Genomic DNA, 144,179 nt, shown 5'->3' on the forward strand with positions numbered 1-144,179 from the left:
GTGTATGAAGCATAAACTTTGGAGCCAATATGTTGTATATTTATTGATTAATAAGTAGTCAACATAGTTGGATGGAAATTAAAAAATATTTCAGTTTAGTACGTTGTAATAAATAATAATAATAATAATTTAATTTAATTTGCATATCAGATATGATTTGCAAAATATTATAAAATGAAAGTGTGTAATCGAATAAAAAATTGTTGTTCTCATTTCAATGATTTAAAGGTAATTTTTTATTTGTTATTTCTTTATATTAATTTACATGAATTTAATTTCTTATATAGTATTGTTTCTACACTTTTTTATTGTTTTATTATATTCTAATTATGACTATTACAATATCAATATCTTAGGATAATTGCTAAGAAGAAATGGAAGATATAAAAAGTGTAGTGGAGGAAAAGGAACCTAAGGCTGAAATGATTTTTGATTTGTTTGATAATTTAGTCCAAAACTATAAAACCTATGAAAATAAAATGGGTTTTGAAACTATGATATGAACTTCAAAGAAAGGAAATGATGGAGAGATGAGATATGTGACTTTGGCTTGTTCTTGTAATGGGAAGTTGAAAAGTAACTCTAGAAATGTTGTTAAATTAGATCCTATGACAAAAACTGATTGTAAGGCTCAGGTTGATGCATGCATATGTTCTAATGGAAAATGGCTAATATGTTCAATTTTCTTGGATCATAACCATGAACTTAGTAGTTCATTCAAAACTCGATATTTCAAGAGAAATATAATAATGTTACCATTCATAAAAAGAAAGCTTAAAGTGAATGATATGACTAGCATTAAACTAAACAAAAATTTTAATCCCTTTTTAGTTGAAGCAGAGGGTATTAAGAATTTGTCTTTTTTAGAGAAAGATTGTGGGAATCACATTGAAAAGGTCAGGAATCTAAGACTTGGTGTTGGTGATGCTTTTGCAATCCAAAAATATTTTTTGAAGATGCAAAATGAGAATTCAAATTTCTTATACATAATAGATTTATATAAAAAAGGTTGATTAAAGAATGTTTTATGGGTGGATGCAAGAAGTATGACTACCTTTAAAGAATTCAACGACGTTGAGACATTTGACACAATATATTTAACTAACAAGTATAATATTCCATTTGGTGCTTTTGTTGGTTTGATCATCATGGTCAGTCCACACTATGAGATTATAGATTAATGTCTTATGAGGATACATAAACATTTGTAGGACTTTTTCATTCTTGACTTACATGTATGTTGAATTGTGCTCCTAAGACAATAACTACTAATCAAGATAAGTCAATGCAAAATGCAATTGAAATTGTATTCCCTAGTACATGACATAGATGGTGTTAATGGTATATAATGAAGAAATTGCCTAAAAGATTAGAGGTTATAGGGAATATGAAAGTATCAAATTGTCTTTCCAAAATGTTGTGTGTGATTCGTTGACAAGCAAGGACTTTGAATAACGATGGAATAGGTTCATTGCTAAACATAACCTTCATGACAATGTTTGGCTACTTGGATTGTATAGTGAAAGACAACATTGGGTGTCTGCTTTTGTAAAGGATACTTTTTGGGCAGATATGTCTACTACACAACGCAACGAAAGTATGCATGCATTCTTTGATGGATATGTCAACTCAAAAACCATTTTAAAACAGATTGTAGAATAATATCACAATGCATTGTGAGATAAAGTGGAAAAAGAAAGAGAAGTTGATTTTAAATCTTTCAAATCGTGGTTCTTATGCATAAGCAAATAATTTCAAGATATGGATACCATTACTAAATTTAAAGAGTTTTAACAAAAGCTTGTTGCTAAACTTTATTGTTAATTTTCTTCTGCAGAAAAAGTTGATTCTTATATAGAGTTTCTAATAGAAAAAGATGTTATGATTGAAAAGACTGTCGTTATGTTCCTTTTGTGGTTTGCTTTGATAAAGCACCTAGTGATGTTACTTACAATTATTAAATATTTGAGTTTCGAGGAATTTTATGTTAGCATGTAATAATGGTGTTGATTCGTCAAAAAATTTCTCATGTACCAGAAAAGTATATTTTAAAGTGTTAGAGAAAAAATATAAACATATATCATACCAAAGTTAAAATAAGTTATAAGAGTTGGAGCACCAATCTTGAAGGACAAAGATTTGATCATTTGTCTAATTTATTTGGCATTGTAGTAGATTTGACATCAAACAATGAGAATGATTATAATATGGTGATAGAAATTATCAATGACATGAAGAAAAAATTAATGTTGAATGAAAGGGGTGGCAACATTTGTAAAAGTTTAAACAGTTTAAGTAATAATAGAATGCATTGTGAAGATGTTGATGGTACTTCACAAGAGGGGAGCAATAAAATTCTTACTCCACGAACAGTTTGTAACAAAGGTTGTCCTTCATTCAAAAGAAAGCTATCAAAGATTGATCAAATTGTTCATAAAGCAAAAGATAAGAAATCATGAATGCCAAAAAAATGATACACAAGGTTGAAGGTAAAAAATTATTAATAATAAATTTTGTTATTCCAAATAATTATGAAAGAATTTTGTTTAGTGATAGATATTTTGTTAGTGTTTGTGAATATGTAAATGTCTAAATATTGGATTATAATATCATTGTGGATATTAGCAAAATGATTTTTAGAATAAGAAATTGATGAACATATTTTATGTATTTCTTTTTTCTCAAGGTGTTATATGAAATTGATGTTTTTATATCTAAATTATTTTTATTTGGTGCACTTTGATTGCATGTAAGGGTATAACATCTATGTCGAGTCTCGTTTGTTAGCTTTATTAACATTACAAATTTGATTAGGCCAAACGTTTATTTCCTACCCAAGGTATGCTGCAATCTCAAGTTTCCACCCTTTAATTTTGATAATACTAAACACCCACCCATGGCCGGTTAAATGTAACGGAACCCTAACCCCTGAAAATTTAATCTCATTTCCCCCCTTAAAAGTTTAAAAACTAACATTTTTTCCCTAAACTAAGTTTGAAAAGATCGCATTTCCCCCCATAGGGTTTAGTTTCCAAACCCCTTCACTTTCTTCGGTGCCATCGCCGACCGTCTCTCCCTCCCGATGGTTTCTCTTCCACCGACGACCCCCTTCAACTCCACCCCAACCCATCCGACGCTGAGAGACGTCGTCTGGGAAGAGAAATCGTCTTCTTAGACGACGAAGATGAGATCGATCGATCTCGTCTTCGTCGTCTGGGAAGACGATCGTCTTCCCAGATGAAGACGACTCGTCTTCCGAAAGGATGACAAGTCGTCTAGACGACTAGGAAGACGAAGAACTTCATCTTCCCCGACGAAGTTCTTCGTCTTCTATGGCTTCTCTGATACCGATCGAAAGTTCAAATAGGAGGAAAGAGATTGTCGGAAGGAGAGGATGCTTTGGGAGGGAGAGGTCATTGACAATGGAGCCGGAGATGTCGTCGGAGATTTCAAAAGGAAACCCTAGGGTGAAACTGCCATTTTTTAAAACTTAGGCTAGGGGAAAAATTTAGTTTTTAAAGTTTAAGGGGGCAAAAACGGATTCTATTTTAGTTTATTTTTAATATTATAGAGGAAAATGACGATTTTACCATTACCACCGTTAATTTTAACTGCTCATGGGTGGGTGTTTGGTATTATCAAAGTTAAAGGGTGGAAACTTGAGATTACAACATACCTTGGGTGGGAAATAGTCGTTTGGCCATTTGATTATCATTAATTTTTTATATTTTTGTATATGGCAATGATTTTCCTCCAAAGATTAGTTATGTCAAGAAAGGAATAAATGAAATATTGGTACAAATTTTGTTCTTATTTTCTTTCTTTTTATTCCCTTTGTGGTTATTATGATGATAAAGTTGTGAAAGAAATTATGCAAATGTTGGTGGTAACATTGTATTGCATATATTGCAAGGTAAAGCTAGTGAATTCGGGTGATGAAAAAGTTGTCTATGCCAAATGTTTTAATGATAGAAGACACTTTTTTTTTCTGTAATTTTTTGTGAAAAATATTTATATCAAATATCTTTTGTTGTTGTGGTTGTAAATAGTGTGTCCATTTTATGCTTATTCGCATCCTTTTATATATAGATTCTTATTTATAGCAAATATTTTATTGTAATAGGAAATTTTTATAAAAAATATATAGCATCAAATATCTTCTACTGATGTGATTGAAAATAGTGTGTTTATTTTATGTTGATTCAAATCCTTTAATATATTGATTCTTATCTATATAACCTGGTGTTAACTACTCATGCATTTTGTCTACAGTTTGTTCAATCCACCACCAACTTTTCCAAATTAGTTTGCTTCTTCCCCTTATCAAGCACAAATAATAAAAGTTTGTGTTTCAATTGACACCCCTAGCAAAACTCATTCGACTAGTAAAAGAAGCCAAATATTCTTTCATTTGAGCCTTCAACAAAACTCATTCGGCTAGTAGATGAAGTCAAAATCTCTCAACACATGTTTTGATATAATTTTTTTTAGTAATTTTCATTTTGTTAATTCCCTATTATCATCATTCCGAATATACAGTTTCAAGTTTTTGAATTATATTTGGCTTATTTAAATGCTTTTGTATTTGTTTCAAATTATCATTCATCACATGTTTGTAGTTAATAGTCAAAACTTGAAAAGATTAGGTGAGAAGGATATCATATCAATTATATATGTACATATATATAAATGTGCACTTTTATCATACATGGTCGTATAACACTTCAAAACATATAATATATTATTCTTAGTATATAAAATAACTAAAATTTGTTAAAGCTAATAGTTTTTACTATAATAATATGCCACAAAATATTACAAATTTTGGCAACTAATGTCACATTTTCTCATATAAATATTCTACAAATGGTTTATCCTTTATCGTTTCCTAGTTTCAAAACTAAATAAGAAGAAGAAGTAAAATATAATAGTAAGACTAACTGAATTGTTCCATTGAATCTCAAGCTGCTTTGGATGTTCTAGCAACATGCGGCAAGAGGTTGACCTCATTGAACTAAAAGCAGCTAAATAAGTTACTCATTATTATGCATTCTCGTATAAATGTGTTCCCTTGGTCATATCTACATTATGTAAAATTGTGTCAATAACATAATTGAATGGAACTACATGTATCAAAAGGTCTGAAAGAAACACCCAAGAGATCTTTCAAAGGTTTATGGTTCCTATGAGAGATCCTGAGGGTCTATCTTAAGCTTGACTCATGTGTTTCTTTAGTAAGATATTATATAATTAAAAAAAAAAAAGAGAAAACATATGCAACTGAGCCAAAAGTCTAAGAATCTTCTTACCACTAACTATACTTGCATTTATACTCCAAGGCTCCATTCCTTCATAGTGGTAAATTTTCATGTGAAGATTGATAAAAGGTCAAGCATATCGCTTCCTTCATTTGTTTGTATCAACCTTTTCATATATACTATCATGATGTTTGTGTTGAGCAATAGCAAATGTTTTCTTATTATATCATAAGTATTTATAGATTAGAACCAACTTATAAGAGTCAAGATACTTCTACACTGAAATCATGAACAAACTTGCAAAACTTTAAAGCAAGAACAAAGCTGGTGGGTGAAAGCATATTGGTTCTTGTAAAAATATTAGCTTGAACAAGTTATCACAAGAATAAACATTATGCATCTCTAAGCTATGAGACATTAATAGTTTTAAAGGAAATGCAACCTTGCGAATTGAGAAAGTGGAACCTTCATCTCATCAAAGTTCTCAACCATAATACCATAATAGCAAAGCAACAATAATGCAAAACATTACCGTTGATGACATGGTAGGGTTGCCACATGACAAATGAAATGACCATTGCCACATCAGCCTGTGTGAAGTCTCTATGCCTAGGATTTGTGGACATAACATTATTCAATATTTAATTGGCCAAAAGATTTATTCTCATCCAAGGTTTAGTCTGTTGTCAAACTTTTACCCACTAAGTTTCAAAAATTTAAATATTTACCTGTCAGTATTTAAAGTTAGCAAAATCTATTAGTATTAAAGTAATAATTGTCATTTAACCAATAAAATTTAAAAAAAATAGAATTTTGTCTTACTTTCCCACCTTAGTTTTAAAAACTAACAATTTTCCTCCAATCTAAATTTTGAAAACTTATCTTTCCTCCCAATGGTTTCTTTATTTTTCCTTCCTTTTTTGGTGATTGGACTTGTAATACCTTCGAGTATGTCCAAAGTTAATTTGGTCTTTTTGCCACTTGATTATGCTTACTTAATTGTGTTTAAATGTTTTTTGGGGTTACACGGCTGTGTGAGAAGACCACATACCCACATGTTTGTTGGCAAGGGCCAACTAGTCTTTTTCCGTGTGATATGAGAAATTGGTTAAGTGTGGGAAACATACATGTCATGTATCTTGGAGCACACACCCGTGTGTAGTCATCACATTTGAATTTTAAATAAAGATCAGTTTTACGATGATTTTGGAAATTGTCATTAATAGGTAATGGTATACATGCTTGTATATATGGTTGACACAATCGTGTATTGCAATTTATAGTGAAAATAAAAGGGCTCAAATGTATTTGGTTGACACTTTACATCATATTTTCTAGCAAAGTGAAAAGAGAATTGACAGCCTTGGGGGAGACTTTGAAGCCTTGGACTCAAGGGAATCGTTAAGGATTAATTCTAGCCACGTGAAGACTAACTTATCGTCAAAGGAAAGGTAAGTATGGTGACTTCCCCTAAATTTTTTATTGTGTCATCTAATAGTATTTGGGTTGATTTATGATGAACTTTTAATCTCATGATATGTTACAAGCGATTGTTGAATTGCATTGTGTTGGCGAAATTTGATATAAGGAAATTATGTAGTTTTGATTAGTTGTGGTTTGATAATGATGTGAGTTTATGTATTATTTGATGTTGATGTGTAAACTTGGTTGAAACTAAGTTTATAAATTTGTAATTTTCATTTGAAAGTGGTGATGTAAGTGTATGTTACTTTTAGGCATTTGAGAGATAAATGTATGAGGATCTACATTTTTGTTCAAGCTTCTATGGTCAAATATGATGATACTTTTTATTTTATTATATGTAGGGTTTGAAATGAGTAGGGTTTGGCTCATTTTGAGGTGTCCAAGGCTCATGCTTGAGTTCAGACTCATTGAGCTCACTTAACCATGTGTTTGCATTTAGCTCACTTGATAATTTTACTATTCAGGATTGGCTCACATTAGCTCAAATTCATGTGCACTCGCTAGGGTTCACTTAAGATAGCTTAACTCAGTTAACAGGCTTACCTTAAGTCTCATATCAAACCAATTGAACAACAACTTTGAAAATTAGCAATCACAACCCTAAAATCCATTGTTCCAACGTATCTTGGGTCATAGAACTAAAATTCTTCTAAATTCTTTCCAGTTTACACTTTTCTATCGTTGCTTATATGCTTAGACTCTTAGAGAATTTTAAGAAAGCTTATGAGCATACTAAATTCTTTCAACCTGGCTTCATTAATGACAGATAAAATTAATAACTCGAACATTCAAATGAAAAGAGAAGAGGAAATGATGGATATGCTCAAAATATAGATTGTTAGTGGGAGTGACAAGACAAGATCAGATTCTGAATAGTAACTGCAAGCAAGAAAATACAATCTAACAATATGGTTCGAAAACATGAAAGGCATACAAGTTTATAGTTTTTCTGACAATTGGGAACAATCATCCAAAAAATACAATTTAACAACAAAGACTAAATGTGCCCAAAACAAACATAACATACTTTGTTAACGTCATCGAATACTAAACAGAAAAATAACAGATAGTGTTGCAGTCACGACAGTTGAATGAAAGTAATGTCAACAATCATTTGGAAGGATTGTGTATTGATAAGGTTATGTGTGCTCTCAGTGAATGAACGCACTCTCAATCTTTTCTCTTTGGGTTTTTTGTTTTTTCAATTTTTTCTCAGTTGGTAAAGCTTAGATTTAAGTTTCAAGCCTTTGAATCTTTGTATTTAAGTGGAATGGAAGAAAAGTTAAACGCATAAGCAGCAGAGGTAGTCCATAAACAATGTCATTTCTTCCAACTTAAAGAAAATTTTGCATTTAAGCGAGCTTGTGTTCGGGCTCATAAGTCGAGCTTGGCTCTTTTAGCCTATGTTTGGTTTCAGGTTTGGGATAATTTTTCGCTAGAAATCTAAGCTTAGACTCATGTTTAGGTTCGTTTAAGGTCGACTCAAGTTTAGGCTCATTCAAGCAAAACCTATTTCAAGCTTGAACAAGCTCACTTTGAATCCAATGTGTAAGCATAGTTGGAAAGTAAAAGGTAATTATTGGACATGAATTAGATTGCCTGGGATTTTGTTTTAGTGGTTGGAAAATGTAGATTCAAATGTAGACAAATTTATAAAAAAATCGCACTATACGCCCGTGTATAGAGGTATAACAACCATGTACTTTTGGTCACAATAGTTCTTGTGTTAGGAAATTCACGAGTGTGTTAATTTAGAAATTGATACATGCTAGTGTGGTATAAGACACACGACTGTGTATGCAACCTTGAATTATATGTCAGTGTTAGTTCAATGCATAGTCGTGTATGTGAATAAGTACACCTTCGTGCATGTAGGGTATACCTCCATGTACATTTAGAGAAATTTGGAAGTATAGGTGTATGAAATCAGTAATGCTAGATCGAAGTTTCTATACTCATAGACAACTATAAAATAACTATTTTACCCTTATGTGGGATGATTATGAGAAAATAAATTTTAATGCCTAATGAAAGCAACATGAGATGATACTTTCATAAACATGTCCAATTATGTGTTTGATAGCATGAAGGCATTTTGGGGGTGTTTGACTGTGTGTATGATGACATGAATCTCGATCAAAGTGATTTCGAGTAAAAAAATTTAGAATGACGTATTATGTTATTCTGTGAAAGCACTTAGGGCTAGTCTATGTGATCTTGATACCCATTTGATGACTACGTATCGACGTTCATGTGATATTGCAAAAGGCCTGAGGTCCTCCTCGCCTTGGCACAAGTTTGAGTTTACATTTTGACACAAGACTTGAATCGAGTTTAGTCTCCGAAAGCTTAGTCCCTTCAATAGATTGGCTTATATTAATTGAATAGTATTATGTATACAAATAATATGCATAACTTCACATATAAATAATGACGTGTCACTATATGATTAGATAATTTTAAATTAAAATAAAATAATATTTAATCACATGATAACATGTCATTATTTATATATAAAGTTATATATATATATATATATATATATATATATATATATATATATATATATATATATATATATTATTTGTATATATAGTTTTATTAATAATAATTTTATAAATATTTAAATACAAACAACTTTTTTAAAAACATAAATTTGAAAGAGATTAATAAAAATGATAATATTTAATTTGTAACAACTTTAGTTATTGTATCATTTAATTTGAAATTTACAATTTTCAGCCAAATCAATAATAGTAATACTATATTTATTACTTTAAATTAATTTTAAAATTTAAGGCATAATTATTGTTGACAATTAATTTTAAAGTTTAAAGTATTATTTATACTTTTGAAGTTAAAATTTTATATTGAAGTATTTAGAGGCAGACTGGCTCTGCGGGCCGGGCCAGGTTCGGTCCGGGGCCCATTTGCCCAGCTACAAAACAGTCTCTAAGGAAGAAATTGGAATCTCAGATAAACCCTGATTCTCCAAACTTTTCAGTGGTTTCTAACTTGAAAGGTATGCGATCTAGAAATCTCTGCTCTTCGCCATAGTGAAAGTTTATAAATCTATGGCTTTTTCTTAGCATCCAAACAAGCACGTTTGAAATGGATTTCTTTTTCATGGAAACCAGGTAATTTTAAAGGGAGAGCGAGTGCTTAGACATGTATAATTGAAGATGCTCTTTCGTAACCCAGGTAAATTTGAATGGTGTAAGGCCTCTTCTTTTTTTTTTGTTTGTTTACACATAACTTTGCATGGCTTGAAATCATGATTTGTAGCTGCTGTTTGTTGTGCTTGCAGTAGTAGTAGTTCGTTTTAATTCGAACCGCTATCGAATTTTCAGTATTTATAAAAAGTTATCATCCTTAGCGGATGGATCTTCATTGGATGGTACCCAAGAAGCCCCAAGAACGAATGAATATGCAAGAAAAATTGTTGATGATGTGTACAATATTTTGCAGAGTGGTCCTTGGGGACCTTCTATTGAGAATGCTTTGTCTTTTTTTGATGCGAATAATGGAATACCTCAGCCAGAATTAGTTATCGGAGTTCTGAGGAGGATGAAGGATATTGACGTGGCGATAAATTATTTCAGGTGGGCTGAGAGGAAGTTTGACCAAGCAAACTGTCCAGAAGCCTACAATTCACTTCTTATGGTGATGGCTAGAGGTAAAAGATTTGATTGTCTAGAAGAGATTTTGGGAGAGATGTGTCTTGCAGGATTTGGCCCAACTAATGAAACATGTCTTGAGTTAGTTTTAAGCTGTGTTAAGTCAAAGAAGCTGAAAGAAGCATTTTGTATTATTCAGACCATGAGGAAGTTCAAATTTAGGCCTGCTTTTTCAGCTTACACAACTTTGATCGGTGCTCTTTCTGCGGTTAATGAATCTGATCAAATGCATGCTCTTTTTCGTCAAATGCAGGAGATAGGTTATGAGGTTAATGTTCATCTGTTTACAACTCTTATCCGTGTTTTTGCCAAGAAGGGTTGCGTTGATGATGCCCTTTCTCTGTTGAATGAGATGAAGAACAATTCATTTCACGGTGACATTGTTCTTTATAATGTATGTATAGATTGTTTTGGTAAGGTAGGAAAGGTGGATATTGCCTGGAAATTCTTTCATGAGATGAAAGCAAATGGGCTGGCACCTGATGATGTAACTTATACTAGTATGATAGGGGTTCTCTGCAAAGCTAACAGAATAGAGGAGGCTGTGGAAATATTTGAGCAAATGCACCACAACAGGGAGGTTCCGTGTGTATATGCTTATAACACCATGGTCATGGGTTATGGCTCAGCTGGGATGTTTAATGAAGCATACAGCTTACTTGAGAGGCTAAAAGCAAAGGGGTGCATACCAAGTGTCATTGCATATAATTGCATTCTTACTTGCTTGGGGAAGAACAAGAGGGTGACTGAAGCTTTAAGGATATTTGAGGAGATGAAGAAAGATGCAATGCCCAACATTACAACCTATAACATTCTTATTGACATGCTTTGCAAGGCTGGAAATCTGGAGGATGCTTTGAAGGTTAGGGATGCCATGCAAGAAGCTGGCTTGTTTCCTAATGTGATGACTGTAAACATAATGGTTGATAGACTCTGTAAAGCTCAAAGACTTGAGGAAGCCTGCTCTATTTTTGAAGGACTGGATCATAAAATCTGCCACCCAGATGCAGTAACTTTTTGTTCACTTATAGATGGCTTGGGCAAGCATGGTAGAGTGGATGATGCATACCAGCTTTATGAAAAGATGTTGGATTCTGATCAGGTTCCAAATGCTATTGTATACACATCTTTGATTAGGAATTTCTTCAAGTGTGGCAGGACAGAGGATGGTCACAAAATATACAAGGAAATGGTGCAAAGTGGCTGTTCGCCTGATTTAATGCTCCTTAATACCTACATGGATTGTGTTTTCAAAGCCAGGGAAACTGAGAAAGGCAGGGCTTTGTTTGAGGAAATAAAGGCTCGGGGCTTGATTCCTGGTGTACAGAGCTATTCCATCCTGATTCATGGCCTTGTGAAAGCAGGTTTTGCCAATGAAACCTATCAGTGGTTCTATGCAATGAAGGAGCAAGGTTGTGTTTTGGACACCCGTGCTTACAATACTGTTATTGATGGATTCTGCAAGTCAGGTAAGGTGAACAAAGCTTACCAGCTGCTGGAGGAAATGAAGACAAAAGGTCACCACCCTACTGTTGTTACCTATGGTTCTGTCATTGACGGGCTTGCTAAAATTGACAGACTTGATGAAGCTTACATGCTTTTTGAAGAAGCGAAAGCAAAAGGCATAGAATTAAATGTAGTTATATATAGTAGTCTCATTGATGGTTTTGGGAAAGTTGGTAGAATTGATGAAGCTTATCTAATCATGGAAGAGTTGATGCAGAAAGGTTTGACACCGAATGCATACACATGGAATTGCTTGCTTGATGCCCTGGTAAAAGCAGAGGAAATCAATGAAGCCCTTGTCTGCTTTCAGTCCATGAAAGACTTGAAGTGCACACCCAACCGTGTAACTTATAGTATTGTCATAAATGGTCTTTGTAAGATTAGGAAATTCAACAAGGCCTTTGTGTTTTGGCAAGAGATGCAAAAGCAAGGTTTAAAACCTAATACCATCACCTACACTACCATGATCTCAGGACTTGCAAAGGCTGGGAATATTGAAGAGGCTAATGGGCTGTTTGATAGGTTCAAGGCCAATGGGGGTATACCTGATTCTGCTTGTTATAATGCTATCATGGAAGGTTTGAGCTATGCAAATAGAGCATTGGATGCATATGCAGTTTTTGAGGAAACCAGACGCAAAGGTTTCAATATTCATACCAAAACTTGTGTTGTTCTTTTAGATGCACTTCATAAAGCTGAATGTCTCGAGCAGGCAGCTATTGTAGGGGCTGTCCTGAGGGAAACTGCTAAGTCTCAACATGCTGCAAGATCTTGGTAACATCATGTTTGTTCTAATTGATTGTTAAAGAATCAGTTGATCATGTGTACAGGGTGAATTTCTGGGTCATAAGGGGGTGCCTCTTTTCCCTGCTGATGCACAATTTGTTGGGATGGCAGATTGATAACAAGTCTTCATCTCATCCCTTTCTTACTGGTGTTAAGTTGCTCCCAGCGGAGGTATTCTCTTTTCTATTACTGATGTATTTATCAGTCTTATAGAATGATGAACTGAATTTTGTTGTAAACATTCCAATGCCATTACTAGAATTGAATTGTTCTCGCTAATTGACAGTTCTTTGGGTAGCTTAATATTATAATTTGGCTAATCTATGTGGCATTAATGTATTTTGATTAATCCAAGGAAAGGTCTGTAGCAGGTGTTGGATAACACCAAAACTAGTTGAAAAATCAATCTATTGCTGTGTTATGCTACATTCTTTTGATTTCTCTGAACGTAATAGAAATTTGTCTATGTTATTTGTTAAAAGATTTATGGTGGGGAAAAAGCTGTTATTTGTTAGTCTTATTTATGCTCTCTGTAACTTTCTGGGTAATTGTCTTGACCTCATGCTATGGATGCAGGCACCAGACATCAGACATGCAATTCAAACATTGGTGATAAGGCCTACTAATACATTTGCACTGCTCCAACATATACGCTAAATCTGCATCAAGAATTTGTTCCATGAAGTGATGGCGCTGCATTTCGGTTCTGTAGATGTGGTAACTTCTGCTCCGAACACATTGTTAATTCATGGATTGCATATGTGGTAACATGTCTAAGAGTCTTCTCCGTAGGTACAATTTTAGCTTCTTTCAGTGGATGCTTTTAATGTGCTATAATCAAATTCTTTTTTATCCTCTTAACCATTTGAGATAATTTGCTGTTGAAAGACTTCGTAGGATAAGTATAATTATTGTTCAGCTCGGTCATCTTGCTCTGTATCATCAATTTTTCATTTATTGTCAGACCAGGGAAATGTAATAAAGATAGGAAGAGATTATTGGTTACATTATACATGCAGAAAGGTGATATAATTAATCATTTATGGGGAGTCCCCATCTAGTTTATGCTCTATTTCATTTTATCCATACAAACTGCAACTCTTTATATGATTCAAAAGATGGAACTTTGGTTGCCGCCACGTATCCCTAAAGTCAAAGAAGACTAGGAAACAAGAACCGCCATTGATCCTGTTTTAGCCTGTCATTTTTATGGGAAGTGTGAGAATATCACCATCCCTAAACTGCCTGCTATATGAATAGCTTACTTAAACACATCCAGTTGTTGCTACTGAACCTTAAAAGAGTGATTTACATTTTCCCACCCTATAAAACACTTTTCCACCTGAATGTGTAAATTATATTTTCATCTAAAACCTAACTAGTGGATTTTGAGACTTATAATTATTGTATTACCCTTATTGTTTGATTTTTGTTAGACATACAAAATGACTAAAAAACTTTAATTAATTAGTGTATTTTTCGATTTTACCCCTGAAGTTAATATGCAAGTTAATATGCAATTTAGACAAGTAGAATGACTAACATGCTTAGATTAGTTTGTGTAAAATTTTGATTTTGACCCTAAATAATTTGAGGACAAAGAATGGAGATGAAGATGAAGTTAAAAATAAGGAAGACATGGTTTGAAATGGAGAAGCAGAAACAGAGAAGATTATGATTGTTGTAGCCAAGATCCAAATGGCACGCTGATTCGTTAGCAGTTGCAAAACCAGAAGTCAAGATAACATCTTAGTTGATGCGATTATGATAGTTGATTTAAGGACAACGATGTCATGACTAAGGATAAAGTTGTAATTGTCAATTAGAGGCTATAGGTCTTTTTTTGCATTGTCATGAGACTTCATACCTTTTAAATCAGGCCTTCACCACCCTTTCTCAACTCATGAGTCAACTTAGTCATCGATGAACTGCACTCGGGGCTCATTTTGTTGTTTTCTCTTGACCCCTAATGCTTTCCACCATTCTCTCTCATCACTCTTCCATGCACTCTCCTCTTGCCCTCTCCTCAAACCTTCAATTTCTTCTTCCTCTCCATCATTGCAACAACCATCTTCATTTCTAGCTCTCTCACAATCTTTAGTGGCAACCTTAAGACCTAAAGAAATGCCATCATTGATGTTGCGTGGATCAGTTGAACAAGGGTCAGTTGGTTTTCAAAGTAATAGGGTTGGGGTTTCATTTTTGAAAGGACAAAATAGTTATTACATTGGTTTATCAAAATTTTGATGACCTTTTACAATTATTTTTTCGTTAATGAAGATAGATTTTACTTAAAAGGATATAATTTATGCATTAAGGATGAAATCATTTTCTTTATCAACAAGGTATTGCTCGGTGTCGGTGACATTCTCCAATTTGATTTACCATATGAAGGCATAATTTACATCAATGTGAAATCTCAAATTGCATATAAAAAAAAATTATGCAAAAATTTGAAAAAAAAAAAAACATGACCGTTTGTATTTCTCTTCTTTCATTTCAGATACAGCTTTAGTCGATAAAACTTCCACATGAAATGATTTCAGAAATGGTTGGTTAGGCCAGAAATTCTGCCTAAAGCTCAAACTTATTGAATAAACCCTGTTTGAACGGACCAAATAAAGCAAATGGAACTGCCGAAAACCCGAGCCCATAAAAGTTTCGGATATGGGCTTGAGCAACGGGGCCCTAATGACCGGCCTAGTCAAACCATGTATAGTAAGAGGAGCATATGAGTGCATTTACTGCTGATCAATATTTACAGCTTAGATTCCTTCCAGACTTCATTGATATGACCGTTGCTATAAAGATCTAACGGCTATTTGTAACTTACTTTCAAATTTTGAATTTCAGAAAGCTCGGCAAATAGGATTATGGCAACCTTTCTTTACCTTCTATAATTGCATAAAGTAATCTTAAATAACTCTCATCAAATTTTGGAACTTTACAATCTTCTTCCTCCTTCGCAAGAAATGCCGTTGAGACCCATCGATAATGCGCTTCCAACAACTTCGCCGGCGAGACCCAAAAAGCAGGTGAAAATCTCAGTTCCAATCGAAAAACAGCCTGATTTTGGAGCAAACGGTGAAAACAAGGCTCCATTGCCATTACCTTCAGATGCGGCTATTGATTACATCTCTTCTGAGAATCTCCAAGCCATATCTGATCCAGAGTCCAAGATACAAGTAAGCCTCTCTCATTATAAAATCGCTTTTTTCTTCAGTTTATTCTTCTTCTACAGATTTTAGCGCAGACTCGGTTCCTTTTTCTGATTTTCGTTTGTTTGAATATGAAATTTCAGAGCTTAATTGAAGGACTAGAATCAAAGGATTGGACAAAGGTCTGCGAGTCTCTTAATAATGCAAGGCGGTTTGCTTTGTATCACTCATCTCTCTTGGTCCCTATCTTGTAAGGAACTTTTTTGTTTTGGAAGAACTTTGTGTTCTTGTTTCAGTTTCGATGGGGAAGGCAGTTGGCTTATATATGCATTTGATGCTGACTTTTACAGGGAGAAAGTGATGGAGGTAGTGGAAAAAGCTATGAAGAACCCAAGAAGTGCTTTGTGCAAGACTTCTATCATGGCAGCTTCTGACATTTTCAAAGCCTTCGGGGACAAATTACTCGACTCAACCAATTCTGCTGCGTTTGATAACATGGTAAATTTTCCCTTTTAATTTTTTCAGTTTAGATTGTGTAGTCATGTTTTATAAGATCAGGTTCTCATAAATGATTTAGTTTTTGTGGTGGGTTTACAGCTACTTCAGCTACTGCTTAAAGCTTCACAAGACAAGAAGTTTGTTTGTGAAGAAGCAGACAAGACGCTGAAGGCAATGGTGGGTTTCATTACTTCACTGCCTCTCCTTCATAAGCTCAAGGCATATGTCAGCCACAACAACCTTAGAGTCAGAGCAAAAGCTGCTATGTCCATTTCTATTTGTGTCTCCAAGATGGTAACACTAGTAAATCTCTCATGTATTTTTACTGATTTATTTTGAAGTCTCTAATAATGGAGCGAATTGAACAATTCTAGGGACTAGAAGAAATGCAAGAATTTGGGTTGGTTTCATTGGCTCAAATATCGGCCGAATTGTTGAAGGACAGACTGCCCGAGGCGAGAGAAGCTGCCAGAAGTACTGTAATTTCCATGTACAATGCATTTACAGAAAATGAAGAGCAAAAGCAGGAAGCATGGCAAAGCTTTTGTCAATCTAGTTTGCCACCCATTGATGCTCAGTCCATGCTCAAAATTACAACTTCACAATAGAGTTTAAGGTTGGTTAATATTCTACTTCTCTTGATACTCTTCGAGAAAATGGTAAAAAATGCTCAAATAAATTATTAGATTTTTTTTATGACAATTTTTGTAAGTTGCTTCAATAATATCGATTAGTGGGAGCCGCTAGACTGCTTTACATCCTGGAGTTCTTACATGCAAAACCATTCTAAGAAGAGCTATAATTCAGTTTGTTTTGAGCAAGCAACATCAATTCATAAAGATTTCAGCAACACCAACAAAAGAATTGTAATTGTCCAAGACTCAAGAGTTTAGGCTATCTCTCCCAAATAAAGCCTAGAGGAAATCAGCCGTAGAAATCAATACTAAATGTTCTATTGCGTACATAGCAAAAGCCATAGAAGAAAGCAAATGGTCGTGCTACTTTGTTGAATCAGTGAGAACAAAGCCTTCGCGACATCAGCTAATGGCTTGTACGGCATAAAGCTTAAGCTGTCTCTTCTTCACAACAACAGCATTCTTCATATCTGATTTAACTTCATCATGAAGTTCCTGCAAAAGTTGAAGTTCTCATGTAGTGAATTTGATCCTAACAGTTTTCATGCAACAAAAAGGTCTGAAGTTTAATTGAAATTAAGTTAAGAATGCTTACTTTCACAAATAGAGGAACAGTATCGTCAAAAAATGACTAGAGTAGACAACAAACCGTATCTGGAATCTCACTCTGATGTTGCACCTGACAAGCGTGTATTAATGTAAAAAGCCCACACCATTCATGGTCCAAACCTCTATGCATAAGAATAGCCTGCAATTCAATAAATAACAGCAATATGCTCAGAGAAACTGAAAGAGACTTCTCCCGAACACAGACTAAACATTACAAAGTACACACAAAGCAGCATCAGCAAACATATACGGTTAGTATGTAAATCTACATTAACATCTACTGGTAACTAGCAAATCAATGGTTGGAGAATATGCCAAGATCTAGAGTCGGAAATATGAAACATTGCTTTTCATTACACTTTATAGTTAACCAAATCGAGATGGAACATACGAAATGCAAAATTTGTGAATCTAGAAAGGAAAGTGAGGACATAGTCATATTGAATGGCCAAAAGATACCTCAAATATACACGTAAATGCCGTCTTGTAGCAATCATCCAAGGGATTATACTTGAGAAGATTATTAACATAACACATTACAAAATACCAGGGTTTGATTGCACAGGCATGAAGTTCAAACCCTAGATGAAAACCAAGAAGTCATGTATAATTGAGAAAGAATGGCTTATGCAGCAGACAAAAAAATACCGTACCAAGGTTCATCTTAGTAAAAGATACAATGCCACAAGGGAAGAGTTTACAAGTATTAACAATGTACCAGCGCATATGGAAGCTTCAGTCACCACAAATCAGAGTTGACATCTGATTGATCAACCCTGACTATGTTTGCTGATGAACCCTTTCCACCCAACCGAGAATCTTTGTCAAAAATCATGGTAGTTTCCTGCATTCCTTTTGCAAGGTTCTGCAACTCTAGCACCCCTATATTTTTTGTTTCTCTAGACTCCATAAATTCAAACAAAGACCCTCTTTAACTCTTCCCAACACCAGCACCTAAAAGATTAAAAAAAAAAAACTCAGTTTATATTTATAAACAAATATAATCTCAAAATCAATTGATGAAATTATTAATACATTACAGTATACCTTAGCAGTTCCCAAATTATTATACTTCCCATATTTTCACTTTTTTTCCATCATTCCTACCATAATATAGCTAACCAAATTCTCTTTATTGGTCAAAATTCACAATGACTTGATTAAAACAAAAACCTAGATAATTCAGGTATCAAATTTTTAGAGTTCACAAACATAAAGAAAACAAAACAGAATGTATGCAAAGTAGACTCTTAGGAATATTACCAAACCTCTTGTCAGCGTTCCTGGCTCCCATTTCCTTTTGCCCATTTTCCAGGTTTTTTGCCTTCTTTTGCAAGCCTTGTGAGCCTCTACCAGATACTTCACTTCCATTCTTCTCCTTTTCCACTGTTCCCAAAATGCTTCTCCTTGAACCATGATTTGCACTAGCTATACCACTTATTTTCTTATTCTTTGAACTATGTTCCAAACCTGAAAAAACCCATTTGCATCACTTCTCAAAATCATAGAAATCCTAACTTAGTTTTTTCCTTAGAAATTAAAGTCTCATAATCTCTTTTGCATCATCAACATTCTTAAACTCGTTCAAAATGTTCATTTATGATAGTTGACTTCCTTTTTCTAGAATTCAACTTCTTCTCCAACTTAGACACTCTTGTACCAATCTCATTTTCAGTGTCGGTTCTACTCTTGGAATTCACAATTCATCAACAATGCCACCTCTTCTGTTATTTTTTCCTTTGCATTGTCTTCAATCTTTAGTACTTCTCTGGCCATTACTCTAATTTCATTAATTTTATATTCTAACTCAACCTCATCCAAATAAACCAGGTTTTCATCCACCAAAAAGTTTCCTTTTTTCATTCTATTAATACCGCATCTAAGGCATTCAAAATTATTGTTTTCCTCTTTGGAATCTAAATTTCGCAGGAAAAAATGGTAAACACTGATATGAATTCACACAAGAACAACAAGAACCAAGGAAATTTTAGAGAAAGAAAGTAGAGATTACAAAAAACCAATAAGGAAGACAATGAACAATATTTTTATTTTTTCTCCGTCACCAAATGGTTACATGCACTTTTAAAGGGATTCTTCTACAAAACTAATTAACAGCTCATAACAACTCATAGCTGGATATAGCCACATCAACTGCCTTTCTATTCTGCAGCAATAATTTATTTAAAACCAAATTAAAGCTAATTCAAATAAAATCCAAAACACAATGCAAATGACAATATAATATTTATAGCTGTAGAACGACACTGTTTGGTTTACTAAGCTATGCATTTTGATCAACCTCTTGACCGTTAACATGCGACGTTATGTTTGTTCCTCCTGGTTGATTCAAATTCATATCAACATTCCCCCTTTTGATTGCCTTGACCTCAAGGGAGAAATGAGGAAAGTGGCACCTCATTTCTTCTGCAAATTCCCAAGTTGTGGCAACCTGCAAAAATCCTTCCTATTTTACTAGCACCTGAGTAGTTGCAATGTTGTGATGCTTCACTATTCGTCAGTCCAGAATAGCCTCAAGGGTACGATCACGAAGGGGAATCATATGTGGTAGAGTCGACGAAGCTTGTATCTGAGCGTACATAGGTTTGAGCTGAGATACATGAAAGACATTGTGGATGTCAGCATCCGACGGTAGTTGAAGACGATATGCTACGGTGCCTACTCTGTCCTGTATCTGGAAAGGGCCATAGTATTTAGCTTGAAACTTCGGATGGCCTTGGTGCATGGTCTGTTGACGGTATGGATGTAGTTTTAGATAGACCCAATCCCCAACTGAAAATTGCCTCTCTGTTCTTTTCTCATCTACTGTCAATTTCATACGTTGTTAGGCATGTCCTAGGTGCCCTTTTAGGAGCTGAATGGTGTCTTCCCTTGATCTAAGGAATGCATCTACAACCTCAACTCTTGAATCATTTGGAAAGTAGGGAACATGGATAGAAGGTGGATAACCGTAAAAGGGCCTCAAATGGTGACATATTAATGCTAGTATGGTAAGATGTATTATACCAAAATTCAACTAGAGATAACCACCGAAACCATGTATGAGGTGAGTCCCCAGCCATGCATCTTAGGTAGCATTCCAAGCCCCTATTTACAACCTTCGTCTGACCGTTTATTTGTGGATGGTAAACGGTTGATAATTGTATACCAACCCCCTGGAGTCTGAATAGCTCCTGCCAAAACCTACTAATAAACACAAAGCCTCTGTCACTAGTGATTGTGTTTGGCAGCCCATGTAATTTGTAAACATTGTCTAAGAAGACTTAAGCTATGATGACCGCTGAATATGGATGTTGTAATTTGATAAAATGACTATACTTTGTGAGCCGATCAACTACCACTAAAATGATAGACTTACCTTACGATTTAGGAAGGCCCTCTACAAAATCCATTGTTATATCTGTAAAAACCCTAGTAGGAATAGGTAAAGGTTGTAAGAGACCTAGGGATGTTATATTTTTAGGTTTAAATCGTTGACATATAGAACACCCCCTGATGAAGTTTCTGGCATCTTTCCATAGACCTTTCCAATAAACAATTGAGCTTAATTTTCTTGTTATGACATTGATTCTAGAATGGCCACCCATGGCATAATTGTGAAACAATGCAATGAGATCATTTCATAAAATAGCATTTTGTCTTATCACATATTTTCCTCTTCGTCGTAGCTTGTTGTGGTTCCAAGAATAATTTTCATAACTATTGGGATTTTGTTGTTTTGCCTTGATAATGGACTGGAGAAACTCATCTTTAGTCCATGTTTCTTCCACCCTACGTAAAATTTCAGAAGGTGGCAAACTAGAGATTAAGCAGTTGATTTCCACTCTACATAATCGCAATAAGGCATCAACAACTAGATTCTCCTTACCCTTCTTATAGATGTATTGTAATCAAATTGCATGAGTTTTATAATCAAGGCTTGTTGAGTTAGTGTGGTAACCCTCTGCTCCAGAAGGTGTTTCAAACTCTCATGATCTGTTTTTATGGTGAAATGATGATTAACTTGATAGGATTCCCATTTTTTTGTCAGAAAAGAGGTTAGCGAGCATTTCTTTTCCATATATTGAAAGTAGTTATTGGTTCTTGGGAGATAAAGCTTTGCTAATATATGCGATTGGATGTCCCTCTTGCATTAATACAACCCCAATTCCATCTCCACATGCATCAGTCTCTATCAAAAATTCTTTTGAGAAATCCAAGAGGGCCAAAACTGAAGTGGTAATCATGGCCGCCTTAAGCCTTTCAAATGCCTCTTGAGCAGTGTTGCTCTAGTAGTGGCTGGGCTAGATAACCATACCCCCGTACAAACTCTTGGTAGTATCCCGTCAAGCCAAGAAATCCTCATAGTTGTTTCACTATTTGTGGCACAGGCCAATTTGCTACAGCTCTGATTTTTTCAAGGTCTGTTCTTACTCCCTCAACTGAAATTATATGGCTCAAATAAGTAATTTCCACACATCCAAATGAACATTTACTCCTATCAACCAACTGATTTTTTCTTAATAGCTCTAACACCTTCCTTAAGTGTTTAAGATGCTCTTCTTTGTTTTTAGGCCAAACGACTATTTCCCTCCCAAGGTTTTATGTTTTCTCAAGTTTCCACCCTTTAACTATGGAAACACCAAACACCCACCCATGGCCAGTTAAATTTAACGAAACCCTAACCCCTGAAACTTTAATCTCATTTTCCCCTCTAAAAGTTTAAAAACTAATATTTTTTCCCTAAGCTAAATTTGAAAAGATTGCATTTCCCCCCTAGGGTTTATTTCCAAACCCTTTCACTTTCTCCGGTGCCATCGTCGGCCGTCTTCCCCTCCCGACGGTTTCTCTTTCACCGACGGCCCCCCTCAACTCCATCCCAACCCATCTGGCACAGAGAGACATCGTCTGGGAAGAGAAATCATCTTCCCAGAGGATGACAAGTCGTCTCGTCTTCGTCTTCGTCTGGGAAGACAAAGAACTTCATCTTCCCTGATGAAGTTCTTCATCTTTCACGGCTTCTCCGACGTCGATCGGGTATCCAAATGGGGGGAAAGAGATCACCGGAAAGAGAGGATGCTTCGGGTGGGAGAGGTCGTCGACAATAGAGCCGAAGATGTCATCGGAGATTTCAAAACGAAACCTTTGAGTGAAACTGCGATTTTTTAAAACTTAGGCTGGGGGAAAAGTTTAGTTTTTAAAGTTTAGGGGGGCAAAATTAGATTCTATTTTAGTTTATTTTTAATATTATAGAGAAAATGATGATTTTACCCTTACCACCGTTAGGGTTTCATTAAATTTAACCGGTCATGGGTGGGTGTTTGGTATTTCCATAGTTAAAGAGTGGAAACTTGAGAAAACATTAAACCTTGGGTGGGAAATAGTCATTTGGCCTTGTTTTTACTGTAAACCAACATATCGTTGAAAAACACTAAGACGAACCACCTTAAACAAGTTTTAAATACTGAATTCATTAAGTCTTGGAATGTCGACGGTGCATTAGTTAGGCCAAATGGCATGACAACAAACTTATAATGTCTCTCATGAGTTTGGAATGCGGTTTTCTCAATCGATTTCGAATGCATTTTGATCTGCCAATACCCTGATTTGAGATCAATTTTTGAGAAAATTGCAATCCCTCCCAACTCATCTAAGAGTTCTTCCACCAGTGGAATGAGATTTTTTTTTTTACAGTTGACTTGTTAAGACTTCTGTAGTCGATACATAAGCGTTAAGAGTCATCCTTTTTCTTTACTAACATTACCGAGCTTGAGTACGGGCTGCTACAAGGTCTGATAACTCTTGATTCTAGCATTTCCTTCACCATTTTCTCAAGAATATCTTTTTGCAGGCTGTTATGTCTGTATGGTCTCAAGTTGATTGGCTTGGCGTCATTTTTTAAAATAATCTAGTGGTCATGTGTCCGTAAGGGAGGTTGTCCATCTGATCATTGAAAACATCTCGAAATTGTTGCAAAAGCAGTTCTAGTTCTGGCCATTCTCCATTACTTACTTCTCTAGTTGTATCGATCATAGACAACTCCATTTCTCCTGGTTGCATAATTAATTGAACCGATGCTAGTTGTTGATCCTTCTACAATAATTTCAGTAACTGAATATTATTAATAAGAGTAGCTCACTATCTCTATGACCTTATAACAACTTGTGCTGCCCTTTTTGTGTAAACATCATCCATAACTCTTCGAAATTCCATAAAATATCACCTAAAGTTGTTAGCCATTAAACCCTTAAAATCAAGTCGTAGTTGGCAAGTGGAAGAATGTAAGCATCTACCATGAATTCCTGTCTTTGAGCTCTTCATGTAAAGCTTTTACATAGTTTATTACACTATAAATGTTGCCCATTAGCCACCCAAACCTTGGTTCCTTCCACTGGTACCATTGCACAACCTAGTTTCAGAGCAGTCTTCTCACCTAAAAAGTTATGAGTGCTGCCTAAATTAATTAGAATGTATATATGTTCCTCCAATGTAATTTGTGCAGCCTTATAACCCTTGGTCCTGCAACCCCATTGAGCGCATTTAAAGAGAGGTGCATTAAACTGGTTTCCTCACTTCTTTCATTCTCTGTTGAACTCTGGTCTGCCTTCTCCTCTTCTCCAATGTCAATCTCTAATTGGAGGGTATACAGTTGTTTCTTCTTACATCTATAGTCGAGAAAGTATTTTTTGTTGCATCAAAAACAAAGGCCGTTGGCCCTCTTCTCATCAAATTTTTTACCGGTCAAAGGTTTGTTATTTCGTGGTGGTTGTGTTTTGCAGTTTAAATATATTTGGAGTAGGTAACAAGCCTAGTTGTGAATTTGGTTTTGTGTTTGTGTTTGTGTTTGGGGTGGAAATTGATGCATGAGGTGATTGAGAGAAAATTGAATTCTTGTAAAAGTGAGTTACTCCTAATAGCAATGGCTTGGTGATTGGTTTAGGTTGTTCTTTCATGGCGGACATTGTAAGCTCTTGTAGTTTAGCCAAAGCATATACCTCTGCTAGGCTCTTTGGTCGGAACATGTGGACTGGCATCAGAAGTACATCAACTAACTCAAATAAAAAGAAACTTAGGGTTTGGTCTTCTATGATACCAGCTCTTGGATGTAATTCATCGAATGCATCTAAGTAGTGTTGAGGAGAACCAGTTTGTCGTAAATTTCAAAGGACCGCTAAAGGGTCATCATAACCATAAGATCCAAACCAAGCACTCAAAAGGTGGACATATTTTTCCCGTGTTATAGATTGGATTTCTCTAGACTTAATTAATCCTTGATACCATTGGAAAGCCCTTCCATCTAAGTGTACTGCAGCCAACTTCATTCGATTCTATGGCGAAGTTCCATCCACTTCAAAAAAATATTCAGCATGAAGAAACCAATTGTCAAAGTCATCTCCATTGAATTTCGGAAACTCCAACTTCTCTTGAAAATGTTCCCTCCCTTGTCATCTCCTTCATTTGTTGCTTAATGACAATCTCAGACTGTTGCACACTTAACCCACCAATCAAGTTCTTGATCTCATCAATGGAATCTTTCAACAATTGTTGTAAGTGAAGCTTTGATTCCTGCACCAACTATGATAATTCTCGATGAAACTCCTGACTTCGGGTACCATCAACCATATTTCAGATCACTACTCTGATACCACTTGGTAAACACTGATATGAATTCACACAAGAACAACAAAAACCAAGGAAATTCTAAAGAAAGAAAGTAGAGGTTACAGAGAACCAATAAGGAAGACAATGAACAATATTTTTATTTTTTCTCCGTCTCCAAATGGTTACATACACTTTTAAAAGGATTCTTCCATAAAACTAATTAACAACTCATAGCTGGATACAACCACATCAACTGTCTTTCTATTCTGCGGCAATAATTCATTTAAAACCAAATTAAAACTAATTCAAATAAAATTCAAAACGCAATGCAAATGATAATATAAAATTTATATCTGTAGAACGACACCGTCTGGTTTACTGAGCTATGCATTTTGATCAACCTTTTGACTGTTAATAAGTGACATCATGTTTGTTCCTCCTGGTTGATTCAAGTTCATATAAAAAAATTTCTACAAATTGTTTGTACAATCAAAAACACAAACCAACTTTCAAGACGGACAGTGCAGACAATTTACCCGGATTGCCAGTGTAGCCTCCTACAACATCCTCAATCTCCATGAGCTGAATTTACTCCAATTTATCAAAAGCTAGGACAACTTTAACAAGTTCATCGAGTTTATGCTCGGAAACCATGTTGTTTTGAGGTGGCAATACTATAGGGATTACAAGCTTTATTGGAACCGTTTTAAGGATTTTGGAGTGCAAGTGAACATTCCGCTATATCAGTTTTTGTGAAAGGCGCTGAATAGAGATGAGAGAAGAAAATAGTGGTTTTTGTCATATTGTGGCGGTGCTAGTAAGTGATGTAAGAACGGAGAAGATGGTGCAACTCACACCAATCACAGTTGATAGAGGTAGAGGTCAGGTGGTGCCTGCGACAATCACTAATTTCAAATTTTGGTTGGGAATTTAGTGCTAATGTATGTCGGGTGTGAACCTTGTGTTGTGATTCGGGAAGACTAAGAAGGCCGATTAAAGCCCAACCAAAAACTAGCCTATGGATTATTCAGGAGGTGTCAAATGGGTTGGCCTGGCCCATAAAGGCCCGGTTTGTCACTGTAATATTTTGGGCTTTAGGCTTAGACATAAGACATTTGGGTCGGCCTGTTACTGTTTTTATAATTATTTAAAAAATTAATTAATTAATTAATAATTATAACATAAAAATATTTTTTTATTAAAATTAACAAACCGACCAGATATTGTAAGATTCGATTTGGTTTTATGTATATAAGGTCAGATTGTGAGTCTTATACTTTCCATGGGCTATTTGACCCGTAAGACCTGTTATTGTATGAGCTTTAGGCTCAACCTAACCCATGGCCTTATAGGCCTAGCTAGAACCGGTCTGACCCAACGCCACCTCTATCTAGGATCAAGTTTTTCCTTCTTAGTAATGGAGATTCGTAACAATCAACTATATTGTCTAATTTGTATTATTACATAATTCATGAATTCAACAAAATACTATTAATATTGAAAAACCCAAAGGACTTATTCCCACCCAAAGTTTACTATTTCTCAAATTCTTATCTATTATCTTTCAAAACTCAAATATCCACTTATAAATTATAAAAGCTAACTAATTAAAATTTTATCTTATTTTCTTTCCTAAACTCTAAAAACTAAAAATTTCCTATTTAGGCTAAGTTTTAAATAGTAACATTTTTCTCCTAGGGTCTATTTTTCACTCTCCGACAACCTCTCTCTCTTGACATTTTCTCTTTTCCACATCCCTCCTTCTGGTTGCCCGTTTTAGCTAAGAAGATAAAAAGTTTTGTCTAGGAAATTGAAGCATTGTGTTCCTAGAAAAAGACGAGCATTTTCCTCATCTTTGTGTGGGAAGAATATTGTCTTCCTAAAAGAAGACATGGAAGATAGTCATCTTCATCAAGGAAGATGATGCTTCGTCTTCCTAACTTGGATAACCGACCAAAGGAAGAGATCGTCGAAGGAAAAAGAAAAGTTGAGAGGGAGAGACGTTAGAGATATCACTGGAGAATGAAAAATAACCCTTATGGGAAAAAATTTTAGTTTTTAAAACTTAGCCTAGAGGTAAAATTGTTAGTTTTTAGAGTTTATAAGAGAAAATGAGATAAAATTTTAGTTTATTTTCAATATTGTTAGTAAAATAATAATTTTACCCTTAAAACTAATAGATTTAATAACTTATGAATGAGTACTTGAGTTTTTAAGAGGTAATGGATAAAAACTTGAGAAAAGAATAAATTTTGGGTGGAAATAACTCATTTTGAAATAAATTATTAAGCATGTGAATACAAAGATATTATTTATCAAGTCATTATTAAATAGGGAAAAGGACAATTTCCCCACCCAATTTTTAGCCTAATCTCAAAAGTATATTCACGTCTGATGAAAAACTCAAACACCCACCTAAAATTTAATCTGTTAGGACATACCCACATATTTTCTGTTAGGGTTAAGCGGTAAATTTGTTATTTTATTAATAATATTAAATAATTAAAATTTTTTCTCATTTTCCCCCCTTTAATTTGCAAAACTAACATTTTTCTCCTGAATTAAAGTTTTAAAAAATTCATTTTTTCTCCTTGAAATCCAGCCACTTTCTCTGACGACTGTCAACCGATGACAGAAGAGTTTTTGTCTAGAAGCATCGTCTATTCTGGACGATGAGGGTTGTCTTCACTAGACAACGAGGGTCATCCAGAGTGGATGATGAGCGTCGTCACTCTCCCTCTAGCCACATCATCACCAGTGGCTAGAGGGAATGCGAAAAAAATTAGGGATTTGGAGGGGGGGTGAAAGTCACTTTTCAACGTTTAGGTATAAGGGTGAAAGTTAATTTTTAAAATCGAAACGGGAAAATGCAATACAATTATATAACTTGAATATAAACAGTAAAATAACGGTTTTTCCCCTATATTTATAGAAAATTTAATGGCGATTTAGAGATAGGTGGGTGTTTAGGTTTTTCATCAGACGTAAATATACTTTTGAGATTGGGTTAAAACTTGGGTGGAAAATAGTCTTTTTCCCTTATTAAATATATGCTTGAACTTAATTGACACAAAGTTCACAAGTCATAATTCGGAAATACTTCTCCACATATGAAAAAGCTGGAAAACACAGTGATTCTACATTGATCAAACGACTAATGCATCCTTACCATGATAAAAGGATAGAAGTATGTCAAAGAGATCGTAACAGAGCATACAATCATGTTCTGAGTTTTCAAAGTCCCACATTGCTAAAGGGAAAGCCAGAGAGAAAACGAGTGAGCTATAAAATGGAAGTTTAGGTAATGTATAAGGCATACCTTTCTTGGCCTTTTGGCTAAGATCAAGTGTAATATCTATTCTTATCAGTTTAATATCTGATACGTGAGCCATTGGCTCACATATATTAAATTATTTTTTTCAGGGGGAGTTATCGTTGCAGTAGCTTGCTATCGATGCTCTTAAGCGTCGCTCTGCAAGGGCCTGATGCACCTTACCAAAAAAGTTTTTCAAGATTTTGTCTGAAATTCCTTGCAAACAATGTAATTTTATTTATTAATAAGCACTGGTGAAACAAGTTACAAACCTCTGAAGATTTTGTAGTGATTAGGCTCCAAATTGATTAATTGTGGTGATATTGAGCAGTTTGTGAATGGTGAGGAGCTAGAGACTACCTCAGAGAGAGCTCCTGTGAGTGACCCAGGTAAGGAAAATTTGGAGGAATGTGGTGTGATCGATAAATATCTATTCTCTAGGTCTGTGGCTGGCTTAGTTGAAGAATTATCTTAGTCTTCCATATTGATGAATATGATAGCTATGTAGTTGATTTAGTTATGGTGAATAATAGGGTGAAACCTTTTGCCCATTTGACTATGTATGATGATTTTTTTTGAGAAGCTGGTTGTTGGTGATAAGAGAAGATGAGGGAAAAACGAGATGGTCTCCTTTTATATGTTAGTTAAGGTTTCTAGTAGTAAGAATCTTGGGAGAGTTGACAGTGCACCTGGAAAAAAGTAAATAGATGTAGAAGAAGGGGAAGAAGAGCCTTTTTCTGAGCCATTGTCCCCTATGACGCTTGTTGGTGCTTCAAATTTGGGTATATTTATTAAAATTGAGGATATGGGTTAGAGCACTTCTGAAGAGGCAAGTTCGGTGGAGGGTTTTGTTGATGAACCAGTACAGTTTAATCAATTGAAGATAAGGGTCATAGTGTTACACAAGAGACTCACTTTAAGTCCTTTCTGGAAGGTAAAAAAGAAGATTTCAAAGTTTTTAATGTTAATTTTGAGAAAAGGCTAGCACTTGAAGGTGCAGGAAAAAATCAGCTAATAAAAGGAAATATAAATCATTTTTATCAATATGATGATAGAAAACCTGAAAAGTAAAATCAAACCAGTATTTGATATAGGTGTACATTCCTATGATCCATTGGCAGCCATCTCAATGTTATCCAAAAACGGTCAATGAAGAGAGGAAAGTTCAGGATGTGGATTTGATATTTCAATACCAAATTCCAACTCTACTAGATGGTAATTTACCTTAGACGAATAAAGGTGATAAGTTGCAAGAATTAGAGTTCAATAGTTCTGGCTACTTTGAATATGTAAAACAAACTTCCACTTTAGACCACAAAGTAAAAGCAAAAGCAGAAGATGATGTTCAAAGACAAGGTAAAGAAAAAAACTTACTTTCTGATTAAAAAGTTGAAGAATTAATTTTCGGAAGTTCAGCAGAGCATTTTCAAGATCAGACACAAAGAGTTGATGGACATTTCCTCCTGGACTTGGATGATGATGTGGACACTGATAGGCATTGTAAAGACAATGAATTATTTGATCCTACTGCATTGGTTGCCCTCTTGAAAGCCACAACTAGTTTTGAGTTAGATTATTGTGGCCTTAAAGTCCATCTTCCAGATTATTCAATATTGAAAATCCCTTTAGTTAGGTTCCTCAGCTGCACCACCAAATGTTGGAAATGATTTATCAAAAAAAGACCTCAGTGATGAAGAAATGAAGAGGATTAAGATGGTAAAAGTCTTGAAAGTGAAATTCTTGAGACTTGTTTGGAGAGTAGGCTATTTGCCAAAGAATTCCCTTGTTGCATAAGTTTCATACAAACTGGCTCTAGTATTAGCCTTGAATTAGCCACGAGGGTTCCTCTATAGTATGAAGCAGAAGGTAAAGATGATTTATACTTCTGTTTGAACGTTTTGGTTCTTAAGAAAACTGAAGTGGGGAAAAGTGCACCCATTAATTCTATTTTTGGTAAGGAGAAAACCTGCATTTGAGCCTGGAACCACATCTGGCTAGATGGAGTTCAGATGAAAATCCTTGACAAACCGAGCCTCAGATTTCTTATAACAGAACAACCTATCAACATGAGAATATTAACATCTATAAAGAAGTTTACGAAAGAGTTCCCTTCAAATGTTGTCTTTTATGTTGATTGATTCAACATCCATACCAGATATTCTAGTAATTTTCCATTGTTATTAAGGTTAGTTACTAGCTCTCTTGGTTAATCAATTTGCCAAATGCTTTTGTGTGTTTGACTCATGTTGCTTTTAATCCCCTAGAGAGGCGATCTAGGGTTCTCTTTGGAATGGTAAAAATAGTTATTTATTTGATTTTGCTGCATTGGTTGTGTTCTTGAAAGTTGCAACTAGTCCTGAGTTAGATCATGGTAGCCTTACAATCCCCCCAACTTCCAGAAAATTCACTCTTGAATATCCCTCTGGCTTAGGTCCCTTAACTGCACCACCAAATGTTGGAAATAATGCATCGACGACTTCAGCAAAGAAAAGATGACATAACTCTTGAGTGTGAAATTCTTGAGACTTGCTCAGAAAGTATGATATTCATAAGAGAATTCCTTTGTTGCATAAGTTTCATACAAACTAGCTCTATAGCTTTAGGGAGGCATTCCTGTGAAGTATTTTGCCTTCAATTAGCCAAGAAGGTTAGTCTGTGTTAGGTATCTAAGAGTTTCTCTCTAGAAACCAGTAGAAACAAGTCTCCTTAACTGCAAAACCAACCTCAGATTCTAAAATCCAACCAAGTTTCAAAATACAAGCAATGGAAGCAAGTTGTAATTATAAATATTTGTATGTAAAATGTAGAACTAACAACAATGAGATAAACAAAGATCTTGTATTGAGCACTTGAGAAATGAAATACAGATTGTTCTGATTAACTTTTTGGCATATTTACTTTCATTAAAAGCAAATCACATAAAACATAATCACTAAGAATCAACAGTAACTCAATCTCTCTCCAACTTTCGAAAGGCTAGGTCTTTCCCTTACTGCCTATTCTTTTATTTTCTTCTTCTCCCCTCTTTCTTTCTTTCCCACGGCTATTATACCAACCTCCTCCTTGCAGTGCCTCCTCCAATCTTATGATGCCACCTCATCAATGAATACCCCTATGGTCTCCTCTATTAATTCTAGACCTATTATGCATAATGTTGGCAGATGGTTTTCTGTTGCATACTCCTTTATCTTACTATCATGTGTCTTTAGAGACATTTTCTTCCTTTAATTATTCTTCTTGCAAGAGTGATATATGAGTTCTAACATTACCTCGCCCAACGAGAACCACTTTGTCCTTAAGGTGGAGATGAAAAAACTGCATATTACTTGCACTACTAGGATACTTTGGAAAGAGACTAGAACAAACGTCTATGACATAAGTCTAACATGTGTCTCTGTCAAAGAAGATGCTAAGTGAATGTCATAAGATCCATCACATTGCAAAATCTTAAACTATCTTTCCTTAATTGGATAAACAAAGCCACCACCAATTGAATGGCAAAAGTAAAATGATAGGGTCTAAAAGAAATTGAACAACTGCCCAAGCTTATAAACTTTTTGAGTAAAAAACTTTTTCATCATTTCCACTAAAAAAAGTTGCCACAAATTTGTTATCTTCATTCTTCCCTAAAGAATACAATTTAAAGCTACAAGCCCCTAAACTCTTCCTATAAAGTCTGCCAATCCTCAACTTCCCCACTACCTCACTAGTCATCTTACTCAACATATCAACCACAAGCCAAATATATTTTAACCAACTCCAAATAGCAAACGTTGTTTTTTCTTTAAAAGAACTTGAATGTTTTAACCTAATGACAATGAAATTAATATTCTGAAAATTATTAAACTCACGTGTGGAGATCTCGCAATCAAATTTCTTCATGGCTTCCTGAGGTCCATCCCTAACACCAACAAGAGTAATGAAGTATGGATATGAACTTGCATCAACAATACATTGGATTGTTTTCTTTTCTCGTAGGCTAAGATCTTCAACAAGTATATCAACACTCATTATAACCTGGCCATCTACAAATATAACCAATACATGGTATTGCCCACCACCCTTCTTTACCATGTGAATTGAAACTTCAATAACTGTTGTAGAAGAAATTAGCGTTGTAAGTCGCCATCTCAAAACTATCTTTTTGTAACAGGATAATACTTCTTCAAAACCATGGACATGAAAATTGCAAAAACTAAACACTTCATGATCATGTGTTGTAGTCTCACCAAGGCCAAAACAAGGGATCAAGTTGTCTTCACCAAAGAAGGCAATCGTCTTTACACTTGTAGAGATTGCATTTTTGTATGAATTAGGAGTGTCTCTAATGGTCTGAAGGCTCTGATTATATAATGATATTTTGCCAATCCATTCATTGCTTTTTTGTAAAATCAATTCCGAGAATGAGATTGGACGATTTTAAGATAACTCTCAAGGTTAATGATGATGCCATTGGACGAAATAGATATATAAAGACCACCCTCTTGAACTGGCGTTTGCAAACACTTGATATTTTCTTGAAGTTGTCTGGTTCTATATCCAAGTCTCTATCTGTGATTCCAAAAATACAACTAACATCTACAATGCCTTATATAAATTTAACAGAGTATGACAATGGCAATGCTAAACCTCGTCCCCTTATACGAAAACTATAGAAGCAAACAATGATAACTTCATAAACAATTTGGTGAGTTGCTTGTGTGTGAGTTGGTTGAGACAAACTATAGGTGTAATGCATCCGTAGTTGATCAATTCTAATATGGGAGAAGATAGACATTGCTTTGGTTGAATGGTTTTTAGGAAGAAGGCGTCGATAACTTGCATTGGTGTAATGGTGTGGTGGAATAGGAATTATTAGGAAAGCTGGGTTAGGTTGGGTTGATTGGGTTTGGATTGTGATGGTTAGAATAATTGGATTAGGTATAATTAAGTGAATTTGGGTTAGGTTTGGTTGTGTTATTGAATTGTGTTTTGTTTTGGTAAAATAGGGTGATAGAGTGGGCATGGGTTAGGGTATAAGTGGTATTGGGTTTAATGTGAACCAATTAGGTTTTGGGTATGGCCTTAGACTTGAATAATTGTTATGTGTGATTAATTGAGTTTGCAATTTGGGCTTTTTGGTGTTAAGGTTTTTGGACTAGAATAGGTAGTGTATTGGTTTAGTTGAGTTTGGGTTGGATTGGGTGTTTAAGATGTGGGTTGTAATGGATTTGGTTTTAATTGTAATGGGTTTGTGTTTAATAAATTGGATTTGGGTTGGATAAATGGACTGTTGGGTTGGGTAGGGTTATGAAATTTGCTTTCTCCTTTTTCCCAACTACGTCTCCCCCTATTTTCATGGTTGCAACCGTTTTCAACCTAGTGATGGCCTACATATCCATTCATCTCTCCTTTTTCTTCTTTTTGTTCTCATTTTTCTTTAACTTGCATTGTTCGTTCTCTCCCCGTTTTCAATCGAAGTCAAGCTCCCAATGAACCAACGAATTTTAGCAATTGAAACTCGTTGAGGCCAACCATTTCATCCTTCCAACCTCTGTCTTCAACGAATAGATCATTAAAAATTGTTGAATCTTCCTCTAGAATACTGACATCAACTAACTCAGCTTCTTTTCTCTTTGTCTCTCCATTAAACTCAATTAGAATACCCTTTCCATACAAATCATCTTTCTCCACCCTAAAGACAACCCATAACTTGTGTTTACAATCATGGTTTAAGTCTTCCTTTCCATCACAGTTGATACAAATTCTTTTCTCCCATCTTTCTCGGATTTCATATTATGTTAATTGTCAAACATACCTCAATCATCCCTCATCATCGATGATAAGTTCAAGTCTCTTCATCCGCAAAATCAAAGGCTCTAATACCAATTGTTAGGAACCCAGGAGTGTCTCTCTAGAAACCAACAGAAACAAGTCTCCTTAACTACAAAACCAACCTCAGATTCCAAAATCCAAACCAAGTTTCAAAATACAAGCAATGGAAGCAAGTTGTAATTATAGATATTTGTATGTAAAATGTAAAACCAACAACAATGAGATAAACAAAAATCTTGTATTGAGCACTTGAGAAATGAAATATAAATTGTTCAAATTAACTTTTTGGCATATTTACTTTCATTAAAAGCAAATCACAGAAAACATAATCACCAAGAATCAACAACAACTCAATCTTTCCCCAGCTTTCGAGAGGCTCGGTCTCTCCCTCACTTCTTATTCTTCTATTTTCTTCTTCTCCCCTCTACCAACCTCCTCCTTGCAGTGCCTCCTCCAATCTTATGATGCCATCTCATCTATGAATACCCCTATGGTCCTCTCTGTTAATTGTGGGCCTATTGTGCATAATGTCAGCAGATGGTTTTCTGTTGCACGCTCTTTTATCTTATTGCCATGTGTCTTTAGAGACATTTTCTTCTTTTGATTATTCTTCCTGCAAGAGTGATATATGAGTTCTAACAGTTTGCAGTGTGAAGTAGAAGGTTAATGATTTAGACTTTTCTTTAAACATTTTGGTGCCTGGGAAAACCGGGTTAGGAAACAATGCAACCATCAATTCTATTTTTGGCGAGAAGAAAACAAGTGTTGATGCATTTGAACCTGGAACTACCTCTGTGAAATTTATCGATGGAATGATAAATGGAGTTAAGATGAATATCCTTGACACACCAAGCCTCAGATCTCCTATGACAGAACAAATTATCAACAAGAGAATATTAGCTTTTATAAATAAGTTCCCTCCAAATGTTGTGTTATCTTTTATGTTGATCGATTAGACACCCAAACTACAGATTCTAATAATTTTCTGTTGTTAAGGTTAATTACTAGGTCTCTTGGTTCATTGATATGGAAACATGTTATTGTGTATTTGATTTATGCTGATTCCGATCCCCCAAAGGGACTATCTGGCTCTCCTCTTAGCTATGAGGTTTTTGTTCCTCAAATATTCCATGATATCCAGAGAGATATCAGCCAAACAAATGACAGTCTGCTTCTGATGAACCCAGGTATGATGCCTCCAGTGTCTTCTATTGAGAACCATCCATCCTTTCAAAAGAATAGATTTGGTAAAAGTGTTACTAGTTGCTTCTCATTAAAGATACTATCTGAAGCAACTAATGTGCCAAGACATCAAGATCCCTTCAATTATAAGAAGTTTTTTGTCTTCTGTTGTCCAGCACTTATATTCTAATTCTTTTGTTATCAACATTGCAGTTTTGCTCCCATCCAAAACCCTCCACTGATCATGGTGGTGATGAAACAGACTCAGATAACGAATTGGGTGATTGATCAAATTCTAAACTGGAAGACAAGGATGAATACTCCCAGCTTCCACCTTTCTAGCCTCTGAGGAAGTCTCAAGTTGTTGAACTGAGTAAGAAGCACAAGAAATCCTTCTTTGAGGAGTATGACTATCGGGTCAAGCTCTTCCAGAAGAAACAATTGGTTATTTCCTAGTTGGTGAGGGCCAGCGATTGTCATGTGCTAGATGCTTAATCGAACTATAAACTGAACTGGCGACAAGCAGGTGGCAGAATAACTAGGTCTGATATTGCTAGCCGGTTTCCTGGTGCATTCAGTCCTGAATTAACAAAGGATAAAAGGGACTTTGTTGTCCAATTAGAATCCTCAGTTTTAGCAAAGCATAGGGACAAAAGATCAGCCATGGCAGGATTTGAAAACCAACCTTTAGAAAGCATCAGGCTGCTTACACTCTCAGAAGTGAAACAAAATTCAGAACCTTCAAAATAAACATAACATTTGTTGGATTATCAGTTACTTTATTCAGTAAAATTGTGGTAACTGGACTTAAAATTGAGGATATGATTGCTGCTGGAAGGGGCTTGCTATTAGTAGATGATACAGCGTATGAAGCCAACCTTGAACAATACCTTAAGGATAAAGATATTCCTGTAGAACAGGACAATTCAAGTTTAAGCCTGTGGCTTATCAATTGGAGAGGTGACTTAACTATGGTATCCGACCTACAGTCTTAGTTCTGCATCGTATTGGATTCTAAATGGCAATATGTTATGATTCTAAACCTGCAAAAGGCTGAGATTATTCTAGTGGGTTTGTAATATGAGCTGTAACATTAATGAGATGGAACCCATTTTGTATAGATACGCATTTCATGATCTTTATTTGGTGGAAGTACCTGGTAATTCATGTAGCCATCTCATTCAAGAACGACAGAATTAGACCAAGTTAAAACGTATTTGTTGACACACAGTTTGACAGCCACTGTGCTCACTGTGATGTTAATTTTTACAGTAACTTGGTCAGCCACGATGTGAGCCAATGTTTAAAAGTTGTTAAAATTCTGGAATTTAATTTTACAATACGGTTAAAAAAATTAACTCTTTGGCTTAGAATTCTTATTACATAGTTTCACATGGTGTTAGACACAAACCGAATTGATTTGGGCTCAAACGTTGGCTTAGCTCAATTTAATTCAATTTGAATTTATTTAATTTAAATTTGAACTGAATTTGAGTTAAAAGGTTTGACTTGATTTGGCTTGCGACCTTGATAGCTGGTTTAATTCAGTTTGAACTTAACTCGTACCTTGATTCTAATTATATTATATAATTGTTAAACGACGTTATTTTGTCAGTGAGTTATGAATTCAAACCATGAATCTGAGTCACATATTTAAGTCATAAATTCAAACAATAAATTCAAATCAAACTTGAAGCAAATTATTTTAATTCGAATCAGACTCTAATTATTTTTAATGTTAACTTGACGAGTTCAAATCAAACTTAAATCAAACTATTTTTTATTCAAACTAAACTCCAATCAAAAAGTGTTTAGAGCATAGTTCCGATCCACCCATAGCATCTATTATTTTATACTTAAATAAATATTAAAAGATATTTATTTAATAAAATTATATATACAAACAATATATATCACAATAGGATATAAGTAACATATTACTATGTAAAATAACATTCAATCACATAATAATATATTATTATTTATAAACAAATTTATACTCATTATTTATATATATAATATTACTCATCTTTATTATAACAAATCAACTCCATTGTTTAATTTATATTACATAATTCGTGAATTCAACAAAATATGATGAAAATTGAAAATAAAAGATTAAAAATAAATTGATAAAAAATTATTATTTATCAAACAAGTTTGAACTCAACTGACACACAGAGTTTCACCTCTCATGTGAAAAACACGGTGATTCTTCAATGATCGAACGGCTCATGCATCCTCATTGTGATCAGGGGATAAAAGTATGGCAAAGAGATCGTAACAGAGCTTCGGTACAGCCATGCTCTGAGTTTTCGAAGTCCCACATTGCTCAAGGGAAAGGAAGACAGAAAGCGGGTGAGCTATAAAATGGAAGTTGAGGTAATGAATAAAGCATACCTTTCTCGGCCTTTTGGCTAAGATCAAGTGTAGTATCTGTTCTTATCAGTTTAATATCTGATACGTGAGCCATTGGCTCACATGATATTAAATTTATTTTTTTAGGGGGAGTGCCTGTTAAGGTTAGCTTGCTATCGGGGCTCTCGAGCGTCGCCCATGCGTTGCACTACTGCAAGGGCCTGGCGCACCCCACCAAATTAGGTTTAAAGTTTATGTTCGAAATTTCAATTTGGACAGTTGAAAGATATGTGTATTGATGTCTAATTGGTGAAACAACCATTTGGTGATTGGCCGCCAAATGGTTGCAGTGATAGTGAGGGGTTTGTGAGTGATGAGGAGTTTGAGACTTCCGCAGAGAGGGCTTCTGTGGTTGTGACCCAGCCTGATAAGGAATTAAAGGAAAGTTGTGTTACCGATAAACATCTATTCTTTTAGGTTGGGGGCTGACCTTGATGAAGAATTGTCTCAACAATCCATAGTAGAGGATGAATATGATGGCTCTGTAGTTGATTTAGCTGTGGTGAATAATCCAAGGGTGCAAACTTTTGCCCTTTGGACTATCGATAATGATTTTCGTGAGGAGCTGGTTGGTGGAGATGAGGAGAGCGAGATGTTGTCTTTTCATATGTTAGCTACGGTTCCTGATAGTGGGAATCTTGAGAGAGTTGACAGTGCACTTAGAATGAAGTTAATGGATATAGAAGAAGGGGAAAGAGGAGCCTTTTTCTGAGCCACTGATCCCTGTGATGTTTGTTGACGCTTCAGATTTGGGTAAATTTATTGGAGTAGAGGATGTGGGTTTGAGTACTTTTGGAGAAGCAAGTTTGGTGGAGGATTCTTTTGATAAATTAAGGATGTGAATTTGAGTACTTTTGGAGTAGCAGGTTTGGTGGAGGATTCTGTTGATAAATTGAGGATGCAGATTTGAGTACTGCTAGAGAGGCAAGTTTAGTGGAGGATTCTGTTGATAAACTAGTGACAGATGAATCAATTGAACATAAAGATCAAAGTGATACAAAGGAGACTCACTTTGAGTCCTTTCTGGAAGGTAAAGAACTTTTAAAAGTAGTTTTAAGCAAGGGCCAGTACTTGAAGTTGCAAGGAAAAATCAAACCAGTACTAGGAAGTGGAAGTCCTTTTGATCAATGTGGTGACAAAGAAAACCTGGAAAGATCTAGCCAGTATTTGATATGGGATACATTGGTATGATCCATTGGCAGCCATCTCAGTGGTACCCAAAGATGGTCTTATTTGAAGGGAGGGAAGTTCAGGATGTGGACTATAATGTTTCAGAACTACATTCTAGCTCTACTAGACGGTAATTTGCCTCAGACAAATGAAGGTGATAGAGTCAAAGTTAAATGGTTCCGGCTCCTTTGAATATGTAAAACAAATTTCCACTTTAGACCATGAAGTAAAACCAGAAGTGGAAGATGATGTTCAAAGATGAGGAAGAGAAAAGAGAATACTTTCTTATCAAGAAGTTGAAGAATTAATTTTCAGAAGTTCAGCAGAGGATTTTCAAGATCAGTCACAGAGAGTTGATGGACAGATCCTCCTGGACTCGGATGAAGTGGACATTGATAGGAATGGTAAAGACAGTGAATTATATGATTTTGCTGCATTGGCTGCCGTCTTGAAAGTCACAACTACTCCTGAGTCAGATCATGGCGGCCCTACATTCTCCCCTGCTTCCAGAGTATTCACTCCTGAAAATCCCTTTGGCTCAGGTTCCTCAGCTGCACCATCAAATGTCAGAAATAATGAATCAAAGGATGACTTCGGTGATGAAGAAAGGAAGAGGATTGAGATGGTACAACTCTTGAGAGTGAAATTCTTGAGACTTGTTCAGAAAGTAGGCCATTCTCCAGAGAATTCCCTTTTTGCACAAGTTTCATACAAACTGGCTCTAGCTTTGGGGAGGCGTTCCAATGATGGCAATGAAGTATTTAGCCTTGAATCAGCCAAGAGGGTTGCTGTGCAGTGCGAAGCAGAACGTGATGTTGATTTAGACTTCTCTTTGAACATTTTGGTGCTTGGGAAAACCGGACTGGGGAAGAGTGCAATCATTAATCCTATTTGTGGCTAAGAGAAACTAGTGTTGATGCATTTGAACCTGGAACTACCCCTGTGAAACTTATTGATGGAATGCTAGATGGAGTTAAGATGAAAATCCTTGGCACTCTGAGCCTCAGATCTCCTATGACAGAACAAGTTATCAACATGAGAATATTAGCATCTATAAAGAAGTTTATGAAGGAGTTCCCTCCAGACGTTGTCCTTTATGTTGACTGATTAGACACCCATATTAGAGATTCTAGTAATTTTCCATTGTTAAGGTTAATTACTAGCTTTCTTGGTTCATCAATATAGAAAAATGCTATTGACTGTTGCTTCTGATTCCCCCAGAGGGGCCATCTGGGGCTCCGCTTGGCCTGAGGTTTTTGGTGCTTAGATATTCCATGCAACCATGGAGATATCAGCCTAGCAGATGGTAGTCTGCTTCTGATGAACCAAGGTATGATGTATCCAGTGTCAACCATCCATCCTTTCAAAAGAATAGATTTGGTAAAAGTGCTACTAGTTGCTTCTCATTAAGATCCCTTCAATTATAAGAAGCTTTTTGTCTTCCATCGTACTGCACCTCTATTCTAAATCTTTTGTCATCACCATTGCAGTTTTGTTCTCATCCAAAACCCCCCACTGATCATGGTGGTGATGAAATTGACTTGGATAATGAATTGAGTGATTTATCAGATTCTTAACTGGAAGTCAAGGATGAATACTTCCAGCTTGCACCTTTCAAGCCTTTGAGAAGTCTCAGGTTGTTAAGCTGCACAAGGAGCAAAACAAGTCCCCCTCTGAGGAGTATGATTATCAGGTCAAGCTCTTCCAGAAGAAACAGTCCGTTATTTACTGGTTGGCGAGGAGCTGTGCTTGTTTGTGAGCTAGATGCTTAATCGAACTATAAACTGAACTAGTGACGAGCAGGTAGGAGAGTGACCAGGCCTGACATTGCTAGCGAGGTTCCTGGTGCATTCAGTCTTCAGTTAACTAAGTATAATTGGAACTTTGTTGTCCAATTAGAATCTTCAGTGCAGCAAAGCATGGGGACAGAGGATCAACCATAGCAAAATTTTACACACAAACCTTCAGAAAGCAGCAGGCTGCTTACCGCTCTCAGAGGCGAAACAAAATTCAAAACCTTCAACAAAAACAAAACATCTGCTATATTATCAGTTAATTCGGTGAGAACTGAACTTAAGATTGAGGATATGATTGTTTTTGGAAGGGGCTTGGCATTGGTAGATGATACAGCGAATGGAGACAACCTGGAACAGCCCAGGATAAAGCTTTTCCTGTAGAATAGGATGATTTCAGTTTAAGCCTGTGGCTTATGAATTGGAGAGGTGATTTAATTATGGTGGCCAACCTACAGTCTCGGTCGTATTGAATTCTAAATGGCAATATGTTATGGATTGAACGACCCGCAAAATGAGCAAAAATTGTAAAATTTAGCAGCTCAGAGCAGCTACAATGACACTCATTAGCATTCTTCCATTAGCAATATCCGTCTTCTGGTATAATTTTCCTGGATCTTATTGAAAAAACTGTACATTCTGGCTGCTGTTAGTAGTCTTATTTCTCATGTTCAACTTTGTTCCATCTGCAAAGCGCTGAAGTTATTCTAATGGGTCTGAAATGTGTGTTGTAACATTAATGAGATGAACCTCAGTTTATACTGTTAAATTTTTACAATTTGTTTATATGTATAGTTTTATTCTTTGTATAGAGTAGCATTTCATGATCTTTATCTGGTGGAAGAAGTTGGTAATTCATATAGCCAAGTCAGTCAAGAACAACAGAATGAGATGAGTTAAAAAGCACTTGTTTAAAGAGAGTTTGACAGTCAGCCACAATGGTCACAGTGATGCCTCAATTTGACGCAAATGCATTCTAATTGGTAGCTGAACCACTGGGGGCAGAACGGCTCTCCCGTTCTACACCCAAACAGCTACTGAGACCAAGAGTCATCAAGCTGGCAGCCCATCGCCCATTGATTTTTTTTTTTTTGAATAAACATTTTCCATACAAACCCACCCCACCCCGACATGTCCATGGGTCAAGCTAGCTTCGGCTCAATTTATCGTAACCATGGGCTGGGTCTTAGCCTTGGACAGTGATAGGCCTTCAGGGTAAGTTAACCCATTTAATTTGTAAGGCCTAAAGCTACATTTAAACAAATTTTTTTAAATAATTTTAATTAAAAAATTTAAATACAAATTATTTTTCAATTATTAAAATTTATGATAGTTATATTTTATTTATGATGGAGGAATACCGTAGTTACATAATAAAAAATATTATAAGTTTATAATATAGTAATAATATAGTATAAATAAATTAATTTACACACTATATAATTGTAAACATAAATAAAATATATATATCATATCATTTATCTATTTATCTTTAATGTTCAAATTTCTGAATTTATTTAATATTGAATTAATTTATAATATTTTATTATGATAAAATTGAAATAAAAATGAAAGAGATCATGAAAGAATTATTTAATTTTAATGGTGTTATTTTTTTAATTTTTTATTTATAAATAACTTATAATCAAGACATATGATACATTTGCACAACTGCTCATTCTATTAATTTTGATTTGCAATTTTGTAAAAAAGTTGTTGCATTAAGACATTAAAATATTCTCATTCCGGTGTCATAATTTATTAAGTATTAAAAAACATTTTAAATGAATATGAAATAAATAACTTTATTTTTGCAATTACATTTGAAAATATAAAAAATAATAAAGTAATTGAGTTAATGATGAATTATTTGAATTTATCATATGATAAAAAATTATTTCATATTAAATGCACATATTATATTATGAATTTTATAGCACAAGATGGTTTCAATTTAGCAAAAGGTTATATATGAACAATTATATATGTCATCTCTACATTTCATCATCTTCAATATGTACACAAGCATACCATCATACATGTAGAAAAATGGGTTGAAGACGTAGAGAATTAAAAACAAATGTTGAGACTATATAAAATTTAATATATCTCATGTTAAAATTGTGTAGAATATATAAAATAACTATAACATAATTTTTTAATGAACAATAAAAAAATCTCAAAAATCTAATTTTTTTTTACTAGGTATAATTGAGACATGACCAATGATCTAATGAATATATTAGAACCCCCTAACACAACCACTCATCAATGTATAGATATTTATTACCCCACCACCTATTTAATTTTATATTATATAGTAGAGATTAGTTTTATTATCAAATAATATATGTTTTGTAATGTTTTTAAAGAAATTGCAAAGAGAGATGAAGGGAATTTTTAAAAAATACAAGAAAGAAACACACCTATTGTTTGTTGCAGCTGATAATCTAGACCCTAGAGCAAAATGATTAAAAATATAAAATTTATTAGAAAAAAAAATTGTTAGAACTTTTATCTTATAGAATAGATAATATTTATAAATTTCTACTTGAAATATATAATTTTTATGAAATTAAATATGGAATAACATCATAAACCCCGAACCATAAATAAGTTCAATTAGTCCGTCTAAAGGTAAGTCACATATATTGTTTATCCTATGTAAATGTAAACAAAAGTATAACAAAGTTTCAATTATAATAAATTTTATAATTTTATTAATATTAATCATTATTTTAAAATTATAAATTAAAAAGGTGGCTCTTTCGATGTTTTAACATAGTAAAAAATACATCAAAATATTTATCATATGTTTTTTTTTTGGCCATGACACGTGCTCTTCTAATGTCTTGGATGTTTACTGTAACATTAAAATCAATTTTTAGTATAGATGGATGTATGTTGTATGACAAACAATCTAGTTTACACCATAATATGGTTGAAGCAATGATATGTATTAAAAATGATGTGATTGCAGAGTTCAAGTTAGAAAATCAAATGGTAAATAATATTTTTGAAGAATTTAATAATTTGGATATAAAAAATGAATAAAACCTATATATAATAATTGAAACTTATATATTGTATAATTGAATTTATTTTCATATATTTAATTTTTTTGCAACTACAGTATTCCTTTATTATAAATAAAGAGTTTTCATTAAGATTTTCAAGTTACTGTCATCGTTTAAATTATTTCAAAAGTAAATTAAATTATATATTAAAAATAGGAAAATTATATTAAATACCCAAAATTAAAGGGTGTTAAGTGAAATTACTCAAAATTCTAAGGTTTAAGCAAAAATGGCCTTAATTTGGGAAATAACCAAATTGCCCTTATATATAAACCCCACATTTCCCACGGATTTACTGTTTAAAATCAAAGCAAAATTAGGGTCTCCCATAGGTTTCCCACGGCGCAACGGGTTTTCATCTTTTTTGTTGATTTTTCGTGTTTTTCAGCAACTGAAAATGACAAATAAGGATAGTGCATCATCTCACTTCTTGTTTGAATCAATTTATTGTTAGGATTACTGAGATTTGAGGGAGATTTTGAGATTTGAATGTTTAAGGTATTGATTTTGAACAATGCATAAATGTTTTGATTCTTGGTTGTTTTGTTTGAATTTCTTGAGGGGTTTTGTGTTATTGGATATGTAGATTTGATTTGTATTGAAATTAGAGGCTGAAATCATAATTTTTGGCTGGAAAATGAGTTAGATCTGTAGGCACTGCATAATCTCTTACGGGGCCCATAGGATGGGGGGAAAATTTAACGTTTTCAAAATTTTAGGGGAAGGGGGAACAAGGGGAGATCCACGGGGTTCCGTGAAAAATTTTACACTGAACCATGGGGAATCCATGAAAACCGTGGGTTGGGTGGAAATTAACTTTTTTAAAACTATAAGGTCTACATGATACAGATTTTGAACGACCATAACTTTTGATCCAGGAGGAGTTATAAGGCCTGTAATATATCAACGCAAAGCTCGTTTCGAGTTCTATAACGACAACTAGTTTGCTAGTAGTGCTAAATTTGGAGGCCAAAATAAAACTGTTTCAATGTATATTATGCAGTTTTTTTGTTTTATCAAATTTAAGATTTTCGATTTTTATGATTTTGAGTTTGTTTGTGACTGGGCTAGAATTTTTTGATATGTAATTTTTAAATTTGATATTTATAATTACTATGTGCTTTTTTAGACATGTTTTACGATGTAATTAAAAAATTTTTTATCGATTTTTCAGTTTTCTTGTTCATAAGCTATTTGAATGTGTAATTTTGAAAATTCAGATATGTTTTTTTAGATTTTCGAGTAATTTTTTTATTATTGACATTCTAGGGTATTTTAATATATCTATTTATTTATAATATGTTATTTTCAATATAGTTTTCACGAATTGATTTTTTTTATTTGAATTCAGAAATACGAATTTTTTCTTTTTGAACAAACCCGTAGTAATTGATATTAAGTAAAAATGAGAGTGAAAGTGAGTATTTAAGTGATATAAAAAATATATGTAATGAGAGTGAGAGTGAGAGAGTTTATATAAATGTGATGAAGGATAATTTTTGTATTTTAAAAAAAATTAGGGTGTTTTTGCTTAGAAATAGGAAGTTTGGACATTTTTCTTTAGAAATAGTGAAATTGGACATTTTTACTTAATGAAGAGGTAATTTAGTTATTTATTATAATTTCCCTTAAAAATATTTGTATTAAACAAATAACGAACTGACTTGCAAAAAACTTGAGAGCCGACCCATTAAGGGCCTGACACGGACTCTTGGCTCAAGGTTACATGATGAAAAAATCAGACATAATAAAAATAAAAATGATTTTATTAAATAAATAACAGACCAATGCTTAAAAAGCTCAAGAGTCGGCCCGTTAAGAGCCCAACATGACCCAAAGACTCTTGAGCCATACTGTAGCCTTCAAATACTGACAGGTAGGTCCACTAATTAATAAGGATAGGACGACCCAACCCGTCAGTGCGATGGGCCATTGACACCACTAATCCACACAATATTCTCCTTCTCGAATCCAAATTACGAGAATAAATAAATAAGCAGACAAACGTGTCTTTCATTTTGAAGCCATTTGCTGCAAATTCCTCTGTATCAACTCCTAGAGAAGCTAGTATTGCCGTGATGCGGAGCTCTTCGTATACAGTACGAATAATCCGTAACTTTCAATTTATAGCTTTCTTTTTAACTTGCTTTCGCTTTTTATAATTCCTTCTTAAGTTGTACGCATTTTTAGTTTTAGTATTTTTGTTGCTGAAGAGAAAGAGAAAATGGAAGATTGCTTTTGCAATTTTATTTTCTTAAGCTTTCTCTGTGGCCAAAAGAGATCGTAACAGAGCATCGACACAATCGTGCCAATTGTCCATGTGCTCTGAGTGTTCAAAGTCCCACATTGCTCAAGGGAAAGCAAGAGAGAAAGCGGGTGGAATATAAAATGGAAGCTGAGGCACTGATTGAGGCATACCTTTCTCGGCCTTTTGGCTAAGATCAAGTGTAGTATCTGTTCTTATCAGTTTAATATCTGATACGTGAGCCATTGGCTCACATGATATTAAATTTATTTTTTTAAGGGGAGAGCCCGTGACGGTAGCTTGCTATCGGGGCTTTCAAGCGTCGCCCATGCGTTGCACTACTGCGAGGGCCTGGCGCACCCCACCAAATTAGTTTTTAAAGATTTTGTCTGAAATGACCTTGCAAACAATATTTCGGACCAGTTTAAATTCTATTTATTGATAAGCACTGGCTTAAATCAAACCTTTTGTGATTTTGTGGTGATTTGGCTCTAAATTTATTAATTGCAGAAAGATAGTGAGGGGTTTGTGGGTGGTAAGGAGTTTGAACTGCCTCAGAGAGCATTTGTGGATGACCTAGATAAGGAAAATTTATAGGAAAGTGGTATAGATAACTTTCTACTCTCTAGGTCCGTGGCTGGCGTTGATGAAGAATTGTCTCAACAATCCATAGATGATGCTCAAAATGACAGCTCTGTAGTTGTTTTAGCTGTGGTGAATAATCCAAGGGTGAAGCCTTTTGCCCATTTGGCTATGGATGATGATTTTTTTGAGGAGCTGGTTGCTGGTGATGAGGATAGTGAGTTTAAGAGCAAGATGGTGTCTTTTCATATGTAGCTAAGGTTCCTGGTAGTGAGAATCTTGGGAGAGTTGTCAGTGCACCCTGAATTAAGTCAATGGGTATAGAAGAAGGGGAAGAGGAATCATTTCCTGAGCCATTGCCCCTGTGATTTTTTTAATGCTTCAGATTCAGGTAAATTTATTGGAGTTGAGGATGTGGGTTTGAGTGCTTCTGAAGAGGCACGTTTAGTGACATATGAATCAGTTGAAGATAAGGGTCATGATGTTACACAGGAGACTCACTTTGAGTCCTTTCTGAAAGGTAAAGAATGTGATTTTGTGGTTGTTAATAATAGTGTTGAGCAAGAACCAGACTTGAAGTTTCTGCAGGGAAAATTATTGAATTGAGTGGTAGTGATGGAAGAAAGAACACGGTGCCGAAATAGGAAGTGGAAATCCTTTTGATCAATGTGGTGACAAAGGAAACCTGGAAAGAAAAATCTAGCCAGTAGTTGATATGGGAGTACAGTCTTATGAACCATTGGCAGCCATCTCAATCATATCCAAAGATGGTCTTATTGAAGGTAGGGAAGTTCAGGATGCGGACTGCGAGGCTTCAGAACCAAATTCAACTCTACAAGATAGTAATTTGTCTTCGACTAATGAGGGTGATGAGGTGCAAGAATCAAGAGTTAAATAGTTCTGGCTCCTTTGAATATGTAAAACAAACTTCTACTTCAGACCACGAAGTAAAACCAGAAGCGGAAGATGATGTTCAAAGACAGGAAGAGAAAAAAGTTTACCTTTTAATCAAGAAGTTGATGAATTAATTTTTGGAAGTTCAGCAGAGGATTTTCAAGATCAGTCACAGAGAGTTGAGGACAGATCCTCCTGGACTTGGTTGATGATGTGGGCACTGATAGGAATTGCAAAGACAATGAATTATTTGATAATGCCGTTTTGGCTGCTCTCTTGAAAGCTGCAACTAGTTCTGAGTCAGATCATGGTGGCCTTTCAGTTCCCTCTGGTTCCAGATTATTTACTCTTGAAAATCCCTTTGGCTCAGTTTCCTCAGCTGCACCACTAAATCTCAGAAATGATGTATCAAAAGACGACTTCAGTGATGATGAAAAGAAGAGGATTAAGATGGTAAAACTCGAGAGTGAAATTCTTGATACTTGTTCAGAGAAAAGCCTACTCGCCAGAGAATTCCCTTGTTGTACAAGTTTTATACAAACTGGCTCTAGCTTTGGGGAGGTATACTAGTGAAGTATTTAGCCTTGAATCAGCCAAAAGGGTTGCTATGCAGTGTGAAGCAGAAGGTAAAAATACAACCATTAATTCTATTTTTGGAGAAGAGAAAACCAGTGTTAACACATTTGAACCTGGAACTACTGTGAAACTTATTGATGGAAATGTAGATGGAGTTAAAGATGAAAATCCTTGACACACTGAACCTCAGATCTCCTATGGCAGAACAAACTATCAACACGAGAATATTAGTTTCTATAAAGAAGTTTATAAAGCTCCCTCCAGGTGTTGTCCTTTATGTTGATCAATTTGATACCCATACAAGAGATTCTAATAATTTTCCATTGTTAAGGTTAACCACTGGCTCTCTTGGTTCATCACTATGGCAAAATGCTATTGTGTGTTTGACTCATGCTGCTTCTGATCCCCCACAGGGACCATTGGGGCTTCTGTTGGCTGTGAGGTTTTTGTTGCTCAAATATTCCATGCTATCCAGCGACATTATAGCCAAGCCTGTGGTAGTTTGCTTCTGATGAACCCAGGTATGATGCATCCAGTTTCTTATTGAGAACCATCCATCCTTTCAAAATAATAGATTTGGTAAAAGTGTTACTAGTTGCTTCTCATTAAAGATTTTATCTGAAGCAAACCACTTTGCCAACACATCAAGATCTCTTCAATTATAAGAAGCTTTTTGTCTTCCCTCGTCCTGCATATCTGTCCTGCTTTCTTTGTCATCATTGTTTCAGTTTCACTCCCATCCAAAACTCTCCACCGATCATGGTGGTGATGAAGTTGACTCAGATAATGAATTGGGTGATTTATCAGATTCCAAACCATAAGATGAGGGTGAATAGTACCAGTTTCCACCTTTCTAGCCTCTGAGGAAGTCTCAGGTTGCTAAGCTGAGCAAGGAGCAAAAGAAATCCTATTTTGAGGAGTATGATTATTGGGTCAAGCTGTTCCCGAAAAAACAGTGGTTATTCCTTCGTTGGTGAGGAGAAGTGCTTATCCGTGAGCTAGATGCTTAAACGAGCTATAAACCGAACTAGCGACAAGCAGGTAGGATAGTGACCAGGCCTGATATTGCTAGCCAGTTTCCTGGTGCATTCAGATTAACAAAGGATAAAAAGGGACGTTTTGTCCAATTAGAATCCTCAGTTTCAGCGAAGCATGGGGACAAAAGGATCAGCCATGGCAGGATTTGACAAACAAACCCTTAGAAAGCATAAGGCTGCTTACACTCTCAGAAGTGAAACAAAATTCAGAACCTTCAAAATAAACAAAACATCTGCTGGATTGTCAGTTACTTTATTCAGTAAAATTGCGGTAACTGGACCCTAAAATTGAGGATATGATTACTGTTGGAAGGGGCTTAGTATTGGTAGATGATACAGCGTATGGAGCCAACCTGGAACAGCACCATAAGGATAAAGATTTTCTCGTAGAGCAGGACAATTCCAGCCTAAGCCTGTGGCTTATGAATTGGAGAGATGACCTAACTATGGTGGCCAACCTACAGTTTCAGTTCTGCATTGGATTGGTATGTTTTGGATTGAAGGCCAAAAATTGTAAAATTAAGCAGCTCAGAGTAGCTACCAGTACCACTTGTTAGCATTCTTCATTTGTAAGCTGCTCCTAGTAGTCCTAGTTCTCATGTTCAATTTTGTTCCATCTGCAAAACGCAGAAGTTATTCTAGTGGGCCTGTAATATTAATGAGATGGAACCTATTTTGAATAGATGTGCATTTCATCATCCTTATCTGGTGGAAGTACTTGGTAATTCATATAGCCAAGTCGGTCAAGCACAACAGAATTAGACAAGTAGAAAAGCATTTGTTTGCAGAGATTTTGACTGTCACTACGCTCACCGTGATGCTATTTTTACGGTAACTTTAGACAGCCTCAATGTGACGCAAATGCAATCTAATTGGCAACTAAGCCATTGGTTGTTTTGTTTAAAATTGGTCAAAATTCTGGAATTTAATTTTACACTACAGTAAAAAAATAACTGGTACAATGTACTTGAAACTTAAATATATATATTAAGAGATAATTTTTATAATTTTAAAATAATTATGACGTCCAAACTCTATGGTTCATTCATGAGTAAGACTGTGAAAGGGTCATTATATAAAACGCTGAGAGGTTCAAAATAAAAGGTTTTGGTTCAATTATCCACACCATGTTCTCCCTCTCAAAACTAAATTATCAGAATAAATAAATAAATAAGCAGACAAACATGGCTTTCATTTGGAAGTCATTTGCTGCAAATTCCTCTGTATCAACTCCTAGAGAAGCTACTATTGCCGTGATGCAGAGCTCTTCGTATACAGTACGAATAACTACCTAACTTTCATTTTTTGCTTTATTTTTAACTTCCTTGCGCTATATTATAATTCGTTTTAAAGATGTACGCACTTTTGGTGTTATTAAATAAGTTTGTTGTCGAAGAGAAAGAGAACATGGAAGTTTGTTTTTGCAATTTTATTTTCTGAAGTTTTCTCTGTGGCCGAACTGAGGTTTTGCTTGTTTTGAATTAGAATTTGTGTAATTGAGGATAATTTTCCTTTATGTACTGTGTTTTAATTTAATTTCGATTTTTTCTTATTGTTGTGAGTTTATTGCTCGATAAAATGTCTTAGAGAGAGAGAGAGAGAGAGAGTGAGAGAGAGAGAGAGTTGTTTATGATATTGATTATGAAAAATATCTGCCACATGTTTAGTTCTGCATTCAGAAGGTAATTTTGCTGTGGATAAAATGTTTGATAGTTTTTACGCAAATTTTGACAGGCTGGGGAGTGACTAAAGTGTGTGTTAGTAGTAAGAACCTTTGCAGTGTGGAAAAGTATCAGATGGTGAGTGAGTGTGAGAGAGCTAGGCAGTGAAGGTGTTATAGAAAAAAAATAGTGTTTTTTCTAAGGTTATCTAATGCGTGAGATGAGAAGAGATTATAAGGATTGAAGTTTTGCATTAAGAATTGAGAGCTATTTAGCTTTGTACAAATTGTCTTTTTTCCTAGTCATTTTCTTCCATGTAGGTAGACCTTGCTTTGCGTAACCACGTTAATTTTGTGTTTGTATTATTGTTTTCTGTCTTACTTTGTTTTCTCATTTGGTTTAAGTTGTTGTCCATGACTTTGCATAGGTGGTCTAAGTATCTTGATTTGATGATAGAAATAATCTACATTAGTACTGATTAACTGTATTGTTAATTGTTCAGGTCCTTTCACAAAGAACTTGCTCATCCTTTAGGAGAACGGCTTGTATTAAATTATTCGATTTCAGAGGAAGCTCATCGCGCAGAGCCTTTTCTTTCTTAAATATGACACGTTATTCAACTTACTCTGGTGATGAGTTTAGTTCTTCTTCAAAGCGAAGATCTCGAGGACCTGTTATGGCTGCAAAGAAAGCGGCTGAAGGTTTGTATTGTTTTGATCTTTTGTTAACTGAAAAGTGATTTTTGCATTCTTTGAATATTTGTTGCTCTTTTGGAGTTGTTTAACTTCGTTGAGAAGAAGTTCCATGCCACGTTACCTTTTCTAAAGGATGCACATAAAATTCCATTGCCTTGTCTGGTGTTCTTGTTATTTTAAGGGATAAGTCAAGAAGAGGGAAAGTACAAGCACACAGTTGATTTGCCGAAAACAACTTTTGGCATGAGAGCTAATGCTCTGGTTAGGGAGCCTGAAATTCAGAAATTATGGGATGATCATCAGGTTTTCAAGAAGGTTGCAGATAAAAATGATGGGGTGGGTTTCATTGCCACTATTGAGCTCCTTTTTAAGGTATTTGATGTTGTTATCTAACCGTAGTAAATTTTATCAGGGAAATTTTGTTCTTCATGATGGCCCTCCATATGCCAATGGAGACCTGCACATGGGCCATGCTCTGAATAAGATATTGAAGGATATCATTAATCGTTTTAAGGTAACTTCCTTCCAAATCTCAGAAATTAATTATTAATTTTGCATTTAAATCAAAATCTGTAGTCTTGCAATTGAAATCATGTTAAAGAAATAAGTTTGTTTTGATGAACATGTTGAAAGCATGCATGATTCCGTTCTGATGTAATTGTATAAAAGCACACATACATTAGTTTCGTCCTGCACATGCCAAAAAAAAGGGAAATTTTGATCTAGGTAAATTATAATAAATGTCCAAAACTAGAGGATATTAAGCGAAATTGCCCAAAACTCTAAGTTTTAAGCAAAAATGCCCTAAATTTGAAAAATGACTAAACTACCCTTATATATAAACCCTACATTTTCCACGGATTTACTGTTCAAAATTAGAGAAAATTCGAATCTCCCATGGGCGCAATGGGTTTTCGTCTTTTCCGTTGACTTTTCGTGTTTTCCGACAACCGAAAATGACAAATAAGGATAGTACATCATTCCACTTCTTGTTTGAATCAATTTATTGTTAGGATTATTGAGATTTGAGGGAGATTTTGAGGTTTGAATGTTTAGGGTTTAGATTTTGAACAATGCATAAAATGTTTTGATTCTTAGTTGTTTTGCTTGAATTTCTTGAAGGGTTTTGTGTTATTGGGTGTGTAGATTTGTTTTGTGTTGAAATTAGAGGCTGAAATGACGATTTTTGGCTGGAAAATGTGTTAGATCTGTCGGCGTTGCAATAACCTCTCACGGGCGTCCGTGGGGTGTGGGGGGGCAGAGAAATTTAACGTTTTCAAAATTTTAGGGGGAGGGGGAGAGGGAGATCCATGGGGGTCCATAATAAATTTTACATTGAACCGTTGGGCAATCCGTGAAAACCATGGGTTGGGTGGAAATTAATATAGGACCTATATAAGACAAATTTTGAACAACCATAACTTTTGATCCAGGAAGAGTTATGGGGCTATAATATATCAACGCGAAGCTTGTTTCGAGTTCTATTACGACAACCAGCTTTGCTGGTTGCGCCAAATTTGGAGGCCAAAATAAAATTGTTTCAGTGTGTATTATATAGTTTTTTTGTTTTATCCAATTTAGGATTTTCGGTTTTTATGATTTTGAGCTTGTTTGTGATCTGGCTAGACTTTTTTGATATGTAGTTTTCAAATTTAACGTTTTCAAAATTTTAGGGGGAGGGGGAAGAGGGGGAGATCCATGGGGGTCCATATTAAATTTTACATTGAACCGTTGGGCAATCTATGAAAACCATGGGTTGGGTGGAAATTAATATAGGACCTATATAAGACAAATTTTGAACAACCATAACTTTTGATCCAGGAAGAGTTATGGGGCTATAATATATCAACGCGAAGCTCGTTTCGAGCTCTATTACGACAACCAGCTTTGCTGGTTGCGCCAAATTTGGAGGCCAAAATAAAATTGTTTCAGTGTGTATTATGCAGTTTTTTTGTTTTATCCAATTTAGGATTTTCGGTTTTTATGATTTTGAGCTTGTTTGTGACCGGGCTAGACTTTTTTGATATGTAGTTTTCAAATTTGACATTTGTAATTACGATGTGCTTTTCTAGACACTTTTTATGATATAATTACGAAATTTTAGATCGATTTTTCGGTTTTCTCGTACATAAGCTATTTGAACGTGTAGTTTTCAAAATTCAAAAATGTTTTTTTAGATTTTCGAGTGATTTTTTTATTATTGACATTCTAGGGTATTTCAATATATATATTTATTCTTAACATATTATTTTCAATGTAGTTTTCACGAATTGATTTTGTTCGATTCGAATTCAGAAATATGAATTTCTTCCTTCCAAACGAACCCGTAGTAATTGATATTAAGTAAAAATGAGAGTGAGAGTAAGTGTTTAAATGATATAAGAAGTGTATGTAATAAGAGCGAAAGTGAGAGGGTTTATATAGATGTGATGAAGGGTAATTTTGGTATTTTAAAAAAAAATTGGGGCATTTTTGCTTAGGAAATAGGAAAAATAAGCATTTTTGCTTAGAAATAGAAGAAATGGGCATTTTTGCTTAATAAAAGAGTAAAATGGCCATTTAATATAATTTCCCTTTGATCTATATCTCACATAAGCTGAGTAACTTTTTTCACTCAAGGCAGTTGTGTGCTAAGTTGCTTTTGTATAGAGGCTCTGACAAACGTTGATTCTTCAGTTGAAATTCTGAACAACAATGAAGGGGCTGCAGCCAGCTGTTGGTGAAGTGTTAATTCTGAGTAAATTGCATAACTTTAACCTGGGTTCAAGTGGTTTGGGATTGTTGAGATGCTATTTTTGTCCACTAATCATAGTCACTGGATATTCACTGCCAAGTTGACGTGTGTTTTCCCAATACTATTAACAACTTTGAACTCATTTTGAATTGCATCCCTTAAATCAGGCTGTTTGATTCTCATGAATACATGGATCAAAAAAAAAAAAAAAAAAATACATGTATCTTCCATTCCACAGCCTCTTGGATTCTTCACTTACTCAACTCCACCTCACTACCACAACACTTTCGTGCTCTCAATACAATCTCAATCCAACACAATCACACCGCAAAATGGCAACACAACAATAAAGTGTATACTGGAATATTACTTTCTATTGATGTTGAATGTAATAGTTCCAACATTCTGAATTCAGATTACAGTTGCTCAAGGTTCCTTGCATCCCAGTAAATAGAAGATTTCATAAACAACTTCTAACATAAAAAATCTTAGGGTTGCATGCTTTTCCTTCAAACCCTCTCCAATTTTCTGTCAATTTCGCAGCTGCTTTCCTCTTCACTTTTTCCTTTGCTGTTATGCTCCATAATGACACGTGCACTCTCCCAACTTTATGGTCCTGACTGCTGCACAGTTGCCCTTTGTTTTCCCCTTTGGTTGCCTTCTCTCTTTGAGCCGCTCTTCTCCTTTTGATTTTTTTCTTGTAGGAGACTTAAATACGAGTTCTAATAGATTCATCTAAACAATCCTCATCTAGATTGATTAATTTATCAATTTATGGAGAGCTTTATCTACTAAGAGTAATAATGAAGGCTGAAATTGCCACTTATACTCGACACTTAAATTACTATATCCAGATTTTATATTTTGTTTTGAGTGTGGTCTATAAAGATATGAATTTTTTGTATAATCTCTTCTTCTTGGATAAATCTTGTTTGTTACCGAAATTACAATAACATTTTTTGGTCCTCATATACCTTTTCATTTTTATTTTTTTTCCTAATGTGGGACTTATATATTCTAAAATTCCTCCTCGAGTGCAATTGAGCTACCAGTTGGCACTTGTTATTTTTAGGGTTGCCCATCTAAACTTGGGTCTTGCTCTTTTTAGCTAACCTAGGGCTCCGCCTATGTTTAAACCCAAGGGTCTAACTTCTTTCAGTTGAATCCACCATTCTTAAACGGGTGTTGGATCAATGACCATTAGGCATTTTGTAGCTCTGATACCACACTAGAAATTTAAGTACTTTAACATTTATTAATTATGAGATTTTTAATATATTTAGGTTAATAGGTTTAACATTTTATGGGCTTCTATTGTTAAAATGACTTAGCCAATTTAACTTGGACACCCATTACATTATATACCCTTTCATTTTTATTTTTCTTCCCAATATAAGACTTATATATTCCAATAATTTATTTATTTGATTTAATTTTTTCTGGACAGCTTCTCCAAAATTATAAAGTTCATTATGTGCCTGGTTGGGACTGTCATGGCCTCCCAATTGAGTTGAAAGGCAAGTATCTCTTTGATAGTTGGCATTGTTATTGGTATTTTTTTAGGTTGAACATGAAATCTGATTGTTCCTCAAGGAATTGGTGATGACAATAAAGCTATACATAATTACAGTGAATATTGTACTATTATTATCTTTAGTACTATGATCTCATTATTTCTTTTAATCATATTTCAATGGGGGCAAATTTCACCCTTTTCAATGTAATAAATATTTAGTGATTTCAACTGATTAAACTGAAATTTTTAAAAGAGATTTGGAAATTCAATAAGAACTTATGAGCTCAACTCTTATGGAATTTGACATTTGAATTATATCAGTTCTGCAGTCATTGGATCAGGATGCCAAAAAGGACCTCACTCCAATGAAGTTAAGAGCGAAGGCTGCCAAATTTGCCAAAGCGACAGTCAAAGCTCAGATGGCATCTTTTAAGGTGATATCCTAGTTTATTTACTCTTTGTTGATTGATTAGTTTTTTCACCCATACTATTGTGTTTTGTAATCATATATGGTTTACATGTTTATATCGGAACCAGTTTTGATTCCCATTATTTGACAAATAATGCCAGTCGTTAACTAATAGGTTTTGATCTAGTGATTTGAACCTTTAAGTTTTAATATTTGTAGCGCTATGGAGTATGGGCAGACTGGAGTAACCCTTATCTAACTCTTGATCCTGAATATGAGGCTGCACAGGTAACTGGTATTACCTTACTTCACTGTACTTATGTTGGTGTTTGAGTCAAATAATGAATTATAACCCTGCACTTCTTCTGTTTTTCTTTAAATTCATGGGACTGGACTTGACAGTTACCTCCGTATAAAGCTTGAAACTAATGAAAATGCTATGTTGATACCTAGTTCTATAATATGTCTTGAATAGGCATATTTAAATGTTTGTACCATTTTTCCCAACAAATGAGAAGATGTCTTTGCCTGTTTCACTTTGGTTTTACATTGCGTGGGCAGTTAAATTTTGTGAATTTCTGATGAATTGTTTCTTAATCATCATATCATCTGCTAGATTGAGGTTTTTGGCCAGATGGCCCTTGAAGGGTATATATATCGTGGCAAGAAACCTGTTCACTGGAGTCCTTCATCACGTACTGCTCTTGCAGAGGCTGAATTGGAGGTAAATTAAGTTTTTTCTGTGCCTTCTTTACTTGTATTAACCTACCATGATCATACTCTATTCAACTATGTCCATGTCACCTTATACGCTCTGGATTTAGTCTAGACAACAATCTAATCTTGTGATAATAAAAATTATTATTAGAGACAGCATTTGTCTCCAATAATTTTTTAATAACAATGTTCTCAAAATACTTTGTATGTGCTCTTTCCTAACAGTATCCTGAGGGACATGTTTCAAGAAGCATATATGTCATTTTCAAGATATTGAGTGCCCCTCCAACTTCCAACGGCTTATTAAAAGAATTCTTTCCAGATTTGTGCTTGGCCATATGGACAACAACTCCTTGGACTGTCCCAGCGAATGCTGGTGAGTTATTATTTGGTTCTAATTTTTAAAAATATTTTAGCAATTATAATAGGCATTAAAATAAGTAGTTCATTATTCTTATGGTTCTGCTGATTTCAGCAGTCAAAGCAATATCAGTTTTGAAAAAATATTCACAAGTCCTTTTCAAAATCCAGATTAAAACACAAGAATAATACTCGAAGACAATCTGGTATCATTCTTTTATATTTTATCAATATGGATGTGTTGAGTTTACTTTTATATTGGATCATAGGAGGTTGCAGTATTCATGATTCTCTTGATAATATTATTTTTTGTGATTGAGCTATCTGAATGTGAAATTAGTGCTTTTTAAAAGACCATCATGTACTGGTAAAGATGCAGAAGCTATTAGCCTTAGAGACGTGTGCTATTCTAGTTGTTTTGTTTGAACCTATTGTATTCTAGTTGCCTTAAATGCCAAGGTGGTTGATCTACCTATTGGGTTTACGCCACATTGAGAAAGAGAATGAATGTTTTGTTTGTGTTTGCAAGAAATATTCATGTTGCCTTTTGATACTATGACAAATTATAATAATTTTTTCCAACATCCTTTCCCTTTTTCTTGTTTTCTTGTTTCTCAGCTGTTGCAGTGAATGCCAAACTTCAATATGCGGTTGTTGAAGTACAATCCTTGGAAGGTGTTTCTGTGATTCCTGAAAATAAGGAGAGAAAGATTGGAAATGTTCTAAAGGAACAGAAGAAGCTTTTCATTATTGTGGCATCTGATCTTGTGCCCACATTACAAGCAAAATGGGGCACGAAGCTTGTTGTCAAGAAAACATTGTCAGGTTCAGATCTTGAAAACTGCAGGTTCGGATCTCAATAAAAGTTCTTGTATCATGCACAGAAGTCATTGGGGGATCAATCACTTATTTTTGGTTACATAGTTTGCCTTCTTAATTTAACTAAACTTGTGTACTCAATTTTCATTCTGTAGAGAATGTAGTGTTAACATTTTGCATTTGCTCATATCTAGTCTTAATTGTGATTTCAGGTATGTTCACCCAATAGATAACAGGGAATGCCCGGTTGTCATCGGAGGAGAATATATTACTACAGAATCAGGAACTGGACTGGTGCATACAGCTCCTGGTCATGGTCAGGAGGATTTTGTGACTGGCTTGAAATACAGACTACCTATACTTTCTCCTGTAGATGATGATGGAAATTTTACTGAAGAAGCTGGACAGTTCAGTGGGCTTCATGTACTTGGAGATGGAAATGGTGCTGTTGTGAACTACTTAGATGAACAAATGTCCCTTATCATGGAAGAGTCATACAGTAAGTTTTACTTTTTCCCTCTGAAGTATGGAGAACTGGTTATTGGATTCTGGTTACTTATTAATGATAAAAGGTGGCTTTATCAGTCTGTTTATTAAGCTCCTGCATCTTCTCTGTTATGCAGAGCACAAGTATCCATATGATTGGCGAACTAAAAAGCCTACTATATTCAGGGCAACCGAGCAATGGTTTGCATCAGTGGAAGGATTTCGCAAGGCTGCTATGGATGCAATTGGCCAAGTAAAATGGATCCCTCCTCAGGTATGGGTGTTTAACTTCTGTACTTCGGTCTTGAATGTTTGGCCAAGTGAAATGTCTCTGCCGTGATCTCAAGTATTTATGATAAAAACTATATGGATTGGGCTTGTAATGGATGCAAGGTGTCTGCTGTGTTAACTTATTGAAGCCGTAGTTATGTACATTATGTTAATGTGCGTCATGACAATAAGTTTTCAACTCATTCTATATCAGTCTGGCTAGGATCTGGTTATTAGAAGGAACGGGTGTAATAAAGAAGATTTTGTAAATATGTTCCCAAAAAGTAAATGAAATATTGATTTTTCTGCAATTTTTGCCTTTGTAGCACAAATGCAATAACGAACATTATGATAGTTATAATGGACTCAAAGCTTCCATGGAAGTTATATGTGTTTTCCAAATTTTTCTGCAATCTGTGCCTTTGTATCACAACTCATTATGATTGTGCCTCTGTACACTTTCATGTTTACTCTTTATTTCCTCAAAAGAACTTTCTTTAAGGATTAGTTTCAAGGATACATCCATCTACTTTGAGTGTCTTAGCAATTCTCACTTCCATGTGGCAGTGTTAATACAAGTATTCTATGAGTTGGATTTAGAATTGTATTAGAGTCTACTTTTTATGTAACTGGATTTACTTATAATTTGAATTATAAATGCGTACAGATAGTGTAACATATCTACTGGTGTGTCTTGTTTATGTAATGACTGTTTGGATGATCCATTGTTCAGGCAGTAAACAGAATTTCTGCAATGACTTCTAGTCGCTCGGACTGGTGCATATCAAGACAAAGAACATGGGGAGTTCCTATTCCAGTCTTTTATCATGTGAAGTCAGGGGAACCTCTTATGAATGGAGAAACTATTGATCATATCAAGTGTAAGAACAGCTCAATAATTCTTTTGCTTTTCTTTTTTAAAGAGGTTTATTCTTTGCCCTTAAGTTCAAATTTGAGATCATAAATCTGCAGTTTTTCTTCTAAGCATCAAATTAATTGGGCATATACAGATTTTAGTTTTCTTTGTCTACTTTACTAGTCTGCATCCAACATTTTTCTAAGTCCTCACTATGCCTCATGGCTTATCCCACTTTTTTTTCTGAAATTATTGAAGTTTTATAATTTATGGTCTGATATCAGATTTTTGCTCTGGTAATTTATTTTGGCAGCTATAATATCTCAGAAGGGCAGTGATGCATGGTGGTACATGACTGTGGAGGATCTACTTCCAGAAAAATATCGTACAAATGCATCAGACTATGAGAAAGGAACGGATACAATGGATGTCTGGTTTGACTCTGGTAATGTAATTGTCGGTTTTTAAGCAGGGTCATGAATGAGAAATACCCTGTAATTCTATATGCATTTTGAGAGTTGCTTTTTTTTGTTCTTGAATGTGTTGTTTCAGTTCTAAAATCTCTTCATATTCATCTGACATGGCCCTTCAGTTGGAATCTGGTGTTTCTTAGTTTCTCACATCCTATTCCAGGTTCTTCTTGGGCTGCTGTGTTGGGAAAAAGAAATGGCCTTGGTTTTCCTGCAGATTTGTACCTTGAAGGAACAGACCAGCATCGTGGATGGTTCCAGAGTTCTTTGTTAACATGTATTGCAACTAAAGGTAATGGGCATCATGAGGCAATTTTCCATGTCACAATAGACTTTTGAGATGCAACATGTATTGTACAAGTTTATTGTTGTTTTACTACTTTCTAGATTATCGATATCCTATTGCCATCAATTATCCATTTTTTTGCTGGGATAATGAAGACATGTATAGTTGTTTGTTCCATCTCCAATTTACTGTATTGTTCTCAGACTTGTCAATCACTGTCCTGTCCACTAAGACTGAACTCTGGAGTGTCATACTTTTCCAAATGCTCTTAGTATTTGTATTCCATGAACTATTTGTTCACTTGTTCAAGTCCAATAATAGAAGGCTTAAGTTTGAAAAATTTTAAAAAGGAAAAAAATCACAGTGATAAACACAACATTTGTTATCTCCTTAGTTTATTTTTGGTCAATAAAAGGCACTATAAATCTCTGGCAATCAGCATTGGTAAAACTAACTGCTGTCACTTCTCTTTTGAGCAGGAAAGTCTCCATATTCCAGTGTTGTAACACACGGATTTGTATTAGATGAGAAAGGTTCTAAGATGAGCAAATCTTTGGGTAATGTTGTAGATCCACAAAAGGTTATCGAGGGAGGGAAAAACCAAAAGGTTAGTTTGTGGCTGACATAGGTCCAATTCTAGTTTTTTTTTTTTTTTCTATTTTGGTCAGTAAATTGTGAATGTTTCTCTTCTGGTGACAGGAAGCACCTGCCTATGGAGCTGATGTTTTACGTCTCTGGGTTTCAAGTGTGGATTATACAGGTGATGTGATGATTGGCCCTCAGGGCCTCCGTCAAATGTCTGACATATACAGAAAGCTTCGAGGAACACTTAGATACCTTTTGGCTAATCTGCATGATTGGAGTGTATGTTCAAGTTCTTAAATCATTGGACTTAAGTTTCAAGCCATTACAAAAATTGAACTGATATCTTTTACACTAGCATTAGTATTGTTGCAGTTTTTTTTCTTTTCCATCTTCCCTGTAGCCTAAGAAGTTTATATTGCAATCCTACAATTGTCACTTGCAATCGTTTTTGCTTCTCAAATTGCAATTTCTTTGTCAGTAGCATTTATTTAAAGCCATGCTAATCTTGTTACTTATACAGAAAACTGTGCCATTTGCAGGTTGGTAATTCTGTTCCATATGATGATCTTCCCATTATCGATCAGTATGCCCTATTTCAACTTGAAAATGTTGTGAAGAACATCAGAGAGAGTTATGAAAACTATCAGTTTTTTAAAATTTTCCAGGTACCTGTTATTTTGCTGTTGGTTTTGGATATTTCAATTGTAATTATGGTCTTGCTTCATGAGTTGGTGACGTTTTATTTCTATTATGGCCTTAATCAATAACATGAATTCCTTTTCTAGTCTCTAGATTGTGATGAAATTTTTTTCCTTTCAGATTATACAAAGGTTTGTCATCGTCGATCTGTCAAATTTCTATTTCGATGTTGCCAAAGATCGGCTTTATGTTGGGTAATACTTTTTTCTTTCTCGTTGTTTGCATGCATATCAATTTCTTCTCTTGTTTTCTTGTTCCAAATCTACAGTTTCTTATCCAAAAACAATATATACTTCTCATATTGTTGGCTTCTGTATGATGGATAAATTATTTGAACATGTTTTCTGTGTCCTTTTAATACTATCAGTATCTTATGATGCACATGAGATTGGAAAATGTTTGTTTATTCCCTCCAAAATCTTGGAAATGTTTGCCCAAATTCTAGTCATAAACTAATAAAATTTGCAATATGGTGGAGGCAACAATTACTATATTACTTTGAGGTTATCAGAACTGTTGTTTAAACATATTTGCATAACTAGCAACATTAGCTTGAATCTGACTCAGGGAATTTCAATTGCAAACTTTTGGATTTATCTTTTGATATCTTTTCTTTGTGTTAAGATAGGTTATCTATAATAGTGCTATCATCTATCTTAGTTATTCAATCATTTTCAGGGGATCAACAAGTTTTACTAGAAGAAGTTGTCAAACAGTTCTCTCTGCACATCTGCTTTCCATTGTTAGGATAATTGCTCCAATTCTGCCACATCTGGCTGAAGATGTGTGGCAAAACCTCCCCTTTCAGTATACTCTTGAAGATGGTTCTATTGCTGAATTTGTTTTTGAATCAAAATGGCCCATGTTGAATGAAAGATGGCTTGCCTTCCCTGTTGAAGAAATTGATTTCTGGGGAAAAATTCTTGAGGTAATCGTGTTTTTCACCTAATTAAGCTAAATAGCTTTAGTGAGGGTTTTCTAGTTTTTAATCTTATTATTTCTTGAAAGTTTTTCTGTTAACTTCTGTCTTATGATAGTGACCCAGTGAAGTACAAATATTGAAAACTTGTTTTTCTAAAGATTAAAATCCTGGTAGCTATTTGTTTTGTTGATCTCACTGAGCATTGTTTACTTTATTAACTGAGCAAATTTGATCAGCTGAGAACAGAGGTAAATAAAGTGCTGGAGGTTGCTCGTACAGGGAAGTTAATCGGTTCAAGTTTAGAGGCGAAGGTTTATCTACATACTGGTGATGCTAGTCTGGCTTCTAGATTGCATGAAATGTGTGCAGCTAAAAACGATGCGGATACATTGCAACGTATATTCATAACATCTCAGGTATGAAAAATTCTATGTTACCTGCATTATCTGCCAATTGTCAATTTCACCATCAGGAAAATGAAATTATTTGAAACAAAGAAATCAGTTTTCATGTTTGCAGATCTGAAAGAATTGCTATATATGGGCTTCCTATTGAACCTTAATGCAAAAGTTGCTGTTCAAACTAGTGAAAACTTGATCAAAACTATGCTCACATTTGGTTGTTCAAAAAATGACAATAATACAGGTAGAGGTGATTCCGTCTATGGAGAAGGAAGTGATTGAGAAAATTCCCTATTCCGGAGAGTATCTCGTTCAAGGAAAGGATAGGATATGGATTGGTGTGTCGCATGCAGAGGGTTCAAAATGCGAACGATGCTGGAATTACTGTCTGCAAGTTGGATCCTTTGTAGACCACCCCACACTTTGCAGTCGCTGTTATAATGTTATTGCAGTTCAACCACTGCCTTCTATGGCAGCTGTCAGCTAAGAGCTCAAGGATTTATCTGGTTTGTTCGATATTCTGAGTTTCATGGTGAGATTTGATGGTGGTGACTAAGCTTTAACTTCAACCTTGGTATATGCAGTCCATTTTTGGCCAAGTGATCAGAAACCAAAGGTATAAAGCTATTACAATCCCAAATTATAATAACTTCAATTCCATTCTTTGGTTATAAATTATTTGAATATTTACATACATGAGATACGAAGGGATGCTAATCAAAATTATTTATTGAATATTTATTTTCATTTGCTGTTTTTTCCCAAACACCCACCCCGCACAACCAACCCACCCACCCCCCACAACCCCACCACCAACCCACCCCCCCCCCCCCCCCCCCCCCCCCCCCCCCCCCCTAGGGCTGGATTCGAGCCGAGCCAACTCGGGTTCGAGCTCGGCTCGGCTCGGTTCGAGCCCGAAACGAGCCGGGCTCAGCTCGGCTCGATCGAGCTCGAGCCGAGCCCGAGCTGGCTCGGATTGGCTCGGTATATTTTTTTAAAAATTTTTTTATACAAAACGGCGTCGTTTTGATTTTTATATATATACAAAACGGTGTCGTTTTGATATAAAAAACGAGCCGTTACCGAGCCGAACTGAAAACGAGCTGAACTCGAGTCGAGCCGAATTCGGCTCGAGTCGAACTCGAGCCGGCCCTCAAAAAGCCGAGCCGAGCCCGAGCTGGCTGCGAGCCGAGCTCGGCTCGGCTCGAATCCAGCCCTACCCCCCCCCCCCGGGGGCTTTTGGTAATAATAATCTCAAGAAATAGGAAAATGTCAAGCATTTATGAGTGTTGTTGTGTAGTTTATATAACAAAAACAATGTCATTTGGTATAATAGTTAGTTTCCATTAAAAAGATTGATTGTAATGTACACTAGCATGATGAGCCGGCTTATAATATAAAAAATCTGAAGGAAGAAAATGGGGAAGACGTTATTCAAAAGTCTCAAAATCTTTTCCTAAAAGGTCTTTCTGTACATCTCCTTCCTTTCAAATTCTGAGTTTCTATATCTTCAATTATGTTTAGTGCGCTCCACTTCTTCTCTTCTTCAATTTAGTTTAGTTCATAATAATTGGTATCACAGTCGGTAATTCTCAGCCATGGTAGATGAAACGCAAAATCTGGAACTCATGCAAGCATATTCACAATGGGTGCAAGACGTAGAACAACAACAATAGTTAGTGATAAGTAGGGTTAGACTTGAACCGAGTCCGTTCGAGCTCGAGTTTAGCTCAAACGAGCTAGCCTTATGCGAGCTTGAGTTACTCTCCAAAATTTTCAATTAAAAATTTTGATACAAAACGATGTCGTTTTGACTAATATGTATTAAAACGACATCAATTTGGGAAAAAGTTTGAACAAAAAATTCCTTGGGGGCTTCTGATTAAGCTAGAGTTTTCTTGCCTAAAAGAAAATAGGGTTCAATTGGTTTATGATAAGAATAATCAGTGGTGAGTGGTGGCAATAACTTAGTGAGTCATCAGAGGGTGCAAGGTAACACAATGAAGGTGAAAGTTAATAAAATGAAAAAGAAAAAAGAGAGCACTGTTAGATTCCAAAAATGTGAGATGGTTGAATCATTCAATGAAGATATATGGTCTATCTATAAGGAACAAATTACTTCATTGAAGATACCACTCCAAGTTATACCTTAGTTTATAAAAAAGTTTAAGCCTAGAACAGGTAAAAAAGTTGTGGTTCAACAACTTTTTGGGCATGAACCCATTTATGTTTATAAAAATGAGGATTCCTCACCATTCTAATGATGATCACAATGTGGTACTTGTGTTAAGCATAAAGTTCCTAGCAGTAGATAATATGAGTGCGATAATCACTACAAAATTGAGTAAGGGGTAAAGTTTGAAATGCAAGCGTAGTTACATGTGACAAACATGCGTTTTGAAAGGAAGGTTTTGGATGGGGTAAAGTTTCTTTGTTGTTAGCCTTCTTTCGGTCATTTGAGGTTATGTTTTTCCAACCCTCTATATTTTTTTATGACTATAAAGCCTATCCTCACTCATAGACTTAATATTACAAAACTTCCAAAGATTATTGGATGGTTAGACATGTTTCTATGTGTTGCAATTGAGAAGACACTTGTTGTGCCAAATATGATTGTAGATATGGAGAAGTTTACTTCACCACAACCAGAACATTGGTTCTCCATTGGTGTGACAGAACTTGTTGCATCCGATTTAAATGGGTGGTTGACCAATATGTAAAGGCATCAAGAAGTATTTTACAGTGACGAAGAGAAATTATGCCTTCCTATTTAACCCTAATTCATTATTGAGGATGTATAAAAGTGTTTCATACCTTTTATATGGTTTATTTCATTTAGTATGAAAATTTTTTAATGATCCTTCACCAATGGCTTTTGATTTTTAAAGAGATGTAAGTAATGTGTATTTTGAGTCTAACCATCCTATGAAATCATATTTGTTTTGTATGACATATTATTTCATTTTATCATATGAGCTTTACAATAAGGTGGAAATTTTATCACCTCTATGAGGCGAACCTTATCAAGTTAGAACAACCTCATTCAATTGATTATGTTGAATTCTTGTATTATATTACTTCATACAGTCAATATTTATTTCCATAAGAATTATCTAAATACGATCTTGTATCCGAAGGGGTTATTTGTAGGGTGTGGATGGTTTGTATTAGTTTAAAAGCTTTTCCATTGAAGAGACCTAGAATCCGTAATTCAATGGAGAACAACTTGATAGGTGAGGATGATAAATTCTGTAAACATGGTAGGAATGAAAAAAACTTAAACAAGAAGACCAAGAAAGGAAGTTTTGGTTGTGATTATAATACTTATAACAAAGTTGTTTTTGGGCATGGCCATGATGGAATAGCAAAATCCCTTAAATCTTGAAAGCATTATAGTACATCAAAGCCACTAACACTAGCTATTAGGAAACATGAGGATCTTAAAATTGCAAAATACTTTTTAGAGATTTCAAATTTGTCTAAAAGTAATGTGATTGGTTTAAAAGAGCTACTAGTTTTATGTCAAATGCACTAGAGGAAACTAGAGAGAAAAAGTTGGAAGTTCTTACTAATTACCTCATAAGTCACACTTGGTGGACACTTATTGAAGGTTATGATGTGAACCACCTTTGTGGTTTCCTTTAGGATGCACAAAGGTTTTCTCTGCTAATGTTTTGTACAAATCAAGATTTCATGTAGTTGAGACAACTTTTAAGTCTTTAATTGTGAATCTTTGAGATGAACTAAATTATTTTGTTGTTGAAATGACGTTAACTATGATATAAAAGGTGATTGTTAGTAACGTTGTTGATGTGATATGTAATTGCTACGTATTTCATATTCTTCAAAGTCCTATTTGTCCTTGTAAAAGAGTAGCAATAGATTCCTTGGAATTTCATCAAGTAAATATGACAACAATCCTTGTAAAGTAGTTAAATTTGAATGTCTTTCCATCATTTAGAATTGATTTACTATATCCTGACCTTTTATTTCCAAATTTACTAAAGATCTTTGTAGCATAAATATTAAAATGTTTCAAAAAAGTTATGCATGTAGTTGTTGGAGATCACAATTTCAAGAAGAAACTGTAGAAGATGAACATACAAAGAGAATTTCAAACAGAGAAGGAACACATGATATTTTGGTAGCAAGAACTTAATTCATTCACACCAGCATTTTGTTTTTAAATCAACCACAACACTTTATAACGATCACGTACACATTAAAAGTGAAAATCAAAACGATAGCATAAAGTTTAAGACTAAACATCATCGCACACATTATTACAACAAAATAACAAAATGACATGAATTCTTGTGTTGCACTGTATATATTCATCGTAATTTCAGGCCACTAATTCAGTTTGTAACAAATTTCCCCTCCCTAGCTTCTTTGTCCTCAAAAGAGAATGAAGTGAATTGATGTTAAAGAGTATTAGCGAACTCCTATATTGTTGACTCCATAGGTTCATCTCATCATTGAATGAGCAACTTAATTGCAAAAGTGTTGCCTCAACAAATTAGCTTCCTAATAAGAATGGCCTGAAACCACCACAGCAATTATTTGAAGTGAGGTGGTAGGAATAAAGAAGCTTACACTTAAGCATACGCAGAACATAAAAAAGATACATGAAAGACGTTGTGGATCATGGCCCCTACAAGAAGCTAGAAATGGTAAGCCATTTTATCGATGACCTTTATAACTAGGAAGACTAAAATACTTAGACTGAAATTTCTAATTCCTCTGATGCATTTTAAGCTCCTGATAAGGTTGCAACTTGATATAGACAAGGTCCCCAATCTAAAACTTATGTTCAGTCATCTTGAGATCAACTAACATTTTCATTCGATGTTGAGTTTTTCTCAAGTTATGTTTGAGCACTTGAATTGTAGCTTCCCTTGTTTGCAACATTATATCCACCTTAGCCATTAGCGAATCTTTAGGAAAATATGGAATATAAAAGGGTGGAAGGTACTCATAGAGCATCTCAAAAGGAGACATATTGATATTAAAGTGATGATTGGTGTTATACCAAAATTCAGGTAATGGTAACCACTAAAACCAAGTGTATGGTAAGTCACTTGCCATACACCAAGGATAACCCTCTAAACAACGATTAACATCTTTCGTTTGAGGGTGATAGACAATAGAGTAGTGAAGATCAATACCTTGCAACCTAAAAAACTATTGCCAAAATTTGCTGATAAAAACCATTCCCCTATCACTTATGATGGCATGAGAATTCTCATGCAATTTATACATGTGATCCAGGAACAACTGAGTTACTACCTAAACCAAAAAAAGGATGACTGAGAGCCATGAAATATGCATATTTGGTAAACTTATCAATTACCACAAAGATAATTATTTGTTTTGAGATTTCAAGAGACCCTTAACAAAATTCGTGGTCAAATCAATGAAGACTCTAGAGGGAGCTAGAAGAGTCTGCAATAAACTTGGAGAAGCTACATTTCTTCGGTTTATATTTCTGATAAACAACACAACCTCTGATTTAGTTTCTAATCGACTTTCACATGTCTTTCCAATAAACCATGACTGCCAACTTCTTCATTATGGTGGTCACCCTTGAATGCCCTCCCAAGGATGAATCATGGAACAAAATAAGTAGTTGCTCCTATAGTTGAGGATTATTAATAATCACCAGCCTACTCATTTTATCCAGTTGACCATTCAACCACTCAAATTTCTTATAGGTGTTCAGATTTTTTTCCTTGGTCTACATAACCTTGGCAATCCATGCTTGCTAGAAGAGAGTAGTAAGTTTCTGCTTAAGTAAATATTTAAGACTTTGGTGATCTGTTTTGATCACAAAATGCTTATTTCTGAGATGATGTTTCCATTTTCAAATGGCAAGGAGGATGGCTAGCATTTCCCTTTAATAAATTAACATCAATTGATTCTTTTGGGACAAAGTTTTACTTATATAAGCTATGAGATGACCTCTTTATATAAGGATAGCTTCAATACCTCTAATGGATGCATCAGTTTCAATATGAAATTCCTTACTTAGATTGGGTAAAGCCAACATAGGTGTTATACAACAACATTTTTTAATATGATCAAATGATTTTTGAGCAATTGTTATCCATCCGAAAGAGTCCTTCAATAAATCAGTGAGAGATTAAGCAATTTGCTCATAGTTCTTAATGAATCTCCTATAGTGTCCTAACAACCCTAAGAAACCCCTTAATTACTTCAATGTCTTTGGTGTAAGTGTTAGGATTGGGACACTTGTCATCAATCCAATGGTCAATTTCTGTTATAAATATATGTTTTGGGTTTCAAAAGAAAGGGAGAAGAAAATATATGAGGGTTTTGTTTGAGGACAGCCATCTTTGGTTGATTTAAGGAGGTCTCCAGTGCCTCGAATAGTCAAAAAATGGGAGGCTCCGAACTCCTCGAAATGTTCGGTTTATCTTTGTAATATCTTGATTAATAAAATAGTTTTAGTTTATTATATTTTTTGTGTTTTAATTTTGTGTATTAGTAGAATAAGAGTTAGGTTCCTAACAAAATGGTATCAAAGCATTCGATCTAGTGGGGAAGACAAATGATGGTTGAAAAAGTGAATATTCATTGAAAAAAGTGAAGAGCCATCGAAAAATGTTCACAGAGGTGGCTGACTTGAAAAAGAATCATCACAGGGAGAAATGAGTCAGAAAGTGTAAAAAGAGAAGAAGAGGAAAACAAAAACAGAAGAAGAAGAAGAAAATGAAACGCCTGGCGGAAGTGAAAAAAAAAAACAGAAGACAGAAGGGAGAAAACACAGAGGAAAGAAGAAGAGAAAAAGAAGAGGAGAAGAAAAGAGAAAGGAGAGAGAGCAAAAAAAAAAAGTGGAGGATAGTGGTAGTTGGTTTGTTAGGAAAAGGAGAAAGAGAGTTATGGTTTGCTGGGAAAATAGAAGGGAAGGCAGTAAATGGGTTTCTTGGGAAGAGAAAAAGAAAAGATGCGGGGACGTTGGAAAAAAAAAAAATAGAGGTGAAGAAGCAACAACAGAGATAAGGGGGGTAAGTAGATAAAAAATAATAATAAATCAAAAAAATTAAAAAAGAAAAAAATATTATATAAATATCCATCTTGAGGACAAGATGGTTTTGAAGGGGAGATAAATGTTAGGATTGGGACACTTGTCATCAATCTAATGATCAATTTCTATTATAAATAAATATTTTGGGTTTCAAAAGAAGAAAAGAAGAAAATATATTAGGGTTTTATTTGAGGGCAGTCATCTTTGATTGATTTAGGGAGATCTCTGACGCCTCGAATGGTCAAAAAATGAGGGGCTCCGAACTCCTCGAAATGTTCGGTTTATCCTTGTAATATTTTGATTAATAATATAGTTTTAGTTTATTATGTTTTTTGTGTTTTAATTTTGTGTATTAGTAGAATAAGAGCTGAGTTTCTAACAAAATGGTATCAGAGCATTCGATCCAGTGAGGAAGATAGATGATGGTCGAAAAAGTGAAGATTCACCGAAAAAAGTGAAGGGTCGTCGAAAAATGTTCACAGAAGAAGCTGACTTGAAGAAGAATCATCATAGGGAGAAATGAGTCGGAAAGTGCAAAAAGAGAAGAGGAAAACGAAAACAGAAGAAAAAGAAGAACGAGAAGAAAATGAAACGGCGGAAGTGAAAAAAAAAAAACAGAAGACAGAAGGGAGAAAACGCAGAGAAGAAAGAAGAAGAGAAAAAGACGAGGGGAAGAAAAGAGAAAAAAAAAAAAAGTGGAGGGCAGTGGCAGTTGGTTTGTTGGGAAAATGAGGAGAGCTGTGGTTTGCTGGGAAAATAGAAGGGAAGGCAGTACGTGGGTTTCTTAGGAAAAGGAAAAGAAAATATGCGGGGTTGTTGGAAAAAAAAAAAAAAGGTGAAGAAGCAACAACAGAGAGAATGGGTAGGTAGAGAAAAAATAATAATAAATAATAAAAAGAAAAAGAAAAAAATATTATATAAATATCTATCTTGAGGACAAGATGGTTTTGAATAGGAGGAAAATGTTAGGATTGGAACACTTGTCATCAATATAATGCTCAATTTCTATTATAAATATATGTTTTGGGTTTCAAAAGAAATGAAAAAGAAAATATATTAGAGTTTTGTTTGAGGGCAACCATCCTTGGTTGATTTAAGGAGGTCTCCGACGCCTCGAACGATCGAAAAATGGGAGGCTCCGAACTCCTCGAAATGTTCGGTTTATCTTTGTAATATTTTGATTAATGAAATAGTTTTAGTTTATTATGTTTTTTGTGTTTTAATTTTGTATATTAGTAGAATAAGAGTTGGGTTCCTAACAGTAAGCCAGTCATTGATCAATAGTGACTCCCTTCTTGTTAATTATATAAGTATTCCACATGTGAAGCCCCAAATGTGCATTTACTCTTCTTAACATAAAGCTAGTGCATCTTAAGTAATTATAACACTACCTCCAAATGGCACAAGTGATCATCTTTATCCTTACTGTACACAAGGATATCATTAAAAAACACTAACACAAATTTCCTCAAATGGGGTTTAAAAATACAATTCTTAATGCTTTGGAAGGTTGAAAGAGCATTAGTAAAGCCCAAAGGCATTACCAAAAATTCGTAATGATCTTGATATGTCTTAAAAGTCATTTTATCAAGAGAGGAATAATGCATACAAATTTGCCAATAGCTAGAGCAAATGTTAATCTCAGAAAAAATGGTAGCCCCTTCTAATTCATCTAGGGGCTTCTTTATTAATAGGACGACGTATCTATCCTTGATGGTGACTTGATTCATTGCCCTATAATCTATACATATTCTTCATGTCATTTTTCTTTTTCACTAATACTACTAGGCTAGTATAAGACTAACACTGTCTCTAATAACCCCTAATTCCAACATTTCTTTCACCATATTCTCTATAACATCCTTTTGCAACCCTTTATACCTATATGGTTGCAAATTAATTGGTTATACTTTCTCCTTTAAAACAATATGATGATCTTGAAACCTTGTTGGAGACAGGTCTTGTGGCCCCTAAAAAACTCCCTTATATTTATCCAATAGTCTATCTAATCCGACCATTCATTCACTGCAGTAGTCTCCTCACATGCAAGTCATATGGTTGCGCCATGGTCTCCAGTCCACAACAACTAAATGGAGGCTAACTATTGTTGTTTGCATAGCAACCAACATAACTACTCCTCCCCAATAATACTTACTCCCTTCTCTTTCTCTCCTTGTAGGAAGTATGGTTGATTTCCCATGTAAAATTTCATAGTCAAGTCTTTAAAGTTCTAGATTATATCTCCTAAAACAGCCAACCATTGAGTCCCCACTATCAAGTCATAACTATTAAGAGAAATAGTATAAGCATCATTAAAGAGTACTTAACTCTGCACCCTTACTTCCAAGTCCTCACACATCCCTCGACACTGCAACTCTTGACCATTAGCTACTATCACATGGACTCTAGTAACCTCTTTTAATAGGCACCCAATTTGTGAGCAGTTTGCTCACTCAGAAAATTATGTGTACTTTCTAAGTTGATTAAGATGTAAGGCCTCCTCCTCTCATGCATTCTACTAAGTCTCATAGTTCTAGCACCAGCTGAACCATGCAAAGCTTATAGAGAAAGCTACATTAAGCCATGCTCCTCAATAATAGCACTTGGCTCAACCATTTTACTTACCACTTCACCTCCTTCATTCCCCTTCAGTTTCAACACGCAATTGAATAACAAAGGCTTGTTTTCTTCTACATTTATGGCCTAGAGCATGCCTTTCATCACATCAAAAACAAATCCCTTTAGCTTTTTTTTCCATCAAAAATTTGGTTTGTCACTTCCATTGTTGACATGGTTCCTAAGTAGACCTTGAACTTCCTTCATCTCAGTGATTAGTCGATTGCGACATCACCTTAGCTTGCTAAAGACTAAGACCGTTGATCAACTTTTATATGTCTTCCATGGATTGATGCATTCAATCTTGTGATTCTTAAAGCTAATCTTGTTGTCTTCATTTGAATTCCAAAACAATCTATAAAATCATTTACACCAACTATCACTGTAGCTTATGTGTACAAGTACCATCTGCAATGGTCAAGTCAAGCTCTGATACCAATGATGTGTGCAATTGTTGAAGATCACAATTTTAAGAACAAATTGACAAAAGATTCAAGAAGAAATTTAAAAAGAACATACAGAGAGAATTTCAAACTAAGAAGGAACACATGATATCTTGGTAGTAAGAACATAATTCATTCCCAATAGCCCTTTTTTTAAAATTCACCATAGCACTGTATAATGGCCACGTACACATTACAAGTGAAAATCAAAACGACAACGTAAAGCGTAAGACTAAACGACGTTGCACACATTATTACAACAAAATAAGAAATGACATGAACTCTTACCTTGCACCGTATATCTTCTTCGTAATTTCCCGCCACCAATTCAATTTGTAACAAAAAGACATCAAGACATTGCAAATTGATTAGGACATTAACTTGGTTTTGCCAACAACTTTGAAGCTATTAGTAGGGCATGATAATGAGTTGCTTAAGATTATTCTTGTCCTTCTTGGTTACAAGAAAAAGAATGTTGTAGAAGAAAATTTCAGAGTTGTTTGTCCTGAGTAGCATTATAGACTTGATGAAAGAATCTGCATATAGCCACTTAATGGAAGCCTTTGAAGTTGTTTGATATAATTAGTAATGTAAAGGTAAACAGTACTCCAGCAATATCGACTGGTCAAGATGTTGTCAATATTTTTGACAAAAGTTACAGATTATATAAATCAAATGCCATAGAAATTGCATTGGAATGCAAGTAAAGTCTTCTGTAGAAGCCTTGTTCCTGCCTTCCTTGAGGACAAAGAACTTTAAAGGGGAAGTTATTGATGCAGATAAAATTATAAGATACCCAGAAGCTACTAATTAGTCTATATAACAAAAACAATGTCATTTAATATAATAATTAGTTTCCATTTAAAAGATTGATTATAACGTACACTAGATAAACTGGCTTATAATAAAAAAATATCCAATCGAAGAAACAAGGCATTATTGAAGTCTCAAAATCTTCTTCTAAAAATTCTCTCTATATATCTACTTCCTCTAAAATTCTGAGTTTCTATATCTTCAATTCTGTTTAGTGCCTTGTTCCGCTTCTCTTCCTCAATTCAATTTAGTTTAGTTTATAAATAAAAATGATAATTTCAACCTAAATTTAAGATCTTCAATATTAACAGATCTTCAATATTAACAGAGAAGAGATTCTATAATAAAAACAAAAAAAAAGATAAAAATAAAAAATATCCCCATAATTAGAGATGGGACTACATGTATCCTCACCCCGCCCTGGTGCTGATGCCCGTGCTGGTGCCAGTGTCATTCCTATTCATAACAGTAATCAGGCCAGCAGAGCAACCTGACAGTTTTTCTTCGCAACAAGCTGGGATTGGATTATTTAATCTAGTTAAAACATAATTGATCGTACAGGAAGGCCACCCGCTCACATAATAAATAAAGTCAAATCTCAACGGTCAGGCGGATGGAATGAATAAATGGTTAAGTAAAATTTGATCACCAGACCAAACGGAGTCAATTGAGCAGGACAAGAACTGCAGAACCCTTGACCTTGCAAGGGTAAAACAGTTTTATGTTACAGACATGTGATCATGTTAAAAGAATTCCTCACTCAAATCTAGAAATTCCGTCATACATGAATTACTTATTGGAGCTGACCACCCGTATTCTGAGTTTGTTGTTGCAGTAACTCCGACTCCTCCAAATCCTCTCCTTGAATTTGTATATCCTGTTAAAAGGGCAAACCAAACCCAAAAATCTTAATTATGAGATAAATATTTATACATGTAATTGAATGATTTTGAATTAAAAAATAAAATACCACTCAATTACATGATGACACATCATTTATATGTCAAATTATGTACTTAAAACTGTTTACATATAACACCGTTCTTTTTAATAAACCGATTAATAAAAATTTTTCAAGCATGGTAGATACCTGTGCATGTATTAGTTGATGTGGTTGTTGGTCTGGCACCATAGCATAGGCTTGTGGTTGAGACATTCGGTAATAGGGTTCCTTAAGGTCAAGTTTGCAAGACGATGTTTGTAATATTCCTCCTTGTTCGGCACCAGGACCCCACATTTTAGCTATATAATTAAGTTGTGATCAATAACTGGTTAGAAGACACCGAAATAAAAAACACAAATTACCAATATTAAAACTAGAAAATAAGCAGCAACCAACCTGACAATGTTAGATATATAGTATAACTCTGAGAACTGTGAGCAATCATTCGGAGTTGGCCTGTAATTTCTTGTCCCGCCATTACATACAGTGGCTGAGAGAGAACACAACGTAGTTGGTACCAATGGGTAGTGGGAGCACCAGGAGCAGTAGTAAGCCACCTTTGTACCGTACTGTTGATTAAGCAGTTAAAACAAAAATCTACGTGGACAAGACCCCTTAGATGCGAATAGACTTGTCATAATTCAATTTATTACCTCCCATCAAATAGTACATCGAACCAACACGCCAAACCATGCACTCTAGTGCCTACGGAGGCTATAAATCTCAATGGAATATCAATTTCATACAACTCCTCTTCCTGCAAACAGTAATACAGAAAAAGTACACAGTATTTTATAACAAGCATTTTGAAGATGTTCAGGTAACATCATGATTCACTAAGGCCAACAAAGAATATGGAGCACCGAAGAAGATAGAATGAAAAATGTTTCGTTGAAATAAATTTCTCAACAAAATACTAATCAGAAGGGCCTTGCCACTGGAAACTGCATATAGCCAAAAGCAACCACAAAATCCTGATTGATTTAGAAGGTTTGAACAATACCTTTGTCCTAGTAAAATCTATCACGTGTGATACAGCAGGAGCCACCAGTAACCTTGGATCAAAAGCATCCACCACAGGCTACATGAAATGTCAAGAGGACACCATCAGTTAATTTAGATAAATAATTCAACAATAATCTTAAGTAATCAAAACAATTTCATGGAATATCAAAGCATGCCAACATCCAATTAAATGAAATGCAAACATGTGTATCTCAAGAACCATATCCTTAGTAACCACTATCAGCTTTCAAACTTCTCCTTTCAACAAATTTGAAGAATTTTGAAAGCATTAAAAGTGGAAGGAACTTGAACTGTTGATATAGGTTATGACTTCTACCTATTTAACATCGCCAGTTTTAACAATCTAGGTGGTATGGAAAGAATATTTTGACTTCCCAAGATAAGGAATCTAACTGAAGATTATATGAGATAAAATCATTCACATAACAATATTTTTGGAAAAAAAGAAACAGAAAAGACCTGCGAAAAATAACCCTGGAATGCAGATCCATATAATGGTGTCAGATCAACCCCAAAATAGTTTTGTTGCTGCCAAAAGAGAGCCTGTAAAGAAGATTTAAATCAGATAAAACAGAATGACAATGATATACGAAAAATATTAACGTTCAAACATCAATGCATTCGAATACTATGAACCATATGCATACCTTATTCGCAATTTCAACAAACAAATATTCATCACTGAAGGGAGCCATCTGAATCCTACAAGAATATTTAAATTTTGAATCATCAAAATTGGAAAAAGTTAAAGAGATTAAACAATTGCAAATGCCCAATACTATTAACATGAGAAAGTGTGAATAGAAGGAATTATATTTAAAACCGGAAGAACCAAAAGGATGTCAGCATCAACAAATATTGGGTAATACAACTAATAAACAATCAGCGAAAGAGAGCTCAGTAAAATTTTTAAAAAACCATACTACAATCATCTCAAAAAAGATATGCAACCACAAGAGCAACTGAATCTACAACTACAAAAGTATCTTAGCATTAACAGTGGACAAAGCAACTTAAGGTAGGATCATTACCACTACAATCAACACATCATAAGTTAAGTGCAAAGACATTCAAGAATGAACAGAAAAAGGGATAATTTACCTTCCAACTGTAGGAAACATTTTCCCATTTGGGACAAGAAAACGATCTCTTGCAATCACATAGGATTCCAACATTCTTTCATTGACTAATAAGGTGCCTACAAACCATGTTCAAAAGTAAGTAAAGATAATTTTAAAATATTGCTTCGATATTCATTAAGCAACATTACTTTAACCCTATATGCTGATTCTCAGCAATTTTGAAATGCTTATATATTTAGACTGAATGAAATCCACCTCCCCCAAATTTAATTGCATACAGCAGTTTTATAATCCACTAATATAAAGAAAACAAATCATTATTTATATACTTACCCATTGGTTCTGAGATCAGAATATCTGCTTTCTCAGGCAGTTCAACTTCCTCAACTTTACCCTTGATTACCTATATTATTGGCAATATATTTTGCTCAATAAAAGATAACATACCAACAAGAGAACAGGCAGAAAGTTCAATGTTATGAGAAAATCTCACAGTTATCCTCTGTCCCAAAGATGGGTTCCCAGCAATAAGTTTGCAGGCATATTCAGCCATTTCAGATGCTTCAACAGCATAAACATGTTTTGCACCAGCCTAGTTAGGGAAAGAAATGGAATACAAGATCAATCTATAGAGAACCAAAAAACCACACACAAGAAGCCAAAATAAAAAAAAAATCATAAGAAGACATAATTAAGCTTTACCACTCAAAAGCTAAGCATACCTGCGCAGCAAATAATGACAAGATACCGCTACCAGCACCAACATCAACAACTACACGATCAGTAAAATCTACACGATTTTCAATAACTGCAGCATAATAGGTTCCTGAAATAGAAGTACTCAGACATCATTGGCATGTCTTTGTAACCCCTATCATTGTAAAATATACTTGTTTTGACACTTCTAGATCATGAAATCTACTTGTATTGCTATAATATATTCCACAGCTACAATACAACATGAGAAACGAATCACAGTTCTCCACGACGAATCCAAATTATATATGTATGACAAGAAGGTAAAACAACTTTTCAGGTCCATAATATAACCTGTCCTCACGTAATCCTGTAACATATTCTGCTGGTGCAATAATTGTCCATAATAATGGAAATACATCTTAGCAGAAGATGGCTCTACTTTATCATCAAACTTGCTTCTCTTAGAATCTGGAACAACTCCATTTGGTAAATCGACTCCTGGAAAGGAGAACAATGAAATAAAGATGTAACAACAGGTATAAAATACACTCAAAACTGTAGGAAAAAGTAAAACAATAGAAAGAGAAAGCCCGTGGAAGTGTAGTAAAATATGTGTAAAAAGACCATATTTACAATCCTTTTAGTATAGGTAATATTTGAACCTAAAATAATCTCAACTTCATCCAGCACCATTTTCCCTTTTTATGGAAAGACTTAATGGAAAATATTTTAATTCATTTTATGAAAAAAAAAAACAGCTTTGAGACTTGCAGATCAACTTGTAATTATCTTCCAAAAACATATTCATTTCAGCTACTTTGGGGTAAGAGCTTACATAAATGCTCAAACATTTTACGCCAAAGATATTAAACACTATTATCCCATATTTAGGCATGCTTTCTCTAACAGATAAATCCTCACAAATCTTAAATCTATTAAAAATGTGAGGAAGGAGAATGTCTCTACAATAGCTAGAGGTAAATGTTAAGGCCCAAATTCTTAGAAATAAGAGATAACATCAATGCATATGCATATATTTATAAACAAACACAAACCATAGATCATTAGAATGCTAAAAGGAACTTCAACCAAATTAACAAATGATAAATAAGTTACAAACAGAAGAATAAATTAAAGAAACATGACAAGGTTAGTTGAACATTTAAGTTGAAAAGACATAGCATTGATGTTTTCAACATAAGTTATAAGGTAATTTCCAAGGTAGCACCTTGAACAACTTCTTTCTTCCATTGCTCAAATGCACAATGGAAGGCCCTGCTCTCTTCCTCGTCTCTAAATTGGATAGTGATTCCCCTTGAATATGATTTCTGGTTCAACAGTAATACTGTTAAAAGAATGCAACATCTGGTACCACTTTAAATCATATAACCATACTGTACATGTCACAATCAACCGTTCATGGAATCATCAAAGTTCTGGAAAATGACACCAAAATTTGCCACCAAAAATCTTAAAGAGAGACAAAATTTAAACCATATACCTATAAAATCCCATCTTACTAAAAATCTGAAAAAAGAGAGTTAAAAAAAAAAGGCAATAACTGTAAAGTGTTGCAGTAATATTAAGCTGTGCCATCTCCATTACATTAGGTTAGAAACAACAATTTCAAGATTAAAATACCATACACGGCACTCATTGCAAAAAAAAAAAGAAAAATCACACAAAAGTTTTCCGTACCTCTGTTTTGGCATTTGAACCTCCACATATGCAAACTGATTGAACAGGTCCTAACTTGAATAACTGAATAACAAAAGAGAACACTAAACTCAATCACGTCATAATCTTTAAATTATTGCTTGTTATTACAATCTTCAAACTACATTTGTGAAAATCTATTCTCTAGTTTACTCAACAAGAAACTAAAGAATCGATATATAAATCAACATTTCAATCCAGAAACTGAAAAATAAAATGTCTCCTATTCTAAGCCACGATTCATTTAATTGATATAAAATTAAACGATTTCAATTCATTGATATAAAATTGAACAAACGATTGAAACATGCTACCAAGTTTTACCAAAGCTAAATATTTTCTAGTTTGGTACTTCTTTACGAGGAATTAATTTTTTAAAAAATAAGAATGCCACAAACTTGAGATGTTTTAAATTGTAAAATGCACTCCCCTGCCTGAATTTGGTTGCCAAAAAAATAGCAAAAGAAAAATCAAAACGGCTAGAGCTTCTTCATTTCTCTCTCTTCATTCCCTCTAAACTCACAAACAGTCAAACAAACATCTCCTGAACCACAACAAATAACACTCACCTGAGCGTCCCCAAGATCGACACGAAAACCATCAATGGACTCCGATTCTCGGTGGAATCGAAGTTCCACAGCTCCCGACGCGCCGCTGCTGAAGCGCGCAAACAACGGCGAAGATTCCGGCACCGAAGAAGGCCGATACGAAGGCGAAGAGAGCTCGGCCACTGAAACCAGAGTAAGCTCCTGTGCTTGCTTGCACTTCTGTTCCATTTTCGCCGTCAACTCAACAGCTCAATTTCAAAAAAATTATTTTCTATTTGTGTGTGTGTATATATATATATATTCGCAGAGTATCTTATCGGTATGCGTTTTTGGAGTGAGAGTTAGGGTTTTATAGGGAGCCAAATAGCTAAAAGCGCTCGACTCAAACAGATATGTCGCCTTATAAGAGCCGCCGAAGGAGCACAAAGACACTCGCTTCGTGGCTTTTATAGAGTGGTGGTTTTGGTGTATTCCACTCACATGCTTGTATAGGGTTTCAAATCAATTTCGACTGTCGATCTGCTGCATCAACGCGGATCCCTGCAAGATATTTGTCGACGATGGATGCATAAGGGTTTTTTTAACCATGAAAGTGAACTTTGGGTTAAGAGAAATGTACTTTGAAATTAACTTAATAGTCAGTTTGAAGTGAGAATCCAGTGGTGTGGAACAATTATGCACTATAAAAGGGTAATTTTGGAAATAAAACTATAAAGGTTAACATTTGGGTTTACGGAAAAAAAAATACTGTACACGTATGTTAATTTTACATTCCCTTCTCTTTATGCTTCATTCATTTCTGTTAGGGCGAAAAGCGGAAGCCTAAAGGCCAATTGTAGCTTTAGCTTAAGCGGTAACGCAAGGATATGTTGAGACGGAGAGTCGTGTATTCAATTCTTGATAACAATTAGAGATTCTAGAATCATCCAGACCAATTTGGCCTTTGATAATTTGCAAAATAAATCAAAATTTATGTGTAAATAATAATATATTATTATATAATTAAGTAATTTTAAATTAAAAATAAAATAATATTTAATTATATAATAATATATATTTATATATATACAAATTATTTTTATTATTTGTACTTACACTGTTTTACGTGTAAACAGCAAACAGAATCGATATAACATGCGCTATCAAATGAAAGTGAAAATTCCATGCTTTGGAAAAAAAAAAAAAAGTGAAAGCTCCAGACCATTGGGCTCTTTCGCCAGCTTTAACAGTGAAGTCTTTTTCGGATTCTTTGGAACGCTGCTGCCAAGTCCCGCCCACCTTGTAGCGACAAAAGACTTTTCTTACTAGAGAAATTAATTTGTTTAGCTGGAAATCCACGTGTTTTGAAACTGTTTGCATTAGGTGTGTTGAAAATTCGATCAATTAGACTTTAAATGACGGTGGGATTGATTAAATATTAAAATTAAAAAAAAAAATTTTAATTTTTATTATTTTTTTAAAATTTTAATTTATTTGATATAATAAATATGAATATAATTATTTTATTTTAAATTTATTTATCTAATAAATATAAATAGAATATTTGGTTATTAAAAAAGATATAATAATTATAGATCTAATTATTGTGTATTAAATTTATCTGTTTAATAAGTATGAATAAAGTTCTTGATTATCAAAAAAAATTAGTCAACTAAATTAGTGTGGCCATTTTTTTAAGTTAAATAAAATTTTTGTTTAAAAAAAATCATGTATTATAATAAAATCAATTTATAGATTAATTAATTTTAAATTAAATACAAAATATTAATAATCAAATTAAAATTTTAGTTAATTGATTTTAAATCAAATTTTAACTTGTTATTTTATTTTATTATATTTTAATATTTTATTAATCTTTTATTTCAATATTTTTAAAATTAATTTAATTTGATTAATTAATTTTAAAAAAATAGACAAATAAATAATCGAATTAATATTAATTTTACAAATAACTATTTTTTTATTTGGTTTTTGTTCAAAAATTGATTCAGATTGATTGCCAAATAATTTTAAACACATACAACTTACTTCTACAGTGCTGGATTGACTCACTAGAGCTTGAATAAAGCTCCTCCCGAGATTAGTGTGAACTTAATTTGAGAATAGGTGAAATTTTCTTTATACATGTGGGCATATTCGAGAACGTGTAGTTCGATGGATATAAAGTCTAAGGTTTAGTTAATTACGTAAAAATCCCGGTAATTTTTGTAACAGGGAAGTGAATTGTGTCCGGTGGCCCAAATGAAATCCATTTCAGTCCAACATCACCAGTGTTTTTCCTCCCACAATAAAATTCCGTATATAAATAATAAATATAATTTAATACATAAATAATAATATATTAATATATAATTAAATATTATTTTATTTTTAATTTTAAAGTATCCAATTATAAAGAGTTTATAGTCTTTGATAACAGAATAACAAATTAAAAAAATATTTTAATATCAAAAAATTTTACAAAGACTGCTATCTAAAGAAACACCTAATAAGATTAATTCACAACATGTAGTAAGTGGCTCCTTCATCCTTTGTTGATAGAAAGAGATCACGAAAAAATCGCTATTAGTACTGAGTGTAGATTTGCTCCTTGGTATTCACACAAAACAACAATTATAGAAGGCTCAACTATGCTCATGGGTTGCTAAAACCAGATGGCAGCTTTGTGTGTGAGAGGGAAAAAAGTTATCACTCTTTATTTTTCTAAGGGTATAAAATATATGTGTTATATGACGTGTGTTTTTAAAACAAGAAAACATACATATATCTATACACATCATGTTTTGTCGTTTGGGATTTCAATATGATCTAGGTGACACAAACATACATGTGTGGGACAAGTGAATGTGTCAAGTGGGCTCGACTTGCATGGGAAGATTCTTACCAAACTTTCACTTATACAACTTATGCAAGTTGTATTTTGATCAACATGATAAATCTGTATATTTCATCATTAATATTAAATTATCTTTTAACCATAGTTGATATTCAACCCAAATTTAAAAGATTATAATATCAACGAAGATATAAACATGGTAATAGGTCAGGTCAAGCTAGCTCCGACTCGATCCATCGGGCTTATGGATCAGGCCTGACTCAAGACTCATACAGTAATAAACCTTCGAATCGGGCCGATCCATATATTTTTGAAAGCCCAAAATCTGATCCTATATATAAATAAGTCAGGGGGACCCTAAATGGACCGACTTATTTAAACAATTTTTTAAAATTTTAATTAAAATTTTTAAATACAAATTATTTTTCAATTATTAAAATCGAGAACAATACCTCGAACATTTTATTTATAATCTCTCATTTGTAACGAAGAAATATTGTAGTTACATGATAAAAAATATTATAAGTTTATAATATAATATAAATAAATTGATTTATATACTATATATATTACAAACATAAATAAAACATATATATTATACTATTTATCCACTCATTTTTAACATTTAAATCTCTGAATTCTTTTGATATTGGATTTATTTATAATATTTTGTAATGATAAAATTGAAATGAAAATAAAATTATAAATATAAAAAATTATTATTTGTGAATTTAGATAATTTTTGAAAGAGAAAATGAGATTGAGTATATAATGAAAGAATTGAAATTGATGAAAAGTTAGATTGGATTATATAAGGAAAAATAAATAAATTTTAAAAAAACTTAAAGGTTTTTGTTTTGGCAAGAGGGCTTCTACCATTTGTTTTTTTTTTTTTTTAATTTTTTAAATAGTAATAAATCAGATTGGGTAGTCATCGGCTTAATATTAAAGCCCATAGCTTGATTCGAAAACCTATGGGCTTGGCTTAGCACGCTACAGTATCGAACCAGCCTTATTGGACTGGGTTTTAAATTTGTGTTTCGGGGGCCTCACCTCTATTTGGCGCGACCTAATTGACGTGTCTGGATAAACTCCTATCGTAATCGTAATTTGAATATAAAATTAGGTGATAAGAATTTTGGATAATCCAACTAGTCCATAGGGTTTTTCAAGTCTCTAGATTTTCAATCCATAATCAGAACTAAATTTAACTTCGATAATTTTCATGTCTTCAGAGTTCATCAACTTCTTTTGTGTGTGACTCATAAGCTCTCTACTAAGTTGATAGTAATCAGATTCGTATCAGACTCTTTACTTGATATTTATTCAGACAAATATCAAGATTGGTCTCTAGCAAGGCATCACGATCATCTAATTAGTAGAGATCAACATGTGATTTCTTTTAATCTGTCAATGATACAATTACTCATACAATTCGATTATTTCCTCATTTGATATTTCTTTAAGGCTAAGGTATAGATTAAATATTTCCATCAAAGCTCCTCGAATTACATAGATTGACTTTTGTCAATGATTGAATTATATTGAATTGAGTATTAACGTAATTCTATTATAATCATATATTTAATTATGCATTGACATCTGTTAGTATGTCCTAACTAAGATATAAACTCTTGTATTAAGGAGAGATGAATCTTTTATTGATTTATCATAGCGTTTGTACAAATCTTAATATGATCAATCACCACTTTTCTGACATTCTTCTAATCGAACTACATTGAGCTGGTGTCAAACCACATTGACCCTTATACAAGAGAGTCTAGTGATATCAAGTCTAAGAATCACATGCGCCTTCGTTTACTAGAAGGTAATTTTCTATAGATAGTAGAACAACCATCTACATGAAATTCTCTTGGCGGATTAGTCCGATGAGGTTATACCAAGTTGTTAACAAGCAACTTTCGCATATGAGAACTGTCCTCATCTTTTAATGAGGTTATTCAATATTATGATAACTCTACACTATTACCAGTGTCGTTTATCATGGTAATATTAGAGTTATGGTCATTTCAATAACAACTCTCTAATATGCACATAAGATTCTTATGATTAGATATTGAGCACTAATACCTTTCTCACAGTTTGACTATTCTTAGGATAATTATCTATTTAATAATATACAGATAATATAAATGTCATTTTTTATTTATTAAATACCAAATATTACATTAAACATTAATTATGATGATTGGCTCTAGAGCATTACCATAACGATTTCACACTTGTATTATAGTTAATCAGATATATATCTAACGTTATATGTGGCTATATATCTATTATGCTTTTACTATGACGAAGACTTTATCAATGGGTTAACCGAATTGTCATCAATATCTACTTTTCCTATCTACACATCTCTACGTTAAATGATTTCTCTAATAAAGTGGTATATTTTGAGTAAGTATTTGGATTGTTAGTGAGACCATGACTCATTTGCTTATGTTATTGCTCTGTTGTTGTCACAACGAAATGATATAGGATTTTCTACAGATGGAACCAAACCAAGTCAATGACAAACTTTTTTATCTACATTACTTCTTTTGCCACATCTGACAAAACAATATACTCTAACTCGGTCATAGAATCAGCTACAGTGCTTTGTTTGGAGCTTTTTTGGTTGACTATCCCACAATTTAGGTAAAATACAAATCCTGATTAGGATTTGAAATCAACTTAATCTGTTGGAAATTGAAATCACTTTATCCTTGTAAAATGAACTCAACCTCTTCCCCATAGACCAATAACATATATTTAATCCTTTTAAGGCACCTGAAAATGTTTATGATAGTTATCTAGTGATGCTCGTTTGGATTAGATTGATATCTATTATAAATGTTTAAAAAGTTTGAGACATCAACTCTCGTACATAACGTGACGTATATGATCAGTCCTATCACAAAAATGTAAAGGATCATATTCATCTTATCAATCTCTTTTCTTGTGTTTTAGGACACATTATTAGAGAGATATACGTCATGACTTATTGAAAGATATCATTTCTTGAATTCTTCTATGTTGAATCTTTTTAACACTTTGTTAATGTATGTTTTATTTGTTGACCTATTAGTGATACAGTTACTCATATAATTTGATTTTTTTGTTATATGATATCTTTTTAAGGTTAAGGTATAGATTAAGTGTCTCCCTCAAGACTCCCTGAATTATGTAGATTAACTTTTATTAATGGTCAAATAATATTGAATCAAACATAAACTCAGTTCTACTGTGAGCACAAATTTAATTGGTTATCGACATCCGTCAATAGACCGTAATTGAGATATAAGCTTTCTACTTGAGAGAGACAAACCCTATATTGATTTTTCATAGTGTTTGTATATATTTTGATATGGTTAATCACCACATTTTTGACAATCTTCTAACCGAACTATGTTGGGTTAATGTCAAACCATACAGATCCTTGTATAAGACGGTCTAGTGGCTCAAATCTAAAAATCACATGTACCTTCGTTCACTAAGATGATGTTTTTTATAGACACTAGAATAACCATCCATATGAAATTCTCTCGACAGGTCAGTCTGGTGGATATGTTTACATCATGCACTCATATGTTACACAAAGTCGTTAACAAATAACTTTGACACATAAGAATTGTCATCATCTTTCGGTGAGATTGTTCAACACTCTAATAACTTTATAATTATTACCAATGCACTTTATCATGATAATATTAGAGTTATGGGTATTTCAAAAACAATCGTTTAATGTGCACATAAGTTTTTCACAATCAGATGTCAAACACCAATACCTTCATCACAGTTTGACTATTTTTAGGATAATTACTTATATAATAATATACAAATAATATAAATATCATTTTTATTAATTAGATACTGAATATTAAATTAAATATTAATTATGACAATTGATTCTATGAGACTATCTTAACATTACTCATATAATAATATATCATTATTTATACATAAAATATTATTTTTTCATAAAATTACCTCAAATATCACTGCATTTCATCTATAATATACCTAATAACATCACTTTTACTCACTCAAACCATTCAGAATTTTAATGTCATCAAGATATCAATTACATCACAGAAACTATAAGAATTTTAATTAAAAAAAATCAATATTACTTAGAATAAAATAAGATATTACAAAATCCAGATCATGTGCTTGAAGAAATAACCAATCAGCAATGACAGGCAAATTACTTGCATCATTATCATGTTTTAACTTAACAAAGAACAAAATGAACAGCAATAAGCGCATAATTGATTACGATATCAAGTTCAAAAGCTAAAGAGATCTTTACTTCATCAACTACAATGACGCTGATACCGTAACAGCTTTAAACGCCGGGTGAAGCAATCCGAGCTCATCATTCACTTCAAGAGGAGTACTAGTTTCATTCCTTACTCTCTTCACTTTCTTACTGCCAAGCGATCTGTGAGTAAAGCCATACATGTTCAAAATCTGATTATCGCCGAAATTGAATGCGCGATCCATCTGTCTCAGGCACCTCTCCACCGGATAATCCCCAAATTCGCCGCAAGGCTTGCACCCCACAAAGTGGGTAACAAGCGGCCATCTATGATCACCAAGACCCGGATGATAATTCTCAATCATCTCCTCATAACGATCCACCAAAATTCCCCAATAACCGTGCAAATAATAGTGATTTTCTAAGTATACCTTTTCACCCCATTTATCTCTTTGGGTGATAAGCAAATACACCATGGCTGACTGATCGTCAGCTTCAAAAACAGGTCTGCCTTTAAGCTCTCTGGTGAGTATTTTCCCAGCTTCATCTCTAATCTTCCCCTTGGGTCCCATTGGCGCCCAGGCATCAAGAAGATCCAAAGCCCATTGACCATTTCTCAACAAGAAACTACCAGTATTTAACCCAATCCAATTCTTTTCATCATAAACCATTTCATTCCATCCATGCATTACAAGATTATGATCTTTATATCTCTCCCAAGGGATTTCAAATGCCATGTCAGTGAACATGGCATCACTATCCATCCACCATAAGAATTCAATTTCTGGATGAGACAATAATAATTTTCTAATCAACGGCAGCTTCGCCCAGAAACCCGCCATCTCAGCATCAAGAAGCGCCATGTTGTAAAATATCTCGATCCCATGTAATCTACAGTAATCTATCTTGTTCTTGATTGATTTCAGTAAATAATGATCGCCGACTGAGTTCTCACACGGCTTGGGAGCTGAACCCGTCACAAGCAAGACACGTGGCTTGTTTGGCCGGAGAAAGTTAGGGAAATTCGGGTTATTTTTTAACCACTCCGCTCTCTGTTGGTCCCAATCCGAAATTTTCGGACCCAGAGAGTAGGGCTTGTTTGGATCCGGTTTTTCTTCTATACCTTCGTCAACAAACAGCTTAGAGACATCGAACTGTTCGTAATTGTTATTGTTCTTATTCGAATCTTCGTTTGAGGTGTCGCCATTGGTGGAGGCGGTCGTCTGAACTTCTTGAAGTAAGCGATGAGGCTCCACGCGCTTGCGGTGGGCGTAGACATGTTCGCGGATGTCATTGAAGTCTTGCTCGGAAGTCCGAAATTTTCCGGCGCCGATTGTGCTACGTAAGACAACGATGGTCAAGACAAGGCAAACGAAGGCGAGTTTACTTTGGCAAATCGCTCTCTGGATCTGGCGGACTCGCTGACTCCCCATGCACCTCTCTAGCATCTCGACTCGCCCCGGTCGAATCGGTCATAGCAGAACAGAAGGTTCAGAGTGTTCATTAATGGAGAAATTAAGGTAAATGACAATTAAGGAAAGCCGGTGGACTTGAGTGCGCACGCGGAAAGAGAAGAAGAGGGAAAGAATCAGAGAGAGTTGTGATGTAAAATTTATTCCGGCAAAATTTTTTGTAATTTTGTGATTTTAAGTAATATTTCCATATTTTATTTTATTTTATTTGTTACCCCGTTTCGAATAGTCTCGTGTGGTGTATGTCCGTTATCAGTATTGTCACTCAATAATTCGTATTACCAGATGATATTTATATTTAATTAATTTAAATTTTATATTATAATTTTTTAATTTAAATTTAAATTAAATTAAAATTATATAAAAAATTTTTAATTTTAACTCAGTCTTTTAATATTTGAGTTAACTCAATTTATGTAATTTAATCTGAAATTATCTATTATTTTTACTCTTCAGATGTTTTTATTGTTTTAATTTTTTTATCAAAGTATTTCAACCTATTATTAATAAAACATACAATTTAACATTTTATCTTATTGATAAATGTTCTAAAATTTTACATACGAAAACTTTTAAAACATTTCAATAATCTAACTAACCAAATCAAATTCTTACAGCTTAATAATAAAATAAAATATTTAAATAAAAATAAAAAATAATATAAGTAATTATAATTAAACAAAGATACAACCATATGTATTTTGTAAAGATTTTAAATTTTTACTATGAAGATATAACATATAATTATAAGACCAAAGGACTATTTTCCATCCAAAGTATCTTCTAATTTCAAGTTCCTATCTCTTAACTTTGAAAATCTCATTTACTCATCTATAGACGGTTAAAATTAATGAAACCTCTTAAAATTTTATCTTTTTTCTCCTTAAACTCTAAAAACTAATAATTTACCCCATAGACCAAGTTTTATATGACATTTCCTCCCTAGGGGTTAGTTTTCAAATTTCGGCACCATTGTCGGTAGCCTCTTCCTCCTGCTTTCTTTCTCCACTCAGCTGGATGCCTAATCAACGTCAAATGAAGCTTGAAAGATGAAGTTCTTCATCTTTCCAAACGAAATCTTCATTGGTTGGGGTTCCAAAAGAGGGGAGAGAGACCGTGAGAGCACGGTGATACGTCAGAGAATCTTTGTCGCTGGCGATGACATTGGATTTGGCGGCTAGGATTGAAAACTAAACCTTATAGGGGAAATATCATTTTTTTTAACTTGGCTTAGGGGGCAAACTTTTAGTTTTTAGGGTTTTGACGGGGGGAAAGTGTAACATCCCTCCCCAAAAAAAACTACCCACCGAAGGAGAAATGTTACGAATTAATATCCGAAGCTTCTATTTTTTTTTTTTTTGAAATACTTTAAAATGAGCACATCACTAAAAGTGTTTAGAAATCATTCTAAAAAAATTAAAAATCTGAAAGCGAACAAAAGATGTATATACTCATATGAAAACTCATCTGAAAGCATCTGAAAACGTGAAGTAATCATATACAACTGTACCATCATCTCAAAAAGGTCAAAAATCAACAAGAACATGCGACTATATCCATATAATATAAACCAGAGATAACCTGCTCTAGCCGGATCTACCTACGCTGACCTGACCCTGCCTCATAGCTACCTCGGTTACCTGTACCTGCAATCATGAAAGAAAAGGAAGTGAGAGATAAAAACATTTGGTAAGGGGAAAGAATTAAGTAAACTATCTCTTTTTGGAAGCTGACTATAGAGATTTGGTACTTTTTTAAGCTCGAGTTCTCTTCCTTTCTTTCACTACACCATTTTGAATCTGAATTGAACTCTACTACGAGCATGCTCTATTGCAAGCGGACCTTACTAAAGGTCTATGTCCTACTACGGACGTGCCCTACTGCAAAGGGTGTAGTGTAAAGTGCCCCTCATAGTTCATAGCATGCATGTGTGCCTTATATCTTACTAATCTTGCTTTCATCTAAATCTATTCATAACTCACCAGACCATACTCTTGAGATGACCCCTAAATCTTGAGCCCCAAATTTCTTTTCTTGTTTTTCTTTCTTTTCTTCTTCTTTTCTTTTTCTCTCCTTTCTTTACTTTCTTTCTTTCTTCCTTTCCAAAAACTGCGAAACACTGTTTATAGAACAGTTATTTGGCAGGGCAGCCTCCTTTTTCATATAATTCAACAGTCCAAATGGTTTCTAATTCATACAAGTTATATATCATTGAAAAGAGGATTCAAAGAGCTTTCCAACAAGCTATAATAGCACTCATAATTCATTAGATAAGGCAGTCAAAATGTGAGATAAAGTCTGTGGCAAAAACTGTCTTCACTGTTTATTTGGTAAAACAGTCTTTTTGGTTCATACAATATTTAACAGTCCAAATGATCTCTAATTCATACAAACTATATATCATTGGAAATAGGATTCAAAGAGCTTTCCAACAAGCTATAATAGCACTCATGATTCATCAGATAAGGCAGCCAAAACGTGGGATGAAATCAGTGGCAAAAAACTGTCTTCACTGTTGATTTGGTAAGACAGTTTTTTTGTTCATGCCATTTAATAGTTCAAATGGTCTCTAATTCATACAAGCTATATATCACTGAAAAGAGAATTCAAATATCTTTCCAAAAAGCTATAATAGCACTCATAATTCATTAGATAAGACAACCAAAATGTGGGACGAAATCAGTGGTAAAACTGTAAATATTAACCAACTCTCTGCCAACAAGAAAATCACACACATAGATATCCCAAATGGCAAAACAACATTCCTTAACTTCAAAATCATCATTTATAACATAGATGCAAGGAACCAAAAGCCTAAAACATGCAACATATCAAGGATGACACCCCTTACCTTATTTCAAGCTAATATTTGCAAGTTGGCTCTCTTCTCCTTGTTTTGCTTTCTTTATCACCAAAATCACCTTAAATCAACACCAAAACATACTAACATATTCATATAATATGCATCCAATACATATATAAACATAGGTAAAGGGAAAAGAAAGAGATCTTTTGGTTATCAAGGCTCTCAAAGTGTTTCCTCTCATTTTCCTTCCTTATTTATCTTCCAAAACCCTTCCAAATCACTCACTTTTCTTCAAAAACACAGCAAAGAAAAGAAGAAACTGCCTCCTTCTAGAAGAGACGGGAAAATGATGGAAAAAGTGTAAAGGTTGCCTTTTTTTTGACTTTTCTCTCCATATATATATATTTACATACTTTTGAATATATATATATATATATCTTTATTTTTTCTTTGTAATTGGTTTGTATATAACACACACACACACATACATTTCAACATATAAATTTAAAACTAGAGATGTCTCAAGGTAGGATCAAAAGACACAAATGTCCCTGGAACATACCTGAGAGTATTACAGAAAAGAGATTAAATTTTAATTTATTTTTAATATTACAGATAAAATGATGATTTTGCTTTTGAAACTAATAGAGTTAACCCCTCATGAGTAGATGTTTGAGATTTTCATAGTTAAAAAGTGGAAACTTGAGATTAGAGGATACTTTGGGTGAGAATAAATATTTTGGCCTAATTATAATATAAAACATTTAAAAAACACCTCTATAATCTGACTAACCAAAATAAATTCTTACTACTTAATAATAAAATAAAATATTTAAATAAAAATAAACAATAATATGAATAATTATAATTATATAAAGATATAACTATACGTAATCGATTAAAGTAATATTTCTCTAAAATATTCGTATCGATTCGGGTCGTATCAAGTTATTTTCGTGTAACTCTAACACTACTAGATTTAATTTCAAGTCATGTTAGATTGACCAGAAATAAATTTCGTGTCAAAAAACTCAACACTGACATTATATTTTTGGTGTCGTGTCATGTCAGATTAACGAATCGTATTAAAAATTGTCAGCTCTAAGTATTGATATTAAGATGATAGATCTGATTTTCTAAGATCAAGCATTGTTATTTGTTCATAATTTTGGTATATAATTTGTATACCTTATGTGATTGAATATTTTTTTTTTTTGTAATTCTAAATGCATTAATTATATAATGATACATTATTTATTTATTCAAATTATATATAAAAAATATTTACATATATAATCAAAACTTTAATTTAATTTAATATTGGTTTTTAGTACTAGATTTGAACAAAGCTAGTTTGTGCTCAAAAGTTGATTCAATTTCAATTCATTTAATTAAAATTTAAACCAAGTTCGAGTTACAAGGTTCAAGGAAGTAAACCATTAGTTGGAAAGAAGAGATCTAGAAAGTCAACCGATGGCTGGAGACGATAAGGGAGGATATTTACAAAGATAGTAAGGGAGGAGATGGTGGGAAGGAGACCATTAGCAAAAGAAGAAGAGATCTAGGAAGGCCAAAGACAATGAAGTTCGTCGGAAAATAACCCTTCAACAAAAACCCTCACGAACTAAATCCCTATGATTTTCATATCAAAATTTAGGGTGGGTTATAAATTAAAATCACCATAATTTTAAAAGTATTTTTAATTAATCAAGAATTTACGAACTAAATCAACATAGCTATGTAATTAAATTAAAATGCAATTTCATCAATATCGTCTAACCTTTCAACAAAAACCCTAAAATCTCTCAATCCTAACTATCTTTTTTTTTTTCTCATATCTCTTAAACTCATATCTAAAATCTAACACAAAAAAAAAAAAAAACCACAAGAAACCTGTATTGCAAGAAAAATAGATAGTATGGTAAGATTTTCATGAGGGGAAAAGGACTATTTCCCACCCATTTTTTAGCCCTATCTCAAACACATACCCACGTTTGATAAAAAACTTAAACACCCACCCACATATTTTCTGTTAGATTAAGGGGCAAATTCGTCATTTTATCAATAATATTAAATAATTAAAAATTTATCTCATTTACCTCCTTTTAATTTGAAAAACTAACATTTATCCCCTGAATTAAGTTTTAAAAAATTCACTTTTTCCCCTTGAAATGCAACAACTTTTTCCGACGATAGTGGAGAAGTTTTCTTCTAGAGGTTGACCACCTCTGGACGATAATCGTCGTCCAGATCTGAATGATGCTTCGTCATCCAGATCTTTGGACGACGAAGCGTCGTCCAAGCATTGTCCAGAGAATGGACGACTCTCTGTCGTGTAGAGAATGGACGACCGTTGTCCAGATCTTTGGATGACGAATCGTCATCCATTTTAGATGATGAAACGTCGTCTAGTCTAGATGATGTTTCATCATCCATTCTGGACGACAAGCATCGTCCAGAGAATGGACGACTCTCCGTCGTCTAGAGAATGGATGAGCATCGTCTAGAGAATGGGTGACGCTCGTCGCTCTCCTTCTAGCCACGTCGTCGCCGGTGGCCGAAGGGAAAGTGAAAAAAAAATTAGGGATTTGGGGGGGGGGGGTGAAAGTCACTTTTCAAAGTTTAGGGATAGGGGTAAAAGTTAATTTTTAAAATAGAAGGGGGAAAATGTGATAAAATTATATAACTAGAATGTAAACAATAAAATAACGATTTTACCCCTCTATTTAACGAAAAACTTAACGGCGGTTAAGAGATGGGTGGGTTTTTGGGTTTTTCATCAGGCGTGGGTATGCTTTTGAGATAGGGCTAAAAAATGGGTAGGAAATAGTCCTTTTCCCTTTCATGAGTTACATCAAATTTTAGGCATTTCCAAAAGTTTAGCATATAAACAAAATTTTAAATTGATACGGTAAACTTTGAATAGGGACAAGTGTGAGTTCAAAAATTATAAGGGGTTCATGAGGTTTCTACTAGTGTATTCAGGGATGTATCTGCAAAATATAAAAGCCAAAGATTTTCCATAGTTTAATATATATGCTAAACTTCAAATTTAGGGTAAGTGTAGAATTTTAAAATACGAGGAGGTTGGTGAAAGTTTTGCTATTATATTTAATGTACATCTACAAAACCTATAAGCTAACGGGCTAAATGAAAAAAGTTTAGGTTGAAATTCGAAGACTCCAAAAGTTAGTGCACTTATTATTTTGGGGACTAATAGTAAGGTTGAATTTAAGTTAAGTTTATTCTATCTTAAATATGAGCTCAATTTGAATAAATCTGAAGTTAGTGCATTTACTATTTTGGAGACTAATTATAAGGTTGAATTCAAGTTAAGTTTATTCTATCTTAAATATGAGCTTGATTTGAATAAATTTAAAATGAGCTTGACTCAATTAAACTTAAACTGGAGTTTGAACCTAAAAGTTTAATATTCTTGAAGTAGAACTTAAGGGGTGTTTTCAACTCATCAAACTCAATGCTAAAAAAACTTGATACTAATCAACTAAAATGATGTCATTTTAATTGTTTTTGAATTAAGTATAGTACCGAACCGAGCTCAGAGTTCAGCTTGATTTGATATTACAATCAAACTCGAATCAAATTCAAATTTGGCGTCCCTCTAGTAAACCAAGCTTGAACAATATTGAAGGGAGCTTGACTCCCTTCAAGCTGAGTCAAACTTGAATTGTCCAAATTTGAGCTCGACTGGTCTCGAATGTCTCTTGCTAATTGTAAGGTTTTAAAACTCGTGGGTTTAGGGTATTTTAAACGGTAAAGTAAAATTTATAAGCTTTGAGATATATGATATTTTAAATGTTTAGAGTACTTTATATGTTAATAGCACAAAATCGTGGGAATTTTATGAGTTTTGCATATTTATGGTATGGTGTTGATTGTTAGATTTTAAATATAGGAAGGTATGTAATATTCTTGGGGGAGGGGGTAAATGTAAGATTTTGAAAGTTTGGATTTATAAAAATTCGGATGAAATGAAATTTTGACATAGTTTTACATTTTTTCTCAAATTATGTTTATTTATTCTAAAATAAATTATGTTACCATCTCATTATTGATCAAAATAGTTGATATTGTCTTGTTGATTACATATGAAGACTAATAGATGATGGTCGATATTCGTCTTCGTCTTTGTGTCTACAAAGAAATATGATCGATAATGGTTTAGGTGGAAAAAGATGGTCATCAAAGACAAAGATGGCTGCTAAAGAGTTAAAAAAAAAAAATACTTTTGGGATGGGGGGAAATTCACTTTTTAAAATTAAAAAAATTAAGGTTAGGGTAAAATTATTAGTATTTAAACCCTAAGGGAAATGAGATAAAATATATATTTTTTTAAATATTACTTATAAAATAATATTTTTATCTTTACTATTAATAGAAAATTTTAACAGAAATTTAATGACAAGTAAATATTTAAATTTTAAAAAAATTGAGGGTGGGAGTTAGCATTGCATCAAACCTTGGGTGAGAATAAGTCCTTCAGCCTTAGGAAAATAACAATCTATCGTGAAGCCACACCAGCTCATGCCAAGGCCTATATTTGGCTTCATGCCCACCACAAAATTTTATTTGTGGGAACTAAAGACCATCACATGCGTTTTTTCTATTATAGAATTAAAATTTGATAGATTACGTTCACCTAGATATGATAAAATGAGTAGGTTATCCTTATGACTTACAGATAACCTGTTTGAACATGAATACAAGTTTTAGATTTTTATATCTGTATCTGTAAGTAATGAGTTTTTATGGATAGATTGGATATACCCATGGGTAACCTATTATTTTTTATTCATCTTTTTATTTGTTTTCAACATCAAACTTAAAATACATCAAACATAAATTTGACATATTTTCTCTTCTTTTAATATGAAATGAACTTAAATTCACGCTAAAATTAAAGAATTTATTATGTTGAAAACAAATTTAAAGAATATAAACACTAAATACTTTGTTATAGATATTAATTTCATATTCAATGTTAAAATTCTTCAAATATATACAAAACATTTTTATAATTTGAGATAATTTTTTGTTTTTCCACGAAATACTTATATACTTAAAGAAAAAAAATATTTAAAATTACAAAATGAATATATTAAAATAATAAAAATAAAAGAGAAATTAATATTAACGGGTACCCGTGGGTTGACTCCGGGTATAAGTTTTATAAACCATTACCTGTATAGCTTGACCCATTTTCGACCTGTACTCGTATCAACTTGACTCACATCTGGCTCTATCCACCTGTTTGTCGAGTCTACATTTCAGATCATAAATATTTTATCTTAGAGCACATAAATCAATCTCTATTTGACTTTCTACGCTTGAAGATTTGGTATTGCTTTATCGTTTCTCCTACGCTTCTTGATTACTACCACATTCAATGGAAACAACTGCCATCACTAGAGCTGCCAACCAAACCAAAATCACTCAAAAGTCTCTCTTTGTTCTGGATAAGCTTGCAGTTAAGAAAATCGGATAATATTCCTCTATTCTAGCAAACATTCCTTTAAAAACTTTTTTTGCATAATGTCATGCACAAACGTGCATGCTTTTCATGCACAATTGTGTGCCATTTTAAGTTATCTTAAGTGGCATCCTTCTGACTAATGTAGTAAGTGATGCATGGGTGAACATCCTTCATGTATGGTTGTACAACCCCTTCCCAAAACAACAAAACTTGACTTATTTTCATACTAACTCAATCAATGTCATACGTATACATACAAATTCATACAAAATGGCTCAACTACCCCTAAGACGTACCAGTGAGTATTACAAGATCGCTAGTTTTAAAGCTATAAAAAGTTTATATAATATTGTTAAGGGTAAATGTATGATTTTTATATTTTAGGGCATATAAAATTAATGGTAAAATGAAATTTTGACATAATGTTACATTTTGTTCTTAAATTAGATTTATTTATTCTAAAATAAATCACATTACCATTGTAACACTTCCCTCCAAAAGTAATGTTCTCTTAAGGAAAATATCACTAAATTGTCTATTTTGAGCATGTATTTAATATAAAACATTTAATAAACTCAATAGCATTTGAATAAAATCTCAATTATTAAACTTCATAAAATGACTAAAATGTCTTTATCAAAACCAAATTGGAAGCATTCAAAAGATGATTAATCTCATAAATACAAATTAGAAACCATAATATGTATAGTCAAATAGAACCATGAAAATCGTCATGAAATAAAACCAAGAAAACTAAAATGATTGTAATGCCCTTGTAGTTTTGCATTTGCTGACCATCACTTGTCCCACAGCCATTATGGTCATTTGTATCTACACACATGAAAGTAAGAAAGTGAGTGATAAAACACTCAGAAAGTATGAGATTCTACTGATAACTTTTATTAAAATTTCCAAAATGACTTTAAATTTGAACCATGCTAACTCTATCATTCGGAGTTAACATCGAACTCCCCTATGAATGATAAAGGGTCTTATATACTGTCTTTGTGCCCATGTTGTACTTTAGGGATTTTCTAGGTTGTATATCATAACTCTTAGATCAAACTATGTCTCACTCAGTCATTAAAGAACCACTCCCCTAAATTCCTATATAGTGTGATCATACTGAACTTAATGGAAACATTTGAATCTGCAAGCTATAACTATAATTGTATACTAAGTCAATTGGTCTAGATCAAATACATAGATTTGACACTGCCATATGAGTTATCTCTCAATTTCATTACACAAACTATATCTCATCTAGACTTTATTGTGAGCAAATACCCTATTGTGGGTCTAATGTCCTACTGCGAGTAATGTAGGAAATATGTACTTACGATGCCCTCTCGTAACAACCCTATGATGTCTAGCATGCATGCATCTCAACCTTTTACTTAACTTAGCTTGTTCTCACTTCCACTTAATAGTATATCTCGTGCCACACTATAACTTAACTCTTAAACACGTGGATTACTATTGCATACCCAAAATATTTGTACTGTTACTCGGGACAATCTTTAAATCTTTAGCCTAGTTCCCTTACTTTTTTCACTCTTTTGCCTTAAACACACGGGCGTGTATAGCTCGATACATAAGGGTGTGTCTTTTTGCTTTACTCACACATGACCACTTTCTTATGGCTTCTCCTTATGTACTATTATTGACAGATACATGGGCGTGTATCTTGACTAACACAGGCGTGTGCCCTTTTATATATTTATTTACTTTCCTTTTTTATTCTTATCTTGATCGTTTTACTTCTTTGAGATATTCTAATCATTTCACCATAAATATGATTGTGCTAATGCTATACACGGGAAGTCCATGTGTCCTAATTAACCACTCACAGGTTAACAACTACCAATGATCGTTAGTACACTGGGAAACTTCGCTTGAATCCTAGCACTTGTTCATATAGACATGTGTCTCATACTATATGGTCGTGTATCAAGTCTAGAATTCGAAAGAGCAATAAAAATTGACCCTAACTTTATCTCTATGCATCTTTCGTAATTCCAAGCATTACAATTGTGATAATAGTCTTCCCTCAACTACATTTACATACCATAACTTCATAGATTATAAGCAACTCACAAAATCACTCAAGATGGCCCGAAATATAACTATGGTTATAGAGTCATGAAAATCATATAATTCAACTGACATACGCCATATAACACAACATAACCAGACTTATGGCTAAAAAACTATCAAAATCAGCCTAACATGTGGCCTCCAATTCAATATCAAATATGTAGAGATGATAAAAAACACAAAAACTCTATTATCACTTATCTTATGTTCAATTCTCAAAGAAAACACAATCATCAACAACATGTTCTCAATACACTTTATCAACCGCATCAGTTATCATTATCTAACCCTATAAAGGCAGTGCAAATCAATTTCCTAATGACATAAGGAAGGGCAAGTCCTACTTACCTTTATATGTTATAAATTGAACACACACAAAATGATCTTTTTCTCTCTAGCTTTTCCTTCTCCATGTCACCAAAAAACAACCGTTGGAACTGCAGAGACAAAGCTTGGTTAATCAACTCTTAGGCTCTTTCTCTTTTTGGAAAAATCATGTGTTTAGGGATTAGGAATAATGATCCCTAAATATAACAACGTGTATTATTTAAACTAGAAAAGCATAGTGTTGTACATGGGCATGTGCTCCACCACACATGACCGTGTACCACTTGATTCAAATTTTACGTGGAATCCTCCTTATCTGTTTAACGTGGTAATGACATATAGGCATGAACTCATTATACACGGTAGTGTGTCACCCAAAATTTAAACTTTGACTTTCAAATCACTTTGACTTACAGATAAACTCATACAGAAAGACTATTTTACCCTCGAGATGTACATACAGGTGTTACAACCATTTCATTAATTCATTTAATTAAAACATTCAATATTATCAGTTGGTTGGATATGAAAGTCAATAGAGGATGGTAAAGGAAAATACAATGAATTATGTGGAAGGAAAAAAATAATCACATTCGTCCATGGCTTGCAATTGTAAAATTTGAAAATGATTATGCAATTTTCAAAACGATAGGCAATGGATTGAAAATTGATATTTATATAGAATATTTCCGTCTGTTTAGAATTTGGTTATATTAATTTAGTCCATATGCTCTAAACAATTTTTAAACAATTTGGTTTGGTTTTATAATTTAAATCAAATTATGCATAAGCAATATTATGCGTACCCACTTTTAGGTATATAAATGAGTATACATATGATATATCATTATGTGATTGAGTGATATTTTATCATTAATTCAAAATTAACCGATCACTTAATGATATATATCAAAGATTTAAAAATCAGACTGGACTGACCGGTCGGACTGTGAACCGATATTGTAGTCAGTTGTTGTTAAACATAGGACCATTATAAGGTTAAAATCAGGTTGGACCACAGTCAAACCATCAGTTCATCGATTCGCATCTGAACAGCGGTCCAACCCGATCAAGGCGATTCCCGATTCAGAAGCTGCGTATAAAATTAACAGTTTTATTTCTTTCTTGTTCCTTGCATGCACGCAAAAGCAAAAGAGATTTGTTGCAACCAACGAATTTCTCTGACTTCACAAGTTGAAACTGTCATTGATTCATCTCTTGTCGACGACGGTTTATGTTGACGATGACGATGCTGCCGAGGGGTGTTGGTTTGTAGGCTCACAAGACAACAGTTTCACGACTATATTGCAACCTTTCACGACGACTTCTCAGGCTTAGATGGTGGCTGATGATGACGAGGGTCTGTTGCTGTTGTGACCAACGACTTCTCAAGCAACGACGGGAAACTAGTGTGTATCCAAGGCTTTGAAACAATAGTGAAAAAACAATATATATAAATAATATTGAAACAATATATTATCATAAAACAATACTTGGAAAAAACAATGCTTTCGTTTGTTTGAATTAACAGTATTGAAACAGTATATTATCACTTGAATTTGAAACAGGATATATTGAAACTTCAAAGTTCAAACAAATTAGAAAATATATAAATAATAGGTCAATTTATATAAACAAATAATAATTCTCAATTTGAAAATATATAAATTAGTAAATATTAATTGATTTATTATTAATTTATAATTTTATGTTACGAATTTATAATTTTATTATGTATCTGTATTGAATGTTTGGATTGAATGTATTTCATTCGTAACGTGGTTAGTTTCTAATAATTTGAAAGTTGAATATCAGTCTTTTGTGATACCCTACTTACATATAATAACTCAATATATGACAATTTATATCGAATATTGATGTAAATAACGAATATTGAAATTCAGATTACGAATGTTGAAATTCAGATTACGAATGTATGAAGTTATGTATTGTGACCAAATTACAAATATTGTTATTTATAATGAATGTATGGAGTTATGCATGTTGAAATTTCATAGTTGAATTAAATAATAAATTTGATTATGAGTTTTTGAGTCTTTGACTTTCACATAATAAATATTGATGATATTAAATTTTAAAATTAAAAGTTATACTTTAAAGACCTAATTATAAAAGTTTTTATTTTTAATGTTCAGTATATATTTAATGAATATATATATATATATTAATTGGTATTCTGATTTTATTGTTATTCTTATATGTAACAGATAAATAAAGTGAAAGTATGTCTTCATTTGGATCTGAGGTTTCTTCAATACCATGTCGAGTGAAAGGTGATATTATTTAGACACATGTTTCTAAGAGTGTAGATAAGAATGGAAGGAAGATGTTGAAGTGTTTATATTGTGGTAAGAGAACTAGATGAGGTGGTATATATAAAATGAAGCAACATTTGACCTAAAAAAAAGGGGATATTGGTCCATACACTAAAGTTCCTCATGATGTTAAATATCAAATGGTGAATGCATTAGATGAGATTGCAGCAAAAAATAAAGGAAGACAAGAATTTTGTACGCATGCAACTCCTTTTAGTGCTATTATACCTCCATTTGAGGGTGATATTGCAGTTGAAGAATTTGAAGGGTTGTCTCCTCCAATGAACATGACTGAAGGCAATACTAGTATTGAGTCTTCTAGAAAACAAATTAGACTTACAAATTATTCAAAAAGAAAAATACCGATTAGGGTTGGGGATTTTTTTGCTCCAAGGACTACTAGTGGGGCTCAACTTTCAATAAAAAGTGTTTTGGTTGGAAAAAAAACCAAATGGAGAGTCGACATGACTGTTGTGAGGTTCTTATATGATGCTTGCATCCTTCTTAATACATTAAATTCTATTTATTTCAAACCTATGTTAGATGTCATTACTGCAATTGGGTCTAGATATAAGCAGCCGACATATTATGAAGCACGAGTGAATTTGTTGAACGATTCAAAGAAGGAAGTGCAATTACTTATTGATAGTTACAAAAAAAATTGGGAAGAAGTTGGTTGTACACTTATGGTTGATGGTTGGACAAACATTTCTAGTATGTTGCTAATAAACTTTTTAGTATATTGTCCAAAAGGGATTTGTTTTATCAAATCAGTAGATGCATCAGGTGTTGTAAAAAGGGCAAACACATTATTTGGGTTGTTTGAGGAAATAGTATTATGGGTTGGGCCTAAGAGCATTGTCCATTTTGTGATTGATAATAGAGCTAATTATAAAATAGTTGGGGGATTATTGTCTGAAAAATATAAAAATATTACTTGGTCACCTTGTATAGCACACTGTACCAATTTGAATTTGAAAGATATTGGTGAAATAGATCACATTATTAGAATTTCCAAATGTGTATCTCTTGTGACAAAGTTCATTTATAATCATACATTATTGATAGTTTGGTTGAGGAAAAGAGAAGGATGGAGAGAAATTATACAGCCTAGTGCAACTCGATTTGCTACGACTTTTATTGCATTGCAAAGTCTTTTTGAGCATAAGTATGACTTACAAGCGATGGTCACTGACAGGTTTTTTATTGATTCTAGATATGCAAAGAGTAATCAAGGCAAAGAGGTTGTGATCATAATTCTAAATAATGATTTTTGGAACGAAATAGGTATAATTGTAAAAGTTGTGGGACCATTGATGTGTTTGCTTCGTATTGTAGACTTACATGGAAGACTTTCATTGGGATATGTCTATGATGGAATGTATAGAGCTAAGTTAAGGATAAAGTAGTTGTTTAAGAATAAAAATAAATTCTACAAGCCTTATACTCAAATAATCAAGTTAAGGTGGGATAGGACATTGCGTCAAGGTATTCATGTAGCTGCGTATTACTTGAATCTTGTATTTCAATATGATCGTGAATCTTTTTGCAGAAAACCAGAGGTATTACAAGGTTTTCTGGATGTTGAGAGTAAAACATGAATGTTTAATGTTAGTAAGGCGAAATTAGTAGAAGAGAGTAGAATGTTTCGTGATTGTGAGGAAAGTTTCTCACGTTAGCTTGCTATTGAAACATGCAAAACCACACGACCTGGTATGAATTTAATTTATGTGTTTCTTATGTCTCGATTCTTTTTCCAATTTATAAAATTCTATTACACTATTATTTACATGTTATTTTGTATTAGATTAATGGTGGAAAACATATAGATATAGTACTCCCAATTTGCAGAAGTTTGCAATTAAAATTTTTAGTCAAACTTCAACATCTTCAGGCTGTGAGCATAATTGGAGTGTTTTTGAACGCATACATACTAAGAAGAGAAATAAATTAAAGCATCAACGTGTAAATGATCTTGTTTTTATTCATTATAACTTACGGTTGCAAAATAGGTAAACACAATTATCAATTATGCATCATTACATTTATAAATATTTTTATTTAAACTATTTTATCATGTTTAATGATTATTTACAACTTTACATATACCCTACTTAATGCTCTTTAATCTTTTAATTATTTACTTTTTATCATTTTGGTTATTTAGGTTATGTTACAAGAAATCTAATTTTGATCCAATTGATTATGAAAGTATTGATAAAACAAACTTCTGGATAGTAGACGAGAAAGAGAAGTTCAGTAAACTTAATGCAGATGAATTGGATCAAATGCTTTATGGGGAGGGATCTATTCCCATCAATAATGATTCAACAAATTATGATTTGTCACATAATTTTCCAGGTAAAAACATTTTTTTAGTACTTACATAAATATTTACACACTTATATAAATGATCGATTTTTTAGGCTAAAAGAAAATAAAATGTTCAATTATAAATTTTGTAAATAATATTATTAAAGAAGATGGTGTAGAAGATGAACAATTGATAGAGGGTGCAACAGAAGCGATGACAGAATCTTTTATCATTAGTGATAATGAAGAATGACTAATTATTCATTTATTAAACTTTATGTTAAATAAATTATATTTTTGATATGTTTTGTTAAATGTTGAATTGAATATTATTTGTTTAATAATGGTTATGTTGGTTGATTGATTTTATATTTTTTTTAATGCATATATTAGATTTCTGATTTGTTTGAGTGTTCAATAATTAATAGTGTATGTGTTTGTAGAATTGGATTTGTTTTATGCATATGTTTTGTTTTGATGCAAAGTTATTGATTATTACTTATTAGATTTATGTTCAATAATGCATATATTTTGTTAATTGTGAAAATTGAAAAGTATGCATAATATAAAATTTACTTTGTAAAGCATATATAATTGCTAATTAGATATAATTTTTTTATGTTTTTACATAAAACTGTAATTCTAATTCAACCGATCTGATCAAAATCAGTACTTAAAACGGTTTTTATCTCAACCTAGTTTTGAAAACCTTGATATATATTAAGTGTGTATCTAAAAGAGGTATTCATAATTTCATTGAATTATGCATACCTTTGTCTAAGAAAATTGGAAATTCCGTAGGAAAAAAAATAAAAAAACACTTTCATTGTACTGATCATGGCCATAGATAAATCAGAGCCAAATAGTCCCTCAAAATGTAAAACAAAAAATGGAATAAAAAGAAAAGCTTCAAAGATAAATAAGCTTATACGTAACAATGGTGAGAAATCCCATCCAAGCCAAGCAGGGTTTCACCAGATCCTTTGCAAATGGGTTCACTTTCTTGAACGTTTTGTAGCATGCAAAAAGGGTCCCAAAATGTATAACACAAAAGAACAACCCGAGCCAAACCGCCCCAATCACCAGCACCAGAGGGTCCCAAATGACGCTCAACGAAAACTGCGCAATGTAAAGCGGCAACGCGTCGGCTTGCTCATGAAACCCGCCGTCAGCCCAGACGAGCCATGCAGCCAGGCTCATGAAAAAAGACGAACCCAATGAGGCCAAGTGGATCAGCCACAGAGGGGGAAACCAGAAGGGCTTGGCCGAGGCACGGTACTTGGGGCCTGAACCGAATAAAATTATAATGGTGGTGGTGAGAATAAGAGGGGCTGTAATGGAGAATACTAATGATCGGAAAGTGCTTTTAGTGATTGCATTATGATTCGCGGCTTTGGATTTGGCGGAAGGGGGAATGGCTTCACCGATTTTGTGGCGGTTGTAGAGATTTCGGGACGAAGCCATTGGGATTTGGAAGAGGAGAAGAAAGAGGAAGAGGGAAGATGAAATATGAATGGAAAATGGGAATTTAAGGAAAAATGAATGTTATGGAGCAAATTTAGGGAGTACTTTATTAAGTCTGATGAGTTCTTTTGTAAATTTTGTTTTGGTGCATTGATTGTATTTTTAACTTAGGGTAAAGGATTATGTCCCACCCATTTTTTACCCCATTCTCAAACCTATACTCACGGCAGATCAAAATCCACTTTTCCCACCTATGACCAAACTATCATCCATTTTTGCTGTTAAAAGGAGGGGTAAAATAGTCATTTTACTGTTTATATTAAAAAATTATAAAATTTATTACTTTTCACCCCCCATAGGTTTTAGAAATTAACATTTCATCTTTACCTAAAGTTTTTAAACTTTAAAAAGTAACATTTTCACCACCGTGCGACGAAGAGATCTCTCTTCGTCACTCCACCCAGACGACGAAGGACGATGCTTTGTCGTCCTTCGTCACTCGTTGCATCGTCCAGACACGACGACGAAGGACGATGTAGCGTCGTCCTTCGTCTGTTCTTCCAGATCTGGACGACACTTCATCGTCCAGATCTAGGCGACGAAGGGTCGTCCTTCGTCGTCCTTTGTCATCGGAGATGCGAGATTGATGGAATTCGTCAGCCGTCGATGATGGTCAGAGAATGAAGCAAACCCTATAGGTGAAATCTAAACTTTTTAAACTTTGAGGATGGGTTGAGTTGTTAGTTTTTAAAACCTAGAGGGGGAAATGGTGAAATTTTAAAGTTTTGAGGTTTTAAATAGTAAAATATCGATTTTGCCCCTGTCCCTAACTGAGAAATTGGACGGCAGTTTGGTCATGGGTGAGAAAAGTGGATTTTGATCTGTTGTGGGTATCAGTTTGGAATCGACCTAAAAAATGGGTGGGAAATATACTTTTCCCTTTTAACTTATGGCAAAAAAATTGTTTCTGTCATAATCAAAGAGATACTCAGCACGTTCCACACTGATTCGATTTGGTGTTAATTTAAGGGCAAATAACTATTTCCTACCCAAGGTTTGGTGCAAACCCACTTCTCATCTATTAACTATCAAAAATTTAAATACATATTTATCTGTTAAATTTTATTATTACTAATAAAGATAAAATTGTTATTTAATAAAAATAATTAAAAATTTATCACATTTCCACCTCATAGGTTTAAAAACTAACAAATTTTCTCACTTAAAGTTTGAAAAACTTATATTTTCCTCTTAGGATTTTTCTAACATGTCGTTGACGGTCGGAGATGACAGTGACAACGACGTTCACCCTCCTTCCAAACTTCTCTCTCAATCCCGTTCTATTTTTGGCAGTCATCAATCAAAAAAACTAACCAACGAAGATTATTCTTCATCTCTAGATAAAGACGTCGATTGATTTATTCGATCGATGATAATAAAAAATGAAGCGTGATTGAGAGAGAAGTTAGGAGGGAGGGTGAACGTAGTTGTCACTGTCATCTTTGAGGGCTGATAGTGTTGATTGGAAAAACCTAAAAAAAAATGTTAATTTTTCAAACTCTAAATTGGGTAGGACGGAATTTGTTAAATTTTAAAACTTAAATAGGAAAATATGATAAATTTTTAGATTTTTAAATATTTTAATAAATAACAATTTTACTCTTGACAGTAATTTTTGTCCCCTCTTTAAAAGAAATGTTTTGTTTCCACTCCCTCATCCCCACAGGCAAAATACCCTTTCCGTTCCACTGTCTATCCACATAGAAAAATAATATAATAATAATTAATTTTTGTCCCCTCTTTAAATACATATTTATAATAATTTAAAAGTTTTAAAAATATTTTAATATTTAAAGTTTTAGGAGATATATAAAGAAGAAAATGAATTGAGTATGAGACGGATCAAAAATATATTTCTCTCCATCTTTGGCATGTTCCTGATTCTGAAAATTTAAGTTATCCTCATCCAATTTTTATTAACAAATTCTCTTTTCATTAAAAAGAAAATTGATTGAGAACCTGACTTAGGGGATCGAAAAGTCTATATTATTTTTTTAAATTTGTTTTTATTTATTTGTATTATTGTAATATTTATTTGTATGTAAAATTTTATCCAACATAACAAGGAGAAAGAGAAAAATAAATGAAATAATGGAATTATAATATATTAACGAGTATTTGAGACATAAACCCAAATTAATTAATTACAAAACTCTTGAAAATTTTAAGCTTGCCTGTAATTACCGAAATATCCTCAGACTTCTTATTCGCTGAGTTCCCTCGCCAAATTTAAAAAACAAAAAGGAAAACGACTATTTCCCACCCATTTTTTAGGCCTATCTCAAACTAATACCTACGAAAGATGAAAAACTCTTTCTCCCACCCATGACCAATCTGTCGTTCAATTTTTCAGTTAAAGACAGGGGCAAAATCGATATTTTACTGTTTAAAATCTTAAAACTTTAAAATTTCACCATTTTTCCCCTTCAAGTTTTAAAAACTAATAGCTTAACCCATCCTCAAAGTTTAAAAAGTTTAGATTTTACCCCTAGGATTTGCTTCATTCTCCAACCACCATCGACGGCCGACGCATTCCACCGATCTAGCATCTCCGATTACAAAAGATGACTTTCGTCGCCTAGATTTGGACAACAGACAAAGGACAATGCTTCGTCGTCGCGTCGTCCAGACGTGACGAGTGACGAAGGACGACGAAGCGTCGTCCTTTGTTGTCTAGGTGGAGCGACGAAGAGATCTTTGTCTCTTCGTCGCATCATGCAACGAAGAGATCTCGGTCTCTTTGTCGCACCGTGCGACAAGGAGATGAAGATCTCTTCGTCGCACCACCGCCGTCGCACCAAAAAAAGGAAGAGGCTGGTGACGACGCTGGAGACGACATCGGAAGATGAAGTTGAAGAATGGGGGTGAAACTGTTATTTTAAAAAGTTATGGGGGACGACTGCATTTTGAAAAATATGAAAACCCTAGGTTTGGGGGTAAAAATGTTAGTTTTCAAAGTTTAAAAATGTTGGTTAAAGATGAAATGTTAGTTTCTAAAACCTAAAGGGGGTGAAAAGTAATAAATTTTATAACTTTTTTAATATAAATAATAAAATATAGATTTTCCCTCTGTCCCTAACTGAGAAATTAGACGGCAGTTTGGTCATAGGTAGGAGAAAGGGTTTTTCATCTCCCGTGGGTATCAATTTGAGATGGGCCTAAAAAATGGGTGGGAAATAGAGCTTTTCCCAAACAAAAAAGGAATAATTTACTATTTCACGATTTTATAATTTTCTCAACCCTCGCCTGAAAACCTAAGACTCGAACGAACTCGAAGCTTTGTCGAGCAAGGAAATTGAAAATGGTAAATATTATTAGCTTTCAAAAAATTACTACAGATTATTATATTTTTCATTTTCGATAATTTACTTCCTTGCATTTTAATTATAACTACTAAGAGGAAGATTGAGTTGAGATTTTGAGTTTTCACTTATTTCAGTCTAAATAATTCATGCTTCATTGAAGGGTAATTTCATTGCGCTTGAATTAGATATTTGAGTGCGTTAAAATTTTTACTTGTTCTTGTGTTTGGTTGTCGGGAAAATTTCAGAGCTGAAATCTGAAATCCTAACGTCTGTGTTTCTGGTATTTTAGAGCATATTAAACGATAATAAAGCATAAATTGTAATTTCGTTGAGAAATTGATCATAGGCTTAGTTAATTTTTCTAGGAATTATGTTCAATTTTGTGTTTATGAATTTGGTAGCATATTGATAAAGGTGGAAATTATGATTTGAATTTGATTTTTCTGATTACAATATTTTGAGTTGCTCAGTTCTTGTAGAAACTAGAATGTTTTATTTTTCAAAAGCTTGGTATCCCGGATATAAATTGAAGTGTAATTGCATATAATGCAAGAGCTAATTGGTTGAATAATCTGATATGAAGCCTTGTCTCAATCACTCAAGGGTGGATGTATTTCATTTACTATTTGGTGTGGATTTGGTTAGTCGTAAAGTATCTTGACATGATAGAAAGAGATTAGAAGCTTTTACCTGTAGGCAGTTAGTCCAACAATTGTTTCTAGTTATTGTTTGATTTTTGAAAATCTTTGTGTCATAGGAACATATTTAGAGGCGGATCTCTGGATCTTGTTGGTGTACTGTAGGTTTATCGTATAGTTACTTGGTTTAGAGCTGGTTTATTTTAAGGTTGCTTGGTGTGGAGCAGGTCTATTGTGAGGTTGCTCAAGTTTCAAACAAATTCTTCATTGCTAAAATTAGTGTAACAACAATTAAAGTGTCTGCTCACAATCTTCTAAATCTCAGGGTATTGTATTCACATACTCATTTCACCTTTGCTTAGTGGATAGGGGTAGCTGAAGGTTTCTTTTGGAGTCAAAAGTATAAATTTCACAGTGGTACTCTCTCAGTTCATTTTTATCAACTGAATTTTTTTCTTTCCTTCAGCATTTATAATGTATGAAGTGGAACTGTTAGTTTATATTGATATTCTTGGGAACATTTCATATTATAGTTTTGGCAATGTAACATATTTTTGTTAAAACAACCAGGTATTGATATTTGCATAATTTCTTACTCTTGAGCAGGATGCACAGGATTCAGAAGATCTGAAACAGAGCACTGCAGATATGACTGCTTTTGTGAGTACCTATGCAAGATCTCTCAAATATTTGTTTATCTTATCTCTTTTTTTTTTTTTTTTTAAATCTCAAGTAAATCTATCTTTTTAATGTTGTAACTTGTGAGGATGAGTGTATGAATGGATTCATTGGCTGAGACTTTGTGATTTCGTAATTAATTAGAGCATACATATTTTATTGATAACAATCAAAACCTGTTTACATAATACATAAATATCATGGACTGCTTGGCATGGGCTTATCATCTGTGCATCTGATGCTTCCTCTTTCTTTTTACATAATTTGGCCCATTTTCAATGTCCACTATATTGAACAAGACACAGGGGTGTTTTGGTTCCCATGTATGTATGAAAGAAAAGAGAAGCCACATTTTTCTATTTGGTATTGTGTCTAAATTTCATCATTTGCTGGCTGTTTGCAATGTTACAGCCGTGTAATTGAAATAGTCTTGTGCTGTTGCTGAATCCACATAATTGCATTTGCAGGTCCAAAATCTTCTTCAGCAGATGGTTTACTTCTCTTTTCTACTGCATAAACTTCTTTATATGGAATAGTGAATGTAATGTAAGATATGATGCATTTGTTTTATTGTTCCATCTTGCAGCAATCTAGGTTCCAGACAATGTCTGAGTCCATCATAATGAAGAATATCCTTTTTCTGTTTTAACACTAATGAAATATAACTGGAGATCCAAATACGGTTATATAGTCTTAAAATTACTTGTCACTTCTTGGGGGTTGTTACAACAATCTGGGGAAGCGTTATAATCTCGTTGGTCATTTGTAGCATTTGAATGGAATCCATTGGTGTAATGTAGTATCTTGCCTGGCTGTATTTATGATCATGCATTACATTAGTTAAGTTCAGTATCTGTTGAATTGTTACATTCACATTGTTGCGATTACTTATTTTTCATTTTTCCCCTTCAATTTTTGGGTTTTGCAAGAGTCAAGCTGGTTTTAAAGAACATCACAATACTTCACTGAGACTTCATGCTAGACTTTAATTTCTTGGTTTTTTAATTTAGTTTGTTTATGCCCTTATGGAATGTCTATCTTAAATGCTGATCTAGTTCTGTAATATGTTATGGAGAAGATTGTTAAATTCACAAGCTGCGAACTTATTTTAAATGTTGAAGTCTATAGGCTATATGGCTGTTTTTACTGTAAATATGCACCGTATGTTTTCTAACACACTTGAATCTGTGGTGCATTAAGTGGATTTTCGGTTTCCTTGACTAAAATTGCACTCGATGAGATGGGCAACAGGATATCTGAATTGGAGCAGAGCATCAATGATCTGAGATCCGAGATGGGTATAGAGGGCTCTTCTCCTTCAGCTCCTTCCATGGCAAAGGATGACCTCAGTTAGTGATTGAACTTAAGGCTTGTGCAATCTATGTTTTTGCATCTCTCATCCGTAATACTAAACTTAAGTTTTAACTTTGAAAGCAGATGCCTCTTGTGAGATTTGTAATTAAGATTACTTTTGATTCTTATTTTCAGTAAGAAATTAAAGTATGGCCAGTTAATATTAGTTCATTTAAAACTTGAATTTTGAATGTCAGTCTGCTTCTACATAGTTGCAAGTACATTTGGTTGCATCTGAGAGGGTGTTTTTTCCCATTATTTTAATGCATGCTTATGCCACTAAGTAAGGTAATGAATTCAGATGAGGCATAATTATGTGTGTATATATATATATATTTTATGTTATAGGGAATTTTGAATGGTGGCCCTCCACTTGGGTGGTCCTATAGATTTTTAAAATTTAAATGTTAAGATGACAAAGACATATGAGGCGTGTTTGAGTAGCTGTAGGAAAATAGGTCAAGATGCCATGATGATGTTGCTCACATCCACTGGATTTTAGTGCCTTAATTGAAGCCAGGTTTTGTTGAACAATAAAATTATTATGTGTATCTATTTTAAGTATATAAATGAATACATATTTGATATATGTTATCAAATAAGTACACATTTGATGTATATCATTTGTGTACACATGCATAGTATTGCTCTTTGTTGGAAGGATTTGTTGGAAGGACTTTTTCATAAATTAAGCTTAAAAAAAGTTGGATTTTGTTAGTGAAATTTGTTAATTGACATATCCTAATGCGAAAATAATTTTTATTTTTCTAATATTTTACCAAAATTGAATAGATCTTCAAATTTTTATTAAATGTTTTATCATCTCTAATTTATATTAATTTTAGAGTTAGCAATTATAAAAAATTAAAAATTAATTTTAATAAAGTTGTAACTGGTAAAAGCTATTGGCAAACTAGCCAAATGCGATCTCAATCTATTATATATGAGATGATTTGATTGAACCACCGTAGGTTTGGAAGACCCAATCAAATTGCATCTATCACGTTGTGATTTAGTTGAAATCATATTCTAATTATGTGCTTTAGTTAAAGCACTAACTGAAATTTTATATAATAACATAAAATTCAGGATGATAATAATATATAAATATTTATTTATTTATATATTTAAAATAAATAAAAATATTATTTTTTTAAATTAGTTAATATTTTGTATTTTAAGATGATAATGAAATTTTTAATTTTTTAAACTAAAAAATGTGAAAAGCATCTTTTGACACAAATTTTAAGAAATTAAGACGAACTTTTGTTAGAATTCGGTCGTTCTCTCTCTTCCGAAAATGCTCACTGCTTTTGCGCGTTGCTTTCTCTAAGCACAAGAACCAGGTTCCATAATTGACGTTCATCGGGCTCAGCACAGGCTGGCAGCACCCTACCTACCGATTTCACGGATTTTCTCGATTTATAAATAAATAAAAAATTTATAAATATATTTGCCCTTTTTCGAAATTATAATTGTTCTATGTAGGGCCCTTAATATTATTATGAAGCGACATCTCCTGTCTGAAATCTGAATATAGCAATTCAACCCACAAATCTATACAAAACCCAGCCATAAAAGAAAACTTTTTACTGAAGCCAGGACTAAAATTTTGAACTTAATACATGAAGAAATTAGATTACCGACAAAAAAAATTGTAATTCTCGAAATTGAAAAAAAAAATCAATATTATGTTTACTTATTTCAATAATTTAATATTCCCTTCTTTTTATATGCATTAATTAAAAAAAAAATTCCAACCAAGCACATATAAATTAATAATTTAAAAAAAGAACTAAAATTGAAATTTATTTTTAAAAGACAACATGGAAAATTAAAAATTTTAACGCCTGCAACGAGTGATGGCACTGCATCCGCGCGAGTATGGGTTGGCCTGACCGCCGGCTCGACAGTTGTAGTAGGATGCGCCACGTCGCGAGCATGGCACAGTGTTCGCCCTCAGCGCACCGTAGCTTATGTACCTCCTCGCCGCTAAAATCCGACGGTTGATCTCAGTGTCCATGTCAAACTCCAAATCGAAGTCCTCCTCGCCGACAGTCATACACTCTCCGATGGATCCAGTGCACTCCGGTTTCACTGGAATGAAACCCAGCTGGAGACCCGCATTGACATCCATGGCTGATGCCGATGAGGTAGCCACGTAGACAGCCAAGATTATTGCAGATACAACGAAGAGAAGAGCAGTGATTTTTGAGGCTCTCATTTTTGGACAAATCTTTCTGTTTTCGCTCTCGTGTAATTGTGTCGAAGTATGGGCGATGTAAAGCAGTCAAGGATTTTAAGTGACGGCAAATTGGGGAATTGCCACAGGTTTTAGAACTATTTACGGTGTTACCACTCGACTTTAATGCTATTCCCTTCACTTATATTCTCAATCACTTTCTAACACCCACCTAAACGATTCGGGAATAATAAATTATTCGATTATTTATCTTTTATTTATTTATAATTATTTTTTAATTTATTAAAAATAAAAATTTATAATAATATTTTATTCTAAAATAAATATAACAGATAAAATTAGATTCGAATCAAATTAAACTCAAGTTTGGCTCAGTTTACATATAACTGAGCTCGAGTTTGAGTTCGAGCTTGTGAAAGTCAAATTCGAACTTAGTTTGAATTCAGTTCAACTTATTTTTCGTTATTAAAACGACGTCGTTTTAATACATATTGATTAAAACAACGTCATTTTGTATTAAAATTTTTAATTAAAAATTTTAATGAGTAATTCGAGCTCGAGCTCGTATAGAGCTAGCTTGTTTCAGGTTCATTCAAACTAAGCTTGAACTCGAACTCGAACTCGAATGAATTCGATTCAAATCCAGCCCTCAAATAATAAACAATGTTTAATATTTTAAAGATAATTTTAATTTATTATAATTTTAATATTACTTAATAAAATAAATTTAATATATTAAAGTTATTCTTTTATTGTTGTTAACCAATCATTAAAATAATTTAAACATTTTAATTTATATAATTAAAAGTATTAATTTATATTCATTAATTTTTTCAGGGGTTTGATATAGTTTAATATGTGATTATCTTGTTAATATATTTTTAATTACTAGCAATTCTTTTTGGTTCATTTGTAAACAATAGATTCCAAAAATATTTTATTATTAAAGTGAGGAAACAACGTAAAATAAACTAAATCGAATCCTGAATATTCGGTTTGATAACCTATTACTAATTCTGTAGGATTCTATATGTATATATAAGATTGAGGACAAAATTCTATTTACTCGTAAAAGCCTTTATATTCTTGATTTTTTCTAATATGAGAAATAATATAATAGATAATCTAATTATTTTTATCTTAAATATTAAAATATTATAAGATAATTTTAACTTTTATTATAATTTTACTCTCATTTTTTATATAATTAGTACACAACTATCTTCAGTTTTAATTAAAATAATAAATAATCTCACTAGCAAAATTTATTTAATTTTATTATTCGACAATATAATATATTAAAAATAATTAAATTAATTAATTTCAATATTTGACTATATAAATAAAATCTAATATATTTATTAACATTGATAATATTTTATAATATGTATTAAAAAATATTTTAACGTAAAATATGTTTGCCTAGTTAAACACAATACTAATTTATAATCACGAATGTTTTTAAATTTATTTAAGTAAAATAATATTTAAATATCATATTATTATATTAATTAAATATAATAATTATTTATACATGTTAATTTATTAACATAGTATTAATATATTTTCAATAAATGCCTAAATAATTTATCCCGATGTAATATTTCATTAATAATAAGAAATTATCCAAATTAAACATATTTTAATGTACATATTTTTATGATAATATTTTATTTTTTATAATAAAAATATTATTGAAAATGATGTTGTGAATGTCGAAAAATTTTATGTAATATGAAAAATTACAAGATGAGGATGTGTCAGTGGCCACTGGTTATAAATTTAGCCGTTGTTTCAAAAATTTTCAAGCTTAAGCGCATTTTGATTTAAATAGATATTTAGGTTTTTTTTTTTTTTTCTAACTGCAAGGGCACAATTGGTTAAGATAGGTAAAGAGTATTTTGATAATATATATTTTATTATTTATATTATTTTATTTAATTTGTAAGTAATAAAAAATTTCAGTAATAATTAATATAAAGGGTAATCTTATTACTATTTATTTTATTATAGTTATATTCTTATTTATTAACTTTTTAAGATAAAATTAATCTAATTTTCAATTAATATAATAAGTAATATAAAAAAATATTTTAGAATAATTATATTAAAAGATATTTAAGTAAAATAATATATTAGTATTTTTTTATTACCTTTAACAAAACCTAATAATTATTTATATTCTTTAAATTTTATCAAATATAATAATTATTTATACTTAATAATTTTTTAGACAATAATATTATATATACAATTTTTATACTGAAAAATTACACAAACTAATGTGATTTTTTTATGTGTAAAAGTTATGTATATAAGATTATTGTTTTTAAATAATCTATTTTTGAAATAATTTTTTAATTTTATTAATAAAATATTACCCCAAATTAAATCTTTTCTAAATATTTAGCGGGTTTGAGGTGCTGCAGGTGCAGAACGAAAGTTGATGGGAAAATAACTTCAAAAAGCAAAAAATGATGGCTTTGATGGTAGAGTGGACAGGGCAGTTGATGGTAGTGCCATGTGAGTGCAATCAAGATGTCTCGGTGAACCGAAAGCCACTCATAAATCAAGTGTAAAGTTTCGGCGACAGCTCACACCTGAGTCTGATTTGCTTTTTCTGTGCGCATTTTGCGGCAAGATTGGAGGGGTTTATTAAAAAAAAAAAAATTACAATTTTTTCAGTTTAGTTCTCTTATTTATTCTGGAGCACCTTAACATATGACAATTCACATTCACTAGTTTCTAACAAATTTTAGCTTATTCAACTTAAACTTAAACTTTATTTAGCTTGAATAAATCGAATTTAAACTAAATTTTTAGTTTGATTCAAGATTAAGATTTTATTTCTGTTATCGTATCAGAGTTTATCTTATCAACAATTCTTTTTTCTTAGATGATTCTTTTTCTTCTTTAATTATTTGTCTTCTTTTCTGATGTTATTGTTTGTTAACCAACTAAATTGAGCTTGATCGCAACTTAACCATGTTAGTTTTGAACTGAACTTGAGCTAACACTTGTTTGATCTTAATTTGATTTGAATGAAATATTATCCTGGAACGAAAATGAAAATAAGAATATATAGAGTCAAAGTTGAATGTATAGTTAGGTTAAAGAGAGTAATGATAAAATATCAGGGTTAATAGAGCCAAAGATATTTAATATATATTTAAAAAATTATAAAAATAAACTAAGGTCTAGTGAGTCTCTTAAAAATAAAATTCTATATACAAATAAATTATATAAATTTTTATATACAACGTGAGATAACAGTTTATAATTAGATTATGTGATTATTTATTTTTTCTTTTATTTTAAAATCATTTAATTATATACTATTACATCAAATTATACGTAAAAATTTATATAATTTATTTATACATATATTATTACTAGTTCTCTTAGCGTGCTTTCTCTTCAAGTATTATCATGTCTAATAATATATATTTTTATTTATTTTTGAGTATCCAAATAATATATTATTATATAATTATATTATATTATATTTTTAATTTAAAAGAATATAATTATGCTACGATTAAATAGTCTTTTCTGAGTACATGGTTTAATTTTCGTAATACAAAAATTAATATTCGGCCTCGTGAATAATTAAGTGGGTTCGATTAACACCATTTTAAATGGATACCTAAATTGGGCTTTGTCGATTACAACCCAATTTGAATCGGGTATTATTTCGGCCTGATTAGCTTCAGGGCCCAAATTAAGTTTCTTTTCCAGCCGTTGGATTAATGTGATCGAAGATAGTCGCCGACTGATTCATAATTAGGGTTTTTGAGGTCTCCAAGAGCAATAACTTTTTCGCAGCACAAAGTCCAGAGCCCGTCCTCGTTAGATTCGTTAATCTCTCGTTCTCGCAGTTGGAATTTTTTCGAAGCCGTAATTATTATATCAATTTGGATTTTTTTTATGCTTTTAATGTTGTTAAGATTTGTTTGAGTTGATTTGAATTCAATGATTTGTTAAATCAGGATTTCGGGAAGCAGTAGCTAATACACTTGAGAAGATGCAGAACGAAGAGGGTCAAAACATGGATCTCTATATTCCCAGGAAATGGTATAATGCTTGATTCAGTTTGAGTCATAGTGATTTCCTTCTTAACTTGGGGATTTTGGCTAGAATTTGATGGTGTGATTATTGAATTTTCTGTAGTTCGGCTACAAATAGGCTGATTACTTCAAAGGACCATGCGTCTGTTCAGATAAACATTGGTCATGTTGATGAGAATGGCATTTACACTGGGCAATTTTCTACATTTGCGCTTTGCGGTTTTGTCCGAGCTCAGGTGCTTAATCCTTTTTCATTTGATTTGTTCAAGCATCTGTTAGTCATTAGATGCAGTAATATAGTTTGTAATGGGTTCTGTTTGTTTAGTTGGCGCGTTGTGATTCTCTTGCAATTCTATGAGAATGAGGCCTACTTTAGATTTGTAATTTGCGGCATGAATTGTTGAAATTCTTTAATATGGTTTTCATGTGATTCTTTATAATCAAAGAGATTTTTCTTTTTGTTTGGCACAATGATGAGATGGGTGGTTTGATTTTGTTTGTCTTTCATGATTTTCCTTCAGTATCAGATGTCGGAATGTTATGAGCTGTGGTGGCTTTGGACTTATTGAATAATGGCTAGTGATATTTAGTTTCTTGTTGAACTTCTTGTGGGGCTAAAATGTTTGTAAGGAACTTTGTAGATATACATAAGGCTCTTATAAAATGTATAGTGCTTATTCTTATGTGAACAGATTATATAAGTGTTCCTCAAATGATTCATGCAACAGGACATCTTTTCTTGTCATTATTTAGTGGTGTTTTGAAGAGGAAATGTAATTGGTTTATGACCTGCTGAAGTCATGACAGTTAGATTGCAAGTTCACTGGTCAAATCTATGTTTGATTGTTTGTTTATTTGTTTAAACTACTACTTCATTTGTTTGAAACCTTCACCCGGCTGGTCTTATAAATTTATATATAGCTGACCTATTTGGGAATGCTGTCATTTTGAATTGGCCCTTTCCTGTAGTAGTTTGATTTCTCGATTTTATTTTAAAATTACTTTGGGCATTTCCTTTTTTCGTTTTGGCTTATGATTTTCTTTTGTTTTCCTCTTATTCAGGGAGACGCCGACAGTGCATTGGACCGGCTCTGGCAGAAGAAGAAGGTTGAAGTCCGACAGCAGTAGTATTATGATTCTACGATCATTTGTCAGCTTCTGCACTAGAGTTTCTTTTTGGGGATTTCAACTTTCTATTTTGTTCCAATGACCACTGACTATTGCAATTGGTTGTCTAGCTTTTTTGATGTGTTATCTCTTTGAATGAGGCGGTTTTTCTTTCATACATTTAACATTAAAATGATAACATGTCCTGTCAAAAAGAATTAAAATGATTTGGTGATTATTGTTCTGCCAAAAGTTTTCTGCATATGCCCCGTACTTTTTATCGACTTATGCTTGAGGCTTGTATGTAATTTGAAGTTTGTGAATCAAAATCATCTACAGGATTGCTCTAATTATTTTTTTATGCCACTTTAAGATGAAGTTTTTATCAATTGATCTTAATTTCTCAGTTGAATGGTTTATGAATAAAGCTATGCAACTTTCTGTTACTTAGGTGTAACTTTCCAAGTCAAAAATGTATTTAACTCATCATCAGTTGTATCAATGAATGCTATGCATGATGAGTTGTGTTACTACCTTCTGCTGCTCTTTTTTTTTTTTTTATCAAACATGTTGAATCGGAGCTCGAGGTCAGGAGTTTGTTCCCATTAAGTCTGAGATTATAAGCTTGTGAAATAAGTAGAATGACTGTGATGATGTGTTGAATTCTTGAACATGTACTAATGTAAACCATAGATCACATGGCAGCATGAATTGTCATTACAAGCCTTGGATAACGACCAGCAAACGACATCGTTCGCATCTAAACGAAGTGGTGCTTTTTTATTCTGAAGCACTATCAAGAAACTAATGGCACACCAACAAACCCTCGTACGTAATTGAGTCAAGAGTTACCCACTGAACTCAGCTTTTCTGGGTCATTGTAGTTATCTATACTTATCAATACGGATATGTCTTGGTGATCATCTTAGCAGCCATGTTTGACGCTTTCTGTTAACTTGTACACATGCTCTTGCGTGCCTTTGTTCACACGCATTCGATGATGTCCGCTGGAGAAAAATATGAAGCGTAGGAAACAAGAACATCGGTTGTGTGTGTTTTAGTCTTTCCGTTGATGATTCTACTGGAAGCCAGACGTTTTCCACATTATGTTGCCTCTTTTTCAATCTTTGTTAGTATTACTGGAAGGTAAAAACTTGCTTCTGTTGTCAGAAAATTAGTTGTTTATAATAATTAGCACCGGGGATTCTTCTCCCGTGGAACTCTTCAGCTGACTGACAGAAGATTATATCCTTTGGTTGGCAGCTTTTTTTATTAATATTATTCAGACTCATAAAATTCGGCCCTTCTTCCCCTCCTTCATCCAGTATTTTCCTGTCATATTGCTTTATGTTTATGTCTTGATCCGGGCTTAACAGCACCATTACATAAACCCAGAAACTAAAAGGGCATTTCATTGGGTATACTAAAAAATTACTTTTATAATCTTCTTTTTGTTGCATATCTGGTGGATTTTCCATCACATACAGTAAAATTTGAAAAATGGAATGGAAATGCATTTAATGGAAGAAGAAGCCCAGCAGACAATTTAGAAAATTTTAGTAGGAATGCAATAAATAAGAATGGAGGCTAACGGGAGATTGGTTATATAAAGGCTCTTTCCCTTTTTCATTTGGCTGTAACACTTTCATAAAATCTTCTTGCTTCTTGCCTTTTGTTTCTTCACTCTTACTTCCTTCTTCTTCTTTTTACAGCCTTGGTTTAATGAAATTATAGTTCCCATTCTTCTATTAACTCATCTTACAATTTGTTTATCTTATATTTATAACACGTTATCAGCACCATCTACTCAGGTGTATTATTATCATCTCTCAATTATTATATATATCTTATTTTTTCTTATGCTGCCATTTAATTTTTCAGTTATAATTATACCCTATTTGCAACCCAAAGTTTGTAAAATATCATAAATTTGGACCTGAAGTCTTAAACATTATTTGTAACATGAAGTTACACAATTATGAATATGGACCTGAAATCCTAAATATGATTAAGATATATAATTTGTAACCTGAAAATTATAAAATCATGAGAAAATATATATAAGTCTGAAGTCTTATATTTCACTAAAATATTTAGTATAACTACATCTCACTTGCAACCTGAAGATTGCATAAGTGATGAAAATAATGAAACAGAAGTTAAAAATATTACGTAAGTTTTACATACTATAATATTATGAATATTAATCATAAAACCAGAAGTTTTGTGAATATATGACAGATACGAACCTGAAGTTCGCATATAATTTTTCCTCGTTATATCACTAATTATTATTTCTTTCATCAACCTGCAGTTGGTGAAAATGACAAATCTTGTAAAACTTCAATATGTTGTCCTTCGATTGGATGGAGAAAATTATTCTGAATGGGCCTTGGACATAGTTCTCCATCTACAATCAATGAGCCTTGGAGAAACAATAAAAAAAGAAAATAACGCATCCTAGCAGAATAAATCTAAAACTACTATTTTTCTTCGTCATCATATCCACGAAGGGCTATGAGCAGAATACGTGGATATTATAGATCCATTAAAATTATGGAGAAATCTGAAAGATAGATTCGATCATTATAAATCAATAACATTACCAATGGCCTAATATGAATGGACTCATTTATGCTTACAAGATTTTAAATTTGTAAGTGAATATAACTCTGTCATGTTCAGAATTGTCTCCCGAATGAGACTATATGGAGAAAAAAATAACTGAAGAAAATATATTAGAAAAAACTTTCTCTACATTTCATCCCTCAAATATGCTCCTGCATCAGCAATATAGGGAAAAAAATTTTAAAAAATATTCTGAACTGATATCCTATTTATTGGTAGTTGAGCAAAACAATGAATTATTATTAAGGAACCACTAGACACGCCCCACTGGTATTGCATTGTTCTTTGAAGTGAACGCAACTACTAGTAATAGTCATCGTGGCCGTAGACAAGGTCCTGGACGAAATAAGTTTCGATCTAGAGGTGGTCATAATAGAAAATCTTTCCACTTTCAAAGGACCAGAGATGAAGCAAAATAGGATAAAGGGAAAATGATACAGAGTAAACCACAGAATCATAAAAGTATATGTTATAAATGTGGTTCAAAAGGTCATTGGTTGCGTACTTGTCATACACCAAGACATCTGGTAGATTTATACCAATCATCTATTAAAAATGCAGACAAAAAGATTGAATCAAATTGTGTTGATAATCCAGACCTTGTAGATCTGGAAAATTTTGATATTTCAAAATTTCTTCAAGACTAAGAAATTATGTATATTATAGTATGTAATTAGTACTATATGTTTCTTCCTTTCAAATTTTGTAATAACTAATGTAAATTTTAAAATGAAAGGAAATGGACTCCAAAATTGAAGCGTTAACTTCAAAAGCTGGTGATGGAAACATGTGTTTGGTCGATAGTGCAACCACCCACACAATATTAAAAGAAAAGAAATTCTTCTTAACTTTATCACCAATGAAGACTAAAGTAAATATTATATCAAGATCAATCAATTTGATTGAAGGCTCTGGAAGAGCCACAATTATGTTAAACAATGAGATCAAATTAAGCATCAATGATGTATTATATTCAAGTAGATCCAGAAGAAATCTACTGAGTTTTAAAGATATGAGAAACAATGGTTATCATGTTGAAACCATGAATGAAAATGGTGCAGAATATCTATGTATCACTAATAATGCCTCTGGAAGAAGACATATAATAGAAAAATTGCCCGCTTTATCATTTGGATTGTATTATACAATTATAAAGGCAATTGAAACCTACGCAATATCGAACCAGAAGTTCTATGATCCAAAAACATTTATGCTTTGGCATGATCGCTTAGGCCACCCAAGATCTACAATGATGCGTAGGATTATTGAAAATTCACATAGACATACATTATAGAATCATAAAATCTTATTATCCAGTGAAAAATTATGCACCGCTTGTTCTCAAGGCAAATTAGTAATAAGACCATCTCCCTCCAAAATTGGAGGTGAATCCCCATCATTCCTACAAATGATTCAAGGGGATATATGTGGACCCATTCATCTACCAAGTAGGCCATTTCGTTATTTTATAGTCTTAATTGATGCATCTGCACGATGGTCTCATGTTTGTTTATTGCCTACTCGAAATGTTACATTTGCTAAATTGTTAGCACAAATTATTAAATTAAAGGCACATTTCATAGATTATTCGATCAAGTCAATACGACTGGATAATGCTAGTGAATTTACATCCAAAATATTTGATGATTATTGCATGTCTATGGGGATTGAGGTTGAACATCTAGTCCTGCATGTCCACACACAAAATGGATTAGCTGAGTCTCTTATCAAACGACTCTAAGTAATTGCATGTACCTTGTTACTAAGAACTCAATTACCAACTTCTATGTGGGGACATGTTATATTACATGTTACAACGTTAATTCGTTTGTGACCTTCTTCTTATCATCAATATTCTCCCCTACAATTGGTCTTTAGTTACCAATCTGATATATCTCATTTGAGAATATTTTGTTGTGTTGTATATGTCCCCATTGTGTTTCCTCAACGCACAAAAATGGGACCCCAACATCATTTAGGAATATATGTTGGATATAATTCATCATTCATTATCAGGTATTTGAAACCATTAACAGGTAATCTTTTTACTGTACGATTTACATATTGTCACTTTGACGAGACAACTTTCCCATCTTTAAGGGAAAAGAAAATGCCTTATGAACTTACTTGGTATGTACCTAACATGTCTCATTTAGATCCTCGCACATCCCAAAGTGAAACTGAAGTACAGAGAATAGTACGTTTACAAATTATTGTCAATCAAATGTCTGATGCATTTGTAGATACGACAAAAGTGACAAGATCATATGTTCCAGCTGCTAATGCACCAGCAAGAATCAATGTGACTGTTGAATAGTCTATTCGAACCGTGACTGATCAATCTACCTCACGCCAAAAACGTGGTAAACCTGTTGGATCGAAGGATATTGTTCCTTAAAAAAAAAGACAAATAATCAAACAAATATTAATCATGATGATTCTAAGATAAATGAAAAATTCACACTCTCTAATACTCCTCCAAAAAAGGTTATGGTCCCTAAAGAGACACAAGCCCTTGAAGTGGCACAAACCCCCGAAGTGGTAGAAAATCCTAAAGAACAGGAAAATGAGAATATTGAAATATCTTTAAATTATGTTCATACACAAGAGATATGGAATCGTGAAACAATTATAGTTAATGATATATTCTCATTTGCAGTAACTACTGAAATTCCGAATGATGATGATTTTGAGCCACATACTATGGTTGAGTGTAAACAAAGACATGATTGTCCTAAATGGGAAGAAATAATTCAAGCAGAATTAGCTTCTCTAGCAAAACGTCAAGTGTTTGGGCCTGTAGTTCCAACACCTCAAGACGTACAACCCGTTGGGTATAAATGGGTATTTGTGAGAAAAAGAAATGATAAAAATAAAATTGCTAGATATAAAACCAGACATGTAGCCCAAGGTTTTTCTCAAAGGCCCGGTATAGACTTTGATGAAACATATGCACCTATGATGGATATAATCATATTCAGATATTTAATTAGTTTAACAGTCTCTGAAGGACTGGATATAGGTCTAATAGACATAGTTACTGCTTATTTGTATGAAAATTTGGATACTAAAATTTATATAAAACTCCATGAATGAAACAAATTGTCTGAAGCAAAAAGGGTCAATTCAAGAGGTTTATACTTAATTAAATTACAACGATCATTGTACGGATTAAAAACAATCCGGAGGTATGTGGTACAATCGTCTCAATGAATATTTGAAAAAGGAGGGCTATGTGAATTACCCTATATGCCCATGTGTCTTTATCAAAAGGTCAGAATCGGGATTTGCCATTGTATCAGTTTATGTTGATGACATGAATTTAATTGGGACTCTTGAAGAACTCTCAAAAATTGCTAAATATTTGAAAAAAGAATTTAAAATGAAGGATTTGGGGAAAACAAAATATTATCTCGGTCTACAGATCGAGCACAACTCAAATGGAATACTTATCCATCAATCAACGTATATTGAAAAATTATTAAAACACTTTAATATAGATAAGGCTTATCCTTTGAGCACCCCAATAGTTGTTCGATCTTTTGATCCGTAAAAGAATCCATTTCATCCTAAAAAAGATGATAAAAAAATACTCGGTTCTAAAGTACTGTATCTGAATGCAATTGGAACCTTATTATATTTGGTCCAATGCACTAGATCGGACATATCCTTCGCAATTAATTTGTTAGCCCAATTTAGCTTTGCACCAACCCGTCGCCATTGGAACGGAATCAAACATATACTCCGTTACCTATGTGGAACTAGAGATTTGAGATTATTATATTCTGTCAAACCCTCTAAAAATTTTAGTTTGGTTGAATATGTAGATGTTGGTTATCTTTTTGACCCTTACAAAGCCCGTTCACAGATGGGATATGTTTTTACTTATAATGACATAGCAATATCATGACGCTCCATCAAACAGACTTTGGTTGCAACGTCCTCAAATCATTCAAAAATTCTAGCTCTCCATGAAGCCAGCCGAGAATGCATATGGTTACAGTCTATCATCCATCATATTCAGAATGCATGTAATCTTCCTTCTACAATAGACACTCATTCCATATTATATGAAGATAATGCAACATGTATTGCCCAAATTAGAGGAGGATACATCAAAGGAGACAAAACCAAACATATCTCACCAAAGTTCTTCTACACTTATGAGCTCTAGCAGAGTAGCAAGATTGATGTTAAGCAAATCAGATTCAGTGAGAATCTGACAGATTTGTTCACTAAGACGCTACTGACATCAACATTTGAGAAGTTAGTGTATAACATTGGTATACATCGGCTCAATAAGCAATCAAATTAATCCCACTACAAAGAGGGGGAATATTCATCAAGGGGAGCATTTATCAGAGCAATTTTTGAAGTATATAATATTGTGGACAAAATGTGCAATGTACTCTTTTTTCCTTGACCAGGTTTTATCCCATTGGAATTTCCTAGTAAAGTTTTTAATGAGACAGTTTAAACACGTCCAACACTAACTTACAGGACATTAAATAATTATGTTTCTTTGCTTTGGTTTTTATCCCGCTAAGTCTTTCCTTAGCAATGTTAATATAATTATTTGTGAATGGTGGAAATCCAAGGGGAAGTGTTGCATATCTGGTGGATTTTCCACCATATGTAGTAAAATTTGAAAAATGGAATGGGAATGCATTTAATGGAAGAAGAAGAAGCCTAGTAGACAATTTAGAAAATTTTGGTGAGAATGCAATAAATGAGAATGGAGGCTAGCGGGAGATTGGCTATATAAAGGCTCTTTCCCTTTTTCATTTGGCTGTTACACTTTCATAAAATCTTCTTGCTTCTTGCCTTCTGTTTCTTCACTCTTACTTCCTTCTTCTTCTTTTTACACCCTTGGTTTAATGAAATTATAGTTCCCTTTCTTCCATTAACTCATCTTGCAATTTGTTTATCTTATATTTATAACACTTTTATTGTTATTATTAATTTATTTGATTTATGAGATAATAAAAAATTATAATAATATTCTATTATTAATAATGATGTGATAAATAATATAAAAGATAATATTGAATATCATCTTCAACTTAAACATTAAAAAACCATTAAGATAATATTAATTTTGTTATAATTCTATCATTATTATTAACACCTAAAATGGGGGTGGTAATATGATTACGTCCTATATTATGTTAGGCAACAAGTGTGTGTTACCCATAAGATGACAAGAGCAAATTAGAGTAAGAAGTAGAAATCCAGATGACAACAATATGAGCATGACATTTGACAATCATAAGCTAATGGAATGGAAATGTGGCTGCACAAGAGAAGTGGGGTAGTTACAAAAGGGGAAGCAGTTACAGAATTAAGATATTATGTTGGATGGAAGGGAGGAAGAAGCAGAGGAATCAATGGAGGAGAGTTGTTGGCCTCTCAAATGCCAAGCAATTGAATAGATAATGAATGTATTGTACTAAAGTAAATATAATCAATGTATGCATGGTCAAAGCTTATAAAGATAAGAAACAAATGACAATTTGATATCTCAGCACATGATTCTGCTTTTTTATTTCAACTCAAACAATTAAACCTAGATCACAAAGTTGAAGAACACAAAATTTTAAATGTTGTAGATTACATCCTTATATAGTATATCACTGCAACAATTGAAGCTATTATTGTGTCAAATTGGTTTAACTTGAGTTGCTCTCTAATTCCTATAGTGATCAACATAGTTTGTATATATACAAGAATTAGAGATTTTGTCAATGACATCCAACAAAACATTCTGGTTTAGTTGACAAATAACGCCAACAGATTTATATAGCCAATTAAATAGATAAATGTCATGTTGGTTTAAGTTTTAATTAATTATTTGAGTTGTTTATTTTCCTTGAATTTATTGTAAGTTTGATTTCACTCTAGTTTTATTTTGAAGATTTTATATAGAACTAAAATCATAATCACCAAAACTAGAATCACCAAAATCATAATCACCAAAACTAAAATCACCATAACCAAAATCACAACCACTAGACGATTAAGAAATTCGAATATGGATTAAGTAAATCTCTAGATAGCATCATTTCTTTGATATTAGGAATTTCATTTTATTTTATATATTCCATATATTTTGATTGACAATAAATTCATTTTAGAGTCCATTTACAATTTTTGTATCTCTTATTATATCAATAATTAGTTGAAATAGACCAACCAATTTAAAATTTCATTATTCGAAGTCAAGTAATTTATAAACAAATTATTATTCTCTTGGAGGCCTATCAATTTTTAACTTGATCCATTGAAATGAGTTCAAGATTCTTGTAAAAATCTCCAACACAATAAATACGTATTGTTCTTAATTGAAAATATTAATTATTGTTGCAACTTATTGCTTCTTTTGAAAATATTAAAAATCTACCCTTCATAATTTGTCTAGTAGTCGCTTGAACTATTTTTACCATCTTATTTGTCTAATCACCTTATATCAGTGGCTTTGTCATGTGTCTTAGTATTGTTGTTAGTTTTCCTACTTCATTAGTTATATGCTACGCGGTGCAAGCATGCTTCATCTTGACACAGTTAAGACTACTTCATGCAATAGTCAAATTTTTACTAGCTATAGTCAATGCATGCATGGTCAAAGCTTACAAAGATAAGAAACATTAGAAATTTGTTACCACAATACATGATTGTGCTTTTTTATTTCAACTCAAACAATTAAGCCTAGATCACATAGTTGAAGAACACAAAATTTTGACTATTGTAGATTACATTCTTATGTTATATCACTACAACAATTGAAGCTATTATCGTGTGAAATTGGTATGACTTACGTTGTTCTCTAATTCCTACTACGATCAACACAATTTGTATATATACAAGAACAATAAAACTATGTGCACCCATTTTTGATACACAATTTGTATACACAGATGAAGTGTTATCATGTGATTGGATGTTTCTTCATTACTTGATGACACATATTTTAAAATCACCTAATTACATGATAACACATCATTGTGTACATGAATTGTATACCAAAAATGAGTACACATAACATTGCTCATACAAGAATTAGAGATTTTGTCGGTGACATCCAACAAAACTTTCTGGTTTGGTTGACAAACAATACTAACAGATTTATGCAGTCAATTAGACAGATGAATGTTAGGTTGATTGGAGTTTTAATTAATTATCTAAGTTGTTTATTTTTCTTGAATTCATTGTGAGTTTGATTTCGCTTTTGGTTTTATTTTGAAGGTCTTATGCAGAACAAATATCACAATCACCAAAACAAAAATCACCAGAATCACATCCATTAGATAACTGAGAAATTCAAATATGAATTAAGTAAGTTTCTATAAAGTAAATCTCTCAGAAACATCATTTGTTTGATATTAGGAATTTCATCTCATTTTATGTATTTCATAGTTTGATTAACAATAAATTCATTTTAGAGTCCATTTTATAATTTTCATATCTCTTATTATAATAATAATTGGTTTATAATAGGTCAATCAATTTAAAAATTCATTATTCACAATAATGTGACCTATGAACAAATTATTATTCTTTTGGAGGCTTATTAATTCTTAACTCAATCCATTGAAATGAGTTTAAAATTCCAGTAAAAATCCCCAACATAGTAAGTATGTATTGTTGCTAACTGAAAATATTAATTCTTGTTGCTTACTTATTGTTTCTTTTGTTTTTCAAGAGATGACTTAGCATCTACTCTCTATAATTTACCCAGTACTCACTTTTATTATTTTCACTATCTTATTTGTCAAATCACCTCACATCATTGGCTTTGTCATATATCTTGGTGTTAGTGTTAGTTTTCCTACTTTATTGGTCATACGCTACACAGAGCAAGCATGGTTTGTCCTGACACAGTCAAGACTACTTCGTGCAATAGTCAAATTTTTACTAGGTATAGTCAACGTATGCATGGTCAAAGCTTACAAAAATAAGAAACAATAGAAATTTGTCACTTAAACACATGATTGTGTTTTTTTTTAATTTCAATTTAAACAATAAAGCATAGATCACATGGTTGAAGAACACAAAATTTTGAATATTATATATTACATCCTTATGTAGTATGTCACTGCAAAAATTGAAACTGTTATTGTGTTAAATTGGGCTGACTTGGGTTGCTCTTTAATTCCCATTGTGATCATCACATTTTGTATATATATAAGAATTGAAGATTTTGTCAAAGATATCTAACAAAACTTTCTGATTTGGTTGACAAATAACGTCAACAGATTTATGCAACCAATTAGACAAATGAATATTATGTTGGTTTGAGTTTTAATTAGTTATTTAAGTTGTTTATTTTTCTTGAATTCATTGTGAGTTTGATTTCACTCTTGGTTTTATTTTGAAGGTCTTATACACAACTAGAATCACAATCACCAAAACAAGAATCACCATAATCATAACTACTAGAAGCAGAATCACAACGACTAGACAACTTAAAAATTCGAATATGGATTAAGTAAATTTCTAAATAACATCATTTCTTTAATATTAGGAATTTCATCTTATTTTATATAGGAAAAAGGACAATTTCCCACCCAAGTTTTAGCTGAATCTTAAAAGTATACTCGCGATAGATGAAAACTCTAAATATCCACTCAAAGTTTAACTGTTAGAATACACTCACATATTTTCTGCTAGGGTTAAGGGATAAATTCGTTATTTTATCAATAATATTAAAATAATTAAAATTTTATTTCATTTTTCCCCTTTAATTTGAAAAGCTAACATTTTTCCCCTGAATTAAGTTTTAAAAAATTCACTTTTCCTCCTTGAAATCTAGCCACTTTCTCCAGCGATAGCTGACCAACAATAGAGGAGTTTTCTTCTAGAGGTCAACCTCTGGACGTGTTTCATCGTCCATTCTAGACAATGGAGAGTTGTTTGTTATGGACGACGAGCATCACTCTCCCTCTAGCCACGTCATCACTGGTGGTCGGAGGGAGAGTAAAAAAAATTAGAGATTTGGGGGGGGGGGTGAAAGTCACTTTTCAAAGTTCAGATATGGGGGTAAAATGTTAATATTTAAAATTGGAGGGGAAAAATACGATAACATTATATAACTTTAATATAAACAGTAAAATAACGGTTTCACCCTTATATTTAACAGAAAATTTAATGGTTATTTAGAGATGAGTGAGTGTTTGGGTTTTTCATCGGTTATGGATATACTTTTGAAATTGGTCTAAAACTTTGGTGGGAAATAGTCATTTTCTCTTTTATATATTCCATCTATTTTGATTGAAAATAAATTCATTTTGGATTCTATTTTATAATTTTTGTATCACTTATTATAACAATAATAGGATGAAAAGGGCTAATCAATTGAAAAGTTTACTATTCACAATAAAGTGATTTAGGAACAAATTATAATTTTCTTGGAGGCTTATCAATTCTTAAACTTGATCCACCGAATTAAGTTCTAGATTCCAGTAAAAATGCCTAACACAGTAAATACATGTTGTTGCTAACTTGGTGCTTCGTCTATTTTTCAAGAAATGGCTTGGCATCTACTCTCTATAATTTGTTTAGTAGTCATTTGAACCATTTACAACATCTTATTTGTCAAATCATCTCACATAAGTGGCTTTGTCATGTATCTTAGTGTTATTGTTACTTTTCCTATTTTATTGGTTATATGCTACATAGTGCAAGCATGGTTTGTCCTGACACAGTCAAGACTACTTTACACAATAGTCAAATTTTTGCCGACTATAGTCAAAGCATCCATGGTCAAATCTTACAAAAATAAAAACAATGAAAATTTGTTACCTCAACAAAAGATTGTGCTTTTTTATTTTAACTCAAGCAATTAAGCATATATCACATTGTTGAAGAACACAAAATTTTGAATGTTGTATATTACATTCTTATGCAATATATCATTGCAAAAAATTGATACCATTATTGTGTCAAATTAGTCTGACTTGAGTTACTCTCTAATTCCTATTGTGATCAATATAGTTTGTATATATACAAGAATCAGAAACTTTATCAATGACATCGAGCAAAACTTTCTGGTTTGGTTGACAAATAACATTAAATGATTTGTGCAACCAATTAGATAGATAATTGTCAGGTTGGTTTCAATTTTAATTAATTATTTGAGTCGTTTATTTTTCTTGAATTCTTTGTGAGTTTGATTTTACTCTTGATTTTATTTTGAAGGTCTTATATGGAACAAGAATTATAATCATCAAAACCAGAATCATGACCACTAGAACTAGAATCACAACCACTAGATGGCTGAGAAATTCGAATATGGATTGAGTAAATTTCTATTAAGTAAATATCTAAATAACATCATTTCTTTGATATTAGGAATTTCATTTCATTTTATGTATTCCATATATTTTGATTGACAATAAATTCATTTTGGAGTCCATTTTATAATTTTTTGTTTCTTTTATTGTAATAATAATTGATTGAAAATGACCAATCAATTTAAAACTTCATTATTCACAGTAAGTGATTCATGAATAAATTACCTTTCTCTTAGAGGTTTATCAATTCTTAATTCGATCCACCAAAATGAGTTCAAGATTCTAGTAAAAATCTCCATTACAGATTGTTGTTAACTTACTACTTCTTCTGTTTTTCAAGAAATGGCTTAGTGTCTACTCTTCATAATTTGTTTTGTAGTTGTTTGAACTATTTTTTATTTGTCAAATCACCTCACATTAGTGGCTTTGTCATGTATCTTGGTGTTGTTTTTAGTTTTTTTACTTTATTAGTTATATGTTTCGCATTGTAAACATGGTTCATCTTGACACAGTAAAGACTACTTCACGTAGTAATCAAACTTTTATCGGCTACTAGGATTAGATTCAAATCAAGTTTGTTCGAATTTGAGCTCGATTTGAACAAACCTAAAACAAGCTTGAGCTTGCAACTTCAACATTTTCGAGCTCGAGCTTTAAAGTGTTTACCTCGTCAAGCTCATGAGCTAAAAATTTTGATATAAAACAACACGATTTTGACCGATATATATTAAAATGGTATTGTTTTACTAATGAGCTAGTTAATAACTCGAGCTTATTTGAAGCAAGCTTGATGAACCCAAACTTGAACTCGATTCGGTTTGAATCCAACTCTGCCGACTATAGTCAATACATGATTGGTCAAAGCTTACTAAGATAAGAAACAATAGACATTTGTTACCTCAGCATATGTTTGTGCTTTTTTATTTCAACTCAAACAATTAAACATAGATCATATAGTTGAAGAACAAAAAATTTTGAATGTTGCAGATGACATCCCTATGTAGTACATCACTACAACAATTAAAATCAATATTGTGTCAAATTGGTTTGACTTAAGTTGCTCTTTAATTCCTGCTGTGGTCAACACAATTTGTAAATACAAAAAAAAAAAAAAAATTGAGATTTTGTCAATGACATCCAACAAAACGTTCTAATTTGGTTGACAAATAATGCCAACAAATTTATGCAACAATTAGACAAATGAATGTCAGGTTGGTTTGAGTTTTAATTAATTCTCCAAGTTGTTTATTTTCTTTGAATTTATTGTGAGTTTGATTTTACTCTTGGTTTTATTTTGAAGGTCTTTTACACAACTAGAATTACAATAATCAAAACATGAATCATAACCATTATTGTTGAAGAACACATAATTTTGAATGTTGTAAATTATATCCTTATGTAATATGCCACTGCAACAATTGAAACTATTATTTTGTCAAATTGGTCTAACTTGAATTGCTCTCTAATTCCCATTGTGATTAGCACTGTTTGTATATGTACAAAAATTAGAGATTTTGTCACTGACATCCAGTAAAACTTTTTAGTTTGGTTGACAAATATTACCAACAAATTTATACAGTCAATTAGACAAATGAATGTTAAGTTGGTTCAAGTTTTAATTAATTATCTATGAGGAAATTTGTTACCTCAGCACATGATTATGAATATATTATACTAATCTAAATATAATCTAGAATGAGTTGAACCTTTGTATGAATTTTGAGATGTTGAACAACATAGAATTTTTAATATTGTAGAGTACATCCTTATGCAACAATTTAAGTGATTATTATATCAAATTGGTCTGACTTGAGTTGCTCTCTAATTCCCACTGTGATTAGCACAATTTGTATATATACAATAATTAGAGATTTTGTCAATGACAACCAACAAAACTTTCTGGTTTGGTTGACAAATAACACCAATAGATTTATGTAGCTAATTAGGCAGATGAATATTAGGTAGGTTCAAGTTTTAATTAATTATATAGATTGTTTATTTTGCTTAATTCATTGTGAGTTTGATTTTACTCTTGGTTTTATTTTGAATGTTTTATGGAAAACTAGAATTACAATCACCAAAATAAGAATCACCATAATCACAATCATTAGACAACTAAGAAATTTGAATATAGATTAAGTAAATTTCTATTAAGTAAATCTCTAAATAATATCATTTATTTGATATTAGGAATTTCATCTTATTTTATGTATTCCATATATTTTGATTGACCATAAATTATTTTCGTAGTTAATTTTATAATTTTTGTATCTTTTATTATAACAATTATCGGTTGAAAAGGGCCAATCATTTTATATCTTCATTATTCACAGTAAAGTGATTTATGAACAAATTATCACTTTTTTCAAGGCTGATCAATTCCTATCTCAATCCACCGAAATGAGTTCAAGAATCTAGTAAAAATCCCTAACACAGTAAATACGTGTTGTTGCCAACTGAAAATATTAATTATTATTGCTAACTTAGTGTTTCTTCTGTTTTTCATGTATCTCAGTTAGGGTTAGACTCGAACCAAGCCCGTTCGAGTTCAAACTTGAGCTCGACTCAAATGAGCCAGCTCTATACGAGCTCAAGCTCAAGTCAAAATTTTCAATTAAAATTTTTGATACAAAACGACGTCGTTTTGATCAATATGTATTAAAACGACGTTATTTTAATAACGAAAAATGAACCGAGCCAAATTCGAGATCAACTATATGTAAATTGAGTCGAACTTGAGCTCGAGCTCAGTTCGAATCCAACCCTAATCTCAGTGTTGTTATTTTTTTGCTTTATTGATTATATGCTATGTGGTGCAAGCTTGCTTCGTCCTAACATAGTCAAGACTATTTCGCACAAGTGTCAAATTTTTACCGGTTAGAGTCAACACATGCATGATAAAAGCTTACAATGATAAGAAATAATGAAAATTTTTTGCCTAAGCACGTGATTGTACTTTTTTATTTCAACTCAAACAATTAAGCTTAGATCACATAATTGAAGAACATAGAATTTTGAATGTTGTAGAATACATTCTTATGCAGTATATCACTGTAAAAATTAAAGCTATTATTGTGTCAAATCAGTTTGACTTAAGTTGCTTTCTAATTCCCATTGTAATAAGCATATTTTGTATATGTACAAGAATTAGAGATTTTTTTTAATAACATCCAACAAAATTTTCTGGTTTGGTAGACAAATAACGCTAACAAATTTATGCACCCAATTAGACAATGATTGTTAGGTTGGATTGAGTTTTAATTAATTATCTAAGTTGTTTGTTTTCCTTGAATTCATTGTGAGTTTGATTTCACTCTTGTTTTTATTTTGAAGGTCTTATAAACAACCAAAATCACAATCACCAAAACAAGAATAACCAGCTATAGTCAACACATACATGGTTAAAGCTTACGAAGGTAAGAAACAATGAAAATTTGTTATCTTAGCATATGATTGCATTTTTTTTATTTCAACTCAAACAATTAAGCTTAGGTCACATGGTTGAAAAACACAAAATTTTAATGTTATAGATTACATCCTTATGCAGTATGTCACTGGTACGTGCTGTCGTTGACACCACGTACCAATAATAAGTTTATTTCGGAGTCCATTTTATAATTGTGATATCTCTCATTATAACAATAATTGGTTGACAAGGGTCAATCAGTTTAAAATTTCATTATTCACAGTAAAGTGATTTATGAACAAATTATTATCCTCTTGAAGACTGATCAATTCTTAACTCAATCCACTGAAATGTGTTCAAGATTCTAGTACAAATCCCCAACACAGTAAATATGTCATCAATATTATTCTTCCATCTATATGTGAATGTTGTTGATAGATCGAAAGTTACAATTATATAACTAATGAACCAAAAGGTTGTCATCCATCCACATCAAGAGGGGGATGACATATTAGTGTATAGTAAGGGGAATGAAGAACATTTGTGACATTTACAAATGGTGTTAGATTTGGTGAGAATACATCTTGGTGATAAGTCAAAAGAAGTGTGCTTTTGGGCAAGAGAAATTGAATATTTGAGCCACTTAATATTGTTAAAAAGGGTTAATACAGATCCGAAAAAAAAATCCAAGACATGAGGGATTGGTTAGTGCCTAGAGACTTAAGGGATTTACAAGGATTTTTTGGGTTGATTGGATAATACAGGAGATTTGTGCAGGGACATGGAAAAATTGTAGAGCCATTAACTAATTTACTAAAAAAGAATGCTTTCGAATGGAATGAAGAGGCTCTAAGGGCATTTGAAGAACTTAAGGCAACTGTGACTACCATTTCGATTCTAGTTATGTTGGACTTTACTAAAATGTTTATGGTGGAGATAGATGTGTCTGAGTCAAGTTTGGTGGTTGTTTTAATGCAGAAGTGTAGACTGATATCATTCATTAGTAAAACTTTGTTACTTCGTAAAAACGAGAAGTTCATATATGAGAAATGGTTATAGCGTTGGCACTCCAGAAATGGTGACACTATTTCCTAGGGAGACATTTCAAGATAAGAATAGATCAACAAAGTTTAAGGTGCTTAAATGATCAAAAGGTGATATAACATGACTAACAAATACGGGTAATGAAAATGTTAGGGTTTGATTTCGAAACACAATATAGGTTGGGATGTGAAAATAAGATAGCAGATACCTTGAGGAGATTAGAGTAATTCAACAACATGGATTGTTGGAATGGAAGGGGTCAATAAAGAGGTGGCCAATGATGAGAAACTATGGGAAATTGTTCAAGACTTACTGATAAAAATTCTTAATCACATGAAGAGTATTTATTAAGCGGTGATACCCTGTTATATAGGGGGCGAGTGGTTGTTCTTAAAAATTTCACTTACATTCTACAATTTTTGGCTAAATTTCACTCATCCTTATTTAGAGACCATTCAAGGTTTTTTAGAACTTATAAGAGGCTAGTCAGGGTATTGCAATGGGATGAATAGAGACGTAGAAAGATTTGTGACGGCATGTGAAGTGTGTCAATGAGTCTTCTTCCTTGGATAGAATATTGGTATAACATTACATTTCATAATTCCACGTGTATGTCTCATTTTCAAGTAGTATATGGTAGAGATTCTCCACCCTTATTGCAATTGGTGGAAGAAGACTCAAAAGTGGAGGAGGTCAACATAATGATCAAAGAAAGAAACTTGATTTTAGATGAGTTGAAAGAGAATCTCATAAAGGCTCAAGAAAGAATAAAGAGAGTGACAGATAAGAAAATAAGGGAAATAGAGTTTGAAGTGGGTGAGTATGTATTTCTCAAGATTCAAACATATAATTTTCAATCCTTAGCTTAGCTTCTCGACTAAATGATAACTTAAGCTCACGCTTTTATGGACTTTATGAGATCTTAGAAAAAGTAGAAGTAGTTGCTTATAAGCTAAAACCCCCATTGACTGCAAAAATTCATCCTGTATCTCATATTTCACAATTGAAGAGAAGAACTAGTCTCGATATTCAAAGTCAGTCGTGGCCAACTTGTTTGAGTGAAGAAATTGAACTGGTAGTGCAACTAGAAGAGATAACAGAGTATAAATATTCGCCACAAGGAGAATTAGAACTCCTCATCAAATGAAAACAACTACCGGAGTGTGATAATTTCTAAAAGCTATATAAGGTATTCACACAGCTCTTTCATCAATTTCACCTTGACGACAAGGTGCCAGTGGATGAGAGGGGTAAAGTTAGGCAACAAGCGTATGTTACCCATAAGAAGACAAAGCAAATCGGAATAACAAGTACAAATCCAGATGGCAGCAATATATGCAAGACATTTGGTGATCATAAGCTAATGGAATGGAAAAGTGGTTGCACAGGAGAAGTTGGACAATTACAAAAAGGGAAGCAGTTACAGTGCAAAAAGAAGATATTATGTTGGATGGAAGGGAGGAAGAAGCAGAGGAGAAATTTGAAAAAAAAAAAGAGAAAGGAATCAGTAGAGGAGAATTGTTGGCCTCTCGAATGTCAAATAGTTGAATAGATAATCAATGTACTGATGTAATTATAATCTAGGAACCTTTTGTATGAATTTTGAGATGATGTATTTCTGTTAATATTTATTATATTACAGTGAAGTTGTTTCATCCATGTTCTGTTCTCCATTGTCATTGTCTTTGTTGTTGCATGTGTTTGAGTGAAACAGGAAGTAGAGAGGAAACTGTGGTTTGCCAATTTAATAATTTGTCAGGTGATAGCAGAAGGAACCAAATACACAACATATAAATTGTCACATTATAGGTAATAAAATATGGTTAGTAGTAAAAAATTACTAAAATTTTTTATTATCTGATCAATTAAATAAGATAATATAAAAAAATAAAAGATAAATTATCAGAATAATCTTTGATTACTTTAAATTAAACGTCTTATAATTTATATCTCGTAATTTTTTATCTGATTCAAACTTATCCTAAACGAAATTGGATTCTAAAATGGCTTTCAATTCTATATTTTTTTATTGAATTTCATAAACTTATATTGGAACTGAGCTGGATGGTAGATAAGAGTAGCTGCACAAAGCTTTAGTTGTGAAGGATTAACAGACAATAAAGGTCACAGTCTGGTGTAGATGGTTGAAGTTTTGTGGTTATAATATTGATAGGAGCTTCCAAGTGCAAGGAGAAGAAAGAATTGTAATGTGGTCCATGAATTGAAATTCAACAGCTTCTAGGAGGATGTAGGTTCTAATCTTCTAAGGCGTCTTGGTCAAGCTATCTCCTGTCCCCACCATATCAGTTTTTCGGTTCTCAAGCGCCAATTCACAACCCTTCAAAGTAAAAGGTGGGAATTTTTCTGCCATTTTTACAACCATTGTTGCACAAAATGTGACTGCCAGTCTCCATCAACTTCTGACTGTTCTGGCAAAATCTTTACTTCCTTTGAATTGGGTTGACAAATTATGCTCCAAACCCAAAATTATTATGAGGCAATGTGTCATATATATATATATGTACGAAAGTTCAAAATCAAATCTTCAGATAATAATAGCCAGCTAATCTGTGGGTGTTTGCTGAAAATTCAATGTATGTCCTTTATATGCATTTGATTTTAACCCAAAACAAGAACAAAATCAAGCTGATTTAACCATTTCTGTCAAGTCAAGATGATTTTACCATTTGCTTTCACTTCAAAATTTTAAGCCAACGCCATAAAAAATAATTGTAATTAGAGAGAACAGTGACATTAGTTTGTGACTTTGTGTGGATGTGTGTTAGATTCAAGCTGTTTTTGGAGTTGGAAATAGAATTGAACTCAAAAAGCGACATTACCGGTAAAGCGAGTCAAAGAAAATATTCCTCTTATTTTAGAAAAAAAAACTATTTTCAACCATCCAATCTCTGTCTTTAAATCTTCTTGATTCTCCACCATATATGCCCTTCAGTCTCTGCTTTTCATTTTCATTCACTGCTTTTGTTTCTTCACTTTGGCAAAGTTGTTTATGGTTACACATATGCTCTTCTTCTTGTAGAAACCATCTCTCGTTGTATAAATTTTCTTCACTTTCCTGGGTTTCGTCATCTGTGTCACCTTCTCCTGGACCTCAACACGTGAAACGTGAGTCGGGTTCTTTTTTTAACACCATTTCTTTTGTTTGTTTGTTTTTTTTTTTTACATATAGGGTTTCTTTTCATTGCTTCAATATGCTGTCCGCGTTGTTATGAATTCATTCTGTTTTTATTGATTTGCTTATTATATTTTGTGGGTAGTCACGTAAGTTTATTGTGCTTTAACTTATATATAAATCGTACAGTTTAGTGGATTTTCGTTTATCAAAAAAGTATAATCGGTTTCAAGATAGTTAGTTTATGTTTTCTTTTTCTTTTTCTTCTTGAGTTCCATTTAACTGATTTCATTGAAAATTCGCTTTGTTGTTTATTTGAGTGAATTTGTATTTAGTCTGTCCTTGTTGTTTAGACTGTTTTTGTATGTGTGTTTGGTTGATAGTAAGAGACTTGCAGTAAAGATGAACATTTGAGGATGAGAAGCACAAAGTATGGGGAAGGGCATTCTTTTACTTATTTATCCACCATCCTAATTCTGTTATAAAGAAATCTGGTTTGAAGAGAATTAATCTTGTCTCTTTTGCTTCAGTTTTTCTGTTTCAAAATTGCAAAGGAGAGCAAATTTTCAATAATAGAATTTGCCTAGACTGACAGTAAAAAATCTATTTTGTCATAGTTTGTTCGGTTTAACTGTTTTCTTCACCTGGAAATTAATGTAAATTTGCAGAATGCAGATTAACTAAATGGATGGATATGAACAGACCCCATATTGGTTTCTAATCCTTGCAACTGCTTTCTGGAAACAACATCTTAATGTAGCCAAGATTGTATTAAAGAGGGTTAATTTTGTGTCTTGCGAATTGTTTAGTCATTGGTGGCATGAAAATAGAAATTTGGATTTAGATTCATAGAATTGACTAATATCCTTCTGGTTGTTGACTTTTATCATTGAACTGGAAAGTCATATGTTTGACATCGCAAGTTCTTGAAGGGATTACGTGTGTTAGATGCTAGGCAGTTCTTATTAGTTATTAACCAAAGGAGAGAATTCAAGCACCATTGGATGAAAATCTTTATTATTCTTTCTAGGTGTTTTATGACATATGTTTACAAACTACTGAGAAAAAGAGGCTACTAGTGTGTTTTCTAGATCAGAGTTTATGTTTGTTTCTGAAACAATCCTTTTAAATTGTTTGTTATGCCTTTATTGGTTCATATTTGCTATACAACCTTCTAAATCTCTCTCACCTTTTTTTTTTTCAAAAAAAGAAAATCATATTGGTACAATATGTTAGTTTTCTATTGTAAAACCTAACAAAGATATGCTTTCATTGTTTCAATTATAGAGTGCAACGATAAAATCTAATGAATTCTGGAGGAGAGTTTAAAGTTAGTTTTGGCTATCAATGTAACGGCCATGAAAGTGGCACCTGTGAGGTACCCAACAGATGTGGAATTGTGCCTGGAGTTCACCTTCATAAGACTAGCAGTTTCTCCTGCTTGTCTGGTGCCGCTTTGAGTGCTAATGCTACATTGGCCAATACAAATATCTGCAATGGTTTAATAGCAGCAGAAATACTTCCGAGTTTGGACTCCCCAACTTCATTTCGTCGGGTTCCCTCATCACCAAGTTTTTCAAGATTAGATATGCTATCATCTTCTCTCCAAAGCAGTATGTCAAACCTGAGTTGCAGTTCATCTTCTCCAAGTGATCCACCTGAATATGATTCTTATTTGTTGAAATCCATGAGTGCACCTTCGAGAAGTGAAGGTTTTCTTAATGCTATTGAAGTGCAGATGGCTGGTGGAGCGGCTGGTGAAGACAGAGTTCAAGCTGTTTGTTCTGAAGAAAATGGGTGGCTCTTTTGTGCAATTTATGATGGTTTCAATGGAAGAGATGCTGCTGATTTTCTGGCTGGGACATTGTACGAAACTGTATCGTATTACTCTAACTTGGTTGAATGGGAATCAAAGACCGATGCCGTTACAGCACCGGATGGTTTAAATTTGGATGGGTCCCTACAATATATTCTTGACAATAGCAGTACCAGTTCCGAGGGAATTTTTCCTTCAAGCAAGAGTAGTAATAAGGATTCAAGTCATAAAAAATTTGGCAATGGAAGTCTTTGTCCTAAAATGGAAATATCTTGCTCACATCGTCAGGCAGTGCTTGATAGCCTCCAACGTGCTCTTAGTCAAGCAGAGAATGAGTTTTTGCACATGGTTGAGCAGGAAATGGAGGAACGCCCTGATTTAGTTTCCGTGGGTTCGTGTGTTTTGGTTGTGCTTATTCATGGTAATGATTTGTACACACTCAATCTAGGTGACAGTAGAGCTGTATTAGCAAGTTATGATGAAAGCAGCAACTTAAGTGGGAAAAAGTGGCTGAAAGCTATTCAGCTCACCGATAGTCACACTGTTGATAATGAAATCGAAAGAACTAGACTAATTTCTGAACATCCTGATGACCCCACCACAATTGTTGCTGGAAAAGTGAAAGGAAAATTGAAGGTCACTCGTGCTTTTGGAGTTGGTTACTTAAAAAAGGTACCACTGTGACCTCTACACTTGAATATATCAATTTTAAAGCCTCAGGCTTTTACCTGTAATATGGTGCTGATTTAGTATACCTTCTATAAGAGACAAAAATATATATGCATTTTTCCATCTGCAGGAAAAACTGAATGATGCATTAATGGGCATTCTTCGAGTTCGTAATCTCATAAGCCCTCCTTATATCTCCACACAACCATCACTTAATGTGCACAAAATCACAAAGAATGATCATTTTGTTATAGTTGCAAGTGATGGTTTATTTGACTTCTTTGGCAATGTGGAGGCGGTAGAGCTTGTCCATTCTTATATCTTGAGCAACCCATCTGGTGATCCAGCAAAATTTCTATTAGAACACCTTGTTGCAAGAGCAGCAGAGTGTGCAGGTAAGCTGCTTGATATCTTCAGTCCATATCAAGCGTTTGTTTTCTTGTCATCTCGATTGCATACTAGTTGTTTCCAAACTTTATCTTTCTCATACTGTATAGACATACAAAAATCTACACTCCAGTATAAAAAATAATGGATCAAGGGTTGAAAGTGATAACTTATGCTTGCAGGTTTCAGTATGGAAGAATTGATGCGAATTCCAGCTGGTATGAGGAGAAAATATCACGATGATGTAACTGTGATTGTTATTATGCTTGGAACAAATCAGCGCACATCGAGGGCATCGACTTTCATGTAGGTTTGATGTCAGCATTATCTGTGTTCAACTTGTCATTTAATAGCCTTATTGCTTTGGCCTGAAGGTGTATATAATATATGGTTGGTGTCATCATCTATGTTTTCAACCACTGGATTTTATGTTTTCAACTTTGTAATTGTAGCATTGGTTTTAAGGCTGTATATATAGCTAATGGCAGAACCTCTGTTTCTTCATTATCTGTGTCTTGCCACCCAGTTTTTGTATGGCACCCTCTTGATAGATCATAGGAGGAACAATGCTATGTGTATTCAGTTTGGAATAATAAATTAGATAATCAAATAATGTGTCATCATATGATTAAGTATTACTTTATCTTTAATTTAAAATAACTCAATCACATTATAACGCATTATCTGAATATCCAATTAAATACTCAAAACTAGATGTATACAATTTTGTCGTTCAATGGAATATGGTGATTAAGAGGATATTCAGCACAAATTAATTCTGCCTTGCATCAGTGGATGAACTAAACTATATGTGAAATATTAGTTGTTTATATACTCAACATCCTTTTATGTTTTTTTTTTTTTTAAATCAAATGAATGATGCAATGACTTCATTTAGACCCAGCTTTCCATGACCAACAGGATATCCCACTAGTTTATGACACTTGATCATTTTTAGCTTGCTTGGCCTAAGCACTTTGCAAAAGTGAAGTTACAAGTGGATCTTGCTTTATTCTGTAATGATATTTGTCACTTTATTTCATTGGTTTGTATTAGTTTTCAGATCCACAAACAGACGATGTGCCATCCTGATCTCAAAATCCTCGAGTTCTTTTTAGATTTATAATTTCACCATTGACCAAATATATAAATTAATTAGATAATTGGTTGTAAATCATGTTTGACTGAATTTAGCATGATTTGTCGTGTTTAAGGGTTGTATTATACCAAAACCCATTAAAAGATGAGTCGTAAATCATGTTAGACTAAAGTTAGCATGATTCATTGTGTTTACGGTTATGTCATATCAAAACCCGTTAAAAGACAGGCTTATAGGCCCACATATACCATTGACAACCACAACTCTCTCTTATTGTGCTAAATAAAAACAACCCTAAGTGTTTGGCCTTAATTAAAAGTCAATTTTTGACAGACAGCAGTGTCCCTTGAAAGATTTTATCAGTTTACATCATCATTATGCTTATTCAAAGTAGGTAGTTAGCAAAGCCAAAATCAAATCATTGCTTGATACTTTGTATTAAGAAACAGGATACTGTTTACAAAAATATTACTGCAGAAGATTTTAATTGGCTGACACACCATAGACTATTCAATTTTGTAGCCAGTGATTTCAGAATACCTTTGTATAAGAATTGTTCTCAAACAAACAAGTCAGTCACTGGTACTACTTGTAACGTTAAAAGAGGTTCTGTTTTCTTAGGGTAAATATAATTATGCCAATTTGATGGAGGATGAGTTGAGTGAACTAATTGGTGAATTGGGCTCAGATCCTTGAGTGAATAAAACCAATGGCCGGCTGTCAACTAACGTTTGGGCTCAAATCCCACCACTCTTGATT

The 144,179-nt window shown here is 33.2% G+C and overlaps 10 protein-coding genes, 2 long non-coding RNA genes, 2 other non-coding genes and 2 pseudogenes across 19 annotated transcripts; 11 read left to right on the forward strand and 5 right to left on the reverse strand.

The window, feature by feature from the left end:
- Positions 1–9,670: 9,670 nt before the first annotated feature.
- LOC123211420 (pentatricopeptide repeat-containing protein At3g06920) lies at positions 9,671–13,784 on the forward strand. 2 transcript variants are annotated; one of them, XM_044630138.1, is made up of 4 exons: positions 9,671–9,765; positions 9,881–9,959; positions 10,051–12,883; positions 13,289–13,784. In XM_044630138.1, the coding sequence occupies exons 2-3, from the start codon at positions 9,926–9,928 to the stop codon at positions 12,702–12,704; spliced, it is 2,688 nt and encodes an 895-aa protein (XP_044486073.1). In that variant the 5' UTR covers positions 9,671–9,765; positions 9,881–9,925; the 3' UTR covers positions 12,705–12,883; positions 13,289–13,784. The 2 variants fall into 2 exon arrangements, with proteins under 2 accessions (XP_044486073.1, XP_044486074.1); XM_044630139.1 differs by having other exon boundaries at positions 9,881–9,944.
- Positions 13,785–15,395: 1,611 nt separating this feature from the next.
- LOC123211421 (TOG array regulator of axonemal microtubules protein 1-like) lies at positions 15,396–17,607 on the forward strand. Of its 4 annotated transcripts, none has more exons than XM_044630143.1 (6): positions 15,396–15,897; positions 16,014–16,120; positions 16,221–16,368; positions 16,468–16,662; positions 16,743–16,984; positions 17,081–17,607. In XM_044630143.1, exons 1-5 carry the CDS (start codon positions 15,685–15,687, stop codon positions 16,974–16,976), a joined length of 897 nt encoding a protein of 298 aa, XP_044486078.1. In that variant the 5' UTR covers positions 15,396–15,684; the 3' UTR covers positions 16,977–16,984; positions 17,081–17,607. The 4 variants fall into 4 exon arrangements, with proteins under 4 accessions (XP_044486078.1, XP_044486076.1, XP_044486077.1 ...); XM_044630141.1 differs by having other exon boundaries at positions 15,397–15,897; positions 17,071–17,607; XM_044630142.1 differs by having other exon boundaries at positions 15,397–15,897; positions 17,103–17,607.
- Positions 17,608–28,526: 10,919 nt separating this feature from the next.
- LOC123212635 lies at positions 28,527–28,707 on the forward strand (annotated as a pseudogene).
- Positions 28,708–32,070: 3,363 nt separating this feature from the next.
- Positions 32,071–32,977, reverse strand: LOC123211600 (annotated as a pseudogene).
- A 4,661-nt stretch (positions 32,978–37,638) lies between these two features.
- Positions 37,639–41,695, forward strand: LOC123211443. Its single transcript, XR_006501412.1, has 2 exons — positions 37,639–40,438; positions 40,599–41,695. It is a non-coding gene; the product is annotated as an uncharacterized LOC123211443 (long non-coding RNA).
- On the forward strand, positions 37,917–38,113 carry LOC123212634. The gene has a single exon (XR_006501594.1). It is a non-coding gene; the product is annotated as a U2 spliceosomal RNA (small nuclear RNA).
- A 4,306-nt stretch (positions 41,696–46,001) lies between the features above and the next one.
- LOC123211444 lies at positions 46,002–50,010 on the forward strand. Its single transcript, XR_006501413.1, has 2 exons — positions 46,002–46,077; positions 46,734–50,010. It is a non-coding gene; the product is annotated as an uncharacterized LOC123211444 (long non-coding RNA).
- On the forward strand, positions 46,393–46,588 carry LOC123212632. Its single transcript, XR_006501592.1, has one exon. It is a non-coding gene; the product is annotated as a U2 spliceosomal RNA (small nuclear RNA).
- A 393-nt stretch (positions 50,011–50,403) lies between the features above and the next one.
- LOC123212179 (isoleucine--tRNA ligase, chloroplastic/mitochondrial) lies at positions 50,404–63,948 on the forward strand. Of its 2 annotated transcripts, none has more exons than XM_044631242.1 (22): positions 50,404–50,589; positions 51,476–51,674; positions 51,850–52,004; positions 52,081–52,182; positions 55,850–55,919; positions 56,240–56,352; positions 56,547–56,615; positions 56,944–57,051; positions 57,270–57,420; positions 58,023–58,251; positions 58,436–58,722; positions 58,847–58,983; positions 59,713–59,860; positions 60,149–60,280; positions 60,388–60,597; positions 61,071–61,198; positions 61,291–61,455; positions 61,716–61,841; positions 61,996–62,069; positions 62,554–62,803; positions 63,034–63,213; positions 63,443–63,948. In XM_044631242.1, exons 1-22 carry the CDS (start codon positions 50,497–50,499, stop codon positions 63,683–63,685), a joined length of 3,369 nt encoding a protein of 1,122 aa, XP_044487177.1. In that variant the 5' UTR covers positions 50,404–50,496; the 3' UTR covers positions 63,686–63,948. The 2 variants fall into 2 exon arrangements, with proteins under 2 accessions (XP_044487177.1, XP_044487178.1); XM_044631243.1 differs by having other exon boundaries at positions 50,405–50,589; positions 60,469–60,597.
- A 10,667-nt stretch (positions 63,949–74,615) lies between these two features.
- LOC123212114 (probable histone-arginine methyltransferase 1.4) lies at positions 74,616–80,743 on the reverse strand. The gene is made up of 15 exons (XM_044631165.1): positions 80,154–80,743; positions 79,567–79,629; positions 79,097–79,196; positions 78,220–78,366; positions 77,892–77,995; positions 77,663–77,761; positions 77,503–77,572; positions 77,189–77,285; positions 76,735–76,789; positions 76,547–76,630; positions 76,065–76,142; positions 75,715–75,818; positions 75,458–75,630; positions 75,209–75,360; positions 74,616–74,995 (listed from the first exon to the last, which is right to left on the reverse strand). Exons 1-15 carry the CDS (start codon positions 80,358–80,360, stop codon positions 74,912–74,914), a joined length of 1,617 nt encoding a protein of 538 aa, XP_044487100.1. The 5' UTR covers positions 80,361–80,743; the 3' UTR covers positions 74,616–74,911.
- Positions 80,744–87,075: 6,332 nt separating this feature from the next.
- Positions 87,076–88,860, reverse strand: LOC123212604 (xyloglucan 6-xylosyltransferase 2-like). The gene has a single exon (XM_044631785.1). It carries the CDS (start codon positions 88,675–88,677, stop codon positions 87,289–87,291), a length of 1,389 nt encoding a protein of 462 aa, XP_044487720.1. The 5' UTR covers positions 88,678–88,860; the 3' UTR covers positions 87,076–87,288.
- A 15,992-nt stretch (positions 88,861–104,852) lies between these two features.
- On the reverse strand, positions 104,853–105,589 carry LOC123210025 (translocator protein homolog). Its single transcript, XM_044628180.1, has one exon. The coding sequence runs from the start codon at positions 105,536–105,538 to the stop codon at positions 104,984–104,986; it is 555 nt and encodes a 184-aa protein (XP_044484115.1). The 5' UTR covers positions 105,539–105,589; the 3' UTR covers positions 104,853–104,983.
- A 2,162-nt stretch (positions 105,590–107,751) lies between these two features.
- LOC123210569 (heat shock factor-binding protein-like) lies at positions 107,752–111,756 on the forward strand. Its single transcript, XM_044629010.1, has 6 exons — positions 107,752–107,815; positions 108,838–108,902; positions 110,148–110,201; positions 110,687–110,710; positions 110,806–110,848; positions 111,452–111,756. Exons 2-6 carry the CDS (start codon positions 108,900–108,902, stop codon positions 111,571–111,573), a joined length of 246 nt encoding a protein of 81 aa, XP_044484945.1. The 5' UTR covers positions 107,752–107,815; positions 108,838–108,899; the 3' UTR covers positions 111,574–111,756.
- Positions 111,757–113,347: 1,591 nt separating this feature from the next.
- LOC123212109 (protein RALF-like 33) lies at positions 113,348–113,894 on the reverse strand. Its single transcript, XM_044631152.1, has one exon. The coding sequence runs from the start codon at positions 113,794–113,796 to the stop codon at positions 113,416–113,418; it is 381 nt and encodes a 126-aa protein (XP_044487087.1). The 5' UTR covers positions 113,797–113,894; the 3' UTR covers positions 113,348–113,415.
- A 3,622-nt stretch (positions 113,895–117,516) lies between these two features.
- On the forward strand, positions 117,517–119,299 carry LOC123210450 (40S ribosomal protein S21). Its single transcript, XM_044628806.1, has 4 exons — positions 117,517–117,672; positions 117,765–117,849; positions 117,946–118,078; positions 118,905–119,299. The coding sequence occupies exons 2-4, from the start codon at positions 117,800–117,802 to the stop codon at positions 118,968–118,970; spliced, it is 249 nt and encodes an 82-aa protein (XP_044484741.1). The 5' UTR covers positions 117,517–117,672; positions 117,765–117,799; the 3' UTR covers positions 118,971–119,299.
- A 19,868-nt stretch (positions 119,300–139,167) lies between these two features.
- Positions 139,168–142,825, forward strand: LOC123210133 (probable protein phosphatase 2C 40). Its single transcript, XM_044628356.1, has 4 exons — positions 139,168–139,442; positions 140,737–141,937; positions 142,065–142,329; positions 142,504–142,825. Exons 2-4 carry the CDS (start codon positions 140,756–140,758, stop codon positions 142,629–142,631), a joined length of 1,575 nt encoding a protein of 524 aa, XP_044484291.1. The 5' UTR covers positions 139,168–139,442; positions 140,737–140,755; the 3' UTR covers positions 142,632–142,825.
- The last annotated feature ends 1,354 nt before the right edge of the window (positions 142,826–144,179 follow it).

The sequence above is a fragment of the Mangifera indica genome, chromosome 3 (genome assembly GCF_011075055.1).
Source record: "Mangifera indica cultivar Alphonso chromosome 3, CATAS_Mindica_2.1, whole genome shotgun sequence".
Lineage (NCBI taxonomy): Eukaryota > Viridiplantae > Streptophyta > Magnoliopsida > Sapindales > Anacardiaceae > Mangifera > Mangifera indica.

Coding starts and splice junctions, on each gene's coding strand:
- LOC123211420 (XM_044630138.1), top strand. CDS start 9,926: ATGCTCTTTCGTAACCCAGGTAAATTTGAATGGT. Junction 9,960..10,050: donor CCCAGGTAAATTTGAATGGT/GTAAGGCCTCTT, acceptor TTGTGCTTGCAG/TAGTAGTAGTTCGTTTTAAT.
- LOC123211421 (XM_044630143.1), top strand. CDS start 15,685: ATGCCGTTGAGACCCATCGATAATGCGCTTCCAACAACTTCGCCGGCG. Junction 15,898..16,013: donor ATCCAGAGTCCAAGATACAA/GTAAGCCTCTCT, acceptor ATGAAATTTCAG/AGCTTAATTGAAGGACTAGA. Junction 16,663..16,742: donor CTATTTGTGTCTCCAAGATG/GTAACACTAGTA, acceptor GAACAATTCTAG/GGACTAGAAGAAATGCAAGA.
- LOC123212179 (XM_044631242.1), top strand. CDS start 50,497: ATGGCTTTCATTTGGAAGTCATTTGCTGCAAATTCCTCTGTATCAACT. Junction 60,598..61,070: donor AACATGTATTGCAACTAAAG/GTAATGGGCATC, acceptor TCTTTTGAGCAG/GAAAGTCTCCATATTCCAGT. Junction 61,456..61,715: donor CTAATCTGCATGATTGGAGT/GTATGTTCAAGT, acceptor TGCCATTTGCAG/GTTGGTAATTCTGTTCCATA.
- LOC123212114 (XM_044631165.1), bottom strand. CDS start 80,360: ATGGAACAGAAGTGCAAGCAAGCACAGGAGCTTACTCTGGTTTCAGTG. Junction 77,286..77,502: donor TCTGATCTCAGAACCAATGG/GTAAGTATATAA, acceptor CATGGTTTGTAG/GCACCTTATTAGTCAATGAA. Junction 76,631..76,734: donor TTGTTGAAATTGCGAATAAG/GTATGCATATGG, acceptor TCTTCTTTACAG/GCTCTCTTTTGGCAGCAACA.
- LOC123212604 (XM_044631785.1), bottom strand. CDS start 88,677: ATGCTAGAGAGGTGCATGGGGAGTCAGCGAGTCCGCCAGATCCAGAGA.
- LOC123210025 (XM_044628180.1), bottom strand. CDS start 105,538: ATGGCTTCGTCCCGAAATCTCTACAACCGCCACAAAATCGGTGAAGCC.
- LOC123210569 (XM_044629010.1), top strand. Junction 110,202..110,686: donor CTGCAGATATGACTGCTTTT/GTGAGTACCTAT, acceptor TTGCATTTGCAG/GTCCAAAATCTTCTTCAGCA. Junction 110,711..110,805: donor AAAATCTTCTTCAGCAGATG/GTTTACTTCTCT, acceptor TCCATCTTGCAG/CAATCTAGGTTCCAGACAAT.
- LOC123212109 (XM_044631152.1), bottom strand. CDS start 113,796: ATGAGAGCCTCAAAAATCACTGCTCTTCTCTTCGTTGTATCTGCAATA.
- LOC123210450 (XM_044628806.1), top strand. CDS start 117,800: ATGCAGAACGAAGAGGGTCAAAACATGGATCTCTATATTCCCAGGAAA. Junction 117,850..117,945: donor CTCTATATTCCCAGGAAATG/GTATAATGCTTG, acceptor AATTTTCTGTAG/TTCGGCTACAAATAGGCTGA. Junction 118,079..118,904: donor GCGGTTTTGTCCGAGCTCAG/GTGCTTAATCCT, acceptor CCTCTTATTCAG/GGAGACGCCGACAGTGCATT.
- LOC123210133 (XM_044628356.1), top strand. CDS start 140,756: ATGAATTCTGGAGGAGAGTTTAAAGTTAGTTTTGGCTATCAATGTAAC. Junction 141,938..142,064: donor GAGTTGGTTACTTAAAAAAG/GTACCACTGTGA, acceptor TTCCATCTGCAG/GAAAAACTGAATGATGCATT. Junction 142,330..142,503: donor AAGAGCAGCAGAGTGTGCAG/GTAAGCTGCTTG, acceptor TTATGCTTGCAG/GTTTCAGTATGGAAGAATTG.